At 41.8% G+C, this 138,494-nt stretch overlaps 1 protein-coding gene and 1 long non-coding RNA gene across 3 annotated transcripts; both read left to right on the top strand.

The window, feature by feature from the left end:
• Window positions 1-18,925: 18,925 nt before the first annotated feature.
• On the top strand, window positions 18,926-24,561 carry LOC309540226. Its single transcript, XR_014223143.1, has 3 exons — window positions 18,926-19,212; window positions 19,633-19,727; window positions 24,326-24,561. It is a non-coding gene; the product is annotated as an uncharacterized lncRNA (long non-coding RNA).
• Window positions 24,562-42,306: 17,745 nt separating this feature from the next.
• Window positions 42,307-116,110, top strand: GLRA3 (glycine receptor alpha 3). Of its 2 annotated transcripts, XM_082237244.1 has the most exons (10): window positions 42,307-42,997; window positions 63,301-63,428; window positions 72,240-72,307; window positions 84,519-84,742; window positions 86,793-86,875; window positions 91,636-91,773; window positions 94,284-94,498; window positions 100,773-100,919; window positions 108,697-108,816; window positions 114,417-116,110. In XM_082237244.1, exons 1-10 carry the CDS (start codon window positions 42,927-42,929, stop codon window positions 114,696-114,698), a joined length of 1,476 nt encoding a protein of 491 aa, XP_082093370.1. In that variant the 5' UTR covers window positions 42,307-42,926; the 3' UTR covers window positions 114,699-116,110. The 2 variants fall into 2 exon arrangements, with proteins under 2 accessions (XP_082093370.1, XP_082093369.1); XM_082237243.1 differs by lacking the exon at window positions 108,697-108,816 and having other exon boundaries at window positions 42,314-42,997.
• The last annotated feature ends 22,384 nt before the right edge of the window (window positions 116,111-138,494 follow it).

Genomic DNA, 138,494 nt, shown 5'->3' with positions numbered 1-138,494 from the left:
ATAATAGGCCTGATTTCTGAAGAAATTGTTATTCTGCTGAGCAGAATAGAATTTATTAAAATTTACTCTGTCCTTCAACCAAACATGGTTTCTGAAAGCCGCAAAAGGCAACAGGAATTAGAAACAATGAAAATGAAACAGAAAGGAGGGAGTAGTACTTACCACCAAAAGAACACAACAGACTTCCCCCAGCACCCAGAAACTAACAGCGGTGGTACCTAGGAATGTGATTCCATAACCAGAGCACAACTGCAGGAAGCACTCTTAACTCCTGTAAGGACGTTTCTAACCTCCAAAGAGAGGGCATCGACTCCAGTAAAACTATAGGCTGCGTTCTTATGTATACTTATCTCTAAGTAAGCCACAAGTCCTATGCACACTTGCATAGAAATCTATATTTAATTTACTTCCCAGTAAACATGTTTAGCCTTACACTACATATGTTGGACATTTGTTTGGAATGTCAAGTTAATACACAGTGTTCAAGGAAAACATTGTAAGTTTTAACCAGGTGGTGGAGGAGATATCTTTATAAGTGGACTTCAGTTCTTTTTGAGACATGGTTAGATTCCACTTATAAGAAGAGTAGAAGAGTTTGGATTTGATATCCCACTTTATCACTACCCTAAGGAGTCTCAAAGCGCCTAACATTCTCCTTTCCCTTCCTCCCCCACAACAAACACTCTGTGAGGTGAGTGGGACTGAGAGACTTCAAAGAAGTGTGACTAGCCCAAAGTCACCCAGCAGTTGCATATGGAGGAGCGGAGACACGAATCTGGTTCCCCAGATTGCGAGACTACCGCTCTTAACCACTACACCACACTTGCTCTCTCTCTTATGATAAAGGCACAGGTTGGATTTACAACCTACCATAAAATCATACTAGAGACTAAATGGATATTCATTACCACAGCACACTCAGTAATTTATTATGGAATCTTGAAGGATATGTTTGGATTTCCAGGCTATCCACCATCAACATCATACATACATGTCATTGTGATGCCACAAGCTCTTTCTGTATCTTGAAATAAAGAAGGAAATTACAGACACTTGGTGGTAACCACAGACTACATTCTTAGGAACTTGATGGTGTTGTGACATCAATGTTAAAGAGCAACAATGCCTTGGGGAGGGGGACTTTAAGAGCAGAGAAGCAGCAGGAGGGGGGGAGGGAAAGTTCTTAACTCTTACTTCAGGGGCTGCTCTTTTGCTTAAAATTGTTCTCCCACTGTTTTTTCCTTTCCATGAGATATCAGTTGCACATCTGCAGGGCAAACGAGGACCAGTACAGAAGCTGGTTTCTTCCTTAGATGACAAAGTAGATGTTTCCCATTCTCTAGCTCAAACTATTGATTTCAATCAGTGGTTAAGAGGGATTTAATTTCAGATGTTTCATTAATCCATTCAGAGTAGAATGGTTTGATTTGATTATTTTTTTTAATCTACAAGGATTACATTGTAACAATCCATGGGGAGAGAGTGAAAGCATGCACTGTTACACTGCAGAGCAGTCATGTGCAGTGTGTTAAAAGTGACCATTAAGTTCATGAAGCAAGGTAGGGTTTTCCCATGCAGCCAGTCAAGGAACATAACTACTGCTCTAATCTCATACACTGAATGCTACTGTAGGACCTAATTCTCACTATGCTATAACTCAATGATGTATTTCCTTGAAAATACACAAAATGGATCTTAATCAGGATTATTGGGGAAGATCCCCTTACCTTGTGCCTCCTCTTCTATGCCTGTACCAAACAGTGGTGGGTTCAAAACTAGTTTACACAGCCTTGTCTCTCAATTGGTTTCTCTGCATTTAAAGCCCAGCAGTTTGAATGTGTGGACGGACTCTGCTGAGAATCACAGTGCTTGATGTGATCTGTGATAATGCACAAAGTCTGTGATTGGATCTAGATGTAGTCATGATTTGAACAGACTCACTGAAATTAATGGGACTTAAGCTAGTCGTGACTAAATCCCATTGATTTCAGGGGTATAACTCCATGTTTTTGACTAAACCTGGATCCAACGCTGTTTTCCTATGTGTGCATCAAACAAAAAACATGCATGTGTGAACTAGTGCTTACATAGCAGAATATATGAAAACAAACATTTCTCAAGCAGCTTTGCACTTGAAGGCTCTAATCCTAAAACACTTGCCAGGGAGTAAGCTGCCTTAAGCTAGAATTTACTTTTGTGTAAACATACATTTGATTGTACCTTAGTGGTTATGCATACTACCAAACAAAGTCTAGAAGTCAGGTTCTACCCTATTCTAGTCTCAGCACACAGTTCGGGACTAGAACCATACTGCTTTAAGCCTCTAATATGTACAGTGGGCCTTGTGCAAGTTGGACATTCCTAATTCACTTCTGTTGTGAGGAAAGGGTTCTCATATGCACTGAGCATCCCCCAGCATTGTAGCAACTACTCAGAGCTTAATGGAGACCTGTATGTGCCCAATGACTAGTCTGCAGGGGGAAAATGTTATGAAAACTACTGTGAATCAAATGATGATATTCAACTAAGTTTTACACACAGCAGACCCACTGAAATTCATAAACTAAGTAAAACTTGGTTGAATACCACCCAAAGTGTCTTATTTGTTGTGTTATCTTCTCTGACAGGATACACATCAACTTCTGGACAAAGACAGCTGTGAAACATGACTTCTATAGCTGATCTCTAACATTAGCATAATTCTGCTCTAGTGAATTCAAGGAGTCTGGCTTCTCATCAAATCAGACACTTTCCAAAGAAATAAAAACAGGTATACACAAAGGGGAATATTCGTCTGTCAGTCTTTTGAAGAAACCCTTTGGTCATATGTCAACAAGTAGTTTAAGTTTCATTCTGTGCTCTCATATTTCAAAGCTTCCTCATCTTGTTGAACTATAAGAATATCCTTCAGCCATCTTAACTGTAATTGCATGAAAGAGGAGCCAGTTAACTGATTGCCTTTAAACAATTAGTACATTCCTATATTTTTTCATTCCTGTTACAACTTACATTAATTGTTGAAATATTAAAGATGACATGCCATAATCAAATGTTAATTTTAGCACCTGCGGAGACTGACATTCTAAATGAAATTGAAGGGCAGGGAGAATTTGCTCAAAAACAATCTGATCACAACTACAGACATCAAATTTACAGTTCCATATTTTTAAGCTAAGATTTGGGACTAGTGTTTCTTTCTTGTTGGTCCTACAAGAGAAAGGTTAAAAATAATAAAGCTTTCTTCAGCTATGTTTGAAGTAAGAGGAAGAACAAGCAAATAGTAGGTCCTCTGCATGGAGAAGATGAAGAACTGCTATTGGTGACAGAGGGCAGAACTGCTCAACACCTACTTTGCCTCTGTCTTCACCCAAAAGGAAAACCGTGTCCAACCTAGTGATAACAGAATAAATGATGCAAAGAGGGAGCTGAAGCCCAAGATGGGAATAGAGGAACACCTTGCTGGTAAGTTGATTATTTTAGAGCAGGTATAGAGAACCTCCACTTCCTTGCAAGCTGGGATTGGTTCCATTCAGGAGGCCACAATGAGAGTTCCCAAGCAAAACTGAATGCTGAATTCAAGTCCCATTGGAATCAGTTCCACTCAGAAGCTCAGATAAAAGACAGTGTAACTGAAGCAAGCATGAGGCATGCTGGCAAGTCACTTTTCCTTTGTATTGACTCTGCTGCCCATTCTTCAATCAAGCAGAGGTTCTATGACAGGAAAGTGCAGGAAAGTACATTTTATAATCATCTATCTGTTAGGACTTTCAGATATTTCACTGGCCACTTTTGGCAGCTGCTGGGATCCACATGGAACCTACCTATATTTTCACGAGCAAAGTAACATGTCAGCCTGAAGGATATTTTGGGCTCCGGTAAGAGGTTTCTTCATTATCCATTTACAATTTCTCTCTGCACTATGTTGCACATTTGCTATAAAACTTTTAACTTGCAAATACATGAAAAACTGATGAGCTTTTCCCATCTTTTCTTTCCACCCTAGTTTGTGGTGATGTAAAAAGAAAAGAAAAAAGCCATTTAGGTCAACGTACTGTATCTTAGATATTGTGCAATACTTTGAGCATTAAGACAGCAAAAAAATCAATATGGTTTATACTGCAAGAAATAAAAAATGGGCAATATCTTTCCAAGAATAGAATTCTCTGATGGACAAATTTTCCTTGCAGCTGCCCATCTGTTTGTGTAAAAGCCCATTATTTTTAGTTGTTCAGAAGTGATAAAAGCCACCTCTGTATTTTTCCGCTGGCTGTATGTCTTTCTCTTGTCCAAAGACTCAACTTACAGACTGGCATCGCTAGCTAACCATCCAGGGATTGTAGAGTAAGGGGTCTAATTTGAATGAACATCCTGAGATTCTAAATGACATAATGCTCTCACAGGCATATGCATTCAAAGTTTCACAGAACACTCTGTTGTATATCACTTCAAATAACGGAGTGATAGATTTCTTCCTAATAATAATAATAATAATAATAATAATAATAATAATAATAATAATAGGAAAATTAGTTGAGTCTTGGCTAAGCAGCTAAATGTTCTTTAAGTTGATAGAGCTGGAAGTTTTTCTACTAGTGCCTAGGAGTCACTCTCTTTATGGGGATGTTGACAAGTTGGAATGTTTCAGAGAAGGGAAATTGAGATGATCAAGGGTCTGGAAACCAAGCTTTATGAGGAATGGTGAATGAAGCTAGGTGTGTTTAGCCTGGAAAAGAGGAGACTGAGAGGAGATACGACAGCCATCTTCAAATATCTCAAGGACTGTCACATGGAAGAGGGAAGAAGCTTGTTTTCTCCTGCTCTGGAGGGTAGAACTCGAACCAATGGTTACAAGAAAGGAGATTCCAGCTAAACATCAGGAAGAACTTTCTGATGGTAAGAGATGTTTGACAATGGAACAGTCCAGACTTCCGGGTTAGCGCCTCCGGCAATGACGGATTTCCTCTGACCGGGAGGAATCCGCTTCGTGAAACTAGGGTCTGGACCGCCACGGCGAGGCGGAGACCCACTAAAAACCACAGGCGGGAGAAGCCTGTGGACGTGGGATTCGGCCGGCACCTTTAGCACCTCCCCTAATCGCGGGGAAACCCGGTTTCGGGGATCCAGAGTGACGTGGGGTGAGCGGCGCGGTGCTTTGAATCGACTGCTCTTTTCACTGAGTGAAGCAGCATTGCTGTTGCCGGAGAGCGCTGACTTTTTCCTGTGGACAATTGGACTTTAAACAACTACCTGTGAGTAGAACGGAAAATTGGATTATGAAACATCTTAATTTGGCACCGAAGCGGGAAGGTCTAAACAGGAAGTCCGCCTTCCGCTTTTGTAAATAGATTGAAGCAAAGACATTGCAACCTAAAGTCTGGAAAATCGTTTGTAAAGGACTAAATTTCCATCAGTTAAAACTACCAAACCCCTCTTGGAAGCAGGAAAAGAGTGGGGAAATCTTAGACTGTTTAAACCTGCAGGAGAGAGAGTAAATAAAGATAAATTTCCACTGTCTTGAACCTGGGAAGGGGTGTTAGAGACAGACGCTTTGGGGAAGTTCATTGACTGTGAAGAAAACGTTCTTTGACAGATAGTTAAAAAAGAGAAACATATTGATTCCAATGTTTCCTTTTGCACTTAAAAGGAACAAAATATCTGAAAAACGAAAGGAATTTTGTTGCTGGATCTGCTTTTAAAAAGACGGATACAAACAGAAATTGTTTCCTCTAGAGGGAGTTTGTGAAACTGTTGCTGGAGTCGATCTGGGCAATTCTACAGCTGTGGAGATTAAAGATTGTGAGAACCAGACATTTGACCTTGAATAAGAATGTGCCCAGAAGAAGTTTTAGTGCTTGCTTTTTGCAAGACAAGTGCTTTACTGGAACAGCTACATGAGAAGATGGATTTGATCACTGTTGCAGTTAGCAGTTTTGGACAAACAGTGAATACCTATATAGAAGCCACGCAGGAACCAATCCAGGAATTTGCTTTGACAGGGCAAGTTGTGCAGGAGACAAAGGAGGAGGTTGTGGCTGAGCCTCAAGTAACAGAAATGGAGGGAGTCGCGGCCTTGCAGGAACATAAGTTGTTGTCTCTGACGACTGAACCTGGAGAAAGTCAGATTTGGAGAGTTGGAGTACTGTTTGGTTTGGAGATGGGAAGCTGGATAGATCCGCCTATGCAGGGATGTTTTGACTTTTGGGATCTGGTTTTGGGCCAGGGGAAGTTTGGAGTTGTGGGGGCCCTTAACCTTGGAGGGACTTTGAAATATGCCTTCAAATATCTTTTGGATTTCAGTGCTGACTATGGAGAATGGGCTGACCTGTCGAGAAGGGATAAAGATACTGTCAAGTTGGAGTTTCCCCGAGATCTACCCCTCAGTGAGAAAGGAAGGAAATTAAGAATAAGATCAGCAGAAGACAAAGTAAAGTGCAGGTATAAATATAGTGAAAGATGGAAAGGATTTGCTGAGATAATTAATAACTAGAATACAAAAAAGGGAGGTGTGAGGAGGTCGATAAAACAAGTTAATGAAAGATAAAGATTTGGGAATATTGGATTTGGTTTTTAAATTTTTTGTCTGCTTTTTTTGGTTTTGATGTATTGTGTGTTTTGTTTTTTCCCTTTTTTCTTTTTATTGACTTGTATTGTTGAATTCTTTTTTATTCTGTTTTTTATTTTTTTGATGTATTGTAACTCTTTATTGTCTCTCCCCCCCCCGCTTTTTTTGTAATTGTTAAAATTTTAATAAATATCAATTTTTTTAAAAAAAAAAAGACAATGGAACAGTCCCCCTCGGGAGGTTGTGGACTCTCCTTCATTGGAGATTTTAAAGTAGAGTTTGGATGGCCATCTGTCATGGATGTTTTAGCTGAGATTCCTGCATTGCAGGGAGTTGGAAGGGGGTTCCTTCCAAGTTTACAATTCTGTGATTCTATTGCAACCCCACATGGCTGGGGCTGTGTCTGATTATGAAAACTACAAGAGCAGGGCCGATTGTATGAGGCCTTTCCACAGAATTAGCACCCTGCTTCCCAGTGGTGTGCTGATTCTGTGAGAGAGACACATGGAATCTGTCCTACCCCCATAGTTATTCATACCTCCCAACTGTCCCATTTTAAGCAGGACATCCTGGCTTCTGTTTGTATCCCAGAATGTCCCATTTTTTGGTTCAGAGCTCTGGCACGAGTTCTTGTGACAGAGCACTGGACCAAAAGACACCCACTCTGCTCATCAGCAGGGTTGCACCTTCTGACTCACAGCAAAGCTAACCATCATTGATTGATGAGTTGATGGGCTCTGGAGGGCTCTAGGGTTCTGGAGCTGGAGCTGGACAGTAGGCCAAGCCCTCTTCGCCCCCATAGGCTAGGTTTGAAATGTGGGCATAACCTGACATCACAATGGTGCCAGGTGACTTGTTTTCACCCATGTGCTGCATGGTGCCTTGAAGTCCCAATTATCAGTCATTTGTCAGGTGTTCAAAGCATTGCAGGGCTCCCTGCAAGGACTGACAACCAGCTGATCATTGGTGCTTCCAGAGAGCCTTGTGCAGCACTTTGAAGCCCTGCAACCAGCTGAAAGTCGGGGTTTCAAAGCTTTCTTGACCCTGCTATGACTTTACCTTCCCTACACCTGAATATAGAATAAAGGATAAAGTTATTCCTACTCAGAGTGACTAAAGGCCACATAGGATGTCAGAGCTCCCCACAGCTGATATCATATATGATCCCAGGTGTGGGGTAAGTGGGTGTGGCTTGACCAGAATTGTGTCACAGACCAAATGAGAAGGCCTGCAAGTCAGATGTTGCCCACTCCTGCTGTAATCAAAGTTCATAGGGGAAGAGCAATGCTTTGCATACAGAGGGTCCCAAGGTCAATCCATGGGAATCTCTAAGAAGGGATGGATAATGACTCCTGTCTGAAACCCTATAAAGCTGCTACTGGTGGTCACCATAGCTGACACTTATCTAAGTGGTACAATGGTCTGACTGAGTATATGGCAACTTTCTGCTGTAAAAAAAGGCAAAGAATTATGTCACTCATGCAAGCAGGCTGCCGCATAGGAAAAGATGGACTAATCTTGTAAACATTAAAAAGTGTGCACTATACATTTTATCAAAGATTTGCTGCATTTCAAATACTAATAATATCAGCAGAGAAAAGGGATTTTGCAAATTTTAAGTACCAAGTTAAAGCAAAGCAGCTGGTAGGCTTTTTGTTTTATTTAAAAAAAATACCCCAAGGCAATATATTAAGCTTTTAAGAATAGTCGGCTCTGTCTTGTCTTGGCATATAGAGGAAATTGGGCAAATATTTGTAGAGAAAAGGCATTAACAGTGTCAAAAATGATGACATTCTGAAATACAGAAAAGGAAGCTGAGCAGCATAGCTCAGAACAGCGGCAAGCTCACTTAATATGTTGTGCTGATGGTGGTCACTTCCAATTACGCTGATGAGCTAAATAAAAGCTAAATTTAAACAAATACATTCATGGTGTGCCCTTTGCTGTGTGCTCTCATAGGCTGATGTGATTTACAACTTCAGTACTTATCTGAGAACAGAATAGATAGATCCAGTTGTACATTATGACCCTTGAGCTTTTGTTACACAATTAATTACTAGTTCATTGAAAACAATAAAGATAAGACCATCCCCAGTTGTTCTTCATTTTTTGTTTTGAAGTTTAAGTTAAGGCCTTGTCTTTCATAAGACTAATGCAAACAGTAGATTGAGTGGTTTGTGGTCTTGACTCAGACTGTTTTATTGCATATAACAGTCAAAAGCTCATTACAGTCATGTAGAATTAACTCCTCATGGAAGACACTGTAGTAATTCCATTACATTTGAAACTTACTCCCCCCCCCAAAAAAAAAAACTTTCAATTATTTTTCTGGCAAGAGAACTGTGAACCTTCTTTCCCTGGGTGCGCTTCGCATACAAAGGGCTCATGTTCTGTTGATTTTCAGTGGCATGATATGCTTGTAGCACCACTTCATAGGACACATTGCACAACAAGAGCTCCCAGAACCTTTACTCTCGGGGCAAAGGGATGAGTTTTGCAGTTCATTAATAGTAGAAGTGGTGCCTTGTGCAGCCTGTGGAATAGACTAGACTAGAAAAAGGCAAAACAGCTGGTTGCCATGAAACCCATCAAGCAAAGGCTTTGGCATGGCACTTAACTTTATTACTACTACAATATGCCATCTGGTGTACAGAACATGTGTTTTAAGTCTTTAAATGATGCAGGTCTATGAATCTCTTCACATGATATTCCTAGATAAAAGGAGCAGAAGTTAGACAAAACCATTCTATATTTTTCAGTATGCTCTTAGCTCTTTTCTTCAGGGAATTGCCTGCATCACAAACTCATATTCCACCCCCATCCCACCTGCTAGGTTACAGAGTTTATGTTTCTGGTCTGAAGACAAAAGGATGATGCAGGCCCATATCCATAATATTGTGGATATCCCATTACCTAATCTGTCTCACTCCTCTTGTTTCTATTCCTCTCCATCCGCAGTCTATGTGTCTTTCCATTTTGGGTATTCCCTCCAGCCTAAACAGTTCTTGTAGGACCATTTCCATTGTGGCAGGCACATAATGATCACCTGGCAGGTGCATCACCAGTGCCAGGGCTGGGCCCCTAAGGAGCCTGGGCATTGGCAGGAAGTTAGACCCTCAGGCAGAGAATAAATGGAGTGTTGCTACATCTCTTGTCAGCCCAGTGGGTTGGAGAAGATCCAGCTGATTACAATGGGGGTTAAAGAGAAGTAAAGGTGCACAGAGGAAGACTGGTGAGGGGTGTGGTCTAGGCAGACAGAGGGGCCTTGGGCCTGAGGTTCCCCACCCTTGCTCTACCTCAAGAAGGCCCTCCATGAGAATCCATACTTTGTTAATCGTTGAAAAGTCTAATTTTAAAAGGTAAATAAAATCTATTTCTTTTTAAACCCAGTCTGATAATCTTCTGCAGGGTACTCCCATTTGGACACAGACCTTCAGATATTCACTTCAGTGGGGAGCACTGTTCCAGCCCCACATAATGTGTGAGCAGCTGGTCTTCCATTGAAATGAAGGGACAGTCCAAACATTCATCAGCATATGGTCATTGGAGCAACATGGTGTTGGGTTCTGCATCAGGTTTAATTTCAGAATCTCCTCCAGAAAACAAGTGAGCACTATGGACTAAATAAGGCAGGGAAAAGCTAATTGTGGAAGCTGGCCCATATGCAGCCATTTCAATACATTTTCTTCTACAGCTCTCCCTTTATGCTAGAAATGCTCTTTCCTAATATACACCCCTAGCTAGAAAATCACGATGCCACATTAGTAAAGCTTGCTTCAGTTTTTTTCTGGCCTGTTCCTCCGCTACCAACATATAATAGACTTTCAGTGACAATGAACTCTGCCACAGGCTGGCTGCCACTCTCCCACCTGGGACCCCTGCTGTGCTTGCATGGTGGTATTAAAAGGTTAAGCACTAATCAGCACTGCAAACAACTCCTTTGTGCTGGACTGGTACCATTCTCTGAGGATTTGGTGCAACACAAAAGCCTAGATTAAACGACACATTCTACTGTGCATCTGCTTTCCCTGAAACTTCTGCCTTCAACGCAAATGCAAGCTGAGTGTTGATGGCTCTTGAATACCAGTTAGAAAAGACAAAGCAGATGAGAGATTATCTGCAGATTTCTTGAATACACAGCACAAGATAGCTATTCTTGCTATAATCCATTTTTCAATAATATGCTTTCCTGTACAATGCTCATGTATATAGTGCTGTCATCATATGTAGCATTCTGTAAAGTTCCTTAAGCAAGTGGCAGCTTACGGCCAGAGCACCATGTCCCTAAATGACCCTGTAACCTACATTTTGACTGTGCGGGAGGCAACAGAGGGAGAGACAAAAGGAGATTGAAAGAGCACTAACAAATGCAGTTACTTGTATTTATTGATTTATTTGTTATATACCACTTGATATTTCAACAGAATCGTTTAGTGATTTACTAATCCCCCTCAAAATAAAAAATGCAAATTCCACATTCAACACCAAATACTACTACTATTACTACTACTACTAATGGCTTCACATTTCATGTATCAATGTACAGAAGTAAAAAGAAAATCCATATACTAAACACAACACATAAAAATGCAACATCACTACAATGTATCATCATAAAAATGTCATAAATATTGCAAAATCGGTCACCTACACAGTCACACTACACAAAATCTACACAACCCACATACACAGTCATTCAACAATCTCCTTACACCCACCATATCACTCCATCCACTAAGTTCTCACTTTTATAAAGCGCTCAAACAGTCAACTAACAGGAAAATAAGTGCACTAAATAAATACAAAAAGTCCAATAGCAGCATACAAACACCCGGACCCACACTAATTTCCTCCACATCTCTCACTTGAGCAGGACAAATACCTTCTCCGCTCATTTCACCTAGGGAGATGAAGTCCTTCCCAACAAGCAGCGTCTCATCCTATGGCCATAACCTACATGGCTCTTGGTTTCAAAAGAAAGTTTAGAAAGTAACAATAGTCTCAAAATTGCATCAGCACAGATGAATGCTTTCAGCCCATAAGAATTCATAGCTCAGTGAATGTGTACCACACAGCATAATCATGACCTTCCTGCTTATCAACCACAAATGATGTCCTCATGGTCTTGTGGATAAATGATGCATACATGGAGCTGCAATCAAGCAAGGATTTCCTCTCTGAACTTTCCCCAGATGTTTGCAGAGCTTTACCTGGCATTGAGGGATGCGGGTGGTGCTGTGGATTAAACCACAGAGCCTAGGACTTGTCGATCAGAAGGTCAGCGGTTCGAATCCCCACGATGGGGTGAGTTCCCATTGCTCGGTCCCTGCTCCTGCCAACCTAGCAGTTCGAAAGCACGTCAAAGTGCAAGTAGATAAATAGGTACCGCTCCGGTGGGAAGGTAAACGGTGTTTTCGTGCGCTGCTCTGGTTCACCAGAAGTGGCTTAGTCATGCTGGCCACATGACCCGGAAGCTGTACGCTGGCTCCCTCGGCTAATAAAGCGAAATGAGTGTCACAACCCCAGAGTCGGCCACGACTGGACCTAATGGTGTGGGGTCCCTTTACCTTTACCTTTTTACCTGGCATTGAAGAAGGGAGAAGCCTTTTCTTCCATGGAAAGTTGTGTGTTCACAAAAGCCACTGCATGGATGCTGGAGGGCTAACAGAGTCAAAACCATCCTTTGATACATTTTGAAAACCAGCACCCTGATCAGAGATTGCATATACTGCAGTAAATGCACACAAGACTTTTCTCAAAACTGAATGCGGTTTGCTTTCAAGGAGAAAGAAAACAAAAGGAAAGCCTTTTATTTCCATTTTTAAAATAAAATACTTGTTCACAACTTCTTTTGCACTCATTGCCCACTCCATCCAGGAGGCTTAGAGGGGCTTGGGAAAAGCTGTCAGCAGGCTAGATTTTATGCTTAGCTTTTACACCTTCTATTGTGAGGCTAAGTAAATCACTTGATCCATCATCTTAAAAATAAAGGAAACTGTTCTATGCCAGATTATCACTATTGTCATCCCTATCGTCATAGTAAATTACTACGCACACAGTAATTTACATGAGAAAGGGCACCAACTGGATTCCTTTTCTCATCTAAAGGTAAAGTGACTTTAGCAAATTAAGGGAGCTTCACACATTAAGCTTAGATCAAAACTATCATGTGATAAGAGATAAAATAATAGTGTTCCATGCATGCACCGGAGCATTTAATCAGCTCCCTTCTGACAACAGTATTTGTTCTTCCCAGTCGCAAACATAGGATGCTTAGCCTCCAAAAGGACACACATGCCTCATTACCTGCATGCCTAATGGCCTAACTCAGTGTTTCCCAACCTTTTTTGGGCAAAGGCACACTTGTTTCATGAAAAAAATCTCGAGGCACACCACCATGCCAGATGGGGAAAGGTCACTTTTTACTTATGTAAAAAAAAAAAAAAAAAAATAGTAACAGCATAGAAGGTAATGGTTAGGCTAGCATCCCTCTTCCAAATATGCTAGGTTTTTATTTGCAGGGACTGTTCTACATGGGAAAGCATTCAGCACTGTCATTCTCCCATCTGCCATCTGAATTGGTACTATTCTGGGTCAACTTACTCTGCTGCATGTGTAGATGAAAATGGCACCAAGTGTGGGGGAGGGGGCAGAACAGGTTTCAGATACAGGATATTAAGCATACACGTACTTCAGATTGAACTGGTTGCTTGCTTTGCAAGTTTTCATTTCCCAAATGTCTGCCTTGGCAAGCGCAATACCTACCAGGCTCAACGCCGGTCTCGCGCTGCTGCTTCCCGCGCTCTCAAGGACCCGGGAGGAGGAAGGCATGAAGGGAATCCCGAAGGCGCGAAAACCTCGCGCATGTGCAGGCCTTCCGCCTGCGACAGTCCAGTAGGCCGGCCGAAGCGAGTGGCGATGGGATGTGGGAGGGAGCTCGCTCGCCGCCCCGCGTGTGCCTATGTGGGGCACGTTACAGCCCCGTGACGTCAGCGCCACGCAGGCAGCCAGGCAGGCAGACGGCGAGAGCCCCGCGCTGGGCGGCCTCTCCTCACCGCCGCCGCCCCGCCTCTCGCCGCCCGACTCGCCCGCCTCCCTCCCACGGCACACCAGGCAACGTCTCGCGGCACACTAGTGTGCCGCGGAACACCGGTTGGGAAACACTGGCCTAACTGCACATGACAGGGCCAAAGCATATGGGAGCTGGATTAACCCTTCTCTTCCCCTGTCCTGTAAAAACGATATTGTGGACCACAGAAAAGGTGTTATGGAACTACTTTATTAGGTTTAGTTTGAGATTAAACAAATAAGATTGTTTTTCATGTCAATCATAAACCTCTTTGAGCTAGAATCACAGAATTGTAGAGTTGGAAGGGACCACGAGCATCATCTCATACAACCCTCTGTGATGACAGGAATCTTTTTGCCCAATGTGAGGCTTGAATCCTCAACCCTGAGATAAAGAGTCTCATGACTGAACTTAAAAATTTGTACAGTGGTACCTTGGTTCTCAAACTTAATCCATTCCGGGAGGCTGTTTGACTCCTGAAACAGTTTCAAAACCAAGGAATGGCTTCTGATTGGCTGCAGGAGCTTCCCACACTCGATCAGAAGCTGTGGAAGCTTCTGAAAAATGACATTCAGCTTCTGAAAAATGTTTGCAAACTGGAACGTTCGGGAGCTGATTTATTCGGGAGCCAAGCCTTTTGATTAAACAATTATGTTTAATTGCTGTCTTGAGCTGTATAAGGAAAAAATATTTAAGCACAATAGCATAATTTCTTGAAAGTGGGGTTATTTTCCGTGTATTACACCTGGTTAAGTATACTGTAACCCATTCTGACTTCATACCCTGTAAGCATATTTATAGGAAGGGTTGGGCCCACTGAAGTCCAGTCCATTCCACTTCTGCATGGGGATGGGACTATTTCCATTTTGTCCCATTTCTCTGTGGATTTTTCAGAGAAAATCCTTTAAAATGTGAGGGCTGCAGCACTGCCTCTGTCCCTCTAAATTATATATCTTTTTCTTTTAAATTTTTGGAAAAGACATATTCCTGGAGTGTCTAGCCTCTAAGGCTCCATGCACTTTGAATGCAGTACAGCACAGATACCCAATATGGTGCCCTCCAGCTGTTGTGCTTTCATGAGCCCAGCCATCATGGCCAGTGGTTAGAAATGATGACAGTTGTAGTCCAACATTTGGAGGGCCCAACATTGACTAACCCTGCAATACACCCCTTTGAGTGACTGTAATTGATGACCTTCCATTACTCATGATCCATCTGAATTGAATCAGTTGGATCTGCGTTTAGGAGATTCCCACCCACCCTCATTGCTATTTCTTTAAGTTCTATCATCAAGGTAAACATTTTCAGCGGTGCTTTTATTATAGATCTTTAAGACATGTATTTCTCTCTTATGTAGCTTGCACACTAAAATACAGGCACTGTCCATTTTCCTCCTCAGTCTAAATCCTGTTAGCCAAACTCAGTAATTATAAGAGACTTCTACAGCTAACAGTATATCAACGTTTTGTTCTCCCTCCCTCTTAGATAGTATAATTGTTGCAGTCTTGCTTATGCAAGAGTGCATGAACTCCTTGGGATGAACTGACTCATTTCTAATACAGAAGTAGCTTACAGTACCATGGCTAATGCAAGCTATGCTATATGAAGGTTTCTTCCCTCAAGGCTAGCAGATGAATTCTGTGTTCTGATATACATTGGCATTTACTCTATAGGGAAGCACTGTTTAGAAAGCATGAAAGGCAAGATAAAATAAAATCTCAGTTTGTCCACCCATTACAGATAAGAAATTGTAAAGGGCATTGTTACCAGAATTTATTTCAGACACTTATACCCAATTTACCTTTTTGCATTAATAATAGTTTCTATTTCTATGGCAATGCATGTGCGTATTTAAGTACTGGAACAAGAAATTTTCTGTGCGTTAACATTTTGGTTTTAACGTAGTTCTGTTTGTTTCTGTTCATAGCAACTGTGTTATGTGTCAGCCCTGGTGTGGATGGATTTCATAACGCTCCATGGAAACAGAGGGGGTGGAGCTTGTTTTACAATCTGGATAGACTTTGGCTCCCAGTTCTTAATTTTTATAGGAAAGCTTGTCTATAGAAAAATGGGCTTCAGGCACAGGCTAGCTGTTAACAATGCAGAAAAAAACACCAGCAGAAAACAGAAAGGAAGATGGGCGATGGGTAAATCACCATATATACTAATAGTGGATGCAGCTACCAGGATCCTAGCCAAAACAGGGCAACTGACAAGCAAGATGAAGGCACTTGCCTTTTGGGAGACCCTAAGGCTTACAAACAAAAGATCTGGAAGGGAGGCCTAAGGATGTAAACCCCGACCCGAACCAAACTGCACAGTGTGTGCTGAGAGTGTTTAATAGACATAGAAAGCTGAGTATTTGCTGGAGGAATGAAAAAATGTGGGAGAAGAATGGAATGGAGCATCGTGGAAGAGGCCATGACTGGCTGATTAGAATCCTAAACAGTAGCACTCCACACTGTAACATTTTGTAGCAGGTCACCCTTTCACAGACTCATTGGGAGTGGTCACTGTGGTGGTTCTACAGTGGCACCCTCTTGACATCATTGCTGCCACTTACTGTGGTGGGGTCAGCTCGGGACAGATCACTGGTAAGATAAGGGCTATGTGGTTACATCAGTGGGAGTGCCTGTGCATTGGTAAGCAGCAATCATACTGGTGTCAATAGCACTAGTCCACACTGACAGCTCCTGGTACTAATGGGAAGTGTAGGCCTTAAGCTTCGTGTGATGGCCAGATGGAGAGAAAGGAATCAGAGCTCTTTAGTCAGCTATTAGTTCAGGAAGCAAAGGGTGGATAATTCCATTGCCAGCTAAACAGGGGAAATAGAAATGATTTGCAGCCTGCCATAATCTGACTGCAGCAATGGATATGTTGGGCTGGTGGCACAGGGTGCTGAAGAGGTGACACTTACTGTGATAATTTCATTCTCATTTACCATGTCTGAAAATTGACTCATGTACAGCAGAGCAGTCTATAATCTTAAGCATGTCATTATAATTCACTAATCCTTCACTATTACTAGAGTTTCTGTAAGCTGTTCGACAGCCTGCAAGAAGAAGGGCAGAGAATTCTCTACCATCATGAGTTTAGCATACATTAGTCTAGGTGTCTTGCATTACTACGGTTGAGCCAAAGTGAGGGCAGGTATGCTTCAAAAATGCCCCATTTTGGTACAAGGATTTGCCCATTCAGACTGAAGATTTTCTTACTCTGATCTGGCTTCATGATATCTTCAAATAACCAAATCTGATTGGCTATTTAACATTGTCAGGACATTTGCTTAGAATGTGGGAAACACTGGTATGTCATCATCATATTGCCTAAGTCAGTGGGCAACACTTTCAGGGGGGAAATCTGTTGCGTCTCGAGGCCCCCATGACCCACCCCCAAAATAAATACACACAGACACTTATATTAGTTTAAGCTTTTGGTCAAATTTTGGCCACAACTTTATTGAAATATAATCACGTGAGCGGTATTGGCTTACGCATTGACTCCCCACTATAATTGACTCCACCTCTCAGGGTGATCGTTCAATGGGATAAACCAAACAAGGGAGCAAGGTCGATGAGGACCAACCTAAGCTCACCTTGGGGTTCCTGTGGTCCTGGCATGGCCCTAGCCCCTCAAGCGGACTTCGGATGAGATCCAGGACTCCTAGATTCCTTTAACGGAATACCCAATTCCTGGAGGGGCAGGTGATGGCCGCACCTCCCCTCCCCACAATCCAACTGAGCCAATGCCTAACCGCCACCTTACAAGTTGTGACGATTTGCTAAGGGGTAGGTGAAAACCAAATGGCTAAAAGCCAATATGCCAAATGGAAAAATTCCTACCCAGCCCCTGTTCCAAAAAAGGTGACCCAAACCAAAGCAAGGCCAAGTGACTCTACCTGAACTAGGGAGGGTGGGCAGGTGTTCAGTCGTGCAAATGCAAGTGCCCCACTTGCATCACACTGCTGCTTTTAAAGCCCCTGGGATCACGCCACCTACTGGCTATTGGCTAAAACAGCCTGGCATGATACCAGGGAAATGGCCAGGACTTCCTGCTCCTCCATCCCCCAGCATTTTAACCCTGTCAGGTGAGCTCTTGGGTGCCGCGCGCAACCAGGATCCTCTGTTATGAGGATCCCATCTCACACCACACTATTTTTTTTTATTGATAAGAAATACATTGGAAGACAAAACAAAAAAGATTTCCTAGCAGTGCTTGATTTATAACACAGAACACAACTACTTTACAATATGATCATGGGACACTGAGAAAATTTAAAACAATGCAGCTACATAAGAAGGAGAAAATATTGATACTATGCTATATAACATTGAAATGTTTCTTTAATTGTCCTCGAATCTTCTCTCCATACCTGAGATGATCTCCTGCCAGTGTGGCATGCCACACACTTTGAGAACGCTGGCCTAAGGGATCCTTGATGAATAGATGAGATTACTTCAAGGATAAACCATTGCTGGATTTTAATTTTTATTTTTAATGACAACAAAGGTGCAAAATGGAAAAATAAGCATGCCAAAAGGAAAACAATAACGGTGATACAGGGTGTGTGAAAGAGAGCAATGGAGAGAGTAAAGCCTGGAGAAAAAAACTAAAGTTCATTTTATCATGCATGAATCAGAATTGTACAGGCACAAAAACTATGCAGTGGAGAAGAAAGGTAATATCTTGAACTAGAGCAGTGCTATCACTTCAGCCCTAATACTCTGCATGATGTGAAAGGAGGACAGTGGCAGATGATAGCAAATCTACTGAGTGCATGACTTGATAAGTGGAATGCTGAAATAATCATGCTAAGCTACAACCCTTTCTATAACCTGAGATGGCAAAGAATAATTGTAAGTAAATTAATAGTAATTGTGGTGGAAGAGAATGGCCCCATGAAAACAGTGTGCTAGGTATCACAAGGTTGATAGGTAGGGCTGCCATACGTCTGGAATTTCCCAGACATAGACGGGATTTGATATGGCAGCCCATATTGAAAGTGTTGACTTTTTTTGATGGAAAAACCCTAAAAATACAACAATGGCACCTTAGGCAAAAAAAACAACAACAAAAACACAACCCTCAATAACTTTTGTGTCCAGATTTTCATGCAGACAAACATACAGTTTGCGTATTTCTCTTTGGCTATCTTCTGCCCCATGCACAGCCTACCAAAACTAGACCGAATGTCATTTTCACATCTTGCTTATCATCTGGTTAAATGTTTAGTCCAAAATCTAGCAGTACCTTCCAAGTAGCAGCACTTCAAGACATACGAAAGTCAATGTGGCGTTTGCCTCCTAGGTGGGTCATAAGGAAAGGGTTAAATGAGTGTGAAGTGATTGGCCAGTGGGAACCCAAGGGGAGGAGTTAGAGTTAGAGTTAGAGTTAGAGTTAGAGTTAGAGTTAGAGTTAGAGTTAGAGTTGGAGTTGTGTGGAAGTCAGTTGGGAGTTGGAGAAGGAAGAGGGAGGATAAGTCTGTGGGTTGGTCTAGTTTTGATGTGAGAGAGTGAGAGAAACTGTTAGAAGTCAGATAGACAGTTGGGATAATCATTTAGGAGTTATTAGGAAGGTATAGGTCAGTAAAGAAACTAAGATTAAGAAACTGACAAGAAAAATTATCTGAAACCATAAACTTGTTAATGCTTATAAAATAAACTTGCTTATTTGATTTAATGTTAACAACTATCTGGACTCAGTGTGTACTCGAGAGAAACAGGTTGGTGGCAGTTGGGAAGTGATCATAGTGGTGGCACAGGGATCAATAGACCGTCACACATCTGGGGACCCTGTGTGATCACCACAGTCAACTCTTTCATTACTGTTTCTTTCTCAGGGTGGGGGGTGGGGTGGGGGTGGATTAGCCTAAAAAGGAAGAAGCACTTGGATTCATAAATCCAATAAATCCAATTTGGCAAACAAATCCAAAACAGTATATAAGCAGCTGGTACTTTCATAAACTGAGGAACTGCTACTGATTGATTTCTCTGTTCCACAGGAGTCTGCTGTGGAAAAGGGAGTAAAGGAGAAAAGTGGAGGGCAAATTGCAGGATGGAGATGAAGAGCTGCTGCTTCTAGATCTCTTCACTCCAGGTGTGCCAGGGGACTTGGAGGAGCAACCAGGGCTTAAGGAAATGGTGGCATTTTCCTCAGTGGAGAAAAACACACAGGAAAAGCTTGAGGCATGTGTGCATGTGCCAGCGGATTGGAGTGGCATGCAACACTATTATGACTATGTGGTGTGACATGTGACTAGGCCTCGGGATACCAGGGTTCAAATTTCCACTCAGCCGTGAAGCTCACTGGGTGACCTTAGGCCAGTCACCATCTGTCAGCATAAACTACCTCACACGTTTGTTGTGAAGATAAAATGAGGCGGGTCATGAACTCCTTAGATAAAGGCAGGATATAATTTAAATAAATGAATACTACTGTCATTACCACCACCAACACTACTATTACATTCCTCATTGACATGTACCTGATAGTTGAATGCAGCCTTGAATGGGGAAATTCCGTATTTCTTCAGTGCACACAGGTTTAGTTTGAAGGAGATCAAAGGAAAATGCGCTCCTAAGAAAACAAAGGTCCGAGCTGAGTGACTTTTTGGCTGCTGGTTGCTATTCAGTATGTAATGAACTGAGTAAATTGTTTGCCATTCACCTCCTCTGGGTTCTGGCATTAAGTGGACTGTTGATATATTGCAAACTCCTTTCATGCCGGAGGCCCTCATTTCACACCACCTCTCAAACTTACTGACAGTAAAATTCTGAAATACAGGACAGAGGAAAACGGACTCCTTGCTATAAGAATGCCATGCTGTGGCAAGATCAGAGCAGAGCTTTAGCTAGGATACATGTGCACAAGCAAATACTTGAGTTCTTAGAGACAACACTGTTGCAAACGCTAATATAAATTCAGATAGACATGACATAGACATTTCCCCTTTGAACCTCTCGAACATTGTGCTTGAGGCTGTGAGCGTACCTCTGAAATCTTCCATGTGCATTATTCCGTGTGTACGTGTGTGGGATAAGCAGAAAGAAGGAAATGAAAGGGAAATGTGGTTTTGTCTGTGTGGAAAGTGAAATATGACCTACATTTAAAGAGACAATGCGCCCAATCAGCCAGAAACACATGCCACTGTACGCTCAAGTACAAACTGACTTGATTGAGTGCAGCAGTGATGAAATTTGCAATCTGCCATTCCAACCTGCAGTCCTACAGCTTGTTTCAGTATGGGGACTGCAGAAGTCAAAATCCAAGAAGGTGGCAAGCAGGAATATTTACCTGGAATGTTTCCAAGTGGAAATGGAAAGGAGGTCAATCCCATCATAGTTCAAACAGACTGTGGTCCTCATGTGGCTTCCTGAATGACTGGATTGGGATGCTGCCAGATTCACAAGCCAACAAGGCTTGCAAACAGAGGCAATGCTAAAATGATACATATAGAACCTTAAAATAAGGCTGCCATTATTAATCTGAATTTGTGCTGGACTGAATTTTGTAAGTTTCAGGGGTGAAGTGAAAATACTCCCTACTGCCCCCCGCACCCAATTTGATGAATCTTCATAAGTAGCAAATTTTAAGAATTTAAAGATAAACCCCCTTCAGTAAATGTTTTAAAACCACCAATCCCTGAAAATTATTGAATATGCCCATATTCATTCATGTGGGATGAATGATCCCATGGGAGTGAGAGAGATACTCAACACATCTTTATTTTTATTTATATATTTCTATACTATAATACTATAACTGTGTACTCTGAGAAGTTGATTTACAATAAATCAATACAATCAACTGTACTTAAAACAATCAATATACAAAACACATAATTAATAATAAGCGGTAGAAAGCCATACTTCAGAAAATAAATAAAGCAACACTTAAAAAAACACCAGAAAGGCAAAATTTAAGTATTCTATTACCTTTTTGTACTCAGGTTAGTGTATCTGAAAACAAAGCATTTGGCTCTGAGTGGTTTCTTGGGCAATCCATCAAAGCTACTGTACATTTTTCTCATCCAAACCATTCGTTTTAAGCGTTTACTATTGCCTTTCTGTTTGAACCTGCAGTGACTCCACAGAGCTGCCATAACAGATTAAACCCGTTATCATTCTAGAGTTCCAATGGATCTTTAAGCCCACACAAGTCAGGAATTTCACATGCACACAGAATGAAGGCCTTGGGCAATACAGCTGAAGCAACATCTTAGCATCACCACTACTTTGGGTATTGGGGAATTATTGTTTCTTTACAGCACTGAATTTCCATCAGTTCCTTACACTGGCACGACTTACAAGAATAACACCCTTAACGTGTGAAATTATTTCAGATGCTTAGTAATGCTATGTCTTACCATTCATGCGTCATGTGGGAGTCCTTGTAAACAACATCTGACCATCACTGTCCTGCTATTTTAGATGCTGTGTGCCTTATCGTTTATATATAGTTGTACTTCATATGTCCAGGCTATTGCTTGCAGCAATGTTTGTACTAGCTACCTCTTCTTCAAGTTACTATAAAAAGTCACCCATAAATAGCAATACTAGCCTCAAACACGATGCATAATATATGCATATTCATTTTTTTAAAAAAAGTACAGCATGCCCATCTGTCAGTAAGAATGTCCATTTTCATCTGCATAAGCCACATTCTAGAAATAACTCCCCTTTATCTGTTATCAGAAATTTGTCCTGAGTAATTTTTAAATCATCATCATCATCAGTATCTAAACTCCAAGTAATTCAAGGAGCAGAAGCTATAGGGTACATCAGAAGACATTATCATAATCATATTAGGTCTATAATTTACTGTCTTCAGTTCCTGTAAAGTAACAGTATTATAGCCCTGCTGATCCCTGGTCCCTGCGCACATTAGAAATAAGCAATCACAGAACATTGGCAAAACAGCCTATCCTGCAGTAGATGCAGTAGTGGAGTGGTGGAGCTCGTGTAACCTCCTGAAAGCTGAATTGCTGCAGCTTACCTGGAAGGACAAAGTGATGGAAAGGTTGGCATGGCGCAAACATTCCTGCTGGTGTGTTTGTACCACACCAACCTCTCTGCCACCTCCCCATTTCTGTCCAAGGAAGCAGCAGTGACTCTGCTGTCAGGAGGATAGGTGAACCTGCTACTCTGTCATGCCATCTGCTACTGACCAAATGTTGCTGTCTCCTGCGCAACCTTGTCCCTGCATTTCCAGAGAACACTTCCCATGCTTCTCTTGCAAGTCTGAAATGAAGTAGTGGAGCACATGGTGCTCCTTTACAAATAAATTCCCCAGGTTTGTGTCTTTGATGTTCCAGTTCTAGGGAGCTCTGTGGCATGGGCACAAATATTGCCTTTGTAGTCTGTCTCTGTTGATGTAGTGACAAGACAAACCTGACAAATCCCTTACTGTAAAATAAGATTACAAACTAGTGAGGAATGAATTTTTCAATGTTGATATCTCTCTGTTTCTTATTTTTCCAGTCTTGACTTCAGTATGCCGCATTTCCAAATCAGACTGCAATCTTAAAAAAAAAGTCCTCCTGAAAATCAATCAGCATTTCTTCTCATATGCACATGTTGTTGTTTAGTCGTTTAGTCGTGTCCGACTCTTCGTGACCCCATGGACCAGAGCACGCCAGGCACTTCTGTCTTCCACTGCCTCCCGCAGTTTAGTCAAACTCATGCTGGTAGCTTCGAGAACACTATCCAACCATCTCGTCCTCTGTCGTCCCCTTCTCCTTGTGCCCTCCATCTTTTCCAACATCAGGGTCTTTTCCAGGGAGTCTTCTCTTCTCATGAGGTGGCCAAAGTATTGGAGCCTCAGCTTCAGGATCTATCCTTCCAGTGAGCACTCAGGGCTGATCTCCTTTAGAATGGATAGGTTTGATCTTCTTGCAGTCCATGGGACTCTCAAGAGTCTCTCAAGAGTCTCCTCCATGCACATATTTGTATGCAATTTTGCCAAATAGACACATTTTTGTGAATGGTCTTTCTGAACGCATCTTTTGCATGTTATTTTCACTAACGCGTGCATTTATATGTACACTTTCTCCTACTGTACACATATTTGTACACATTTTGGAGGACTGCATTGCAAAATTTAGAAAAGTGCAAATGTTGAAGGACAGCTGTGTGTTTTTTGGTTCATTTATTGTTTGGGGACGAATTAATAAAGTAGGTCCTCATTAATTGTGACCTGAACCAAGTATGTCCCCCTCCCCTAAGAGTTACTGGAAACAGTCTATGCATGCCGTCAGAACCTTCATGCTTCTTTTCTTTTAATTGATAATGATCACAGCATATCAGTGGAGGAGCTAGTTAGTAAAAATACTGCAATGGGTTGGTAGCTGTTGATCCACTTGTAGGAGCAGCTGATCTATCCTTCCAGCAATTTTGGCCATGATTTTTGAAATGTGGTTGATTCCTGATTTTTGCATGCCTGTGGTGGTAGGAACTACTTGATTATTTTTATGAATTGTTCAGATAACTGAGTGTGAGTCAGAAAGCTGCTTAAGCATGAAGAACTGACTAGGAGTATGCAGCAAGGAGAAAGAAGGAGGCCTGTTTCCAATGGACTGGGACTTGCTAGTTACAAATAAGCTCTTACTGTGTTGGTGTTGGGTTAAAAGTGTAATTGTGCTTTATGATCCATTTTTGACTGTGTGTTCTAATACCTTTGCTGTTATTTTTCTACAGGGAAACTGTTTGTTGCACACCTGGGGGGTTCTGTGCCAAAATCAGAGTTAGAAGGAATGTTTTAGGGGTAAAAGCTTGGTTAAGGCAGAAAGCAGGAGAAAGGGTCAGACCATTATTGCTGATTTCTGTTCTACATCCACAGCTGTGGTCACAGGAGAAGCAAGACACCTTTTGGGGTGTCAATGCTGTGAAGCCCTCCATTGTAATCTCAAACTGTATATATGTGTAAATAAACCATCTATCCTAAAGACACTGCAGTCTCCACTGTGCCTCATTTCCAAAAGGAAACACGATGCGGGTGGCGCTGTGGGCTAAAGCCTCAGCGCCTAGGGCTTGCCGATCGAAAGGTCGGCGGTTCGAATCCCCGCGGCGGGGTGCGCTCCCGCTGCTCGGTCCCAGCGCCTGCCCACCTAGCAGTTCGAAAGCACCCTCGGGGGCAAGTAGATAAATAGGTACCGCTTACCAGCGGGAAGGTAAACGGCGTTCCGTGTGCGGCTCTGGCTCGCCAGAGCAGCGATGTCACGCTGGCCACGTGACCCGGAAGTGTCCCCGGACAGCGCTGGCCCCCGGCCAATAAATGTGAGATGGGCGCACAAACCCCACAGTCTGTCAAGACTGGCCCGTTCGGGCAGGGGTACCTTTACCTTTACCTTTGTTTGTTTTAGTAATGTTTTGTTTTGTTTTTAAATGTCAATACAATGCCTGTTATAACTATGTCATTCTCACATATCCCAGTTAACACAAGTAACTTACAGCTTGCTTAGCTATTTGGGGGTGAGAATTAACAGATAAGAAGTACAACATCACAGCCTTATTTACCTAATGCCTGGGAGGGCTCACAGCAGGTGCTATGTTAGTCCCTATCTGCCACTGTATCCAGCACCACCAGGAGCCATGGGAAATATACCATAGTTCTCTTGACTCTTGATACCCCTAAGGAACTACATTTTATGTGGTTCCCAACATCTCTATATGCTATAATGAATAAGGCTCATAGCAGCATCTAGGTCAAAGGAAGCCAGTGTAATGCTTTCCATATATTTTTGGACTACAATTCCCATCATCGTTGACCATCAGCCATGCTGGTTGGGGCTTATGGAACTTGTAGTCCAATAAGAGCTGGAGGGCAACATGCTAGTTACCCCTAGTTCAGAGTCTAACCAAAGCCCTGCTGTGAGTCCTTCCCATCACTACTGCCAGGAATGGTGGCTCATGGTTAGGTCTGGGAGCCAACAAAACCTCTAAAACACAATAGGGCCCCCAATCTCTCCCCATCATCAGACTCCCAAAGTGCCTCCAGCCAACTCAGTTCATTTTCTGTCTGTCCCTTCCAAATGGGCGTCATTCAAACACACAAAGAGATTCCCAACTATGGCCATTATTTACTATCAGTCAACCATTTTGAGCTATTAATTGGTAGTGTACCTACCATTCAGCAGTTGTAGCAATACAGTTTAGATTATATTCTAGCAAATTTTCATTTCTATTACAGTATTTCTCCTGATTTATTTCTGAACTGCCCTTCATCAGTCACAATCTCAGGGCCAAACATCAGTACACTGAAAGAGTATAACAAGAAAATTCCAATGGTAATTTAAAACCAATATGAAAACAATTAAAACTGCAGCTATTAGACATTCATCAATTCACTGTTGATCTTGTCTAGAATAACCTCTTCCAAATATGCTTTAAAAAGTCTGAAAATGATGTTGCTATTCCTTTACATTTGGGAATATTACTTCAGTGTTTGAATTACATTTTGGGGGGAGGGTGTGCTTAAATAGCATTCCTACCAGCACGAAAAAAAATTGATTACAAGATGATCATAATCAGTGTTAATGTGAAACTCTATTATGACAAAATTTTCAAGTTTTTAAAATCCTAAGAAAATCTCATTTGCACTGCTATTTCCATCAAGTGATTACTGTACATTTGCAGTTCCAGATTGCATTCTAATTTCTGCACCTCTTGCTTAGGCTGCATAATTTCTCTCCAGTACTTTTTATCAGCACACAAGAGTATTTGAGACTAGACCAGACCAGACTAAGAGCTGTGTATTTGGAAAACATTTTAGACGTTTTCTGGACTTCCTTGCTCCCTCTTAGGAATCTGTCAAACACCACTACAACACTGAAAATAATGGTGATGATAAAGATATTAACAGTAATTATCAAGCTGGACACACAGGGGAAATAAAGTGGCAAGGCCCCAAAGTTTGGGTAAATTGGGCCACATTTATTTAAACACAAAACCGATCTACATAGTGGGAACAAGGTATGGGATCAAACCAATAACCAAACTGTGTGTGAGTGTCTGGTCCCAGCTGAGGAAGTCCATCTGAGAGTAAGGAGCCAGGATCCTGAACTGAGGCCAAGGAGGACCGTTCATGCCCAGCATGACTTCAGTCTCTGACATTGAGGCCAAATAAGTTCCTAGCCTGAGGAAAAGGTGGCATGCTAAATGCCAGGTGGAAACCCAGCACATCCAGAGAAGGGCCTGACTATAGTCAAGGATTCCTCAGGAGTTCAGGTGTCCTCAGTAGTCAGACGCTCATATCAAGGAGACCTCTGGAGAAAAGGGAGTTAATAGGAGTCAGCTGAGGTTCAGATGTGGTTCCAGCAGTTCAAATATCCCAGTGGTGGGCTGGAAGAGCTGCTGGAACAACGTCTGTGTACCAGCTCTGTGCCCTTCCTGCTGCTGCTGGATCGCCTGTCTATGCCAAACCTGACCATGGACTCCTCTGACTTTGCCTCTTGGCTGGCCCTTTGTGGTGTGGAAATGTGGAGAACTGGAAACTGGAAAGGAAGAGAAGCTGACAGTAACTGAAATTGACAGATTTGCTCATCCTAGACACTTGAGACAGAAAATTATTCCCCAGGAATATTATTACAATAATCCTGAAAGTACCAATTTCCTGTCCTGTCACAAAATCAGCTGCCTGAGTCAACCACCTAATGGCAAGGCCATTCCTGTCTCTAACCTAGAGATAACCTGGACTTTTCTTGAATTTGCCAATTTAACTCAGAAATGATTTCATCAAAGGATCCTGCAAGCATACAGTACAACTATGAACATAAGTTTAGCTTATTTTTACCAGTGTTGATTACCACATCTGTTGTGCAGCTATTCTTTTTTCTTTTTTTAAATCCATCTGGCATTTGTAATTGCCATCTGCCAAACTTTTCACTATCAAGTTCTACATGGTAAGTTTTGCTGGCTTACTGCTTTCTTCTTCTATCAAGATGTTTCTTAGCTTAGCCATACTGTGTACATTTGAATTTCAGCTGTGTTTGTAGCTGTCTCCAACGTGATTATATGCTGCAAAGTGATGTGTTCAACAGAAGAAACCTGCTGACAGGTATTATTCCACCTTGTGGCGAGCACAAATACCTTTCGTGTACATTGCTGACTGCTAAGGTCTCAGGAACATTGTGGAATATTGCATGGCTCAACCAATGTGCTGAGTTGAATGCAAGACAATGTCATAAACGGACAGAACAAGCATATTTTCCGGACACAAGTTGGTCCTCTTTCAACACTGCACAATCAGAAAGGTCTTGGGACATTACAGAACAAAGGACATAAGGACTCCCAGTTCTCTGATGCTTCACCACTGCAAAATAGAATTTTCACTACTCCTTTGTAGTTCCTGTCCCCATGTGCCACCTCATCATTACAGAATTCTCAGACATAGTTAAGCTAAGTGGGTATGGTGATGTAATGATGGGGAGGGCTGATACCTTTAGCAAAACTCCATACATGGTCAAAGGACTACTGTTGCTATAGGGGATTATGGCAGGGAACACGTGTTTCTATTCAGCTGGAATAATACTTATCTATGCATTACTGAAAGAAACTGAAATCTTGAAATGGTTTTTATTATCATAATTGTTTAGTTTGGTACGCTCTTGATTGTGTATCCACCAAGGGCTAATTTTACCCCTCAAAATGGCTGTGATCAGAAATCAGTACAAAGTAGCAATGAAATTCATAGCCATCTGATTTGGCCTATGAATTTGGGTGATACTAAGCTGCAACATCATGGCAGGGATGTTTCCAGCAAGCCCACTCTGCCTTTGGAAGCCTTGCAAGTTGCTGCAGGAGAAGGACTAGGATCAACATGAAGGGAGGGGTGTTTCTAGGACTAAGGTGAAAATGTCTAGCTCCCTTGTTATTTTTGCTATTGCCTGGAGGTTCTGTTAATATCACATTATTATATTTATAGTACTGAAATGTTGTTTTTGTATGTTGTCATATTTGCTATTATGATGTTATTCTGATGGTTGATTTTGAGATGTATTCCATTTCTCTTTGTTGTAAGCTCCTTTGAGCATGCTTCTTTTTGTGGAAAGCAGCATACAAATACAATTATTAATGTGTGAGTGAGCAAGTGTCCAGCTTGCAATGCCTGGCTGTATTATGGACAAAGGACTGTATCCCTGAGAAATTTTGCATGTTTCAGTATGTTAAACATGATTGTGAACAGTTTCTTAGTCTAAATGTGGGTCTCATGGCTATAACACTCAGTTTAACATTTGCTCTTTTTTGCCTCCCCACCGCCCGCATCATTTCCCACTGCTTTGTGTCACATCCAGTCTAATTAAGCATTTTTGAGAACTCAAAAGCTTTGCCCAATGGTTGTCCCCACCTTATGGATCACTACAACAGCCTTTGCTTTTGCATGTTCAGACCCAGAGACCTCCCCCCTAAATGAAGACACACTTGACTCAAATTTTAGTTTTGGTTTTTGGCAGAATTTAGGCCACAACTTTATTGATTACAGAAGGTGAGTGGTTGCATAGGCTCTGGTTCAGCTAGCTCCCTGCACCCTTGCAAGCAGCGCTGACCCAGGGCACCAGCATGGGTCAGCCAAGGGTGAACACCTGGGTAGGCAAAAAGCCGGGAACAGACTATGTTCACCCCCCAGATGCCCCCCTGGACTCAGGCATGGACACAACCCCCTCTCAGGGGTTGACAGAACCAGTTGAGTCCCTGGATTCCTTTAACAGAATACCCTTCACATAGGTATGGCGAGACCGTTCTCCCATCCCTATCACCTGAACCAGTGCCTATCCGCAACCTTACAAGTTGTGACTATTTGCTACGTGGAAACCCAAATGGCAACAGCCAATCAGCCAAGTGGGGAAATTCCTGCCGTGCCCCTGTCCCAATGACAGATGACACACGATGTCATAGCAAGGTCAATCGCAAAATGCACTAAAAGTAGGGAGAGGTGGGTGGGTGTTCTGAATGCACGAACTGAAAGAGGAAGCTCTGGGTCATTTGCATGGGTATATATAGGTCCCTCGATCTGTTTAGACTGTGCCCCATTGGCCAGATTGAACCCAACATTGAGGGATCTACCAATCGGGTGTTGTGGCTGACCAATCTTACCCACCCACAACTCAGGTGGTCAGTCTCCAGGTCTCACCGCAACACATGCCCTCTTTTAGGGAGGACATGATTTCATAAACAAGCATGGTTAGTGATTCAGGTAGGTAGTCGTGTTGGTCTGACGCAGTCAAATATATATATATAAAATATAAAAAATTGTCCAGTAGTCCCTTAGAGACCAACTAAGATACCTGAAGAAGTGTGCATGCACACGAAAGGCTTATACCAAGAACAAACGTAGTTGGTCTCTAAGGGGCAACTGGACAATATTTTTAAAAAATATATATATATTTCAAGCATGGTTAGTATCAGTGAATCTTTTTAAACATACAAAGTGTGGAGGGAATTCCCCATCTCTCATAAATTCCTCATGATGTGGGGTAGGTGCAAGGCATGCGAAATCAAACTAAGTATATATTATAACTGTCCATATAGCAAAGTGGACTGGTTATTCCATGTTGATTTGTGAGCAGTTTTCAGCACACAATGGAGATACCAGTAACTATTTTTTTTTAAAAAATGGGTTTTTTAAAGCAACCAATAATGGCTTCATTGGTTACACCTGACTTTCAATCTTCATCATGTATAAAGTTAAGAGTGCAAGTTGTAAAATGATTTGCTGAAGTTAAAATTAATCATTGGTTCAAGGGAAATTGTTTCTGAACTCTGACTTCAAGTTTTCCATTGCAGATAACATTAACCCCAGGACATACTACAGGATTATCTGTGCACTAACACTTTCTTCCTATCAGCATCCACTTTTTAAAATATATGATAACTTGGAGTGGACTGAAGACCTGTGTTATTTATTTGCCTTCTCCTACAAAGACCTTATCAAAGTTTTATAAAATCACTTAAATTATGTCTACCGAGTCACCTTTATCTTCCTTTTCATTAACCTTTTTGAAGAACTTCACAGGCTAGAGGACCACTGAAGGTGCATGAAAGTTTCTAAAAATTGATGAGGAAAAATGAAATGAAACGGTGTTAAAAGGGCAAATTCTACAATTCATGAGTACAAGATTTATAAAACATTCCACAAGTCCGCTGGCTAAAACTGCAGTAACTTTTAAAGGTCCAAACATAATTTGTGCAATTTTGGCCACAGGCATTTGGTGCTAGAAAATTAATTAGTTTTCTCTCTGATTTTTGAGAGAGGGGTGAAAGGCTCTCACAAACAACATCTAGTTGACTTCTGATCATATCACTCTCTTGCACAATCCCCCTATTTTCACTGCTGTTAAACAAACAAAGTTACAAATTGCCTTCTGCAGCATGGCCTGTCAAGATTGGAACCCTGAAAATAAGGATACATTAAGAGATTGGTGTGAAAGTATTCATTCTTTTAAGTGTTCAATTTATTACTAAAACAATGGCAATAAACAGAATATGCAAAAAGCTGGGAATAAGCAATAAATAGCAACTGTCAGATTTCCGAAATCCACTATCTATTGCCATGTTATGCTCAGGTTCCAGCTGAAATATTATCTTCCTCTTTTACCCTTGGTTATTAGAAGACGGCATGTAGTTAATTACGTTCTATCACAGATGCCCTGACACCACCTTTAGCGACTCTTCACAGAATAAAAAACTCATGGTGGCTGTAAAAGTGCTTCATGTGACGTAAGATTCACATCTCTCCTTTTGCTTATTTTTTTTTTTGAATAGGGGAGAGGGAACCAACTTGATGCTTATAATTTTCTCTAACCCACTGAATAATTTGTGAGCCCATGTGCTCAACCCTGTCCTTGGAGCCTCCCCCCAGCCCGACAAGAAAGAGACTAGACACCAAGGTATGGGTTCAAATTAGGCCACAACTTTATTGAACTTCAGATGTAGGAAACTTTGCCCTGGCCTTGAAAGGTATCCCTCTCAGCCCACTCGGGCTGAGGATGTGCAGGGTCAATCAGGTGCCATGTGAGGGAACTTACACAGCATGCCCATGCACTGCACCTAAGTTAATAATAATTTATAATAACTTATTATTTATACCCCGCCCATCTGGCTGGGTTTCCCCAGCCACTCTGGGCGGCTTCCAACTGAATATTAAAAATACAGCATTAGACATTAAAAACTTCCCTAAAGAGGGCTGCCTTCAGTTGTCTTTTAAAAGTAAAATAGTTGTTTATTGCTGGGAGGGCATTCCACCGGGCAGGCGCCACTACCAAGAAGGCCCTCTGCCTGGTTCCCTGTAACCTTACTTCTCACAATGAGGGAACTGCCAGAAGGCCTGCGGCGCTGGATCTCAGTGTCCGGGCTGAACGATGGGGATGGAGACGCTCCTTCAGGTATACAGGACTGAGGTCATTTAGGGCTTTAAAGGTCAGCACCAACACTTGAATTGTGCTCGGAAACGTACTGGGAGCCAATGCAGATCTCTCAGAACCGGTGTTATGTGGTCCTGGCGGCCACTCCCAGTCACCAGTCCAGCTGCCACATTCTGGATTAATTGCAGTTTCCGGGTCACCTTCAAAGGTAGCCCCACGTAGAGCGCATTGCAGTAGTCCATGTGGGAGATAACCAGAGCATGCACCACTCTGGTGAGACAGTCCGCGGGCAGATAGGGTCTCAGCCTGCATACCAGGTGGAGCTGATAGACAGCTGCCCTGGACACAGAATTAACCTGTGCCTCCATGGACAACTGTGAGTCCAAAATGACTCCCAGGCTACGCACCTGGTCCTTCAGGGGCACAGTTACCCCATTCAGAACCAGGGAATCCTTCACACCCACCCACCTCCTGTCCCCCCAAAACAGTACTTCTGTCTTGTCAGGATTCAACCTCAATCTGTTAGCCGCCATCCATCCTCCAACAGCCTCCAGGGACTCACACAGGACCTTCACCGCCTTCACTGGTTCTGATTTAAAGGAGAGGTAGAGCTGGGTGTCATCTGCATACTGATGAACACCCAGCCCAAACCCCCTGATGATCTCTCCCAGTGGATTCATATAGATATTAAAAAGCATGGGGGAGAGGACGGAACCCTGAGGCACCCCACAAGTGAGAACCCAGGGGTCTGAACACTCATCCCCCAACACCACTTTCTGAACACGGCCCAGGAGAAAGGAGTGGAACCACCGTATAACAGTGCCCCCAGCTCCCAGCCTCTCAAGACGGTCCAGAAGGATGTTATGGTCGATGGTGTCAAAGGCCGCTGAGAGATCCAGCAGAACTAGGAAACAGCTCTCACCTTTGTCCCTAGCCTGCCGGAGATCATCAACCAGCGCGACCAAGGCAGTTTCAGTCCCATGGTGAGGCCTGAATCCCGATTGGAAGGGATCCAAATGGTCCGCATCCTCCAGGCGTGCTTGGAGTTGTTCGGCAACCACCCGCGCAATCACCTTGCCCAAGAATGGTAAATTTGAGGCTGGGCGATAGTTAGCCAAATTGGCTGGGTCTAAAGATGTTTTTTTAAGAAGCAGTTTAATGACCACCTCTTTCAGCGGGTCTGGGAAGGCTCCCTCACAGAGGGAAGCATTCACCACCCCGCAGAGCCCATCGCCCAGCCTTTCCCGGCTCGCTTTTATCAGCCAGGATGGACGAGGATCAAGGAGACAGGTGACAGATTGCGAACCAGCTGAAAAAGTCTCCTGCTGCTGTTTTCTGCAGATGCAATGGAGGCGGCGAAGAAGGCCCTCTTCACCGTCGCCACTGCCACTTGGTAGGCTCGACGTTGAGCTCTAACCTGTGTCCGGTCAGATTCAGAGTGAGTTTTCTGCCACCGGCGCTCTAGCCGTCTCAACAATTGTTTCATCTCCCTCAGCTCCGGGGAAAACCACGGGGCTGTCCGGGCTCCATGCAATTGGAGAGGGCGCTTCGGAACCAGACAATCAATAGCCCTGGTTAACTCCACATTCCAGCGGTCAACCAGGGAATCAGCTGAGAGGCCATCAACTTGGGATAAAACATCTCCTACCACTCTCTGGAAACCAATTGGATCCATTAAGTAGCGGGGGCGGGCCATCTGAATCGGTCCCACCTCCCTGCAGAGGGGAAGGGTCGCGGAGAAGTCCAGTTGCACCAGGAAGTGATCTGACCATGGCACTTCTTTTGTTTCACTTTTAGTTAGTCTAAGGCATGTCTGCGGCTATGAGTTGGGCCAAACTTATTCAGGGACAGCCCCATGGAGGCCATGCTTTCCAGAAAGTCCCGAGTGGCCCCTTGTAAGGTCGTGTCGGCATGGATGTTAAAATCCCCCAGGACAACCAAGCTAGGTGCCTCCAGGAGCATATCCACCACGACCTGAAGCAGCTTGGGCAGGGAATCCTTGGTGCAGCGGGGAGGTCGGTACACCAATAGGAATCCTGTACTGCCCCTATTGCCCAACTTCCAGAACATGCACTCAGAGAACTGGGTCTTCCCAATAGGACGCCTGGTGCAGACTAATGACTTCCTAAAAATCACTGCAACCCCCCCCTCCCCGCCCACATGACCTGGGTTGCTGTGTGTAAGAGAAACCTGGTGGGCAAGCAGCGGCAAGGACAGGCCCATCTGCTTCATCCAACCAGGTCTCTGTCACACACGCCAGGAGTTTGACCTACTTGCCGCCACTCTAGGGCCAGTGACTTCCACAATCACCCTTTAACGGGCCCTGCAAACGCTGCCGCATGGGGGTGCATGAGATGCTCTCCCCCGAAACTTGAAGATAGACTAAAGGATACCTAACAAGGCCCCCAAACCGCCAAAGTTGTGACAAATAGCTACGGGGAAGGCAAAACCTGCCAATGCAGAGAAAATTCCTTCCTGGTTCTGAATATAGCAACCATCTTATGACCATAGTAGCGCCCACTAACCTGGAATTCAAAAGGTTAAGCTGCAAAAGAAGAAAAAGGTGACTAGAAAGCTGAATTTATTATTTAGGGAGGGTTGGGTGGGTGATCCTGAAAAAGAAGGAAGAAGAATGAGCGTTGGCTGAAGGATCGGCCCCAGTACCTGCTCCAGGCCACACCCCTGCCTGCAGCCCATTGGCCTGCCAGGAAGGGGTGGGCCAATTACACCCTGTTACCAGGTAGGTGGCACCTGGCCAGGTAAGCTCCACATGAGGTCGCAAACTCTGCCCACCCGTTGGGAGGAGGTGAGCGGGGATTTGTATCTGAGAGGCATTCCCAAATAAGATCAAAGCTCATTCAGCAACAGTGGCAATGAACAGTACAAAGGCAAATATTTGGCTGCTTATTTCGTATCAACATAGAAATGCATCTCTTCGGCCTCAGCTGTGAGGCCCCTCCAGCCTGCTTTGGACAGCAACTAACCTTTTCTATATTGAAGAGCCGAGGAGGCAGCCCAGGTGCTTCGGCCTGTAGCATAACTTGCTAACATCTGTGCTCTAGGCAAGGAGAAGTTGGTGAACTAATGCCAGAGCACCTGCCCTGAGCTGTAAAGCAACCAGTATGGAATCTAGAGTCTGTCACAAGAGAGTATCTGTATGGAAGCAGTTGCCTGGAGAAATTGTTAAAACACCATATCTAGAGGTTTCTATTTCTACAGCAAGACTGGATAAATGCCTGTCAGGAACAATTTAGTTTTAGTGAGCATTGCTGCAGAGTAGAAGATTGGACTTGATGACCCTGCAAGCCCCTCATACTTCTATTACTCTATAAAGCAATACCCCAGTTAATAACGTCTCTTTTCCTTGAAATTCATTTTGACTCATTTAACTTGTGCTTAAATAGCTATGACTAATGATTCAATCGCTAGCAAGAACAACAGCGGAGAAAATGGGGATCTTGACAGGGAAAGGCAGTTGAATGGTTTCACAACCATTAATAATGATGATCATACCAGGGGTTTCATATACAACATTTTGGGTAGCCTTGTGGAAGCCAGAAGGATCACAAATGAGCTGCTACATGTGAATTAATTTAAATCCAGTATCTACATTCTGGTAGCCCTTTGCAGTCCTACATTCTGGAAGCTTCCAGATGTGGTCTTAATAGTGAAAACAGATCATTCAGATATCACAACTGGGTCCTTTGTAGCATGTTTTATTTTAAAGTTATTGGCTCTTTCCTGGAAAGGGTAAATCCAGATTAAATTGGGAAGGGGAAATATGGGCTGGCATTTTGATGCCACTGGGATTGTATGAACATTGTATATATGAAGATCACCTATCTGACAATAAGCATCCATCTGGAAGCACCTTCCAACTCAACGGAGAACCAAAAACAGAGAATCATTTCAGTAACTGAAATGATCATGATGGGCTTAATGATGGGCAACAACATGATGGGCTTTAAATGGGTGAAATGACCCTCAAGGGCATCCTGCTCATCCATCATTTTATCTCCACAGCAACCCTGGGAGGGATGTTAATTAGAGCGATAGTGAGAGACCCACAATCACCTAGTGAGCTTTATGACTGAGAAGGTTTTGAACCCAGTTCTCTCTAATCCAGACATAGGCAAACTCGGCCCTGCAGATGTTTTGGGACTACAACTCCCATCATCCCTAGCTAACAGGACCAGTGGTCAGGGATGATGGGAACTGTAGTCTCAAAACATCTGGAGGGCCGAGTTTGCCTATGCCTGCTCTAATCTAAAGTCAGCACTATGCACTATAACACACTGACTGAAACCAAAGTACTTATAACTGGGCACTAGTGAGTGCAATGGAAATCCATTAAAATAATTGGAAGATTTACAGTATATTGTTTCAAGATGCAACTGCAACTAGAGAGTCTATGTAGGTTAGCATAGCATTATCATATTAAGAGTACAAATCAGAACCCCATTAATAATTTACAATTTCATAAATAAACACCCGAGATTAATTTCAGAACTCATCTTTCAGTGGCAAGCTGTTAATGGAATACAAATCATCCTATTTATACACCTGCTCTTCTGTATTTAAGCATCAGCATTCATTTTGAAAGTTCCATGACTAATGTGTAAGCATTCTATTCTTAGACATTTAATTAGATGCTTTCACAGGGGGAGCTCTCAAATGTACCTTTCTTACATGCTTGCACACCTTTACCTAATGGCTTTTTAAATGTGTAGTAACAAGTCTTCAAAGAGTGCAGAATGCTATACTACGCTCATTATTAGGAGGCATTTTATTCTGGCCCTCTCCCCCCGAAAGTTTTCCCTATCAGTGCATTCCTACCACTGTTCCATTGATAGAAAAGCAGGCATAATAGTCAGCTACAATTTGACCACAATGGCACCAAAATACATGTCCAGCTTTCAGTGCACCATGAGTAATAGTTTACACTTATCATAAAAATGGCGAGTCTCTTTTGCTCCACAAACAATAACAATTCCACTTATGGATACAGTCAGTTCGGGTTTTATGTTCCGTGACTAAAATATAACTAAACTTGCTTGTAGCTGGGGCCTACAGCTCTGTTTACATGACCTGATCAATTTGTGGAGACTAGAGACGGGGGCTAGCAGGTGCAATCCTACCCAATCTCCTTTATTGTAACATCACAAAAGTTGGTGGGTTAAGATAACCAATTTAACAGAAAGCTGCTCAAGGCTAGTCGAGAGCATCTGATAGGTGTTCACTGATAATTATGAGCAGCTACTTAATCGGCATTTGGCAGACATTCTGCATTTTTCTAAGGCAATTGACCATGACTGTCTGAGAAGATGCTACTCATCAAGCAGCAAGTGCTCCCTGATGGCAAATAATCAGCTGAATAGGTATTGTGGAAAACCAGGGCTCCAAAATACATGAGGAACTTCCATAGGTACAAGAGGTTGCCAGCTACTTTCCAATTTGTGAGAGGCAATAAAGCCAGGAGTGGAAGTGGGAGGACCAAGTCCTCCCATCTCCATTGTCTCATCTCACATGGTAATTCCTCCTTTTCCATAATGCTGGAAGATGTTGGAGGCTGTTTCACAGTAGTTGACAAATTGCTTACTCTAAAATTAACATGAGCTGCTACATACAATAGAAATCAGTGTCTTGAGCCTAGTTCTAAGTAGGTTTGTTGAGAAGTAAGTCTTACTAATTTCATTGATATTTCAAGTAAGAATTATTAGGTTTGTATCCTGAATTGCTTTCAGGATCAGTGTCATTGTATGAAACTTTAAACAACTATTGCCCTCAGTCCTTTCTGTTTCCTTGGTCTCTTGAATTGTGAGGCAGTATTAATCAAAGGACATTTTCTCTGTGGTTGTATGTTTAATGATAGCTTAAAGCCTCTGGGCTTGCACACTTGGTTGAGTTACATCTTGAGGAAACTTTGGGGTGGAGAAAACCACCATAACTGACATAACTAAACCATTCTTAACTTTAAAAATAAACACGAAAATATGAACTGCATAATTCATTGCAATATAGTATTTTTCATTGGACTAGGCTACTGGAGATCAAACATAATGGATTATGTTCCATACCATCTTGTTTAGGGGGCTTAGAACATTATCTATCATTCCAGACCTTCAGCAGTCAGAGGTTTATGAGGAGGAACATAGCAAATAGAAATAACACCTATCCTCTCATCTATCATCTCAGAAGAGGAGAATCAGTTTAAGCAACAGGCATTAATTATCTGAACAGAAGAGAAACAAGTATTGGATCAAATGAAGCTTTGCTGTCACAGTTCAGTTTGACATTTTAGTCTTTAGTCCTATATACACTGAGCTGGGAGTAAGCACTGTTGAACTCTGTGGAGGCTACTTCTGAACAGACATGTATAAAATCGCTATGTTGACTGATGGTGCAATCGAAATGGCGGTAGGAAAGTTTTTGCCACCATCATCACCATGGAGTGGGCCTGTAAGTGAGACAAATCCTGTGTTTCATCAGATCGGTCATTAGTTTTCCCTCTCCAATTGGTCTACCATCATCCTTCCATTTCACTACCTGTAGTATCTCAGAAAACCAGGTGAGTGGTTTCGTCAAGACACTACTGCATCCTCAGTATTGTCAAGAACTTGAACTCAATGGCAAGCAATGGCAAAAAGAAAGTGCTGAAGAACCACCACAAAGCCATCTGAATCTATCATTCTCTGGGAACAGACCATTCAACTAGATAAGCCTGTAGATATTAAGGACATCAGGAAACCTAAGCCCTACATTATAGTGGTATAATTTCCACTGGGGGTTGTAACTGTGAAGACACATTTTCTTTTCTTTCTTTTCTTTCTTGAATTCTCAAGTTAGAAACCCATTTCTCTTGTTGTTTTAACTGGGTACCCTAGTTAATCACGCAACATGACTGCACCAGCCATTCATAGTGAGTAAGACAAAGTATTTTCTTTTTACACCTTTCGCCACAAATAGTTCTTTAAGATTTATGCAAATAGTTGGCATGTAAATGATCTAGACAAGTGATGGGAAACTTGTGACCTTCCAGAGGTTGTTACACTACAACTCCCATCATCTTATGCTTGTCTGGGTTGATGGGAATTGGAGTTCAGGAATATCAAGAGGGCTATAATGCCATAGCACAAAAGACCATCGTGATTTTAAGGAGGTTAGATTTCAAGGAGGTGCCCAGCAATTGAACTGCTCATGCCCAGATAATGCCTAGAAATTCTGTGGGCCTGGACCTTTAAGCAGTTAATTCTGTCTGTTCTCCATCATTCCATAAAGTAGTAGTCTCTCATAGCTAGTTGTGCTGGGAGGGCACTGTGTGGGAATTTTAATCTTTAAGATGGGCTTTAGCAAACACTTGAAACAGGGAGAGTACTCTGAGCCCTGTCCAAACACTGGAACAATTTTGTGTGTATAAATGATAGCTGGAAAATTGTAAGACACATCACAGAACTCAATTACATGCACACATCACCTTTGTGACTTCAAGATGAACAAGGCTTGCTTCCTAGTTAAACAAAACAATCAAGCAAGCTGCAATCAGAGGTGTCGACTTGCCCCCTACTTTGAGGGGGAACAGCCACATGACCGCGATGGTTAGTATTTTGTGGTTAGTATTTTGACTACCTAAATTATATTCTAGCTCAGATCTGATTCTGAGGAAAAACTGAAACCTTTCCAGCCTTCCCTTCCTTTAGTCTCCAACTTTCTGCTGCCCACTTATTTATGTTGCTGCTACAGAAGGATGAAAGAATGAAGCTTGCTCTCACACTCCAGGCACTAAGATTACTGGTATGTATTACAGTCAGTTGACTAAGAAACCCTGGCTAATAATAATAATAAATTTTAGGTGAACTCAAGAAGTAGTTTTGGATTTCCCCCCCCCCCTTTGAATAGCAGACCCATGGCCTATACAATAACATGGTTTGTTTTTTTTGAAAAATTCCATTAGTTTATTGTTGTTGTTTTTAAAAAGTGTACTATCTAGCACAGGGCTAACAAACCCAAAGGTTCCTTGGATCCGTGTAAATAGCTGTGCAGTCCAATAGAACCCAGGCATTGCTCGGCACTTGATTAGGTTTTCTTTTGATCCTTTGTCAGTTTTAGTTTTTATGAGTTGGTGTAGGAATAAAAAGTACAAATCAGTATACAACCTGGGGGGGGGATGTATACAGTGGTATCTTGGGTTACATACTCTTCAGGTTAGAGACTCCGCTAACCCAGAAATAGTGCTTCAGGTTAAGAACTTTGCTTCAGGATGAGAACAGAAATCGTGCTCCGGCGGCGTGGCAGCAGCAGGAGGCCCCATTAGCTAAAGTGGTGCTTCAGGTTAAGAACTGTTTCAGGTTAAGAATGGACCTCCGGAATGAATTAAGTACTTAACCCGAGGTACCACTGTACTTTTAATTCCAGTTGATTTACATGTGAAGGGCACATGCTTTTCCCAGTAGGTGTTAAGTGCTTAACTTTGCCTGGATCATACCCTAAGGTATGAGAAACCTATGTCCCTCCAGAAATTGCTGGCCTCCAACCCATCAGCTGCCACCATTATGGCCAATGGTCAAGAAGTTAACCAGGAAATATGTCTAGTGGTGTTAACAATGAAAGAAACAGTAAAAGGATGTGAGTGTCGTACACAACATCTAAAGTGTCACAGATTCTCCATCCCAGCCACAAACAAATAGGTTGTGACTACACAATCTAAACCAGAAAAATATGGAAAGTTTGAATGTACTGTGCATCCTCTGTCTTGTGTGTGTTCAAAGAGATTTTTTTAATACAATACTGCAGGCATTTCCCCATTCCACAAGCTCCCCATTCTATAAGCTTAAAAACAAAAAACAAGGCAATCAGTGCACCAATTCAAAATATGCCTAGTGAATTTAACAATGAGAAAAACCACTACTTGCAACATGCTTTCTCTTTAAGAATTTCCATAGTGTTGAATAAGGCATACTTAGGATGGTGTATATAAATTATAACTGCAGCCTATTTACACTAGAAACCTCCTGATAGTAGTTTTAATTAATACTGTGAAAAGAAAAACACATCTGCTTAAGTCTCTGTGGGAAACAGGACAAATTAAATGGCTTAGTTAAAAAAGTTAGTACTCCAAATATGAGGAGATGTGTTTTATGCCTCTTTTCTCACCTTTGATACATGCACATGCTTATTGAAGCTGATTGTAGAAACTAATCTGAATCAATTTTTTACATTTCTCTTAAAGTGCCAGTTCAGAGTTTCTTAAAAAGAAGAGATTGAATCCAACTAACTTTTACTCAAAGAAGACTTATTGAAATTAATTTACCCCAGTTAATTTCAGTACATCCACTCTGAGTATAACCAACATTGGCCAGCCCCCAATGTTTACATAACTAACAGCACAATCCTTATCATGCCTGCTCAGAAGTAAGTTCCATTGAAATTCAGTGGGGTTTATATGCAAGTACAGAGTTAGTAATGCAGCCTAAAATAATAGAATGTTATTTTAATGGAAAACAATTTCTAACATTATTCTTGTAGTGGGTGGATTCATTGCCCAAGATTAATGTGAGGAAGAATGCCTAAAACCAAATTTGATCTAATTTTATCATTTAACTGATATGCTACCAAAAAGAGCAGAAGCCAATTTGTATGCATCCCAACCATCCGCAGAGAAGAAGGTTGTTCATGTTGCTTTGTCAATGAAGATAACAGTAGAAGCGGCTCCACCACCAATATACACATGTGGGCTGAGATCCTGAAATCAGTTACTGAGTAAACCCTGCTAAATACAGGAGGACATTCCTGAGCAAACATGCACAGATTGTACTGCCGATCCTTCTCTCTCCCTCCCTTCTTCATTTTAGATAACAGAATGCGCTGGACATTGATGGTTACTCGCCACACTTAGTGGCTGTAACAGTCCTCTTTCTGAACTCTAGGGCGAGTCATCCATCAACATCTTCGACCCGGAGAATCATGACAACCTCACCACATTTGTTCCAGATGTTTACACACACACACACACACACACAGAGAGAGAGAGAGAGAGAGAGAGAGAGAGAGAGAGAGAGAGAGAGAGAGAGAGACCCCACTGCATCCACAACACCATTGCACAACATAAACTTTCACGTCATGAAGAGACAAAGCACTAAGGGGGACAAGTGTCCCTTCGAGCAAGGTCTTTCTTGTCTTTCCGCAACAGTAAGGAGCAATCCCCTTCCTAAACAACATTTCCCCTCATCTCCCTCCTCCTCCTTCTCCTCCTCCTTGAGGCGGTTGGGAATCCTTTCCTCCGTTCTTCTCCACAGCATCCTTGCCTAGAGGATCCCTCGTCAATCCCCGTGCTTCTGTGCAAACGCGCTCCAACCGAGCGCCCCTTTCTGCGTCTTCGCGAGGCAGCTCTGCCTATCTGCTCCGTCGTCCTGGGAGCTCCCCTGACTGGCTGAGGAAAGTCCACTGCTTTGATTCCGTCTCCGCCCCCTCCCCTCTCCTCCCCTCCCGAGCCCTGGCATTCCCAGTGTTCAGGAATGTGGCGAGCTGGCTTCTGGCCGGAGAAGGAAGGACCGGAGGAAGCGAAGGCGGAAAGTAGGTCTTCCCTGCCGCTGCTTCGCTTCTCCCGATGCCTCTGCTCGACCGCCTGGTCTTTCCCCCTGGGATCAGCCTCTCTCTTTAAATGCACAGCGCAACCCTTGGCGAGCTGGTTGCCAACAACAACCACCCCAAAATGCCCGAAGTCCCAGGCGCTGGAGAATAGACGACCCGGGGCAGAGGCGTGCTCGCGCGATTGGATTTACAGGTGCTGGAGGGTTCCGGGGAGCTCTCCGAGGTGCTGAACACTCGGCAGCCTCTCCAAGAGCTCTCAGGCTGAACTCTCCCTTCCTCCGCTTTCCCTCCTGGATTCCCTCATGACTCGGACACGTTCGCTTGGGAGGAGGTTGTGAATTCCTCACCATATCATGGCCCGGATTAGATACCTGCGTGCAGCTGTCTCGGGATTCTATCTGTGGGAAGCTGCGGTGCTGCTCAGGTGAGTCTCCGCTAGATCTCCCAGATGTGCCTTACTTGGTGTGATTGCGCGGCAGAGGCAACGGGACTCATGGACGGAGCTGTGGAAAATGCCTCTTCCACTCGTAATACCCCCACAGACGTCGACTAGCAAGCGAGATTTATGTGGACATTCTGATACTGTTGTGCAATAGTCTCTTGCATCCCATACCATTGTTGTTTTGTACTCCTGTGCCTGACGTTTAAATTTCGCCTCCCCCTCCCCAAGTTTGGTTCTCCTGGAGTTCTGTATCCTGTTTTGTCCGCTATTCTGTTACGAAGCATAGAATATTACTGAGCAATATTTGAATTGTACAGTGCTTATTCAGAACTAGAAATATCTCTGTTATTCTTTCACACTGAAATAAATATATGACAATTAATCCCGAAGAGCCAATCCCAGGTCCCAATAGCTGCCAGCTTCACAAAGAAAAGAAAGAATTTGATACTGGATGGTTTTCCCAAAACTACACTGTGTGCTGTCTGAGTCAGATATTCAAATGTGTATTTTAGTGGGTTGCCCCACTCTCACTTGGGATATTTCATACAGAACCCTAAAAACAATGATTATAGCCCATCCCACAGTTCAGTTTACATGTCTGAATTTAAGCCAGTTTAGTTTTATTAAAATAAAATGCATCAAAATTGGCTTAAATCTAATAATTTTAACTTATTTAAAATCCAACTCAAGTACCTAACCATAAAAACTAGAACTAAGTGAGGACTTAAAGGAGTATCCAAGCTATATATATATAACCCTTCATGATAAAAATAAAATTCAAAACAGTGGTATCCTGCTATTGTGAAGAAAAGCATGCCAAAATAATAGAAATAATAGGCTACTCATGTTATTATCTGAAGAACTTTCCATACAGCATACATGACAAACATGCATGAGATGTTGAAATATTATGCACATATGCATATTCAAATAAAAAAACATGCAGGAAGAAAACTGTTGTGTAAGTGAAATTCTTTTTCACATACAAATATTCATGAGCTGTGCTACAAAAACATGGAGGGACCCCTGAAATTAGCAAGTATCACCTGAAGCTTCTGCATGTTTGTCTGCATGTTCTTAATCTGCATTATGAAATGCAAAACTAATTTCTTTAGGTTGTGCCTCAATGTCATGGTGGTTATAACATTAATGGAAGGGAATGGTATGAAGTAGATCTGGTGATTATTTTATGGCATGGCTGGTAAGATAAATCTTGTTTTTTTGAAGGGCTCATGTACAAAACAAGTAACTGAGCCTCCATTCTCAACTTGGTGAAAGGGTATTACAAAGGGCTCTTTAAACCATTTTTATTCAGTGGTACTATACTAGATGCATTTCTGAGAAGCAGAAGTCAAACTTGAAGCCTTGCACCCCCAACTCATTTCAAGTTCATATTGACTCCAGAGGTTATTGGGTTATAACTTCAGTTGACCACCAGCCAGGATGGACTCATTTAATTTCACTTTCGCAGACTGGTAAAATGATCAAACTCTGGTTAAAGGATAATAGCTATGATGGTACTAGGAAGGGTGAGAGGGTCAAAGGGAGGAACTCCTAATCAGGTTGTTATGGGGAAAGTGCACAACATTGTGAGGACATGAAGAGCTAGAGTGGGAAATGAAATGAAATGAGCCCTCACTAGATATGCCATTGGCATGTTATTTACAAGCCACATATTTCAGCTTTAGCTGTTAATTTTATTTTACTAAAGCAGATGTGTTTTTTAATGTATGACAAAAATTATTAGGAAGCAGCAAGAAATGTATATAAATCTCTTGAAATAAAAAGTGCACACGCTTAAAATCCACTTACTTTGATGGGACGTAGGTGCACCTGGTTTTTCTTAGAGTGAGAGAATTCCTGGTATACTATTAAAAAGTGAGGTACTAGTCTATATGCTAATAGTAATCTGAGTCTTCCCACGTTTGTGCTTATGTGAACCACTGATGCACAAGACGGAATACTTGCAGACACAGCAGAACCCAGAGATACACACAGGCAGGGCTTTTTCAGGGGGAACTCACAGGAACTCAGTTCTGGCACTTCTCAGGTGGGTTCCAGCACCTCTCTGGTGGGCGCCATTGCCATTCTAAGAGAATGAGAGAGGTTCCGGGATCGACAATATTTAATTTTGTGGGGGACAGAATGTTGAATTGATGAGAGGGGGATAACCATACAACTGTGGGGGGGGGGACAACAGAGTGGGATGCCTGGAATACAAGAAGATATTTGTATTTGTCTACCTATTTGAGTAAGTCACTTTTTTGATAACACTGAGAAGTTACTTAATGCCTCAGGTACTGGAGACAGAACTGTCTGTAGGCATCAACTGAAAAATTAAGGATATAATGGGACTGAGATAATGTTCAGCTTGCTTCCCCGAAGAAAAAAACCCCTCAACCCAGCCCAATAAAAACCCCAAAATGGAGAGGGGCATACCATCTCAATGACAATTGAGCATGCTCACTGGGCATGGAATGTTAACTGCTTGTTGGAAGGAAAAAGAACAACTGGGGAGAGGGAGATGTTATGGCTTGAACCTAGAACAGAAACACTCCTAACCTGCTTTTTTGCCATGTGCCCCACTTGTTTGGAGAGTAGAGGCAGTAGTCTCAAAATTAGTCAAATGTGCCTAACATCACCCCATTCCATGTCCAATACGTAGGGGCCAGCAGACCTGTGTATGCTGAAGATCAGTAGACAATACCTCTGATCTTTTTGTGGAAAATGTATTTCTAATTTTGGATAAAATTTTGCAAATGTGCCAAAACTTAGAGGTAATATACTTTCCTTTTTTTAAAAAAAAAAAAGCCAACAATAATGAGAAGAGTACATTTTGCTTTTTTTATATATAGATGCCACAATGCTTCAGCCCCCTATCTGAGTGAGAGAGAAATAATCTCAGACAATAGTTGAGAGGTAATGACGCATATAAAAGTGTTTGTGACAAGTGAGAGTGACCTCTAGTTTGAGGGATCTGTTCTTGAGTCACAACAGGGAAATGGAGCGAGTGGGTGTGTTGAGCAATAACGTAGGAGCATAGAATATAAGAGCTATCATCCTATAATTTAAAGTTAGAACTAATTTTCACTTGGAGGTGTATGTTCTCATCCAGCCATTCTTACAAGAAATTCACCAGAATATGTATTATGTGAAAAATCTCCAGAAGCAGACTCTCTTTTTTTGCTGCATTATTCTGTGTGGTGAAATAGTCTTAGAAATGCATCCCTGTGTGAAATATAAGACTACTGTTTACCAAACCATACAAAACATGAGTTATATTCTCACTGCTTTGGATTCACTATGTGTTCAGCCTATGATAATTAAAGGTTTTATAGAACAAAATAAAAGACAGAGAACAGGCATGGGATGAGATGAGAAGGGAAGGAGTTTGTGCAGTTTTAAGACACAACACCCAGAGTGAAGTGAGACTGAGTGAAATTATGTGGATGGAAATTTCTGACATATCACAAACTCTAATAGCAAACTCATCTGATGGGTGCTGAAAAGACTGTAGCCAATTCAAGGCCACTGAAAAACAAGAGAGCAGTATCTGTATGCCCAGGGGTCCCCAAGGTTTGCAGAACTACCAAAAATATTGGGGTGGGGGGACTAAACAGCCAAAGGAGGACTGTGAATGCTCAGTAGTAATGGAATGCTAAATGTTGGAACAGGGAATGGAATGGAGTAGCCTAGAAGACCACATGGTTGGCTAGCTGAACTCATGAACTGGAGCACTCCACACTGCAAGATTTTATAAACGTTGTATAAATATACTTGTATAAACATAATTAGAAATAGTTACTATAAGAAGCATGGTAACATGCCCAGGATAGTGCTTTATGTTCCTTTTCCCCATGAGTGAGAATACTGAGCAATAAAAAGCACTGATGTTGATACCAAAGTATCATATTTAGATTATTTAATGAAATAGGGAACATGGGAGCTTGCGCGTGCGCACACACACACGCACACACACACACACACCTCAACCAGTCTTTGTCATCCTATTACCCTACAGATGTTTTGGGTTACAGCTCCCATTATACCTGACCATTGGCTATGATGGCCAACACTGATGGGAGTTGTAGTCCAAAACATCTGAAGAGCATCAGTTTGGCAAAGGCTGCCTCACACTGGGAAGACATTAAGGTAGGTCATATATAGTTCATGCTCGGAAGGTTACTATTTCAGGAATAAGAACCAAATCTCAAAATGAATGTATATTGGGCTCCGAACTACATCAGGAATAGGAAACCTACAGCCTTCCAGATGTAGCTGGACTGGGCTAGGCTGGCTGGGGCTGATTAGAAGGTCTCAGGTTCCCCACTGTTGCTCTAGGATAGGTTTCCCAAACATGGGTCTCCAGCTGTTTTGGGACAGCAGTTCCCATCATCCTTACCTAGCAGGACCAGTGGTCAGGGATGATGGGAGTTGTTGTTGAACTGGAGACCCAAGTTTTACCTAGCAGGACCAGTGGTCAGGGATGATGGGAGTTGTAGTCCAACAACAACTGGAGACCCAAGTTTGGGAAACCCTGCTCTAGGCTAAACAGCTTATTGTGATTCAATGGGGCATATTTTTGCATCTCTAATTTTCTTTGTTATTTCTTTTGAATTCTGAAACATATAAAACTTTAATAAACATACACCACATTTTTCATTCTATAAGACGCACCTGACCATAAGACACACCTAGTTTTTAGGGGAGGGAAACAAGAAATAAGAAGCCTCCTGAATGAAGAGGGAGCGCTCCTCCCTCTTTGCTCAGGAGGCTTTGGGCAGCGCTCCCTCTAGCTGTTCTGGCTTCTGGGATAGCCCATGAAGCCTCCACAGGGGAGCGGGATGAAGGCTCCCCGCTGCCCTGCGGAGGCTTCGTGCAGCTAAGCCAGAAGCTAGAACAGCAAGAGGTAGGCAGGAATTAGGTATGTTCTAAATGGGCCTGCATTGCACCTAAAGGACCAGGTGCATAACAGGGGTGGGGACCTTGGTAATATGGCACCCTGTGTGAGGCTAAAATTTGGGCCAAAGCCGCCTTTCCAAAGGGGATGCTGGGCTTTGAGAAGGAGGCACAAGGCTCTGGCAGAGTCCTAAAGTTCTCCTGTCTTCTTTCCAAAGCCGGGCAAGCACTAGCTAGACTTTGGGAAGGAGGCCAGAAGACACCTCTTTGGCCCCTGCATCCTGTGTTGGGGAACCGGTCACATTGTCCTAAATCTGCATTTGTACATAATCTAGAGGTGATTCTACCTTGTTGCTAGAAGTATAAGGGTCAGAGGACCTGTTTTCAGCTATGGCTCAATAGATATAGCCAGGCAACAGTAATCTATGTTCTACTTAGTAACCTTGCATCTAGACTGCTACAATGTGCTGTATGTCAGCTGCCCTCGAATACTATATGGAGATTGCTGCTAGTGCAAAATACAGATACCAGGATCTTGATGGACCTGATAGATGTAATGCCATGTAACACCAGTCTGAAAAGACATGTCCTGGATGCTTATTCTCTACCAAGCCTGATTCAAGTTTTTTTGTTTTGACATATAAATTCCTGAGCAGTGTAGGACTTGGTTACCTGAAGGACTCTTCTCTGTTTTTTAGTTGTTGCACACACACACACCCCAGAAAGCAGCTCTGCATGTCTGGCTTGTGTATTATTATGTTTACAGATAGTTGGAGGATGGTTGTGGTTGTGTTATGGTTTTATTATTGTTCTTGTTTTAATGTTTTGACCCATTCTAAGGTCTTCAAAAGCATTAACACTATTAACGGGAAGTATTTGATTTCTATGGCCTTCAAACTTTGCAGATGCATTTAAAGTAGGTTTTCAGCCAGAAATAAAAAGTTAATTCCAAAAGTTCAATATAGAGGAATTAAAATATGTGCCATCAAATACTTCCCATTAATAGTGTTAATGCTTTTGTTGAGGGGAAAATCTGAAAACTGGAGAAAAGATTGTCCTGTTTTCATATTATTTGACTATGTTTTTTACAGGAAAAACATGATATAGGCCATTATTCTTTTAGTTCATTGTTTAGTATTTCCTATATAGCTGTCTGCTACTGCCACTACTTTACGATTAAGAAAGCTAAGGATTGGTACAATTAATCTGTCACGAATCTTTATGCTCGTTTTCACATTCTATTCATTTTCTTCACAAATCTTGGTCAGGGCTTCAAATTCTTTGTCAGCTATGGTTTCCTTATACGTTTCAGAAATTGGTCTAACAATATCTCATATCAAAAGAAAATGTAGTAGGATTGTTCTGCTTTTGGAAAACCAGTATTTTGTTATCTCCTTTGATTTTTCTGCTTTCACACTCTGATGTATAGATATGAGTAGCTGCAGAAGTGCACACCGAGGCTTGTTAGGACATAGCTTCAGAGGCATTCTGTGTGAAGCAATTCTGGCCTACTATGCTGCCTGTCCGTTTAAATCCCATTAGCATGGCTTACCCTGATACAACTGGCGTGTAGAATTGCATAGAGCCAGGCGACCAGGCAAGGCCTCTGTTATGGTGCATCACAGATGCGTCATCTCCTGTACTAGTTTATCCCACCATCTTTTCTCCAATGCCCATGCAAACAGCCGATTGCTACACTTGTACAACTATCAGGAATATGTCTGTTACCAGCATAATGCCATTGGTCATGTTGCGCTAGCAAACGGATTGGGAATTCTGATGGCCACAAAGGTAGCAACCTACAAAGCATTCAAAAAGAAATTAAAATGGTTCCCTTCATCTTGCTCCTGCCTATGCTTCATTTAGAAGCACAGTACAGGCTTCTAAATGGTTTTGTGATTATTATTATTTTTAAATATTCTATTGAATGTCCAGTACAAAAAGGTTTAAACCTAATAATAAAATTACTAAATGTGACCAAAGCTGCAGATTTCAGATGACTTCATCTTAGCCAAGTCAGTGAAAATGAACTTAGCTTAAGCTCTCTTCTTGAAGTCATGGGAGCAATGGGACTGCCATGCCAAAACTAGAAATTGAACGGCTCCATGCAGACTTTGACACATTACAGAGTGGCTATGTGATTGTTCTATGGTACATAAGACCTTGTTAATTCTCTGCATTCCACATTCTGCACACATGGACTCAACACACATTATCAGCTTGCCCATAGGAAAGTCTAAGTGAAATAGTTCATCTTTCAGATGAAGAAAAAGCCAAGGCTGGAAACTATCATGGGACTTGGCAGTTTATAAGACAACCAAATTAAAATGATGCTTGGATTTGTATTTACATTTCACACCTCATGCTGTGCTAAACTCATTTTCCTATTATTAACCATTCTTAATATGTTCCAAGCTAACTGACTTGCTCTACAAATAGAGGTGAGTCACTCTGGAAATAATATTGTTATTCTTTACAACACATGTCACTAGAATTCCAAACCACAAAACAGTTAAGTAAAGAAAAATACAAAAGTTAGTGTCAGTTTTGATCCCTTCAGCTTTAGATATTAAGGACTTTAGATATTGATGACTCTATACTACATGGACTTGTGCATGGAAAAGCAATCAAAGAATGTGCAAACTCCTCCAAAATAATACTAATTTCCCTATGGGAAAGTGAAATTATGAAGCAATGCGTGAAGATGCAGTAAACTGTGCCATACTAGATGCTGCTGCTTACTTTTAAAGCCCCACATCAGGGGTGTGCAAGCTCTGGCCTGAAGGTCTGATTAAGCTCACCAGGCCTTCCCATGTGCCCACAAGGCCATTTCAGCCAAGCCAACTCAGTCAAAATTAGGGTTGCAAGCACTGCTGTCCAGCTGATTAGAGGTGGGGCTTCCATGGGGCTTCCCAAGACCACAGGTAATGCCTTTGCCCTCACAATTTGATTTCAAATCATGCAAGCAAAAAAAGGATCACCTGCACACTTGTCTAACTCGCCCAGTTGTCAGACTTGCACACCTGTCCAACTTGGCATATGGGTGGTGAGAGAGATTATGATCTGGAATGATCTGGTCTCCATCCAGGCGCAGTTTCTCACCCTTGTCATAAATACCTGAAAAGGGCTCCTCACTCTTATCAGCCTGTCCATGCTTTAGGAGCAGCAAAGGGGACTCTTTCTTGAATTCCACTGTCAGTTCCACTCATTTCACTGTGGCACTCCGTTTGTGGAATGCTCTCCCACTTCAATACATAAAGATATATCTATTTTAGCCTTCACCTCTGTCAACCCTTTTAAAATTGTCTTCTTTTACTGGTGTTTTAAGAAGCGGGCTTTGGTTTTACTGGCGTCTTTTATAGGTTTGGGTTTTTTATATTGTTCCCCGCTCTGGTTCTTGTATTGATCAAAGGCAACATAAATCTTTTTAACAGATAGATTGAGAACATTTACTAATACACACAGTGTACAAAGAATCAAGTACATACTATTAGCTAAGTCAATATGATTAATAATTATTGGTAAGAGGGTTACATGATGTGCATGTCTGATAATTGTATGTTTGGCCCACAATTCAGATTATGAGTAATTAAATGTACCGTATGTTTCCATGTACAGTGGTACCTCGGGTTAAGTACTTAATTCGTTCCAGAGGTCCATTCTTAACCTGAAACTGTTCTTAACCTGAAGCACCACTTTAGCTAATGGGGACTCCTGCTGCTGCTGCGCCGCCGGAGTACAATTTCTGTTCTCATCCTGAAGCAAAGTTCTTTACCCGAAGTACTATTTCTGGGTTAGCGGAGTCTGTAACCTGAAGCGTATTTAACCCAAGGTACCACTGTATAAGACAACATTATTTGCTTTTTAAAAATAAATATATTTCAGATAAATATTTTAAGGGCAATGTAAGTTTAACAGTTAATGTGCAGAATAACTGTGCCAATTTGCAGTCTTATGGAGAATGTGCCTATTAGAGATTATGCGTAATGACAGAGGAATGTGCAGTATTAGGGCAATATATGCATGCTCTCAGGAGCCTGTTGGAGCCAGGGGTGGCTGCCCTTCCCTCAGGGAAAAGCCCTTGCAAAGTATTTTCTGCTGGGTGGTGCTGGTGGGAATTCTGCAAGGGCATCTGGAACACTCCACTCTTGCCAAAGCTTGGCAAGTGAGGAGGGGGGAAGCTTTCCAGAAAGCTTTGGTGCTGTAGATCAGCAACAAAGCAGAGCTTCTCCACCAGTGGTTGAAGCAGTGGGGTAGGGTAGGAAATGCTACCTCTTGCATCTCAGCAATTTGAGGCAGCTGCTTCACCCCACATCATCCATAGGTCAGCTCTGGCAGGAGATTATTTTTTTTGACCAGGAAATTTGCACAATTCCCTCTTCATAGACAAATTATTTGCACGATTTCTATGAGGCCTGGTAACGGTGCACAATGGCAAGTTGCTATGCACATTAACTGCCCACTTTATATTCCCCCTAACACATATATGCGCTAACTTAACAGAGAAAATAAGTGTTAACTCCTGTATTAATGCAAGTTTCCAAATAGTAATGATTGCTGGTTTTACTGGGCTAAATTTCTCCTTGAACGGTGAAGTAAAGATATTATAACATTCATTCCTCGCTAATTCCACCGTCCATTGGAGCACTATTTATCTTTCTATTGAATTATCTTCGAACATTATTGAGTTTGGTAGGCCTCCAATGTATTCAAGACAGAGTTTAATTTAAAACTGTTATGCCCCACATTTCAGTTATCGATAACTGAAATACATCATCACTTCTCTAAGTCACTTACAAAGTAATAAAGTATGAGTTTAAAAACTCAACAGTCATTTAAGTGTCATAAGGAATAATAAGTCAGCCATATTTTCAGAAAGCTACTAACTAGCCATGGGTCATAAAAAATGAAGTGTACAGTATTAGAAAGTCTTCCAATAACAAAAGGCATCATTGCTGCTCCATTACAATTTTAAGGTTAGTCTTATTCTGATGGTAAGTCAATTGGTTCCAAAGGGTTGGGATCTCTATGGACAAGATGCTGCCTTTGCAGAAATTTTATCTCCAACATAGATAGGATATGAAAACAGCTCCTTCACTAGATCTTTATGGGTGGGTGGGTGGGATTTTACAGAAGGAGATATTCTTAAGATACACAAGGGCTCTTTAATGGTAAGAATCAGCTCCTTAAATTTCATTCTTAAGTTAAGACCAACCCAGTGCAGGGGTTGCAAAAATCAACAGAATTATTCATCCATCTTGTTTTTTGTTAGAAGATCCAATATCCCCTACATTTTTCATCTGTTCTGCAAGAGTAGCCCTATGAAAAAAATGTGTTGTAACATTTGCAAAGGCTACTTGGCCACAACTCATCACAGCCATGACATTGGGATGCATTGATGGGGCTCTTGATAGGTCTAGCAAGTGCCCCAGCTTTTCCCCATTGATTCTGGAACATGATACTCATCATCCCCTGATTCTGTTTTGCAAAGAATGTGGCAGCATGTCAGAAATCAGAGCAAATGTGCACAAATTGGCCAGGGAGAGGTCAAATTTAAGTCAGTCCAGAGAGATGAGATGCTGTTGACAGACTGAACCATTTGTGTGCTGATTACAAATTGATCATGTAGCTTTCCCCTCACAAATGATTTCTTCTTCTTCTTTGGTGATCACTTGTAGCCAAGTTAGATTGTCTTCCATGAACACGGTCTTAACAGTGACTCCATAAGTGACTGTGGAGGCCAATTCTGGATCCACACGTCCTTCCACAGTGGGGACATACGTTTCCGGGTGGGAGTTGATCATGGTGAGGGTTTGCCAAATGTGCCTTCACACGTTTCTCTGTTTTGTCCTGAGTTTGAGCATCTTCCAAGTCCATGACACCTTTGGTAAATGATTACAAGATGCCAGCAACCTTCTCCAAGCTCAGCCTCAGATGAGGCTGCAAAAGCTCTCCTGAATGGAAAAATAATCTTCTTCAAGTCCTTCAATTCTTCTCCAGCTCAGACTAAAATCTGACTCCAAAAGAGTGGTCAACATCCTTCCTGCCAGCACCTCTTAAACAAGTGATTCGTAGGTCTGGCAAAAAGAGGATGGGATGATTATCTAAGCTTTGGATTGTCTCAGAGTTCTTGCTGGTTTTTTTCTTTAATAACTTGTATCACTTCTAAATTAATCCAAAACTGGGGAGAGCTTGCCCATCTCTACAATGAAAAAAGGAAGCATATATAATTTCTGCTTTTTCCTACACACACATACACAAGCAAAATGAAAGGGTTTTCATTCCCATGGCTTCAAATTTTCTAGAACTTTTACATCTCTCATCTGGAGGCTATTGATCTAAACCATCCTGTTTCACTTTGAGGAATAAATTAAAACAAAAGAAGAAAATATATATTGCAGCTGCATTGAGAGCCTTGTAATTTGCCTTTTGCAGTATTTCAGTTTTACAGTTCACTCAGATGAGAATAGATTTTGATAAATAACATGGAATAGTTGTAGCTCTGTGCAGCATGATTTATTGATGATATCTCCCACCCACCCTTTCTTGGTCAGGAACACTTTATGTCGACGGAGCCTTTGGGATTCCTCTCCTCTTCAAAATATGAATAATGTTATAATGTTTAACCAAACAGTATCATCCTGTTTAATTATTCAGAGGAGTTTAATTTTCTAGCATTTGGAATCAATGTGCTATTATGAAATAGCAATGCATTTGTAAAGAAAAAATCAATAGCCTTGGTTTTAATATAGCCTAAGCTTTTAAAACCAGCATTTTAAAATCTTTTTTATTTTATTTTATTTTATTTTACAAGCTCTACATACTGCTTTTCACTAAGTTTAAATCCCATGGGATCCCCCTGCCTTCCATTATGGTACTAAGAACATCCAGTATAACCTATAGCAGGAGTGGGGAAATCTCTTTCTATGGCCCCAAAGAACTCCCCAGATGTGATAGGCCTCCAGTGCCCACCAATTCTTTAAGAAGGTCCTGATCTGCACCACCAAGCATCAGCCAGGTGATGGCTTCTGACAAGACCATATTTGTATATTGCCCAGGGGCTACAACTGTGGGGAAAGGAGTATGGTTGGGCACCTTCATTCATCTCTTTGATGGGAGGGACCCAGCTGCAGTGTCTCCTTCTCACCTTCATTGGCATATTGCTGAAATCCAAGAAGCTAGAAAATGTTATTGTCCACATCTCTGGCATGGAAGAGGAACTAAAATGTTTCCCATCCATTCATATAAACAATGTAGCTCTCCAAAGCCAAGTTAGTGAAAATTCTCTTGGTGACCTCTATCCAGTTTCCATTTTACCTTCTCTTAAGACCAGCCGTTGCCAACCAACTGCTCTCTAGATGCATTGGACTGCCAATCCCACAGAGGCATGAGAGTGATGGCTGGAGCTGGTAGAAGAGTTTGAATTTGATATCTCACTTTATCACTACCCGAAGGAGTCTCAAAGCTGCTAACATTCTCCTTTCCCTTCCTCCGCCACAACAAACACTCTGTGAGGTGAGTGGGGCTGAGAGACTTCAGAGAAGTGTGACTAGCCCAAGGTCACCCAGCAGCTGCATGTGGAGGAGCGGAGACGCAAACCCGGTTCACCAGATTACGAGTCTACCACTCTTAACTACTGCACCACACTGGCTCTCACTGGTAGGCATTTGTAGTCCAAAATATCTAGAGGGAACCAAGCTGGTGAAGGCTGGTCTAAACACTTGAAGTCCAAGTGTTGTGTTGTTTTTAAAGCTGCTAATAAAGATATGCAGAACATGAGGAGAATAATTACATGCCTTCCTCATATATAAAACTTGCATTATTACTCATGGAAGCTGTAACTGCAATGGTAATAAAGAAATGTGCCTTTATATTGTGCAACCACTCATTAAAGAGTCTTGTTTTGCAAAGGCAGCATGTGATATAACTGGGCAATTCTTCACAGAAACTATCTGTGAGCAAAATATGTCTCATTAGTTTCTTGTTAAGGTTCCCTGCACGAGTTTGTTTTTCTGTCAAATATATAAATACATAGCCGCTAACTGTGTTTCTACTTACTCCTTCACTTGCCGATGTTACAGTAACTAGAAGTGACCTACAATGGAGCTAGGCTAGGCTAGCAAATCTACCATCTAGGCTAAACATATATAACTTAGTCATTGTGACACTGGACTAAAAACCCGAAAAGCTGGGGGGATGTTTTTGTTTTGTTGTTTTGTTGTTTTTTGCATTTTCCTATGTCAGGAACAGGCAGGAATCTGAAGGTTGTGCAGAGGAGGCAGAGGGGCAGGAGAATGATCCAGAGAATTGAGCCAGTGATTTGAGTGGTTTTGTTCCACCTGTGAAGCAGGGAGAAAAGACTCAGAGGTGGGGGAAGAGTTGCTGGAAGGCGCAGAGGTGGAAGAGGCTGTCCCAAAGAGAGTTGGGCTGTTAGAATCTCCTCCATCACCTCCCCCACTGTCTCCAAGGACAAGGAAGGGCTTAAAGTTTCAGGAACAGCTGGAGATGCAGTGCAGGAGAAGTTGCTGGTTGCTTGTTGTGGCATTTGCACATTCTTTTGGAAATGTCTGTACAGGGGGAGAGAAAGGGTAATAGGTAGACCAATAGAAAAGCCAGAGGTGGAGCCTACCTGTTTTTTAAAAGACTTAGCCAGAGGTTTAGACAGTTGGGAAAAAGCAGTTGGGGAAAAACAGATGGGAGTTAAAGCAGTTGGAAGACAGATGGAAATAGAGAGACAGTGCAGTTGGTTCTTGTGTGAGGGGAGGTAGAAGAGTTAGAAAGGATAAAATAAGACTAAGAGCATAAAGGGTAACAGCGTTTCAAATGCATTTAAAGTTTATTTGTGTTTGCAATAAACTACAATCTTCGTTGTTAACTTGAGAACCTGACTGAGACTGAGTGAATTACCGGGGAGGACCTGGTTGGCGGCAGCGGATTAGTGGTGTATGGGTCAATAGTCTGTGAAACGACCGGGGGCTCCGTACGAATGCCACACTTGTGCACACCATGTCAGAGGAGGGGGTTTAAATGTGCTGAAGGGGGCATGGCACGCTGTTGCTCCAACTGTTGGGTAGGAGCACAGGTCTGAGAGGGACATGCCTAGCAAGCTCTTTAGTAGGAGTGCAGCATGTAATTCTTGTGCCTTAGGAGCTGATGTAATTTAGTGCTTTGCCGATAAAGAACTAAATTTCTAGTTGTGTGTCGTCCTTGTGGGGGCTGGATGGGGCCTCTGGATAATGTACTATATGTTTGAAATGTTACTTGTGTATTTGGGGTGTATGGGGTATTCGGGGAGGGGTAGTACCTTCGGTGGGTGACATATCATACTCCTTCTGGGATAGTTTGTCCACCTTCGGTCCCCACCCTGCACTCAGCTCTCCCCTGTGGCTCCTAGAAGCTGTTGGTACATGATAGCAGCCACACACTGGGAATGGCTTCAACTGGCCAGCTAAACCAGGTGTATCTGGTGGGTCTCAGCATAGAGTTGAACACCCCAAACCCATAACAACACAATACTAAGATTTTACTTGGTAAGGAAGCACTTATGGTGACTTTACTGTTTTATTGCTTCCAGTCTCTAATCTAGAGGTGGGAGAAGAAACTAGTACCTAAGCTTGTTTGTTTGTTTTTCTTCTGCCCTTAAAAATATTCTGCAAATATTTTTTTTTAATAATGGACAATGCAAATACGGGTGGCAGTATTCTTCACAGTTCTTTGTCAGCAGCAGACTTTGATATTATTTGGGGTGTTTCTGTCTGGAAGGACAGTTTCTTAACATGTGGCTGTCATTTTTTCCTAACTGCTATTCAAGAATGATGTCCTCTCCAGCTGTGGTCAGACCAGTATAGTATGGTATGTTCTTCAGATGTGTATACATGTTTGATATTCAATGTGCATGCCCACACAAGACTGATACTTTGTCAGATGTAGACATAAACTGATATCAGTTTTTCCTTCAGTGCACTGCTTATAAAACTTTGATGTTGTTAATGCCCATCTACTGTAAGTACTTGCCTATTTGCCTGTGCTTGAATGTGTTTCTTCCATGAATTCCCTTATCACACTCCACTGAAAAGTCTTTTCCAGCTTTTAGCAAGCATTCAAGCTGAAGCTTTGCTCTTTCATTAGTCAAACCAGAAATATGGGTGTTTAGGTCCAAGATGGGCTCCTTCACAGCACCTCAGAATGCTGTAAATGATTCCTTGATGTTAGGGAAAGTTGGATGGTCATCTCTCTGGCATGCATTGTGTTCAGTGCAGCTGTCGGGGCTATCTTGTGCCCTAGGCAAGGCTAAGCACTTGCATCCCACCTAAAAAGAATTCTATCCAGTGGCGTAGCGTGGGGGGTGCAGGGGGGCCCGGCCGCACTGGGCGCAACATCTGGGGGGGGGTGCGCTCGCACTCGCAGCTCTCTGCCCCTACCTGGGTTAGGGGGTGCAAATTACTTGCCTTGCCCTGGGTGCTGACAACCCACGCTATGCCACTGATTCTATCTTCAATTTTCAAAAACAGATACCTTGTAGGGGGGGGGAATGAAAAGCTCAAAACTTGAAACTGCTAAATTACATTTAAATTGCAAGAATAAGTAACACAACAATCTTTTATTATGTTTCTCAAATGCAGAAGAGCACACAAATCTTTTTGAATCATCTTGTCTCTAAAAAGTTTCAATTTTAGGCACATCAAAATATCACTTTGCATGCCTTTTCCTTTGCTGATTTGGCCACTAGTTCCTTCAGGTCAAGGGCTGATGCTTGAGCATGTTCAAATGATATAATTGACAAACCAAGTAGTCTCTTTTGAAACATTGTTGAGCATATGTAAGTTCTTATAAGTTTGCACTTTCAGAAAGTGCAGTTACCACATGCCACTGATACTGGAGGTGTTTAGAAGGACCCTTAGAGCAACAGAAACATTAGGCACATTATCCAGGAATTTTTGTTGTCATATGAAGAGAAATACTTCTTGTGGTGGCATAAACTTTGGAAGTCCTTGAGCTATTGCTGTAAGTTCACAGCACAGATCTTCAGCATCAACATATTTGTTTCCATTGTGCATTAAGGTCCTTTCCAACTGTATGTCAGCCTATATAGCTCAGTTGGTTAGAGCATGGTGCTGATAATGCCAAGGTTGCAAGTTTGATCCCTGTATGGGACAGCTTCATATTCCTGCACTGCAGGGGTTTGGACTAGATGATCCTCAGGGTCCCTTCCAACTCTATGATTCTTGGTATCATTTGGTTTTGCACTCAAGCAACAGCATTGTGTCAGTGACTTGGGCCTAGAAGAGACATGTTGTTTTCAGTTCAGTACCAGGACTCAAGTCATGTACTACAGATATGAAGAATCAAGAATGCCTGAGCTTGTGCAGAGTATAGGCTGGTTTTTATTTTAAATTTCCACCACACCTAATTCTTAGTGTTGAGGCTCAGGAGCAGGTGAAGCAACAGCAGAGACTGAGTGCCTCATAAAGAAACATTTTTTATTAATCAGGCATGACTCCTAGTAACTGGAGTAATACTGTGATGAGTAATAAGTGATGTATTGAGGGGGTCAGGCACTTGTAAAAAATAGTATGAAGCCAAACATTACATTTCTTTCCCCTTCAGGGGTGTTTTGGGTTCTTTTCAGCACAGACTGCTGTAACCGTTCTTTGTATTTATTGACTAGATTCTTTTTAGGGGACCTACAAACAATTCTATATAAAATAAAAAATAAACTAACATTGTAGTTGAAATAGGTTATACTGGGACTGTGATCTTCTGTATATGTGAACATCCTTTAGAATGTCACAGAGAGTTCAGAACGCACAAGAAGAGCAAGATATTAAAAATGACACTTTTCATGCTGGGCCAAGATGACAATTTTGCCTGGGAGAGAGTTGCTTTTAGTTGTAATTCTACTGCAGAGGCTTCTTTTAAAGGAAGATGAACTTTGTGCACAATGAGTTATCTGGAACAATCGGGTGCCATATGACCTTCTGGGGTGAAGAGTTTACTTCAGGGGAGATATTGTTTTATCCAGATTATGGGGTGCATAACAACACCTCAAGCACTATGCTGGCAGTTTTAGGTAAGGTGTCCTTCTGTAGAATGTACCATAATAAAGCTAAGTTAGCCATGTCCATTAACTTCAATTGATCTAATCTGGACAAGAACTGAATGCCACCCACACATTTTATCTCACTTTCAATTTTCCTTCAGCACCTTCTCTTGCACTTTTGCCTCAGAAGAAGGAGACTTTCCTATAGCCATTTTTACTCAGCATACAAAAAGGTTCTAATGCTGGCATTAGTCCAAGCAAAAGGGGGGTGACATAGCTAAAGGGCAGGGCAGGCTGTTGCACCAAGGTCTACTAGTGGGCATGTGCCCCACTGTTTTAGAAGCACAGCTGTAGCATCATTCAAATGGATTTAGAAGAAAATGATGTATTCCCCCTCCCCTGAAATGTGTGACACAGGTAAAATGTAGAAGAGTATTCTTATCTTATTATTTTTATTTATTTAATATACTGCCTTTCATCAGAAGATCTCAAGGCGGTTCACAGAATAAAATACAGGGTAAAACACAAGTAAATAATTAAACCAAAACAACAAAACAATAACGCCCCCCCCCCCTTCCCACAGACACACTTAAAAGGCTGTAGAGTATTAATCAGCCCAAGGCCTGGTTGAAGAGTAGTCACTGGAGGCTTAATACTTGTTTTACTCTTGTGGTGTCATTGCTGCCACCATGCCAAATTGTTGTGATGCAAAGCCTCTTAGGGAGCTGTGTGTGATATGGTTTAAGCTGTAATGTGTAAGCAGCAAAAGTCACATGATGCAGGGGTACTTTATGTGTTTTTCCTGTGGGTCGAGCTTTCATAAGGAGTCACCTACTTCAGCGTTTGTGTGAAATGGATTTGTGTTGCTCTAGGAAATGGCTGAGACAAACCGTTGAAGTAGATTCAGAAGAAAGCATGTCGAAGGATGAACCAAGTTAAAAAGACAAGAATGAAAGATAATGGGTGGCATCTTGTTCTGAAACTCTAATGCTTTCCCCCTGACATTAAGAGGTGTCCTTGACATTGGGTGGCAGTACATGGAACAGTTTTAATCTGTGATACAGCAGTAGCTCTGTGCAAATGGTTGATCCTACATGCGTAAAAGGGATTGGGATTTGATCGCTTTACCCAGTTTCTCTCTAGCACGCCCTCAAAGTCTATGGCTGGCAGTCAAATTTGCATAGGCACCTTCACGCATAAAACCCAACAGGGGTGGCGCTTGCTGCAACATCCAGACACTTAATTAATGGCACCTGCTTGTATTCAGCTGCATGTTCAGACTCTGAAGCTGCAATCTATGCCCATTTAAATGGATGTAAACCCAGCTGAACACTGTGAATATATGCACATGGCTGTGCTACCAAGTCCATTCCTATACAGTCGTACCTTGGTTCTCAAACAGAATGAATTCTGGGAGTCCGTTCGACTCCTGAAACTGTTCGAAAATCAAGGCGTGGCTTCCAAGTTGCTGCAGGAGCATCCTGCAGCCAATCGGAAGCCACACAAGGCTTCCAAAAATCATTCGAAAACTGGAACACTCACTTATGGGTTTTGATCATTTGGAAGCCGATTTGTTCAGGAGCCAAGGCATTTGGGATCCAAGGTACGACTGTATGTTATTTATACAACACAGCATAAGTACAGAGAATTAGGCCATTGGTGGGTGACTGGGGGAATCTTTGTATGCATTACCAGTTAGTCTTGTAATTTATTCTTGTGTAATGCCATTAGTCATGGTGGCTATACAGTGGTACCTTGGGTTTCAAACACCTCGGGTTACAAACACTTCGGGTTACAGACTCCACTAACCCAGAAGTAGTACCTTGGGTTAAGAACTTTACCTCAGGATAAGAACAGAAATTGCACGGCGGTGGCGTGGTGGCAGCAGGAGGCCCCATTAGCTAAAGGGGTACCTCCGGTTAAGAACAGTTTCAGGTTAAGAATGGACGCCTGGAACGAATTAATTTCTTAACCAGAGGTAGCACTGTATGCTACTTCCAGAATCAACAGAGGCAGTTCTCTGAACACTACCCACTGGAGAACAGCAGTGAGAGAGGGTGATTACTCTCAAATTCAGCTCTCAAATTCAGTCTTCCCGTGGATATCCAGTAATCTATGGTGGCAAATAGAAGGTACTGTCTCTGACCCCTGCTGTTTCCCTCAGCAAGTTGCAGGGTGACCATTTGCTGTGGGTTGGGGAATGCTGCCCTAACTGTGTAGGTTCCCCACACAAAGAGGAGCTCTGGGAAATCAGGATTATATGTGGTGAGGGAAGGCCCCGTGAACAGGAAAAGGCCACAACTTGTAGCAGGTGAGGGAGGGGCCAAAGCTTAAGGTATTCACTTCTACTCCCATGTTCTACTATCATGAGTCCAAGTGGAGCAGCTGTTGCTGTCCAATGAGGAAGTTGAGAAGCAGAGCATGGAAGGCACCACATGTGGGGAGCAGGCTGAGAGGGAGGATGTGGTCTCCTGTGCCTTTAGATGTTGGGAAAATGTAGGCAGTCCTACATTAGCTGCCTATCCTGCTCTAGCCCTGGAGCAGCAAGATTCCCTAGCAATGGACGAGGGTTTTAACCTGCCAGGAGGGGAGTCTGGGCAGCTGGAGCAACAGCTTGGGGGACTGACCTCCATCCCATCATTGAAAACTCAGGGCTGCCTCTGCTATTGGTAACAGATACATGCTCTTCATAGAAGCTTGTGCCTCCAAGTGTGTCAGCCTCACAGGGAGAGCACGCCACAGCTGAACTCAAAATCTGACAGGGACGTGTGACCATTTGTTGGGACATCTTTGCAGCTTTCATCTAGTTTTAGATCCCTGATGCTGATTTTAAATTCTCTAGCTGTGCTTTTGGGAACCTGTACCCATAGCCTGACCTGTGCCATTGTAAGCCTTAAATAAAGCTTTCCTCCTTACTCTCATGTAAGAACCTCTGTTGTTGCATTTGGGCCACTTACTCATGAGTTGAACTCCTGAATAGGGTTTATATCCCATGGAAATATATTTCACAATGGGAGTCATTCACTTATTGGGCATCCCAGATGAAATATATTAAAAGAGCTTTGGTACAACCTTTTTCCACTAAGCCACAACTTTGGTTTCCACTGATATTTGCTTAGGATGGCAACCTTAAAAATACTGTATATTCATTTTCTCATTTGGTGTTATTCTGTTAAAATATGTTTGGTTAATTTAGGGTGAGGGGAAAATAGTAGTACCAATGAAATTCTCAATTTAGTTTTCAACAATTATCATTTAAGCTCATTCTTACAAAGACATCATTTTTGAATCTCAAAAATGTTGGATGCTTAAGCTGATTAAAAGTGTGGATTTTGCTTGCTTTTAGTTTGGTGGCCACGAAGGAAACAGACAGTGCAAGATCACGCAGCATGCCAATGTCTCCATCAGATTTCCTGGATAAATTAATGGGTAGGATGTCTGGCTACGATGCAAGAATAAGACCGAACTTCAAAGGTAATGTCATCTCCCAGGTGTCCATTTGGGTTATAATGTTGCTTGAATTGTTTTAGAAGCAAGAAAAATGTTTGGCTCATAATTGAGAATATGGTTTTGATCACTCACACTTCAGCAATCTTTTCTTTTTTAAAACAACTACATGTTCTTCTGCTGGTTCAAACTTCTAGAGCAGGGGTCTGCAACCTTTAAGACAAAAAGAGCCACTTGGACCCGTTTCCGAAAAAACAACAACAACTGGGAGCCGCAAAAACATTGCAACATTTAAAACAAATATAACACTACATATATTGTTTCTGGCCTTAATGCTATATATACAGGATCGTGCAGTCAGCTGTCAATCTCAAGAAAAAAGGACAAATTAATAGCTAATTAAAATATTTAATTTACAACCAGGTAACCAGGTTAATGGGACTTTTGCTCCTGAACCTCAGTGCTCAGTGTCTGCACATCAGGGCTGTAAGACGTCACCTTCATTTTCACACAGGCTTGCAAGCTGTCATCTGTGAGGCGTGATCGGTGCTTGTTTTTAATATAGTTCATGTTGGAGAAGACCTGCTCACATACATATGTGGAAGAGACCACAAGGGCCATCGAGTCCAACCCCCTGCCAAGCAGGAAACACCATCAAAGCACTCCTGACATATGGTTGTCAAGCCTCTGCTTAAAGACCTCCAAAGAAGGAGACTCCACCACACTCCTTGGCAGCAATTCACCAAACTTTCACCTGCTTAAGTTTAAAAAGGGGCTTCAAGCAACTAAAAAGGGGCTTCAGGCAACTAACTCCACGCGGAATTCCACGCGACCGCGACTGCATAATCAATGCCGCAAAATGCCAAAGAAAATTAACCAGGGCCCCAGTGAACCATAAATCATAATCAGTGCCTGATGTAAATAATAATTAATAATGAGGGCCCAATGTCATCCTCATCATTATAAAAATAATCCCTCTCTTCGTGCCGCCCAGCCTCCCAAGAAAAAAACCCCACTTCAAACGGTCACAAAGCACAAATTCCACGCGACCGCGACTTGCTATGCCCAATAATCAATGCCCCAAAATGCCATAGAAAATTAATCAGGGCCCCAGTGTACCATAAATCATAATCAGTGCCTGATGTAAATAATAATTAATAATGAGGCATTCGTCATTATAAAAATACCGTATTTTTCGCCCTATAGGACGCTCCGTCCCATAGGACGCACCTAGTTTTTTGGGGGGAAAATAAAGGGAAAAAATTTTCCCTTTATTTCCCCCCCAAAAGCAGGTCGGGGAAACCGAACCAGGTCGAGGAACAGCGGGATGGCGGCGCTTCGCCTCCCTGCTGTCCCCCGAGCTTGTGGGGCTGGCCGATGCCTGTGGGGCGGCAGGCTGCTATCCGCAGCGTGGGGAGCCTTGCCGGGAAGTCCGGCAAGGCTCCCACGCTGTGGATGTCTGCCTGGCAAGGGGGGCGCTCTTCTTTACGGCGCCCCGCCCGCCGGGCGGCAGGCTGCTATCCGCAGCGTGGGAAGCCTTGCCGGGACCTCCGGCAAGGCTCCCCACGCTGCGGATGCCTGCCTAGCGAGGGGGGCGCTCTTCTTTATGGCGCCCCGCCCGCCGGGCGGCAGGCTGGTCACCTCCGCCCCTCGCCTCCTCCCCTCGCCTCCTCCCCTCGCCACCGCCCCGGAGCCGCAGCAAAGGCTTTAAAGAGCCGCATGCGGCTCTGGAGCCGCAGGTTGCCGACCCCCGTTCTAGAGCAATGCCCACCATTCCTAAAGGAGGGAGACGACCACATGGGTTTCAGATGGTTCAGCCATAGCTGATCCTGGCTCTGTCCTTGTATTGGAATCTTTTTCAATAGTGATGTGTATGAATAAGTCGATTGTGTGGGTCTTTCACACACAATAATCACCTAATTAGGAAAGACACACACAGTTTGTCCTGCTCACATGATTCCAGTATTCGTGTCCAGTATTTGTGTTCATACCACCCCTGTGGAGGACTGCATCATGCAATTATATGTGGGTGGAAAATATGAAACCCTCTGACCCATGTGTATGGGTTGGCTGGGTGCCTGGATTCAAAATGCAGGAGCCTTCAGTAGCAAAGTTTAAACTCAGAATAATGTGGGAATGTAGGTTGCTAGACCATTTTATCCCATTTGCTTGCATACGGTGCTCCCCTCTATCTAGATATTCTCTTTCACACAAAATGGTTTCCATCGGGAGGTTTATTTAAATCATTCACCATGGTGACTTGGACCACATAGTAAGCTATCAGTGTTCTCAATGTCCTCGAAACCTTAAACCCAAAAATGTGCAGAGGAGCAGCCTGAATTCCTTCATCTGCATAGCAACTCAGGGAACCACTTCACACAAACAGCTTCTTAGCCATAGGGAACCATTTAATTCTGCCTCCATGGGCAGCTGTTCCATATGTGCTGAGCCTTGTGTGCTTGGGCTTTTTGCTTGGTGAGAGAAAAAAGAAGGTTGCTATATAAGTGAACTTGCACAGTTACATAAGATATGCACTTCTAATATTACTTTCCTGATGTTGTGCTGGTATCATCTTCCTAATTACTCTCTCTCCCCCACTGCCACTGCTTTGCAGCCGAAGCTGTTCTCGTTTACTTACCATAGTTATTCCCATTAGCACATAAACTTCAAGTTCAATCTACCTTAGCTATGCTGCACAGAAGATGACTTCAGGCAAATAATAGGAGGCAATCCAATCTCTTTCCACTTTTTATTGGACTCTTTTAAAGATCTCCGGGGGAAAGCATTAGTAGAAAGCTGAAGGCATGGAGGGTCATTTGGAGATTGGATAGTGGAGCTTATTATAGACACCAGGAGGTTATGCCAACTGTGGAATAGGGCAGATGTTGAGCACGTAGTGAATTCTTCTGCAACATGTATTCTAAATATCAAAAGCCTTATTTTGTAATTGCTGGAATACAGAAGGGACACAAGTCTAATTTGGCATTTTTCTCTTTCTTAAAAGCGTACTTTGCAAAAAAATAAAATAAATCTGAACTATTATGCAGTAGTTAGTTTCAATGTTTTTAAGTCCTGTCCTTCTGCCACAGAGTGGCTTAACAGCAACATAAAACTGAAACAATCATGCTATAAAAATATCAATAAAATTGCAAGATTGCAATTAAAATACTAAAGCACTAAGTAATATCTGTAAAATCATAGCCCAGAAACAATACAATTCATGTTCCAAAAGCAAAGATAAACAGGAACACCTTGAGATGCCATTTAAATATGTCAATTGCGGGAATACCGGCAAGGAGAGGTTCAGACTTATTGTTCAGATAAGCATCCTCCTTGCCGAGTTTTTGGTTTGTGTGTGTTTCTATACTGTGGGAGAAAATATTGCCAAATAGAATTTCGTATTATTTTGGACTCTGCACCTAAAGCCAACCAATGACTTAGCATGAATGCTCAAATGTCCTGGCTCCTGAGGCAGCCACATTGCTTCTCACCAGGAATAGGAAGAATTTCAATTCAGTTATAATTTAAAGGTGAGCCTACCTAATTCACACTTTTTTTAAGCAAGGCACAACACCCCTTGAACTTCACACAGTTCCAAATTCCACAGTGTTGTTTTCCAGCGAAGTAGCATGTATAAGAATGCATATACTAGGGTAAAGTGTGCATAAAAATGCAGGTATTAATGAAAACATGATACAAAAATGCATTCTGCTAGGAGAAACTGCATTGAAAAAAGTGTATATAAGGAAAACTGCATACAAAAATGTGTATAATAGGAGAAAATCACACTAAAAGGCTGAAGGGGTTTGTTTTTGTCAAGAAATCTGCAAACTGATGTGGAAATGTGGAAAACAACATATGTGGGGAAAATGAGAAACTAAGGGCTTATCCATATCTCTGTGTGCCGCACTGCTTTCCCTGTGGGAAAACCAGCAGTTTAGTGCTAAATTGGAACAAACAGCAATTGGCTTTTCCATGGATGGCCGTTAGTTCTGACTTCGGGCTAAAGAGTGGGTTTTCTGGGGGAAAGTGGTGGGGCGAAGGCAAAACCGCTTGGAACCATGCCTAGAAAAGCACAGGACTAGGAGAAAACTGCTCTGATCTCTGCTTTCTAGGCACAGGAAAAGAAAGAGTGTGGATGAGGCCTGATAGAAACCAAAATTGGCAGAATTGCACATTCCTTCTCCTCCCTGGGCTTTTTAGCTCAGTATGGTGCATCAGCTATGCCAAATTGAACTTGGGGTTGCAGTTAAGGTCTCTCCTGTGTGGTGTACCAGTGTGGTGTAGTGGTTAAGAGCGGTAGACTCGTAATCTGGTGAACCGGGTTTGATTCCCCGCTCCTCCACATGCAGCTGCTGGGTGACCTTGGGCCAGTCACACTTCTCTGAAGTCTCTCAGCCCCACTCACCTCACAGAGTGTTTGTTGTGGGGGAGGAAGGGAAAGGAGAATGTTAGCCGCTTTGAGACCCCTTCGGGTAGTGATAAAGCAGGATATCAAATCCAAACTCTTCTTCTTTTAATCTTCTTCCTCCTTACAAACTGTATGCTTACAAACTGTAAGCCTGGAACAAACCTTGGCTATAGGTCATGGTTAAGGTGGAGAGACCTTAGCTGTGATTACTGGTTTGAAAGACTCATAATGAGCTAAGAACAGCCAATGGCCCATCTGGTCCAGCATATTGTCCTCACAGCAGCCAACAATGTGGGAAACGAGGAGGGCAGAACAGGAGCACAGAGCACTCTGCCCTCCTGTGGTTTCCCGCAACTGGTATTCAGAAGCTTTGCTGCCCCCAACTGTGGTGGCGGCGCATAGCCATCATGGCTTGTAGCCATTGATAGCTCTCTCTCTCCTCCATGAATTTGTCTGATCCTCTTTCAAAACCATCTAAATCAGTGGCCATCACTGCCTCCTGGAGACCAAGTTGCATAGTTTGACTGTGCACTGCATGAAGTAGAGGTTTCTTTTATCCATCCTAAATCTTCCACACACTCTGCCGCACTTCAGTTAGCTAAAAAAAAAAACCCCACAGAGGGGCATAGGAGGTGCAAATTGTTCTCTGGGACCTCTCACATTCAAGTGGTCATGGTAAACCATAGCCTAATGCAAAATCATTTAAAAAGCAAACTCTATTGTAGAGTATAATTGGCGCTTGATAGACAACATTCCATCAGCTTTACATCTTTACAGCTTTGCCATGCATGGACTGCATACTTTAGAGAGGGGGTATGGAGGTTCTTTCTAAGATGCTTCAAGCACTTTCCGGCAGGCAAATTATTATTTCAATTATTGATTGCCAAGCACATTGTTTTCTTACTACTGGCTTCTGTGCAGGAAAGCATTAGCAGTGACACAACCGCTTATCCCTTATGACAGTCTAGCTCATTATAAATAAATAAAAAAACTTTTGTTTTTTAGCCTGTAGCAAAATGGTGGCAAGGCATCATTGTAATCTTCCAGTGATTCAATTACTTTATTCATTCAGACACAACCCTATGGTTCTTCATAGTGGTTTTAAATGGTTATTTTCTACCTTGCATGTTAATTATTATTGTTATCCAAGAAGGACCTTAGGTTTAGTTTAATTTTCCTGGAATTAGATATGAATGGAAATTAATAAAATGCACTAATATCCTCCTTTTGTTATAACTACTTTGGATAATATATAATTATTCCCATTTTACAGATGTGTATCTAAGTCTGGGATATCCAAGTCCACTTGGCAGTTGATGGTGGGAGAGGAATTCAAACATTCTAGGTTAACATTCAGTAGACTAATACAAGTTGCCCCTCATGATTAAAATTCAAGTTAAACTATCCAAACATTTATTTCCTGAATAACAGACAGAAACTTTGATATGTTGGGGGGAGAGGGAGAGAGAGAGAGAGAGAGAGAGAGAGAGAGAGAGAGAGAGAGAGATTGGCTGCATTCACATGACAGTTTATTATATTTCCCATTTATGATTTTCACCTTTAGCCCCACAAGTGCACCCAGTGCATGTTAGAAGAAAAGAGGGAAAGTACAACAAAACTGGCCTGTTACCATATATATAAAAGAGAGGAGGCTACACCAACTACAGTGTCAATAACCAAGTACTAATGAGTATCAAAAGACACCTTATTTGATTTTTTTAAAAAGGATAACACATACGTACACTATACAAAAGAATATAAGCCTCACCACCCCACCCCTCATCTTCCCCACTCTTCTTCCCCAACCTTATACTGTACTCAACACTAATGTCTCACAACAAATGTAACTGATTTGTAAGAACGACTGCACAACCTGAAAAAAAGAGACAGGGAATGTACTTTTGTAAACCAAGAAAATATTTAATAAGAATAATTTTTTAAAAAGGAGATCATTACTTCTGCAAAAAGCACTTTTCCTGTCAGAAGAATAATCCATTATTTCTTACATCAGCCATACAAAAGCTGCATTTCAGACATAACAAGCACTGATTGAATGATTCTTATTCCGAAATTTAATCCCTTTATGCAACAATTCTGAATTGCTCCATCTCTTCAGCAGTGCAGTGTGAATCTACTCCCGAGTGTTGGGTTTGAGGTGCATTTTATCCTCGCAGTACCCACATGAAGGAAGGGCATGTCTGTGAGCAGAACCACGGGTGTTTATTATTAATAATAGTAATTAATCACTTTACTAAGTGGCTCAAACAGTGCTTTTTTAAAAGAAAAAAAGGTGCTGGTACTCACCATGAAGTTGTTACAGTAAATGACACGCTTTTAACATTGGGGGAGGGGGAGAAGGTGTCAGTACTTGAGTATCCCCAGAAAAAAAATCACTGGACTCAAAGCAATTTACATACAGTTCTCCTAGTTCAGGAATGGAAAACCCCTGGCGATCCAGTGCCCAGTTATCCGTTGGCCATTGACCATGCTGGATGGCTCTCATTTATTTATTTAGTTAGAAGATTTCATGCCCATGCTTTGCCGCAAGGTCCCAGAGCAGGAAAGAACAACGGAGTGCACATGGATAGAAACCATTACAACTATCAAACCAATCCCAATGGAACAAAAGAGTACAAATTCAGCAAATACCTTAGCTGTCAAAGGCTGCGGTAAAGTGGTGCATCTTCAGCACATGGCAAAAGGAGCGCAGTAAAGTTGCTAGGCACACCTCTGTGAGCACCAGAGCCTGGAGGTCCACAGGTTCCCCATCCTCACTAGTGGATCTCCCAGCAAAGAATAGAAAAATCCAGTGATATACATTCAAATGCATGTGAAACAAAGGGCTACACAACCAGTGTTCAGAATGGGGTGTGGGGGTTTTGTGTGTGTGTTTTTGGACCTCTGCAAATGTTGGATGTTGAGGCAGGAAACATATCTAGACTGCCTTTGACAGATACCTGAGGGAGTGTGTCCCTTTTCTTCTACTTGACAACCCTGTCTAACTTGTCAGGGCGGTAAAATGTGATTTGATTTAACTTAAAGGAATAGATCTGTTGAAACAGTGTCACTTTCAGTCATTGTACCGAAAGGCTGCAGTGTACATTGTTCCACTGAAAGTGACAAGCATACTGCCCATTATTATAGGTCTCATAGGAGGCACTTAGCTGATCGTTCTGATCAGCTACCAACTGGTAGCACCAGCTGGATTGCTTTTTCTCCTCCAAAGGTAAACGATTTTAGCGTGCAATGGAGCATTTAATCACCTTCCTTCCGGCAACAGCCTTTTGTTCTTCCCACTCACAAATTGGGGGGGGGCAGCGGAATGAGATGCTTGAAAACCAACAGGACAAAGATTGTGACACCACCATGCATGCCCAGTGTTAAATGTATGTAAGCAGAACCAAGGATTTGGGGAGCCAGATTAATTCTACTCTCCCCCTGTCCTGCCCAAAAATTTCCCAAAGCTGCTATGAATTCTAGGAGGGAAAGTTTGGTTGCTAGTATCTGCTACATGAGTGTATTTGGGGAATGCACAGGAATAGAGTTAAATCTCTATTGTGATCCCTGCGTTGCACAACATGACCCTTTGGACTCCTTCCAAATCTACAATTCTGTGATTCTGTCAGCCCAACATGGTCGCAGTCCTGCTGTTGAGTCAGACTGTTGGCTCAACTAGTTCATTCAGTCCGTACTGACAGTGGCTGTCCTTGAGCTCCATTCAGGGGCCCTTTTCAGCTTCTCAGAGATACCAGTGACCGAACCTGGGACTTTCTGCATCTACTCACCCACGTGCCTTTTCTCCAAACATCTGGCCTTCAGATGAACTTTGCGTAGGCTTTCAAGGTCTCTGGATGGCAGCCTATTGTGGATTACAGAAAAAAGATGTTGTGGAAAAATCTCCACTCCAGTTCTGCAAGGGAATGGAAGTAAGCCCATCCTATCCCATTTGTCTGTGGAGTTTTAAGGGGAAATCCTTTAAAATGCACATAGAAATGGAAAGGTACTCAAAGAAAAGGATATATGAAAGGTGGTCTTAGGGCTGCAGTGCTACCTCCATTTCTCTTAGCTCATGCATAGGGCCAAATTCTGCCCTCCAAGCCTGCCCCTCAGAGGCCACACATTCTCTCTAGTAATGATCCTTACCCCACCCCACCCCGCTTTGCCTTCTCCTGACAATGTCTCTTTCTTGCTTGGATGGAGGGCAGAGTGGGTGGGTGTGTAGAAACTAGTGTGTGTGCAAAGAGAAGCATCACCTTCATTGCTCCGTCTCCTTTCACCATGGCATGTGGTCCCCCCAAAGGTTATCCAGAAGAGAATGTGGACCTTGGGCTAAAAAAGGTTTGCCATCCCTGGTTTAGCAGCCACAGGTTTTGACTTGTTTGTTTGGTGTGAGCAGTAATTTCTCCTCGTTTTGATTTCATTTACAGGGCCTCCGGTAAATGTGACATGCAACATCTTTATAAACAGTTTTGGATCCATTGCAGAAACAACCATGGTAAGATGTTCTTTATCACAAACAATTACATTTCAAATTATTTAGACTGCAATCACGTGCACACTAACCTGGAAGCAAGTCCTGCAGATCTTACTAGCACTTACCTTTGAATGTACTTGTATGCAATCCTGATCAGTGTTCTTTAATTGGCAGGTGGAGCCTTCTAAAATGAAACACACTCCATTTGTGGTTAATCACTTGAGTGCTGAACAGGGCATATGCTTCCATGTACTTGCAGAGTTCCTGCATAAGCATCTCCATTCCTTTCACTGAAAAGGGCAGCTTCATGTCTGCATCCCTTTGCCAAGTATGAAGGATTATTCTTCATGTCAGACATTCAAGAAAATTTGTATTAGAATTCCAGAACTTTGTATTAAAATCTAACTTCTAAATGCAAAGGGTTGATTTGGCTGTTGAATGCCTTTGAAAGAAACAAACCTATCTGGGTTTGTTTATTTTAAATGAATGATCTTTTACTTCTTTTCTGCTATTATGTGACCTGGTGCTCTTTTCATCCCTTGTTTTCTACTCTGCCCTTATTTAATTTTCCTTCACCTTACTGCTGGGGATGGAAGGATCTGCCAATTTCAGTTGTCTCATTTTGCCAATCTTAAATTCAGTTCTCAGTGTTTCTGCAGCAATTTACAAAACAAAAAACCAAATCCTCATGAAAATTCAGAGTGGATTTCTCTTAATAAACACATTTTGTATGTAGTTTTGACTAACACATACATTTTTGCAACCAATTTCTGCTAAAATAATGCATTTTTTGTGTTACTTCCACTATTGTATTTGTTTTTATGTACATTTTTATAAACATTTTTGGAGAATTGCATTGCAAAATTCAAAGAAGGGTGAATGTGAAGGAGAAATTCAATGCATTTCATCTTTCAATCCTAATTTATCATATTTGCACATTATGAAACAATATGAGAACATTCACACTTATTTGAATGGAAATGATAGCTCTACATGTGCAGAGCTGCTCTTTACATTGAAGTGAATGGATAAGTCATTGCATAAGAATCCTATCAGAACAAGGTACCACTGGACTGGAGCAATTGAGTGGAACCATATTGTGGACAAAGTGGGGAAGGTCCTAGGGAAGAGAGGAAGATGCACAGATATATACAGATGTGTTGTATCCTGATCATACTGACTCCATAGTTTGACTCCATAGTTTATCAGTCTTTGGCAGGCCCTCCTCACACACATTGAGATCTTTTCATTCCATGATAAGAGTCAGAAACTCGCTCATCTAAAATGAAAGCTGCAATTAGGTGGGTACATGCAATACATATTCATCTCTAGGGCCTTGGCTGCAGTCAATTATAAATTATTGCATAGGTTTTTATTTTTATTTTTCACTGCTCATAGTACATCGTTTTCAGAACTCCCTAGTAAACTGCTGCTCTGAATGTAGAGGAATGCCAGGGCTCTGTAATAGTTCACTTCTAAATTATGCATTGATGCAGCGCAAAGGAGGACTTTCTTGCGGTCAGCAATTGTCAAATTCTGTCAGAATCAAAGCCATCATTTTGAGAACATGAGCATGTTTAAAACACACATAGCTCTATTTGTGACCTCTCTCTTGGTTTAGCATCTATATTCTTTAACTTCACTGTACCAAACAAGAAAAGCTCTTTAAAATTAAAGTAGGGATGTTATGTACCTTAGTTACAGGTTAACATCTGATACTTCAATATAGCTAGGGAATATTTTGATGCTGTTTTCTTGAACAATTGGGTCACCTTTCAGATATTGTTTTATTTTATCCATGCCACTATTACATTTCACTTACTATTTTGGATGAAGGAGAAGTTTTAATTAAATCACTATCTAAATAGTTTTCTGAAGAAAGCTTAGAATTTAGGGGTGCAACATTTCCCCTACATTTTACTATGTTCTAAGTGCACAGCAGATGAAGATATTGTGTATGTTCTATATTCTGAACTATCTATGTTATTTAACATGCATACCTCCTTCTCAAATGTGCATTCATGATATTTCACAGGAATGGAAGAAATACTGTTAAAGTCCATTTTATTTTAATGTAGCTTACTCTAATATATGTAGACCAAAATCTGTTATTTCGCTGGCTTGGTCATAAGAAAACAACCAACAGCTGAGTAAATTCAAAACAAGGTGTGTGTGTGTGTGTGTGTGTGTGTGTGTATGTGTGTGTGTGTGTGATGGTTGCTTTTAAAAAGTTAGAGATCTTCAACGAGAATGTCATGCAAGCTACATCTGATGAAATTCCCTCTTCTATACAACTAATAATGACCCAGGAGCTTTATCCTCTTTTGCATCATACCCTGTCTATAACTCTTTAAACTGTAATGGAAACATAGGAAACTGCCTTATGAAGATTCAGACCATTGGTCCATCTAGAAGAAGAAGAAGAAGAGTTTGGATTTGATATCCCACCTTTCACTCCCCTTCAGGAGTCTCAAAGCGGCTAACATACTCCTTTCCCTTCCTCCCCCACAACAAACACTCTGTGAGGTGAGTGGGGCTGAGAGACTTCAGAGAAGTGTGACTGGCCCAAGGTCACCCAGCAGCTGCATGTGGAGGAGCGGAGACACAAACCCAGTTCACCAGATTATGAGTCTACTGCTCTTAACCACTACACCACACTGGCTCAGCATCATCTACAGTGAACAGTAGTAGCTCTCCAGGGTTTCAGACAGAGCTTCCTCCTAGTCCTACCTAGAAATGCTGTTGATTGGGTGGGTGATCTACATTTAAAGAAGATGCTCTACCACCAAGACATGGCCCTTCCCAAATGGCTCATACTTGATTCTGTTACATTAAGTGAAAAAGGGAAGCTGAATGTGAAGGGAACTTCCTAAACACAACAGAAATGTACTTGGTCAGTTATAGTTTCTAAGCATAGATCACGTCATGCCCAGTTGTCTCCCATTTATCAAAGAATGCTAGAAGCTAATGTAGAAAACATAGTAACAGAGCAAATGAAGGAGAGGAAATGTACATGCAAAATACATTCTTAAAATTAAATTTTAGGATGGTGATAGTATCCAAGTAGGCTGAGCTTTATTAAGTTAGCGCCCACCCACTCCCCGCCTGCATATGGTACTACTAGTTGCATACTCCAAGAGAGGATGGGACTGCTTTGCTTCTTCAGCTGGTCTCTCCTTTCCATCAAACTTGGAATAAAAATGCAAGAGCTGGTGGTCACAGCTGCATTCCTCCCCCTTGCTTCTGGGGAGGGGTTACAGAGGCATCCTGAATTGTAGCCTGATAGCACTGTTTGCCTGTCACCAGCAAGGAGTACTAATGAATGAGAGCAGAAGGTGGCTAGCCTATAGCCGCTGGGTGACATTTTTGGACTCATCAGGTCCCATCAGCCCCAGGCAGAATGGCCAGAGATCAGGGACAATGGGAGTTGCAGGTCTAACAGGCCCCTGTAGGAACACAATTTTCCTACCCATGAACTAGGCAGTTTAGAACACTGTACAAAAAAGAAAAGGGGGGGAATCAAATGCAAGGGCCCCATTCTATGTAACCGCACACTTGCCACATCACCATGCTTGCCTAATGGCCAAACTGCACATAGAAGATTTCAAGGAATGTCCAGGTAGCCCAAAATTATCACCTACCTATAATTTTAAACCCCTTCAGTGGGTTTACCCTCCTGGAATCAAGTTAGTTTGGAGAGTTAACCATTCCTGAAGTCTCCCCACCCATTTGTGAAAACTTCAATCAGGGCCTTAAGTTTAAAAATGCTTTTAAGGTGTTACCATCTTAGGAAGTTCTTTCCAACAAGATCTTACATCAGCTTCTTAGAGAATTCTTGGGTCTGGCAGCCATCTGTCCCAGGATACTATGGAGGAATGCACCTTTGGGGGTGAAGTCATACTGTTAGAAGGCTGCAACACCTGCTGTGGCTGTAGAGACAGATATGAGAGAGACATATATACAATAATAATGTTTGTGCTATATTGTTCTTTGTACGTCTTGCTGGGATGTATGTTTTGAAACTGTAATGATTTACAGTATTTGTCTATTTTATTGTAGACTCTTCTTCTCATTATCAATATATTGTTTGCAGAGTGCCCTTCAGCATTTTTCACGACTGTTACATGTCACATTGGGTTAGAAGGAGAGGAGGCAGCAAGTCAGCCCTGCATTTGCCAGCTTCCTATCATCAGGAATCTCCCATTCGCCAGGAAGTCTTTCTTTAGATCCTGCCAGTGACCCTTGCTATAGTTCTGCGATGATCTCCCGAAATGAGAGATTGTGCTTCGTTGTTCTTAAGCTGCTTAACAGAATACAGCAGCACTTCTGAAATAAGCAGCAGATCCTAAGAGACTAGTAAATGTGCCACTGTTTCATTGACACTTGGAAAGGGATCGAACAGCAAGCGACTTTAATGGAGCCAATTATCTGTGTAAAGGAACCATGTCTCTTGCTTAGTCCTGCCAAGCATTTCCTCACAGGCATTTCAAGGCTGGCTGCTAATAGGCACATTGACTGGACCAGGAACAGGAAGTGACTGATCTGACTTGCATGCTGAAGCTGGCACTAGATTTGCTCTTTTGTGTGAGGCTGTCTAGTTGTCTTATTCTTAGAAAACTCAGGTCAAAGAGGCTGTTAATCTCATAATCATAGAGAGAGTCAGCCTTGGAAACACATTATTCACAGTTTGAAGAAGAACTAGGAAATTAGGCTTGCATGCTAACTCACTTCTGGCAGGTTCCATGTCCCTTGCTGTGTGACAAATAAAAATTCAACAAGTGGAACTTTCACTCCCTGCGTCTCATACTGAGAAAATAGACTTACAGACACAGGGAGATGATTGCCAGCAGTGCCTAGCCTGAACAGCAAAAATGACAATTATTGTTTGGATGTGACAACCTCAGCTGTCCCAACTCCAAAGCTGGTAGCCCAGCTGGCCTCCAGAAAATTCCAAAAATCCATTAGAATCAAGTGTGTAGCTTTGAATTTCATTGACAATCCAGGGTACAGAGAGTATGAATGGACAATGTGATGCCCTCCCAGTAATGTGTTTGTATTCCAGCCCCTGTCAACCCCAGCTATGATCAATGGTCAGAGATGATAGAGGCTGTAGATCAGCATCATGTGGGGGCACCAGGTTGCATGCTGCTGGTGTAAAAAAGAAGTGGCTACACGCCTTGCGTATGTTCAAAAGGCAAAATGTGGCAGACCATACATCATTCATAATGAGCAGACGAAAGTCAATGAGACTGCTTTGAAGTAAGTGTTTGAGAGGGCAACTGTTGTTGAGTGTTTAGGAACTGAAGCACCATAATCATAAAGGAAATGATAATGTATGGGGTTTTTAACTGATGGAGAAAAAAACAACACTTTTATTAGCTTAAAATAAAAAGAGAGGGGTGGAAGAATCCCCACCCCGACACCCTCTCCAATATATATTTGAAAGACCAGCATTTTTCCTAGCAACTTTAGCAGGGGTAAAATACTAGCATAACATTATTTCATCATGGATAGCAAACATAACACTAATTGGAGGCTTTTGCCACAATGCTTGCCAAGTTCGATCATACTTCCTTTTAAACTCATGCTGGAAACCATTAAACAAGATAAAATACCTCTATAAATGTTAGAAACACCACCTTTTAGACTACCTATAGAAGCTTCGTGGAAACTTTCATAGAAAGTCTCAGGCTTCAGTTGTCCATTGAGAAGAAATTTAACAGAATGTACTGTATCTACAATAGCTGGAGAATTTTTTTTAAGCCTTCAGCCACCACTTGCTTGGCAGATATCAACAGGCAAATTTTCTGCACCTTGTAGATAAATAAACATTGTCACCTGCTGAGGGATGCACATCAAGCAGCTGTTAATGGTGCAACTACCATGGATGGTTAAGAAGTTGGCAGGTTGTTTTGCTTCTGTGTTTATTTCAGATTTCACATTATTGTAAAGTTCTGTGACTTTTGGCTCTGAAAGAAGACTGCAAATAAACTGTCAGCTGCAAAAGGAATATAGGCTAGAAGAGTGCATTATGCTGATGGAGAGGGATTTGCGAGTTTAAGTGCCATTAACTCTAACAGGAGTTAAGGGTAAAATCATCTATATATCAAGCTGAGATTGACCTACACACATGGAGAGACAGCTAAATGCTGAAGACATTAGAAAAATTATTTCCCTCTGGCTACTTTTTGTTTTTAACACGTATTATGTTTAGACTGGTCCCAGTATGTTCACAAATTAAGCAAGGGAAGCATCTGACACAATAAGGGCAACTGTATAGATATGCACAAATTGCATGATGGTAACAGAAATTGTTGCACACTCAAAATTGAATCTGCTGTGTTAACTCTTGTGTGAAGTGATTACCAAGGTAAATGAAAGAAGAAACCAATATAAAGTTATTCTCATGTGGAAACTGAAGTACAATATTTTGCATACAGTAAATAAAAGGTAAAGGTAAAGGACCCCTGGACAGTTAAGTCCAGTCAAAGGCGACTATGGGGTTGCGGTGCTCATCTTGCTTTCAGGCTTAGGGAACCGGCGTTTGTCCACAGACAGGTTTCCAAATCATATGGTCAGCATGACTAAACCACTTCTGGTGCAATGGAACATCGTGACAGAAACCAGAGCACATGGAAATGCCGTTTACCTTCCCACCACAGTGGTACCTATTTATCTGCTTGCACTGGCATGCTTTCGAACTGCTAGGTTGGCAGGAGCTGGGACAGAACAAAGGGAGCTCACCCTGTCACAGGGATTTGAACCGCTGACCTTCTGATCGGCAAGCCCAAGAGGCTCAGTGGTTTAGACCACAGCGCCACCCGCGTTCCCTGCATACAGTAAATATTGACGTATTTACTACCCAGGTTTCTGTCTTTCATTTAGCTCGCTCCCATGTTTTCTTCTGTTATGTTTTAAATCAACTGAAGATGCATTTAAGAAAACTTTTGAGACAAATAACATGTAAATATAATTCCTCCATGCTCCAGATTCTTTGCCATTCTTCACGAATCTGAGTATAGATATATGAAATACTAGCCTTAGGAATGGGTCTGCCATTTGTTCTCTCAATATGGCTGCTATTCCTGAGCATCAGTAAACTGCCTGCAGGTGCTTAATGAAAAGGATGAATATGAAACTATGGTGCCATTATCCTTAACAAAGCCTATAAAACATATCATTGCACTTTCCCTCCAACTGTACTCTGCTCTCCAAGTGTCCCTCCCTATGAAGATGGTCTACCATACACATGAAGCTATGTCTTGTGGAACTCTTGTGGTGGAGCGACATGTTCGCTACCCTTAATTAAATTGAAGGATGCAACATGTCACCCTTGCTGCTGCTATGCACAATAAACTTCTAATAATATGTTGAAAAACCTGCTCCTTCTCTTCTGCTTCAAAGTACATATAATCATTTTGCCTTTCACACAGCTAGAACCATTTATGTACCATGGGATGTGGGTGGTGCTGTGGGTTAAACCAGAGAGCCTAGGGCTTGCCAATCAGAAGGTTGGCGGTTTGAATCCCCATGACGAGGTGAGCTCCTGTTGCTTGGTCCCTGCTCCTGCCAACCTAGCAGTTCGAAAGCACGTCAAAGTGCAAGTAGATAAATAGGTACCGCTATGGCGGGAAGGTAAACGCCGTTTCCGTGCGCTGCTCTGGTTCGCCAGAAGCAGTTTAGTCATGCTGGCCACATGACCCGGAAGCTGTACGCCGGCTCCATCGGCCAGTAAAGCGAGATGAGCGCCACAACCCCAGAGTCGTCTGCCACTGGACCTAATAGTCAGGGGTCCCTTTAACTTTAAAACCATTTACAATGTATCAGCAAGTGCATTCCATAGTTTTAGTCACTTTTGAATTCTATCTGTAAAGTGTTAGATGAGTCAAGAGAAACACAAAGGATACAACAACATCATACTCCAGCGCTGTTGTTCTTTGCCCACTGAACACAGTCAGTAAATATGCATAGGATCAGGCTCCCACATCATATATATATATATATATATATATATATATATATATATATATATGCAGGTTTTGGTGTCTTCGGGTGTCTTCCCGTGTAAGAGTTGGGGTGTCTGGGCGACGTTTCGACGAGGTCTCACTCGTCATCTTCAGGCTGGTGCTTTCGGCTTCTTGTTACTGGAACAAGAAGCCGAAAGCACCAGCCTGAAGATGACGAGTGAGACCTCGTCGAAACGTCGCCCAGACACCCCAACTCTTACACGGGAAGACACCCGAAGACACCAAAACCTGCATTCCTGTACCCGTGAAAATCTACGAAAGCAAATATATATATATATATATATATATATATATATATATATATATATATATATATATATATATATATATGTAGCTTACTGATGGTACGTAGAAAACAGCAAAAAGTCGGCGTGTTTTACCAAGCAGGCCTTTAGCAAATTGTTTGCCACAGTTCACTTCCCTGGTGACTGGTTTACAGTAGCACTGATGATAAACACAGGGATTACATTTTTAAAAATCCATACGCCTGCTGTCACAGTCAGTAATCACACCTTTAGGTACATGGTTCATTATTGAGCCTGTCTGTCAAATAAATTCTTTCACCATCCAAAAAGAGACTTGCTTCTCCAATCGTTAATTCTGTAGACAGCAAAGATTCAAGATAATCTAAAAAGGTATTGATGACTGCGTACCTACTATTTATATGAGTGAGACAAAATTCTTTTTGTTCTGCTCTTACCTTATTTCCCATTCCATCACCTTCTGAGCATTGTATGGTGGCAGCTGTAGAGTTGGTTAAATGGCTGGTGGGCAAAGAAGCAGAAAAGACCCCCCCCCAAAAAAAAAAAACCAACCCTCCCAGCATTGCCAATTGACCAGATCAAAGCTAAACAGTCTGACCAGCAGTTTGAGCTACTCCGAAAAAAATCAATAAGTGAAGCTGCTTTTTCACAGCATATTATCACCTGCCTGCAGATGATGTTGCTTTATAAACAAAGTAGTAGGAGCTGATTAAAGATTTGGCAGCTCTACATAGCAAAGAAGAGTTACAAGAGCAATTTTGGGTGAGGAGCTTCCTTGGGCTTGGTTACACAAGATTAGGGATTAGTTGTCACAGCATTTCTGTTCTGTCTGAGAGCTTCCAACATGCCTGTCTGCACAGTTCATTTGCTCCAAAAGCTCTGGAGCTCACCTGAGCTATGTACGATGAGCAAAGGATGCAGCAGGAATTCTATTCTGGTGAATCCTGATATGAACTGACCTGGTCTGCACCTCTTGGAGTAATCTGTCGATCAGAACATAGCTGTCTATCATATTTGCTCTGCGGCGACACGTTTCTTGTATTCTTTTTTAAAGTGCATTTCAAAATATATATTTTGAGAAATCCTAGCTTTAGAAATGAAATGCTTATCTGGAGAAGAAATGTGTCTTTGAAATACTATGCAAATATGCATGCAGATCACAGATTAATGTGGAAACAGGGTGGAACAGAATTATGAGTGAGCACAGTAAGGAAACAAGCTGATTCATCCATCCCTGAGCTAGCTCAGGGCCTGAACACTACCACAGAGTCTTAAACAAACATCCTTTGAGGGGTTTTACAGCTGTGTCTGAGGTTTAATGTGCAGAGTTTAACTGAAAAATAAATGAAATTTCAGGAAGCCGTGGAAAATGCACTGAAAAACGGAAGTGCTTTTTGGCAATACAGTGGTACCTCGGGTTAAGTACTTAATTCGTTTTGGAGGTCCGTCCTTAACCTGAAACTGTTCTTAACCTGAAGCACCACTTTAGCTAATGGGGCCTCCTGCTGCTGCCGCGCCACTGGAGCACGATTTCTGTTCTCATCCTGAAGCAAAGTTCTTAACCCAAAGTACTATTTCTGGGTTAGCGGAGCCTTTAAGCTGAAGCGTATGTATCCTGAAGTGTATGTAACCTGAGGTAGCACTGTAATGAAACTGAAAACAAAACCAAAGACACTGTTTCAGCTCAGCTCTGCACCTGACTCCTACAATACTGCCCTATTTCGATCTGCTACATTTGCATCAAAGTACAGCAGAGAAGAGGTTGTCAGCTCCCTCCTCTGGTAAGCTAACCTTGTGGCACAGAGCATGCGATTCCTGGGAGGGACCCACTGTAAGAGTCTGCAGTTTGAGGAAACATGGCTGCATTCATCCTTTGCCCTAGTCAAACAACATTTTGTGATTTTTAAAAACATCTCTGTGTCGTAAGCATGTAAAGCATGCAATCCAAATTAACTGCAAACCATTCATTGTATTTTAAATTATAGAATGCAGTTCTACCATGTGAGGTTTAAAAAGATTAGACTCTAAGGCTGCTTGGGGGTGTTGGCACATGCACCCAATGTGCTCATCCAAGTTTGAGCAAATGGTAATGAAATTAGAAGGTCAGGGGATGCTGGAGATTTCATTCAAGCAGCTAAAGGTGCTGCTTTTGTGTTTGTGTTTTAAGCAAAGAAGAAGAAAATATTGAAATGAAGCAAAAGGAGGGTGACAAGGAAAGGAGCTGCGGTGGTTCCTTTAAGGGCTGGAGCAGCAGGAAAAGCAATTGTTTTGTGCAAGCCTATTGTTCCCTTGAAATGTGCCCAGTTCTTTTGATTGCATGACCTTGATGAAATTAGCAGCGCTATTGTGACTCACACTACTGACAGCGCTGCCAGCTTTCGGTCTCTTCATCACACACTTACGACAACTATTCCACGTAAAGGATTTTACTATCAAGAGATTTGGTTTTTAAAAAAAAAAACGTGTTCTCACTTCTAGTCTAAAGGAATAAAAGATGTATGGGAAGAAGAATGTCACTGAGCATGTTTGCTACCCCAGCAGAACAGCAGGGGAGGCCATCTCTAAACTCCCAAATTTGAGGGCACTCTCATAGGCTTTATTAGAGAAAGTGCAAAATTTCCGGAGGGGTTTTGATTCTGCCTTGATGGCTCACTGAGTTGTTCCTAAAGTTAGAAAGGCTGTCAAAATGTATCAGGTGAACATGCACTGTAGACTATTAGTAAATATAATCGGCATAAATGTGGACTTTCCCTTTTTTGAAAAGGGGAAATGGAAAATGGAAATGGAAAAGAAAAAGAAAAAGAAAAAGTAGAAATTAATGTCTAAAAAATAATTATTGGGGTAAAGATCCTTGCACTTCATAATTTTTCCACTATATGCCCCCCCCCAATTTATTCCAGATTCATATATATTTCTACTGGCTAGAGACGAATGCACAAATAATCTACTTGTTTTACCACCAGGAGGGCTATATTATGTCTTTCACTATCCAGCTTTCCCCGCAATGGATTCACCCTCGACGCTCACATCTCCAACTATTGCGTTTGTTCGTGTTCATTCACAGTTGCTATCAGCTATCCCAGTTCTCGTAGTGTATTACACTACAAGCTCCCAATATACATTTGCATCACTCTTGGATATTATATGTTTATCATTTGCACATTGTTTTGTGATATTTTGAGACATATTCATACCCTTTTGAAAAACTTGATATATGAAATAAGAAACAACGGTGAGTTTCATGGCTCAGGAGTGATGTAAGTCCTCTGTCACCTGATGCATTCTTATTACTACACTGCACTGGCCCTAGCAGCCGTTAAAAAAAAAAAACCTTAGGAACGAAGGAGGTAACTCCTTATCCAGGAGGATTTGCCTTTTCTCTTCTTTGCCCCACACCTGAAGCTGCTGAGTTCATTGAAGAATGTCAATGGCATGCCACACAATAGTATATTGTAGTCCCCCAAATATCTCTCCAGAGTTTTGGGAAAGTACTTCACGCACATGTTCTGTTAGGCTTATATAAGGTCAGGCTTATTTCTTGTCCATTAATACTAATTGAGAACAGAAGAAACTGAATTATTATATAATAATCTTCTTACAGGAAAGCAAATTACCTCTGTAAATATAAATCTGCTCTTTGATTGTACAAAATAATACATGTTTGAATCATTTAAGCTTTATTCTCTGTAAATAATTAGTGTTTCAGGACTGTGACCATTTCTTTCCAAATTGATGGATTAATATTTGTAATGCAATTTAGGTTTTAATACAGTATTATGTTCAGTGACTAAACAGTATAAGGTTGAAGCCAGGGATGAGTAATATAAGCAAGGACTCCAGGGAGTTAAGTTCATTTAAAGGATACAGCTAGTAAATTCCATATTATTCAACCAAATGAAAGGTAGGAGCTAAAAACACTAACTACTTTTGGTTTTACTTTAGGATTATCGTGTGAACATCTTTCTCCGTCAGAACTGGAATGACCCCCGTCTTGCTTATAGTGAATATCCAGATGACTCTCTAGATTTGGACCCATCCATGTTGGACTCTATCTGGAAACCTGACTTGTTCTTTGCCAATGAAAAAGGCGCCAATTTTCATGAAGTAACAACAGACAACAAATTGCTACGGATTTTTAAAAATGGAAATGTTCTCTATTCCATCAGGTAAATTGCAAATAAAAGGCTCTGGTGTGATATGGAAGCAATGAGGTTATGATTTAGTTTGGATGCGGTACACATTCCCTTAATGAAAACAGTCACTGCATTCTCTTGCTGTGGATTGTTCACATACATAGATACAAGGACATAGGCTGATTTCTCTAAGTCATCCATATGTAATTCAATTGGTGAAATAACTGGAGGCTGTTTAAAATGCCATGGTTCCATGTAGAGGCCATTTCTTCCAATTGAACACAGAGGTCTCACTGCTGAATTTTCTTCTGAAAGGCAAAAAAACCCCCCACAACCCATTATTTTTAGTTTTATTTACTGGTTCTAGCCTTCTATTAACAAACTAAAGCTTAGATGTGGAAGAAAAGTGTTGTGCTAATAAGAGTTGTGTCTCTTTTTTAGGGACAAGTCTTTTCTCTGGTAAAGTAGTACTGTTGAATGGAAGTCTTAGATAAATGTCTACTCTGAATTCCTTACTTCATTTCAGTAACAGTTCAGTGATTATTCACTTCTAGATGTCTAGAGATTTGTAATATTTAATTTCTCATATATTGTTGACCACAATAGATCAGCAGTTACCAAAATAAGAACAAAAAACATGAAGTAAGAAAAGCCCTGCAGGATCAGGCCAAATCTTAAACAGTCCAGCATCCAGCTTCAGCAGTGACCAACCAGATACCTATAGGAAGGCTGCAGGCAGGACATGAGGGCAATATTTTCTCCTACTGTTGCCTGGTATTGGTGACTGATACTCATAGGCATGTTGCCTCTGATCCAGGAGGTAGCATGTTACTAGTAGCTATTTATAGCTTTGTCTTCATGAAGTTGTATAATCTTTTAAAACCATCTGAGCTGGTGGCTATCTAGTGTTAGTGAAGTCCATAGTGTAAGTATGCAATGTGTGTTAAAAAGAAGAAGTCTTTGCCACCATTTGGGGTGTGTTGATGACTCAGTTAAGCATATGTAGCAGATAATAGTAGTTTTAAGAGAACTATGAAAACATTTAAAGTGAAGTCAAATAAATAAGAGCTGTGCAGAATTGCCTTTTCCCCCTCCATGACCACAATCATGTAGCAGCAGCAGCATAAAATCTATTAAACTGATAAAGTTCATTGGAACTGAAGTAACTATCAAACCTGGGTTTGAAATCTCTGCCGGATGTTTCTCAGGTTCTTGGTTCAAGACCTGACTTGGACCCAAGTTCTGACCATGATCCAGAAAGTTAACCACCCAGTAATAGCTGCCCCTTGGTCAGGGTCAGGTCTCTGACACAAAGTGACTTTTCCCTGCTGCCTTTATGAAATGGGAGACACACACAGAGCCAATTCTGGCACTACTCTTTTCATCCTTTGAGAAATCTATGTGTAGATCGTTGTACAATGTTGTGAAAAGTGTAACATTGTTTAGATTTCACCCCTTCTTAGATAGTTCCTCCCGGGGGGGGGGCAAAAACAACTCTGTGAATGTTGTTTTCCAAAGGTCCCTCATTTTCACTCTTGTTAGGAGATTCTTCCATTAACTCATTCTACCTTTCTGGCACCTGTGGACAGAGGATACCAGTGCAACATTTTCACTGAAATCATAAAGGATCAGCTTTCCTTGTAGGAAACAGAAGGTTTCCTCCAGCAGGCTCAGAGGGCTTTTATTTGAAAGACTTAAATTGCTGTTGGTTGTACTATCACAAACAACTAATACGGACTTGCAGGATTAGGGTCTAGGCTACAATACAATTTGATCAGGGCAGGAATTGTATTTAGAAAATGCTGTGGTGAAAAACTTGTTTACTCAGGGGTAAGCTTCATTTATTTTCATGGGGTTTACTTCCAAGTAAGGTAGAATTGAAAACCTTATCCCCCCCCCACGAATTAAGCATATTGACTTCATATTATTTTCCAAATGCCTAAATCGTTTGTACACCTGCCTGCTTTCCAAGACTCTTGTTCTTTATTGCATAATTGATGTGTGTGTGTGTAGTAATTTTGAATATGAGACAATGTGTGTTGGCCAACATTCACTTTATAATAGTTCTTCTGTATTCTTTCAGATTGACTTTAATACTCTCCTGCCCAATGGACCTCAAAAATTTCCCAATGGATGTCCAAACATGTATCATGCAGCTGGAAAGCTGTAAGTGTGAACATAGTATTCTCATGTTCATAGCACATAGTCCTGTGGCACCTTGAAGGCAACTTAAGTATTGCAGCATAAGCTTTCATAGGCAAAAGCTGCCTTCTTCAAATGCATCGTGTATCATGTTGATGTTATATGGATCAAATATTATAGGCAGTAATGGGTGAAATCCAATGGTATCCCTGCAGAAGTGGAATGGACTTCCCTCTGCACAATCAGACCTTCCTCTACTTCTGCTTGTAGGACCCTCCAAAGCTAATTTGGGGAGCATGAGGGGTTGCAGGGGAAGAGAGAAAGAGGAAGTCTGATTGAATGAGCAGCAGTCTAGTGGCCAAAGTTTGTGAATTATGCCAAAAATCAATCCTAAATAATTATAATGATCCCCTTGTTTCGGGATCAGAATACACGTTTCTCCATGAAGAAAATACTCATCTCCCCAACCTCTTTGAATGATACCCCGAATTTTGGAGAGTGGAAACACAGTCACTGTGTTTTTCTATTTTAAGGCCACAGAGTCCACCACTTGTATTAGTTATCAGCTTGTAGACTAGACTAGGCTTTGTGGGACAAGTATAGGTCACCAATTTCCCCAGTAAAGCCCCTCACCATAGTTTAAATCCTTTTCCTCCATATGATCATAATCACATGGAGGAAGAGAATGGGGCTGTGCCTCCTGCCCCCACTATATCCTTAGCATTTCCACAGATCCCATACCCCTGGTGGCTACGTGTTGCCGGGTAGGATATCTGAAGAAAGAGCCTGCTTGTCTCCCTGTGCTTTAGAACCTCCGGCACATATAGAATAGACACCACTCTTCAGACACTACTCCAACATGTGGCCAATGGAGGGGCAGGCCACAAGGATGTGAAGATGGCAGCAGGACAAGTGAATGCGTCTCCACTGCCTTCCTCCACAGGAATTGGATTGTGTGGAGACAATGCCTGAAGAGGGCTTGTTTCTTATCCAGGATGACTGGGCTGCAGGTGGCACATAGTCAAAGCTCAGGGATAAGTAGGGTTACTAGGTGCCTCTTTTCCCAGGACACTTCTTTTTCAGGGGTTAAATTTCTTCTGAGTGGATTTTTCAAATTTGCCCAAATGTCTCTGTCTATACTTTTTGGAAGAGACATAGACATAACTGGTGGCTGAAAACTTGCTTTCCTCTTCTCTTCTCTTACCTACCCCCCTCAGCAATACATCACAGCTTCTATAGGCTACATATAGCAGGGGTATTTAAAATCAGAGTCGTCAGAGTGCCCCCTTTCTTTGCTCTTCAAAATATGGCAATCCTAGAAGGTAGACTTTGATGCCCATGGGTGATATTTTTTGCTATGTAGGCATCATGCTACAAGCTTATTATCCAAGTCTGTCCTATCATACTGACTGTTAATCATATCCCTATTGGTTCTACCCTGTATCAAGCATGTAGAATTACAAAAATGTAGCTTGCTTGGCAGTTTCTGAAAGGCTGTTTGAACACACCATGGTCTGCTTGTCTGCTCCCATCTCTTCACAATCCCACTCTTCCCCACTGAGGCAAGTGCAGTGACTTTCTGCCCTCTGCTGCACAGACTGTATTTGATAATGATGTCATTTCTGGTGCATTAACACAGAGTTCTCCTAATATATTTATATGTCTTGGGTCAGCTCATGATTGCAATGAAATGAAATAAGTTTGACACTGTTATCAACAAAGCAGTCTAAAGTGCTAATCTTACTGAATTGGGAAAGAACGGGGGACTGCCAACTGCTCACAGGATCAGTCCAAAGTCTCACTGTTTTGGCAGGCTGTTCTAATAATTTCTAAACTGTAGCCAATGATGCACTCATCCTTTAGTAGGTTATGTAGTCTCCTAATTGTCCATGAAGATCACTTATAAATTTTGATATTATAAATTAAAATGAACTAAATTGCCATGTAAAAAGATACATAGCTTTCTCATTGACAGTGTCATGTATGGGACAATGTTATAGCAAAAGCAGAAAATAGTCATGTGGCACTTTAAAATGTAATCCCATTGAACTGAATGGGATCTTCATGGAATGTGCTGTAATATATTTATTGCAGTACAAACTTAATGCATGGAGTGTTAGTTTGATCCCGCATAACATGTCTATCCTCTTCAGTAATTCCTGTACCATTGTTCAAAGGGAAGTGTTAGTCCAGGGAAAGTGGAAGAGGAAACTGTGCTGGAATTCCTTTCACCAATCCTAACTAACTTCCCATTGTTGCAAAATGTAAATGGGGGTGTACGTAAAGATTGCATTACATTATGTCTACCATCTGACCCAGCCAGACAAGCAGAACCTAGTGCAACTAGAAATTGGTTCCAGCAAAATTCTTGCGCCGTAGCCCTGGAAAACAATATAACTGTTAGCACATTGTGGCAAAATAGGGAATGTGGCTCAGTTGCCTGGGTAATGTGTACAAACATATTCATTCTCCCTGGCCAATTCAGAGAGAGAACAGTGGAAAAGTTTTGTCTACCCTTTGTGACACCACCATGAATTTGATCAGCTATGTGATGCAAGGAAACCATGTTCTCCTTGTGATTCCTGATTGTTTGGGATCACACACTGGCAAAGAAAGACACCCTAAAAATAGTGCTGATGCCACCACTCTTTATTCTTTGATAGACAAGAAGTGTGTAAAATCTCAGGCTTATATAGTGTTAGGTCACATCTTTAAAAACAACACATACTGTCGTATAATAGATATTAAAAGCTTCCATCCTTAGATAAGTTCACAAGAATAGCCTCTCTGAACAATTGAGGGGGCCTCCTGAGCCATGAGGGATGGAGCACGACCCCCTCAACTTTCCAAAGATTCATTTTGAGGGGAAAGGATAGAACAAGAACCTTTCTTCCTGTGAACATCCATAAGACCATGGGGTAGAAGAAAAGGAGACTGAAGGTGTTTTCTCTGCCTTATCAAACACCCCCACTGAGCTCTCTCCCAGTAGGATGAAAGTGAAGGTGGAGGCATGTTTTGTGTACTTTTCCTGATTTTCCTGATGCTTCATTTACACCAGCTCCTGGGCTGGCATACATTCCCTTAAACCCTTCTTTCTCAATGTTGTGTCTTCAGATGTTGTTGGACTACAACTCCCATCATCCCTGACCACTGGTCTTGCTAGCTAGGGATGATGGGAACTTTAGTCCAACAACATTGGGAACCCAAGGTTGCGAAAGCTTGTCTTAAACCACTCTGTCACAAGATCCAAACCATGCCAACAGATCCCTTTGTGGGACTGTCCTGACTTTGGGGGCAGGCTTTACATCTTTCCACAGCACTGGGGAGGAGGAATTTAAATCAGACCACCATTCCTATTGTAGCGCTCTCTCTGAACTCAGAGAATGAGATCTAATGTTTTGTATGGCCCCTGAGATGCCCTCCGAGGAACTATAGGATTGCTGAGTTAATGACATCTGAATATCCAAGGCTTTCACCTTAATTTCTGTATTATCTGTGGAGAAAATCCCTTAAGTGTCTCTTCCATGTGCCTATTATATAATGCTAAAATGGTTTACTTTTGATAATGGAACCCGAATACTAGATGTGTTTTGTTGGCATATCTGCCTAGGGTGCTGTCTTGTTGCTCCCATAATGCCAGATTTATTAAAATTGGCATATCTGTTGTTACAGATTAGGTACATGCTGGTGCAATGCAAGTTTTGGCACAGGCTATATAGTGTGTATATATGAAAAGCACAAATTCAACCCAGCTACAACCCTGTAGAATAATTTATACTATCTCAACCTTCACTAGTCTGATATCTTTTTCTTAGTGATTTTAAAACATAGCTGTGAAAAAGTGAATTTCAGGTTGCCTCATGTCTTCAAAAGGACAAAAGGTAGAAAGAAAATATTGTATCAGCAATTGCCTATGCATTTTTCATAGTTAAATGAATTGTAACATAGAACGAGTTAGTGGCCATGGCAGATAATTATAATTAAAATACATATTAAATGAATGAATCTCATTTCTGAAAATCCATTTTGACATAGCAGTTGTTCCTTGTCAGTTCAATGAGTTGCACTCATGAGATTTTACTCCTGGCTAGAATCTACATGCTTCAAATGATAATTTGTTTTACACACAGCTGGTTTTCATCTGAATGTATACAAGGTGTGATAAAATATATGCATCTGTGGTTCTCTCTCTGTAAGCTTCTTCTATGGATTTGTAATAGGGTAATATTGCATGATATTGTTCATTGAGAAACACAGCAGTAAGGTTATATACAGGATAACAGCATTTTAGAGCTAGGGTTGCTTTCTAGATAGTTATTAAAAACTTCAGACACAAAAGAACACAGGAATCCAAACTAAAACAGGAAACATTTACACTATACCTTTTTGCATTGTTGTCATCACTGCCCAGCTGAGCATCAAAAGAAAACCTCATGGAAGACAAACAAATAGATGGAATATTTCAAAACATCTGGTCAATTTTGATGAAATTAATAAGGACTGATTTCATAGATCAGCACATTTAATGGGGATACTCTGAGCTTAATTTGAGCCAGGATGTCAGAAACTTTTCCTCCTACAGTTTACACTGATGATGATGATTATGGTGGTGATGGTGATAATAATAAGAATAAGAATAAGAATGATAAAGAAGAAAATATCTTTTCTTCATTTAGGAAAATCTCAGGCAAAATTTGAAAATTTCCCTTCATAATGGAATCTGGAGATTAAGCAAATGTTATGTTATGACAACATCTTCTGTATGCTTTGTTTTTAATTCCTAGTTGGATACACGATGAACGATCTCATCTTTGAGTGGCAAGAAAAGGGAGCTGTCCAGGTGGCCGATGGACTCACTTTGCCACAGTTTCTGTTGAAAGAAGATAAAGATTTATGTTACTGCACCAAGCATTACAACACAGGTAGAAGAATCACGTAGTTTGTTGACAACTGAAAGTCCTGTTGTTTCTCTTTCCTGTTAGTCATTAGGAGTATTCAGCAATGTACTCAAAACAAGTGATGACAAAGCAGCAATGGCTTGTGGAGAGCGATGGGATGTTGTCTGCTGAACATTATGGCTGCCACCACCAAGTGGCAACCAAGGGGATCGTAATCTCATAGGAAAAACAGCACCAGACTTTTGAAGTGGGGGGGAAAGAATCCAAACTATAGTTTTATGAGCCCATTTTACATGTAGGAGCTTAAGAAAGGCAAGAGGGAAGCAGGAAGACACAAGGGAGCAGAAGTACATGGAGGTTTGGTTTTGGGTGAAAGCCAAAGAAGCTGGGGAAGAGGCATGCAATGAAACACAAATGAAATCAGGTAGATTGTTGGAATCTTCCATTTTTCCTGTCAGAGCTCTTTCTAGACTCAGTTAACCGAAGCCAATAAATTCATGTTTGAACAGAGATTTGAACCTAAGTCTCACACATTCTAGAACATACCATTTAAAAAAAAAATGTTGTAACCTTGAAACCTTAGGGTGAAGGGTGGGTAATTAAGACTAATAATAATAATAATAATAATACCACCACATCTTTTCACCTGGGTCCTAAGTCTCAGTACCCATTATCCATGGACTCTGAAAGAAAAGCATAAAAGGGAAGGAATTGGGCAATATCCAGGGGAGAAAGAAAGTCATGTGAGGGAGAGTACATAGTAAGCTTACAATACTGTGAGGTGATCTGAGGACTTTACATCCATTTTTTAAAAAAAAAACATTTTCTTAAAAGTAAGAGCTAGGGCATGTGGCTACAAAGCCATGTGCTTTCAAACCAGCCCTGGAATGTCCCTGGAAATTGTGCTACCTGATAATGTAGCATTATTTCTAGCATAAAAAAAAGATGGTCCCTCTTTGAGCCCACCAAAAGTTCAGCAAGGTGGAATGTTCAGAACAACCCTAGCCGATATTTTAGCTTCTGGACAGAAATATAGTAGAGCAAGACTGCTGCTGGGTAGATAGCAAAACAGAAATTTAATCACCTTTGTGTCAGCTGGCAGAGCTATGCCTCTGCCTCTGTTGATCAACCTGTGGAACAAACCATATGCCAATCTCTGTAATAAGAGTTCCTTGCTTAAATAAAATGATCAGAGGGGAAAATGGAGAATTATTAACAATGATTTAAGTAAGCAGTTTCCCAAGAAAACAGCATGACTTCTTTCCTCACACATAGCAAACTGTATTTTGCTTGCTTCTCTCTCTCTCTCTCTCTCTCTCTCTCTCTCTCTCTCTCTCTCTTGCATTTATCATGAATTTAGTTTTTGCTCTTTATACTCCCTGTCTTTCAAAATTAATGTTCCAGTTTCCATCAGGCCTTGTACAAAGCTCAAACTGGATTCCTTAATGCAGAAGCAGGTTCTGATGAAGACATTTGTAATATTGTGGGTTAAAACACCTATTTGCATGAGAAGCACTCCAGTTGACTTAGGTCATAGCCTCACCACACAATTCAAGTACTCTTACATCACTTTAACAGTCATGGCTTCCCTCAAAGACTATTGGGAACTGTAGTTTGTTAATGGTGCTGGGAACTGTAGCTCTGTGGGTTGTCTCCTAACAACTCTCAGCACTGTTAACAAGCTACAGTTCTCATGATTCTTTGGGGGGAGTCATGGCTGTTAAAGTGGCCTTCAAAGTTGTGTTGTGACTGTGCAGTGTTATTATGAAAAGTCAGAGTAATGTTACAAATGATTGAATAACCCAAAGCCTGTGTTCTCCAGTACTCTTAAGAAACTCCTTGCTTGATTAAATGAAAAGTCTACCTAGTCCAGCATTCTCTTCAGAACACAAGTCCAGTCAGTATCACCTGTTCTAGAAGTTCACAATCATGACATGAAAGGCTACCCGCTGTTTGTCTCTGGCATGTAACATGATTTAAGTATACTGTGAATCATATGAATGTGATTTTTTCCCCTAAATAGAAATGGGAAAGAGTAAGAAAAACCTGAAAAAATTTATAGATTAGTCCAGGTGTCAGCAAAGTTTTTGTGGCTTGGGCCGGTTCACGGTCCTGCGGTGGGTGAGAGTGTGCACATGTGCGCATGCACACACACACACAAACACTAATTCCGACACTCCTTCCGGCACGGAGGAGGAGTGTGCAGGTTCCTGCAGCCAATGGGAAGCCGGTCAGCATCGCGGAAGGCGGTCCGTGCTCTGCTCCACGCCAGTTTAGCGTGGTTCACAGGAGCCAACCAAGCAGGCAGCGGGAGTCCCCGAGCAGGTGGTGGGCATCCATGGGCCGGTTAAATGACCCCCATGGGCCGCTTGTGGTCTATGGGCCTTAGGTAGCTGATTCCTGAATTAGTCACTTTCATCAATTGTTATAAACAGAAAGCTATTTAAAAAAATTGCTGTATCGTTGCATTTCTTACCGCTGATAAAAAAAACCCGCAGCTAATTCCGCTAACAATTTGTCTCTGTTGTAACTAGGCAAGTTTACATGCATTGAAGTTCGATTCCACCTTGAAAGACAGATGGGCTATTATCTCATTCAGATGTACATACCCAGCCTCCTAATTGTCATACTTTCTTGGGTGTCGTTTTGGATCAATATGGATGCAGCACCAGCAAGAGTGGCTTTAGGAATAACAACAGTTCTCACCATGACAACACAGAGTTCAGGGTCACGGGCTTCCCTGCCAAAGGTATGCAAGCTCTTGGACTTTATATGTTTCTCTCTGTGTGTTTTGCTCCTCATTGAACATGGGGCTATTCCCCCCCCATATATTGTGTGTTAGCCCTCCTAGTCTTAAAAAACGTGCCACTAGCAATATATCTACAGTATAGCACAGTTTATGGAAGAACTGCAGTAGCAAAGGACATTTTCACCTTGTAAATTAACCTTAAATTGCTTTAATCATTTTCAACTATGTCAGATTCTCTGCTGGTGGTGGAAATGTAGATTCTCATCGGAGATATTCCTTTCTCTGCAGCAGGGTGTTTGTTTTATATTCATAGAATCATAGAATAATAGAGTTGGAAGAGACCACAAGGGCCATCGAGTCCAACCCCCTGCCAAGCAGGAAACACCATCAGAGCACTCCTGACATATGGTTGTCAAGCCTCTGCTTAAAGACCTCCAAAGAAGGAGACTCCACCACACTCCTTGGCAGCAAATTCCACTGTCAAACAGCTCTTACTGTCAGGAAGTTCTTCCTAATGTTTAGGTGGAATCTTCTTTCTTGTACTTTGGATCCATTGCTCTGCTTCTCTGGAGCAGCAGAAAACAACCTTTCTCCCTCCTCTATGTGACATCCTTTTATATATTTGAACATGGCTATCATATCACCCCTTAACCTCCTCTTCTCCAGGCTAAACATGCCCAGCTCCCTTAGCCGTTCCTCATAAGGCATCGTTTCCAGGCCTTTGGCCATTTTGGTTGCCCTCCTCTGGACACGTTCCAGTTTGTCAGTGTCCTTCTTGAACTGTGGTGCCCAGAACTGGACACAGTACTCCAAGTGAGGTCTGACCAGAGCAGAATACAGTGGCACTATTACTTCCCTTGATCTAGATGCTATACTCCTATTGATGCAGCCCAGAATTGCATTGACTTTTTTAGCTGCCGCGTCACACTGTTGGCTCATGTCAAGTTTGTGGTCAACCAAGACTCCTAGATCCTTTTCACATGTACTGCTCTCAAGCCAGGTGTCACCCATCTTGTATCTGTGCCTCTCATTTTTTTTGCCCAAGTGCAATACTTTACATTTCTCCCTGTTAAAATTCATCTTGTTTGTTTTTGCCCAGTTCTCTAATCTGCCAAGGTCGTTTTGATGTGTGATCCTGTCCTCTGGGGCGTTAGCCACCCCTCCCAGTTTGGTGTCATCTGCAAATTTGATCAGGATGCCCTTGAGTCCATCATCCAAGTCGTTGATAAAGATGTTGAATAAGACCGGGCCCAAGACAGAACCCTGTGGCACCCCACTAGTCACTCTTCTCCAGGATGAAGAGGAACCATTGATGAGCACCCTTTGGGTTCGGTCAGTCAGCCAGTTACAAATCCACTGAGTGGTAGCATAGTCAAGACCGCATTTTACCAGCTTCTTTACAAGAAGATCATGGGGCACCTTGTCAAATGCCTTGCTGAAATCAAGGTAGGCTACATCTACTGCGTTCCCTTCATCTACCAGGCTTGTAATTCTGTCAAAAAATGAGATCAGGTTAGTCTGACATGACTTATTTTTCAGAAATCCATGCTGACTATTGGTGATCACAGCATTCCTTTCTAGGTCTCACAGACTGTTTGCTTAATGATCTGCTCCAGAATCTTCCCTGGTATTGATGTCAGACTGACTGGGCGGTAATTATTTGGGTCCTCTCTTTTCCCCTTTTTGAAAATAGGGACAACATTTGCCCTCCTCCAGTCTGCCGGGACTTCCCCTGTTCTCCAGGAATTCTCAAAGATGACTGCCAGTGGTTCTGAGATCACATCTGCCAGTTCTTTTAATACTCTTGGATGCAGTTCATCTGGCCCTGGAGAATTGAATACATCTAAACTAGCCAAGTATTCTTGTACTATCTCCTTAGTTATTCTGGGCTGTGTTTCCTCTGCTGAATCATTTGCTCCAAATTCTTCAGGTCGGGCATTGTTTTCTTTATTGGAGAAGACTAAGGCAAAGAAGGCATTGAGGAGTTCAGCCCTTTCTGTGTCCCCTGTTTGCATTTCACCATCTTCTCCTCTGAGTGACCCCACTGTTTCTTTGTTCTTCCTTTTGCTACGAACATACCCATAAAAGCCTTTTTTGTTGCTTTTAACCTCTCTAGCAACCCTGAGTTCATTCTGTGCTTTAGCTTTTCTGACTTTGTGTCTACACGTGCTGGCTATTTGTTTGAATTCCTCTTTGGTGGTTTCCCCCCTTTTCCATTTTTTGTACACATCCTTTTTTAATCTTAACTCAGTTAAAAGTTCTTTAGATAGCCACCCTGGCTTCTTTAGGCACCTTCCATGTTTCTGTCTCATTGGTATTGCCTGACGTTGTGCTTTTACTATCTCCCTCTTAACAAACTCCCAGCCATCATGAACTCCCTTTCCTTTTAGTATTACTGTCCATGGGATCTCACCCAGTACTTCCCTAAGTTTTATGAAGTCGGCTTTCTTAAAGTCAAGAAATTGAGTCCTAGTATGCTTGGCTGCTCCTTTCCGCTGTATAGTAAACTTCAGAAGAGCATGATCACTCGTGCCTATTGATCCTTCCACTTCTACCCCACTAACCAGGTCGTCAACAATGGTTAGGACCAGATCTAAAATGGCTGTTCCTCTTGTTGCTTCTCCCACTTTCTGGACAATGAAGTTGTCTGCAAGGCCAGTGAGGAATCTGTTTGACCTTATGCTCTTGGCTGAGTTTGACATCCAACAAATATCTGGGTAATTGAAGTCCCCCATTACTACTATCTCCCTTCCTTTTGCATGCTTGGCCATCTGTTCCAGGAAGGCATCATCTATGCCCTCCGTTTGGCTTGGGGATCTATAGTAAACTCCCACAATGAGGTCACTGTTATTCTTCTCTCCCTTAATTTTGACCCAAATGCTCTCACTTTGGCTTTGAGGTTCTAAATCTTGGATCTCTTCACAGGTATACATATCCCTGACATATAACACCACTCCTCCTCCTTTCTTGTCTGGTCTGTTTCTCTGAAATAGATTGTATCCCTCCATTATTACATTCCAATCGTGGGACTTATCCCACCAGGTTTCAGTGATGCCTATTATGTCATATTTAGTTTGCTGTACCAAGAGCTCAAGCTCATCTTGTTTATTTCCCATGCTTTGCGCATTAGTGTACAAACATTGAAGTCCATTAATCATTCCCCTGTGTCTCTTATTTAAGGATTTTTTCCTCCCACTACTAGGTCTGCGTGCTGTTTGCTCCATTTGGTCTATGACATTTGGATGATCATCTTCATCAATTGATAGACTCCTACCTTCAGGAGCACTGTCTCCCTCCCCCACATTAGTCAGTTTAAAGCCCTCCTGATGAGGTTTCTGAGATTTTTGGCAAAAACATTCCCCCCAACCGTTGTGAGGTGCAGCCCATCGCTTGCCAGAAGTCCATCTTCAAGAAACTGCAGTCCGTGATCTAAGAATCTAAACCGTTCCTGTTTACACCATTTGCGAAGCCAGCTGTTCACTTCCACTATTTTTCCCTCTCTCCCTGGGCCACGTCGTTCAACTGGGAGGACAGATGAGATGACAATTTGTGCATTTAATTGCTTCAATTTCCTGCCCAGAGCCTCGTAGTCTCTTGATCTTCTGGAGGCTATTGCTTGCAGTGTCATTGGTTCCCACATGAACCAAGAGGAAGGGGTATTTGTCAGTGGGTTTTATGATTCCTTGCAGTCGTTCATTTACATCTTGGATCTTAGCCCTGGGGAGATCTACTTCCTTTTGTGCCACATTCCCTCAGGATCTCTTAGGGTCAGTTAACAGTGCTTTCTGGTGACAACTACTTTTGGAAGCAAAAGTACTTAAGACAGGCAGTTATATTAGACCCACACATGTGGAACTGTCCAGAGATTTGCTGAGATCCAAGCTGAGGGCTAGAGCTGAAGCTGCAGTTGCCATGATGGTGCTACCAAGAATAGCTTCCCTGAGGCAAACAATACCAGTTCCTGGTCATAATCTTTGTAAATGCTCATTGTTGTCTTAGCCCATCATCTTGTAAGTTTTGTGCTTTCTCCAGATACCACCAAGAATCCAGTGTGGGTGGATTCACAAATCATGGGGTATCTCATGCTACTGATACTTGCAAACATTATAATTGAAGAGAAAGTGTGTTTTCAGCAGAATCTGGATGGGGGTGGCTAGTGTACCTTCATAAACCTTGAAAGATCTTTTAATAGGGGCAAGTTTTGGGGATTAAAGCTAAACCATTTGTGTAGTGCACTTCAGCCTTTATTTCAATTATATGTGTAACTCTCTATATAGCTGCACTTGAACGACTAAGCTAGGTATGATAATAAATCTATGATTACAAAACCTGCTGCTCAGAAGTAGTATTGCAACTCTCTTGTGCAATAGCCACTTGATACCCATTGCCATAAAATAGTGAATATAGTTGTAAGTAGTAGCTTTATTTATTTTTTTCCTGAACACATTTTTGGCAGTTACAACACCCTGATTTGTACATACAGGTCTTACAATTCCCTGTAGTTCACAAGGTGATGGCAGACATAAAGCATCACTAGTGTGAGATCTCTGTTATTTGATTTACTGTTTCAAGGTCAAATTCCGTTTCCTTTCACTTTGAAGAAACCCTGATGCTGACTTCAACAGAACAGTACATCAATATAACTGAAACTAAAAAGTGCTCTGAAGTGTTGTACTGTTTGAAACTTTTACTACTAGATGTTCAGTTCTGAGAAAGAATTGGCCAGTGTCTCTGAAGAAAAGAAATAGTCCACTTGGCTGTGTAGCTTAATTTCTTTTGTCATAATGGATGTGGTGAGGGCTAAAATACTGTGTTCAGACCTAAAAGTGGAATATTTGCTGCTTCTTTAAATGGTTCCAAATGCTTCTAGATATATACTACATCCCAGCTATTCATAAGAGAAAAGTTAAAATATTTCTTTCTAGCTCCAAAGACTTTTTGATCCAAAGCTAAAGTTCTGACTGTTTTGAATAGCTGGAATGTACTATTTTGTAGTTTAAACATATGCCCCCCCCAAAAAAAAAGTTATAGATGCTTTAACAAAGTGAATCAGCTCCTTTTTGGCTTACAGTGAATATTTTCATCAAATCTGATTAAACATCTAAAGAGAACTGATCTATTCTTCACTAGCACTTAAAATTTGTTTTAAGAAATATTTCTTTATAAAAAAACTCCTTGTAAAGAGCATGATCTTAGAAACAAAATACACATAATTTTCACTTTCCTATTCAGGCAAACAACTTTAAAAAGCTAAATGCCTGATCTGAGCTCATCTGCTCTTGATTTTAGTATGTGTCAGTGTTGTGGAAATGGATGCAATACGACTCTCCTCTTGTTCTTCCTGCAACCCTGCCCCCCTCATTTTCCACAGTGGGTTCCCCAACCCCACAATGTAGATTTCAAGGATAGGTGGATGCAGCGGAAAGAGAAGGGCAAGTGCTGTTACATGAGCAGAAGTCCATTCCAAAAGCAGCTGGCATCACTGGATCTTACCACCAGCTTAAATCCTAAAATAATTTAATTTGTGGAACTCTACCCATCTAAGCTGGGGATGGGAACCATATGACCATGTGGGGACATATGGAGCTCAAAGACATAGTCCTATCTAGAATAATAAGACATTTTTGTAGATTCAAAAATATTCAGTGAGCGAGATTGTGAGCATTTGGGCTGGGGTTTTGTTCCTTCCACACCAACAATTGGGAAACACTGGCCTGTGAGCGCTCCAATTGGAAAACAACCTTTACCAAAGGTGTCATGGGTTTTGAAGACATTCGAACTCAGGACGCTAGGGAGAAACGTGCTAAGAGAAAGGCACTCTTGGCAAATCCACACCATGTTCAACTCCTGCCCAGAAACCAATGTCCCCATTGTGGAAGGACGTGTGGCTCCAGAATCGTCCTCCATAGTCTCTTACAGACTCACTGTTAAAACCGTGTTTATGGAAGACAATCTTACTCAGCTACAAATGATTGCCAAAGAAGAAAGAATAATGATTTGCAATGCTGTATTAGCACAATAGCTGGTAGGTTTCACCCTATATATTTATATGTAATGGCACAGGAAATCTTAGGATAGTGCTTTTAGTGTGAAGTGTTCAGGAAATGTTACTTTTATGGGAAATATAGATTTGGCCTTTGCCCTTTCCCCCCGTAAAACTAGCTTTCTCTCTGGGCTTGGGGAAACACATTTCTCTTTCCTTGACATTAGGAGACACTGCACTTCCCATCTGTATTTCTAATACGAGCAGTCTTATACTCTGTGCTATCTATAGGTCTCGTACGTCAAGGCTATTGACATCTGGATGGCTGTATGCCTGCTTTTTGTATTCTCGGCACTTCTGGAATATGCAGCTGTAAACTTTGTGTCAAGGCAGCATAAAGAACTTTTGAGATTCCACCGAAAGAGGAAGAAGAACAAGGTAAATATGACAGCCATAGGTTAAAGAAATACAGGCAGCAGAAAGGGCTGTCTGCTTTGTAACAATGGTACAGTGTCTTAGGAGTGGCTGTACAAGTAACATGTTAACACAGGATAACATTCTGTCTGCCTAAGGTCAGCACAAGGCCTGTGTAATTCACAAATCCCGCTGAAACCTTCAGAGAAAGGATTAAAAAGGGATTTAAGTGGGACAAGAGCCTCGTGGAAGCTTGCTGCACAGAGTTTAATTTCACCCTCTGAGAATACTAGCAGATTGCCCCTTCACGATGGAAACTGATGGTTTGAAATGTGTTAAAATAATTTCCTACTATGGTTCAATGGAAGACCTTGATAGATGTATTCACATTTGTTTAATCTACTTACTTATATAAGACTTGTTTTTGGTACTTTTGTATTGGGGAGTGGCAAGAGAGGGAATTAGATGTTGCATGTATTTAACAGTTCAATTCCACACTTACAGTGCAGCAAGTTGAAGATGAGCCCACAAAATAGCCAAGGGGTTAGGAATGTGAGCAGGGGTACAAGGACCCTGAGGACATAGTTGCATCATAGGAAGGAAGGACACCTATGACTGATCCTCTGGAGAACAAGAAGGGGCTGGAAACTGCAGCAGGAAATAATATATGGATGCAGACGGCCACCACAAATCCATATCACATTCTCTACATCAGGGGTCTCCAATCATGTTTTTACTAGTGGGCACATTTTGAATTTGCTGGGGGTGCCTGTCACAGAATGGTTGCCGTGGAGGGGGAATGGCATAAAACAAAATGTCTGCCACAAAGAGCATGGCGTAATACAAAATTAGAGAGACAACCACCCTAACAACTCTGTGCTTACCATGGGAAGTCAGCTGTGTCCTGCTGGTCCTGATTATGGCGTTCACACACAAACTGGTGCTAGTCCCGTCTAACAACAACAGGGAGCATTCCTCAGTACTGGAGGGAAAATGTAAGCTAACCATACCACTCTCATTTCACATAAATTGCTTATAAGGTGCCTTCCCATAACTTCATCTCTGGGAAGGCTAGAAGCGTTCTAGGAAGGAAGGAAGGAGGGAAGGAAGGAAGGAAGGAAGGAAGGAAGGAAGGAAGGAAGGAAGGAAGGAAGGAAGGAAGGAAGGAAAACGAAACTCAGTGTGTAGCACCACTAGAAGACTTTGTGGGTGCCATGACACATGTGAGCACCAGGCTGGTGGCATGCTCAAAGTAAAGCACTCTAGATGTTGTAAGTGGAACAAAACAATGCAAGATGTTTAACACTCACCCCACACACAACTTAATAGACATCAACCATTGTATAAGTTGTAATACATTTGCATTTCTTTTTTGCACCAATAAAAATAGATGCAAATGAGTATCCTAGGACAAGAAGAGTGCCAATGTGATCCCATAACCCAACAGCTCCTTATGGGTGGTGACTAATGTAACTCTCATTGAGGGCTGGGCTGTAAAGTCCTCCTGTTTCAAAGCTGACATTCATCTTTATTCCCAGATAAAGGCAGGAATAAAATTCAGTCACACGACACTGAGTCTTGACAAATCTTAAAATGTTTTATCATATTATAAAATGACTGGTATTCATGGGACAATGAGTTAACTCCAATATTCTTCTTGGTATCAAATGCAACACAAATTTAAACACATACACATATGCACAGATGTTTTATAGGCTTATGCAGTTGGAGGTGACCTAGAACTTAGAAGTATTTAACATTGCTAGCAGATGAGCTCCAATCATCCAGATTATAATGTGATAGAATCTGCAGAAGTGAGAATCTGTATCATGCTGAAGCCCCTATGGAACAAAAATGAATTTTAGTGAACACGGGCAAATAGTTGGTTCCATTTCAGTTTGTAAGAGGAATGGATTTTCTCATTGGTAAATTAGAACATGTAATTGGATTTCATTAACAACCTGCAATATCCTACTTTGCTTCTCCCTTTTGATCTCAGATAATTATACAGCTTAGTTTCTAATTTTTTATCCATCTGACAGTGGTTAAACAGTCACTAGTTTTCTAGTTTAGGACTTTTAATTTTCTTTTTCTTTTTAATCTGCAGTCAGGTTAAAAGAAAAAAGAAAAAAACTTGGCCAGTTGGATTTTATCTAACCAGGAAATGAGCAGAGATCAAGAAATAAAAATTTCCCATAGGGCTCTATCCAACTAAGGCTTACTCATTGTCAATCCATTGGGTTTTTTTGGTATTAATTCATTTAAGTCCATTGATTTCATGGGGTCTACTATGAATATGACTTAGTTGGATACAACCATGTTGCGTTCTACATTTATTTTCTTTCATGAACATCAGAAGCATGCTGTGTAAACTGATCAAAGAAATGTGCTGCTTAACACAGTACAGTCGTACCTTGGTTCTCGAACGGCTTAGTTGCCAAACAAATTGGCTCCCGAATGTCGCAAACCTGGAAGTAAATCCTCTGGTTTGTGAACATTTTTCGGAAGCCGAACATCCAACACGGCTTCCGCTTAAGTACAGGAAGCTCCTGCAGCCAATCGGTAGCCATGCCTTGGTTTTCGAACAGTTTTGGGAGTCGAACAGACTCCCAGAATGGATTAAGTTTGAGAACCAAGGTACCACTGTATTCCATTTCTGACATAGCAATATTAAATACTATATGGGAATGTGGTCAGAATAATGAAACTGCTATTCAATAATCATATGCCATCCACTCAGAGTTTCTCACATATGGATAGCTATTTTATACACTATCAGGCCAATGATCTAGAAACCTGTTAATGATTTTGGAATCTGACTTCAACATTCAAGAATTGAGAATGAATGATTGGTTGGATTGTCCCTTGGTGAGATGATTATTGACATTTAATTGTTACATTCCTTCCTGGTTGGAGAACCATTGTTAGCTAAATTCCCCTCCTTTGCTTTGCTGAATAATGCTCTGTTCATATAATCTGTAGACTGCAAATGCTGTATGCATGATACAGCATGGAACAAATACCGGTATGTATATTTGCACAGAGGTACATTTGATTTCCATAATTCTTCCACTTTTTGGAAGGATTCTTTTTGCAGTCAAACCTGTGTTTATATGGATGTAGATGTGTATGTCCCACCTTCCTTACAATCTATATGCAATGGGAAATGCATAGGAGCACAGTCTCTCATCACACACACAACGTTTTGAGACTGCAGGAATTAGTGCTGAAACAGTCTTCTGGTTAGAGGTTTCTGGTTGAATATCCAGGTCAACAAACTGTAGTAGACTGAAAAAGTGAAATGATCAGAGCTACAGTGTTGGACCAGTCTCTGTTCTAGGACAAGATGTAGAAAATACTCCCCCCCCCCTTTTCAACCCTTCCACAGTTCCTCCTATTAGTTCTTGGAGCGAAGTTGTGATCAGCCAACCACTGACACATAAATATTTTGTGAGATTCCATTTAGGTTTCCCTTTTTTTATTATTCTCGTCAAGCATTCATTTAATGGAATCACTCCATGTATCACTTCAATTTATGTCATTCAAACATGCTTTTGGTGTTACTTATTTTTCCTAGTGAGCTATATAATTGAGGGAGAAAACAAGTGGCTTGACCTTTTCCCAAAACAACACCAGCTTCGGAGAGCTTCTAGTTGAAAAAATGCCCACATGAGAAATTAGGCCTTAAGGGCGGGGGGGGGGACACCCACCATCCACAAATGCCGACAATTATCTTCTTATTCTTTTGTTTTTTAAACTAAAATCCTGACCACTTGTCTGGAGATTATTCCTGCTATAGGCAGCCGAGCAAATAGCCACTTACAGCTTCCAACTAACACAAGAACTAGCAAAAAACTACCAGTAAATGTTAAATAGTAAATTCTGTATTATGTGCAGATTATTAAATAACAGATCATTTAATAATGATGGGTATCAAGTGCCATCAAATTCCAAGTATCAAATATTGCTCAATGAGAAAGAATATGTGGGGAAATATGGTAAACCAGCAGTCCTGATAGACAATGTGTCGAACACTGCATACTGATGCATATAAAATATCACATGTCAAAGATCAGATACTTTTGGATGAGCACTGAATATTAGATATTGAAAAGTCAATTGATGCTTAACCTTGAAATCTGCACCAGATAGTTCCAGGATTGAGCTGCAGTTGCAAATTGACTTCAGCTGCTCTGTCTAGAATACTCAGAAGCTAATGCTACAGACTTAAGTAAATGCATGGACAGGTTTGCGCACTACCTGCTGAAAACATTATTACAGCAAAGAGAGAGATTGTGGCCCTCACACTTTATGGCATGTTCTACAGGCACGGCACACGCACGGGAAAACTGATGTGGATTGGAACTTGCCACAGCTTTTGACATAGTATAGGCAAGTATCCTAACAAAACAAGCAGACAACAGCTGCTGTCCTATGTCTCCCCTAGTCCAAATGGTGGGCAAACCATAGACCCCTCAGAAGCCTGGATGTGGGGCAGCTCAGCCCCTCAAGCATATTCTGATGCTGTAGTGAGACACTCCCAAGACCCCTTATGAGGTGGGTCCCCCTTTCAATATGTTATGAATCCCAACCAAATAAATGTTTTGACAAGAAACATATATATATATATATATATATATATATATATATATATATATATATATATGCAGGTTTTGGTGTCTTCGGGTGTCTTCCCGTGTAAGAGTCGGGGTGTCTGGGCGACGTTTCGACGAGGTCTCACTCGTCATCTTCAGGCTGGTGCTTTCGGCTTCTTGTTACTGGAACAGAGCAGAATCTGGTGTTTGAGTTCCTATAAATACTGTTGAGGGGTGTGGTGTATAGCCTCCAACGTTCTGGGCAGAGAGGAAGTTCCTAGATTAGTGTGCCTTTTCTTCTTTTGTTCCTTAATTACTTGAGGGATATCTTGAGTGATTTCATGAGTGATATTCTGAATACCACTGGGTGGGTCATTAAGTGTAGATTAGTTGCTAAAGCTTTCGTGTCTTGACCTCTTGAGCTTGTGAAGAGTTTTTCTGAGAAGATGGCTGTGCTGCATTTAGTTGTGCTCTGGCTTGGCTTCGTGTATAGGGGCGAGCTGTGATTTTGTGCCTTGTGCCCGCCAGATCTGTGTAGGGATTGCAGGGGGGTGCAGCATCCGGAGGTGCCACTATAGTTTGGCTACTGGATGGAGTCTGTAATATGTCTGTGGAGAGGGTCTGGGTTTGGGTCTGGTGTGGTTGATTGGTGACGGTGTTCTGTGTGCCTCTGGTTCTGGTGTCGGTTTTTGTGGGGAGGGCTAATTTCCAGATGTCTGGTAGGCGGGACGTGTCGTCACGCTTGTTCATGTTGTGAGGGTGTTTCTCTATCTCGATGGCTTCCATGATTATTCTCTTGTGGTGATGTTCCATGTTAAAGAGCAATTTGGAATCTGCAAAATTAATTTCGTGTCCTGTTTCTTTCATGTGTTGGAAAAGAGAGGAAGTTTTTTCTTCTTTTTTGACGGCATTCTTGTGTTCTGCGATACGTGCATTTATTCGTCTGTTTGTTTGTCCAATGTACGTGGCTGGGCAGACTTTGCAGGGTATTTCATAGACCCCTTGGTTTTCCAGCTGGATTTTGTCTTTTGGGTTTCTGAGGATATTGGCTATTTTTTGGTTGGTGCAGAAGGCTGTTTTGATATTGTGTTTATGGAGGATTTTGCTAATTTTGTCTGTAGTGCCCTTGATATAAGGAAGGAGGGCCATGCCATTGTTTTCTTCTGTGTCTTGGTTTTTGGGGGGTGTTTCTTTTTGGATCATGGAATAATCATGGAAGCCATCGAGATAGAGAAACACCCTCACAACATGAACAAGCGTGACGACACGTCCCGCCTACCAGACATCTGGAAATTAGCCCTCCCCACAAAAACCGACACCAGAACCAGAGGCACACAGAACACCGTCACCAATCAACCACACCAGACCCTCTCCACAGACATATTACAGACTCCATCCAGTAGCCAAACTATAGTGGCACCTCCGGATGCTGCACCCCCCTGCAATCCCTACACAGATCTGGCGGGCACAAGGCACAAAATCACAGCTCGCCCCTATACACGAAGCCAAGCCAGAGCACAACTAAATGCAGCACAGCCATCTTCTCAGAAAAACTCTTCACAAGCTCAAGAGGTCAAGACACGAAAGCTTTAGCAACTAATCTACACTTAATGACCCACCCAGTGGTATTCAGAATATCACTCATGAAATCACTCAAGATATCCCTCAAGTAATTAAGGAACAAAAGAAGAAAAGGCACACTAATCTAGGAACTTCCTCTCTGCCCAGAACGTTGGAGGCTATACACCACACCCCTCAACAGTATTTATAGGAACTCAAACACCAGATTCTGCTCTGTTCCAGTAACAAGAAGCCGAAAGCACCAGCCTGAAGATGACGAGTGAGACCTCGTCGAAACGTCGCCCAGACACCCCGACTCTTACACGGGAAGACACCCGAAGACACCAAAACCTGCATTCCTGTACCCGTGAAAATCTACGAAAGCACATATATATATATGCTTTCGTAGATTTTCACGGGTACAGGAATGCAGGTTTTGGTGTCTTCGGGTGTCTTCCCGTGTAAGAGTCGGGGTGTCTGTTCCAGTAACAAGAAGCCGAAAGCACCAGCCTGAAGATGACGAGTGAGACCTCGTCGAAACGTCGCACAGACACCCCGACTCTTACACGGGAAGACACCCGAAGACACCAAAACCTGCATATATATATATATATATATATATATATATATATATATATATATATATATCAATCACAGCTTCTTGGTCAATTGCAGCTGCAAGTAACATTCCTTCCTAGGCCTATTAACCAGTGATGAACCAAAGCCCATAGCAACGATGCCCATTATCTGAAAGAAGGTGGGTAGGAAACATGACAACAATATAAGTGCCATGCCTATTGTCCATACCCAAATTTATAATCTAGGAACAGGCCTGTGGAAACAGGTTATCCTTCAGATCTGCTTGCCCAGCTCCACCCTCTGGACTTCCAATTGGCTTCTATGAGCAGGATAGGCCTGGACCTCAAGGAAGGTTCTGAGGGGGAGGAAGTGGGGCTCCCTCCCATCATGTCACATGGGCATTGCACAAAGTGGGCTCCCCACATAATGATGGGGAGCTGTACCTTCTGAAATATTTTTGAGAAGAGAGAACATCACATCTATGAGGGGTATCAGTAATGCAAGCGTGGAAAACGTACAGCAGCTGATTAAAAAAATAGTGATTGCAACTGGAAACCTTTGGAAGAGGTGTTGGGAAATTGTATACTTATATTTTGAAGATTCTGCAGTCATCTGTGCAAGTTGGGGTTTTGCCTTTGCATGAATCAGTATCACTAAATTCATGAACTGGATCTAAAGATATTTAGGATGAATACATCTAAAATTCACACCCATTTTGCCCTTTAAAAAGCACTTACAGGGGTTGCAGAGAGTAAGTTGGAGGTTTATCATAAATAAATGATACATATGGATATTGCTTTGCTTGTTGGCATTTCCACTTTAAAAGACGCAAGCATGCATACTAATTTTGTGCTTGTGTTGAAGAAAATATAGTGTTACATCTAAGGCTACATTTTACTAGTCTTTATTTACTTTTCAACTTTTCTTCAAAATTTTAACCCAAGTTCTAAATGCCATACTACTTGTAGACTAGGTTGATTATATGTTTTTTCACTAATAATCATTTCCTTTTTTCCCTTTTATTTTCTTTTGTTGTCTTTGTGGTCTGCCTTCCATTTTGATGAAAGTTTTATGAGGGAGTGCTTGATGGAAATGAAATCAATGAATCATTGCGGCGTAGCAATGGCTTGAGAAGTACAGAATTCATAGACGGGACTTTGCCTCAAATCTACAATATAAATTTAAGGGTAAACTATGAAGAAGATGTCCCATTTGTCCTAACATGCTACCCAGTCATTAACAAAGGCCCAGTCCATTTGTCTGAACTAATGTCTTTCCATGTGGACTCTGTGAACTTCCATTACTACTTCTGTGTGATGATACATATTGTTACTAGAGAGGTTCAGCCTCCCTTCATCATGGAAATAAAATTTGTGGTGGCTAATTTGGAGCTCGTAACATAGAATTCACATCTGATTTTCTTTCTCCTCAAAACATGGTTTAGAAATTAATACATCTAAATATGGTACACCTAAATACTTCTGCAAAAACAATATAAATATTAAGAAACAATTAAGGTTTCCCATACTGATGCAATGTTAAAGCACTGCCAGGATCTGAGAGACCTTCAGTAGATAAGCAAATAAGTCAGTGATAGGGTGCCCCTTGTGCCCAGGGTCCAGAAGAAGCAACCTCTCACCATTTACCAAGGCAGCTCCAAATCTACTTCTTTGAAAGGAGCATGAATATGCTTCGCACATGACCATTGTGAAATGATCTAATATTGTCTGCTTCACTCCTACTGTGTCTTTGTAAAGAAGCATATGCATTTCTCAAAAGCTACTGGAGATGGTGGGGTAGGTTCTGGAAGCTTCAACGATTCAACCATGCAACTGAGTGGCAGGTGCATTCCATAATCTTAAATGTTCTCAAGTGGATACTTCATAAGGGCCCTGCACCAGAGTAAGCTTAAGGGGCCTGGTATAAAGTACATCTGTGGTATGTGAGACCTTATAGTTTTGGTCAGTCAAGGAGAACAGGAGACAGTGCAGCAGAAATCAGGTACAATCTTTAATATCACAACAATTCAAAAAGACGTGGTGTCGAGAGGTGATGGATTGAATATTTGTAAATGTTTCTAAGTGGTATGTATAACTAGGTCCTCTTGCTATAAAAATTAATCAGATTATTATTTTTATCTGAGAAAGGCCCAGTTCACATGAGTGTGTGTGTGTGTGTGTGTGTGTGTGTGTGTGAGAGAGAGAGAGAGAGAGAGAGAGAGAGAGAGAGAGAGAGAGGTAATACTAGCTTCAGAATATTCTCAGCGTGCTACAACTGATTGTGGGCATCTCCATCAATAGGTATAGCCTGAGAGTGTTGTTGGCCTTCATGGCCATGTGCCATATGAAAGGCTACCACATATGTGTGGCAAGATCTAGCAGCCATTTGACAGCCATTTAGAAATCATCCTGTCATTTTACCAGATGCCACTACAAATCCAAAATCTAATTTGGGTGGGATTAAATTTCCCCAAAACGTTTCTAGAAAAGAGTCTGGTAGTTCAATTCATCTCTAAGTCCCCAAAAATGGCAGACAGGTGTGACCATACTGTGGCAGCACAATGTTAGTAATAGTAAAACGATTGCAATTGCATTATTTGCAGGCAATAAGAGAATGTTGAATTATGAATAATATGGAAAAAATATATATTGAATGTGACTTCATTCCGTTGAATGATGCAGGATACAGAGACAGGGTGAAATGATAATATAATATAATACATTGCTAGGGGTTTAAAATGGGTTCCATATTAGTAGAATCTACATGCCTGACATTTGCTGACCATGTATATCAAGCTTTATATATAATTGCCTAGGATTAACTATAATGAAGAAGTTATATTTCACAGTATTTGAAGTAAAAACATTTTTTAAAAAATTTTGAATCATGTCATATCATTCATGTCCTATTTTCATTTTGTATCTTTGTTATTCTTCATTTGTTAGCAATCCACAGCTTATTTATTTCCTTGTTGTGTTCAAATTTCATTTATTTTTGTTTATCGGAGTAGGGAGGCAGCCATACCTGCAGGAAAACCAATGTAGACTTTCTTGTTGAAAAGAGCTCTCTTTGGATACCAGTCAATGTTTTCAGTTCATCCTGTTTGTGAGTTTTTCTGGATACACCTGCAGGCTTTGAAAGCAATTTCCTCTTATTGTTGCACTGATTTCACTATTTCGCACTGAACATTTTTAATCAAGCTCATCTGCAAACTAAGTACATAGTCTAGAGAAATTTAGGAGCGTAGAAGTCTCCTAGAAACAATAATCCCTTGTCATGGAACTCTGTGTCATGTTTCCTCTAGAAGGTACTCTATGGAAATAATGCATCTGTCTTTCTTGATAAAATAATTGTGTATTGCCTTCTTTTGTTTTTAAGACCCTTTAAAATCAATTAATGATTTAATAATTTTAATTACAACCTTTACCCATCATTTGGCATAATCACACATCACCTTTTAATGTGAAAAGGTTACCAACAGGTAACTCTTTCAATCTCATTTTGTGTGAATATGGTTTCATGTTGAGGAAACTAGTATTTTACACACTGGGCACAGGGTTTTTTTCTTAAACAATGTTCCCTTGGAGGGCAAAGCACCACATCTCACCACACGAGGGAGTGCCTTGAAATGGAATATTCAACATACTAAAATGCCATGGCAAAAATCTTCACGTGACATTATCTTGGCAGAGTTAATCTGTCAGTCCAGTACTGAGCAGTACTAAAGTCAGGAATCTTCTGGTTTTGAGGCCCACCCTCAGACTGCCAACAGTTGCTCTGCTGCATGCAGGCTGTCTCTAGCTCAAAAGGGGAGGAAGAAAACACAGGAAAAGATGATTCAGAAACTCCACACACACACACACTGATACCTAGCTATGTTCACATCCTGTTCTTGGGAAGTCTTGCCAGCAAAGCCTTCCAGCCAGTGACGAAGCTGCATGCTCCACTACTGGGGGCGGAGAGCAGGCGGGGGCGTGATGGTGCCCTGGGGCCATGGCGCACATCCTGGGGGTGTGGCACACCGCCTGCGGGGACATTACACACATTTTGGGGGTGCGACGTGCCACCTGTGGGGGTGTGGCACCCGGTGCTCAGGGGTGCACTGCACGCATGGGGGGCGGCGCTGCGATGGCACCCTACCATAATAGTGGTGCCGGGGGCGGTCTGCTCCCTCTGCACCCCTGTTCCTCTGCCAGTGCTTCCAGCCAGTGGAGCCTTCCAGCAGCCAACCAGAGGGGCTTCTGATGGAGTTGTTTCCACTCCATTGGCAAGGTGGCATTTCCCTTTCTCAGGGGAGGAGTACCATCAAATGTAAGGAGGACAGGTACAAGGAAGTTTCTACCAAGCCAGCCTTTACAGTTTTAGGGTGGTTTTAAAAGGGGTTTTTCTTTTCCCAGGTTATTTTTTATTTATTAATATATGTATATACCACTACCTCATACAAACTAGATCAAGGTGTTTTAGAGCAATAAAACATAAAACCATACAATAAAAAACATAGAAAGGTTAAAAACAGACATTAACCAATTAACCATTGTGGAAGTGTGCATTCTTAATCACCTGCATAGTCCTGGTGGAATAGAAAAGTTTTCAGCCAGCACTCGAAAGGTAACCCAGAAAGTGCTTGCTTGTTGTGTGTTGTTGTCCAACAACCCTCACCAACTTTTGTTGTTTTGTAGATAGTTGGTATGAAAGCAGTATATGTGAAAGAGGTGCTTCTAGGTTTTCAAAAATGCTAGATTTCAAAAGCAAAGGTGCAACATTTTTTGTATTGGGTTCCTTTGAAACCACTTGGGGGGTTGGGGAACTAAATGAAGAAAAGGATTTACTTACCTTCCTGTGGTTTGGGCAAAGTTATGTATGAAAATAGCAAATGTTGTAGAAATGCTTGCAGATCAGTAACCAGTAACGTTTCAGGAGAATTAATTGGTGCAGGAGATAAGGACTTGTGGTCAATAAAAGCAGTTTGTGGGTTTTGCGGGAAATTTATGCTCAGCTGAGAACAGTCAGTTCCTTCTTTTTCATCACTCCTAATGTAGAAAAGTTATTCCCTCTTTGGAAGGTAGATCTGTCAGAAAGAAAACTAAAGTCCCCTTCCTGACCTTATGCAAAAAAAAAAAAAAGATCTTTGCATTAGACACTTGAAATTTCAAAGAGACCAACAATCTGAGTCTATTTGATGCTTCAGGAGCAGCTCAGTTCAAAGGAGACCCACTTTGCCTTGGAAGATCCCCAAATCTCTCTGAATCTTCCTGATTCAATCCAAAATTCAGTATCCATCTGAACCAAGTACAGTGGTACCTCAGGTTACAAACACCTTGGTTGACAAACACTTTGGGTTACAAACTCCGCTAACCCAGAAGTAGTACCTCGGGTTACAAACTTTGCCCCAGGATGAGAACGGAAATCACGCGGCGGCAGCGGGAGGCCCCATTATCAAAACCGCACCTCAGGTTAAGCACGGTTTCAGATTAAGAATGGACCTCTGGAACGAATTAAGTTCGTAACCCAAGGTACCACTGTACACATGTGTCCTGGTAACAGCCCAGTTCTAGCCCAGGATCACAAGTTAACATAGTTATTATGAGAGGTGTGATTATTATATACTGTCCTCCACTGCAGCAAGCAACTGAAAGCTACCATCTATCCAACTACAGCCAGGGCTTTTTTTCAGCTGAAACTTGCCAGAACTCAGTTCTGGCACTTCTCAGGTGAGTGCCACTGCCTTGTTCTTTAACAGAACAAGAGAGGTGTTTGTGGTGAATTCCGGCACTTCTTTTTCTAGAAAAATAGCACTGGCTACAGCTAACAAGATCATCTATAGGCAGATGTAAGATAACATCCTAAGAAACATAATACTCAGTGACAGGCAGGAACAGATATTGGATTTTAAAATTTCTCACATGGGCAGATGTCAAAAGCCCTATGCAGATATGTAGATTTAATTGTTTTAGTGAATACAGAAAGGAGAGAATACTGCTCCACAACCCCTGCAATTGACTTCCCACATTGGACAGGAAGGTCAGAAGGGGTTTCTGTTAGTGTGTCCAGATGAATGTTAATTCACCAGATCGCAGAAAAGATGTTCAACTGGCCATGCTTACAATCGCCATTCAGACAATTTCATTCAATGCAAGAAGCTTGAAGGAGTTGATGGAACCAGGATACATGCTTCATAGATGAAATAGCCAATGAGTACTTTAGAATTAAGGGATGCAGATAGCGCTGTGGGTTAAACCATAGAGCCTAGGACTTACCAATCAGAAGGTCAGTGGTTCGAATCCCCATGATGGGGTGAGCTCCCATTGCTCAGTCCCTGCTCCTGCCAACCTAGCAGTTCAAAAGCATGTCAAAATGCAAGTAGATAAATAGGTACCGCTCCTGCGGGAAGGTAAACGGCATTTCCATGTGCTGCTCTGGTTCACCAGAAGCGGCTTAGTCATGCTGGCCACATGACCCGGAAGCTTTACTGGCTCCATTGGCCAGTAAAGCGAGATGAGCGCCGCAGCCCCAGAGTCGGCCACGACTGGACCTAATGGTCAGGGGTCCCTTTATCTTACTTTAGAATTACTGAATTGTGACTCAAATAGAAATCAAATTGCAGCCAACACAGCAGTAGTTGGGCTACTGTTATTACTGCATTTGCAGCAGCTGATTATATTGTGGACGGGGAGGATATAGAGCGATAGTTTTAATATTTTTTTGAATAATGATATAAAGGGTCTTTATAGATTTCAGTTGTTAGAATTTCCAGGTGAAGACTTTTCCTGTTTGTTTATTTTTACAGGATGAAGATTCAAGAGAAAATCGGCTCAGTTTTACAGGCTATGGAATGGGGCCGCCATGTATACAAGCAAAAGATGGAGTGGTTCCAAAAGCACCAAACAATCCAGTTCAACCTGCACCAAAAAGCTCTGAAGACATGAGGAAGGTATTCATTGATCGGGCCAAGAAAATTGACACCATCTCCCGAGCCTGTTTCCCACTAGCCTTTCTGATATTCAACATTTTTTACTGGGTCATCTACAAAATTGTTCGGCACGAGGACATTCACCAAAAACAAGATTAAGGTTTCCAGTGCTTAACGGTTCTGGTTCTCTATTACTATGGTACAAATACCGATTGGCTCATAAAGGGCGTGGAGGGGAAAAAATCACATTTGACTTGCTATGCAAAGTCACAAAAGGATAGAAGAGTGGAATCCGAAGAAGCTACAGTATCTGCTGCAACAGTGATTAAACTTCTTATTAGCTAAAAGTAGCCAGCTTTTGCAAAGAAAAACCACAACGTACTAAATTAAAACTCTACTGCCAATGTGTTTATAGATGCCGTTCCATAATGGTATAGTATTTTCTGACGTTTCTTGCAGCAAAGTGCCATATTAACAGAAATGCTATTCCACTTTAAAGTTTCCTTTAAACTTTATAAGTCAAGATTTGCCATGGGGGGGGGGGCTGTTTAAAAAAAGAAGTTTCCCTTTAAGTGATGAAGCACATTTTCTCAATTTAAAGACACTGCCAATGTCTTTTATAATAAACACCGAGCATATATTAGGCTGCACATTAAAGAGAGAAATCTCATAAAATACTTCATAATGACACAATCCACAAACCACTTATCCTGTGAAATGCTGCTGGTGTTTCTGGTGAGGCTTCAGTTCTGCACTGGAATAATCAGTTTGTTGATTGCTGGCCATTTTATAAAAAGAAAAAGTATGCTTTGGCAAAATTTCTCTGTGCATTCAAGGCAGGAAACTGTCTAATCACATCCTTTACCAGTACAGAGAGTATGACTCAGCAGGCTAGACCTTCTGTTGAGTAAACAGATCACTTGCTTCTGGTATTTATTCTAAAATGTAACATAGATTCTACATGATAGGATGTGAGGTCAGATATTCTGAGTCACTCAAATGAGTATTGTCACCTCCAGGGCCCTGGAAAGGGAGAGGATTTTGTTCCATGGAGGTTAAATATGCTTAAAGCCATTGAAATTATGGGGCAGTGGTGCATATTTGATTCTGTAATATACACATAATATACACTAGGAAGTTAGTGTCATTGAAATCAGTTCAACTTACTTCCAGGTAAACATGCTGAAAATCACATGTAGCTCCCATTTATTTTAACTGACTTTACATATATATGTGCTGAACAACATCAAAAGAAGTGCTAGAACAAAATTGGGGGAAACGAAAACCTTCCTATGAAAGTCAAATTCTTTAGTAAAGATACCGGATAGCCAACTATGGCATTCTACTTGTGCAACTGACTGTTACTTGCACAAATAGGAATTGCTCTTGTTCCCTTCCCTCCCAATTCCACCCACCCATCCACATTTCCCAATATCTGCTCTGCGTAGTTGGGAAACCCTGATTGGGGATAGCTTGCAGGGCCACAGTCTGAATGGTGGAAATAGAATGTAGCACACCTCCTGGTACAATGTTTCATCTAGGTATTTAAATTAAGGAAATTTATTTCCTTTTTCTAGGGACGCGGGTGGCGCTGTGGGTAAAAGCCTCAGCGCCTAGGGCTTGCCGATCGAAAGGTCGGCGGTTCGAATCCCCGCGGCGGGGTGCGCTCCCGCTGCTCGGTCCCAGCGCCTGCCCACCTAGCAGTTCGAAAGCACCCCCGGGTGCAAGTAGATAAATAGGTACCGCTTACCAGCGGGAAGGTAAACGGCGTTCCGTGTGCGGCTCTGGCTCGCCAGAGCAGCGTTGTCACGCTGGCCACGTGACCCGGAAGTGTCTTCGGACAGCGCTGGCCCCCGGCCAATAGATGTGAGATGGGCGCACAAACCCCAGAGTCTGTCAAGACTGGCCCGTTCGGGCAGGGGTACCTTTACCTTTACCTTTATTTCCTTTTTCTAGAATTGCACAGCCCTTTAAATTAATTCTCTCAATAATTATATATTATGTTATAGGCTTAAAAGAAAATATAGAATAGAACTTTGTACCTAGAAGCTGTTTTTTGTTTCTTCTGACAGTTCTCATCAGCAAAGACAGAATATAATTGTTCTACAGCATATCTAATGCAGTGGAATGATATATGTTCTGAAAGTGTGCCAACAGAAAAACCACAAGAGTTTATTGTTGAACACCAGAGAGGGGAGAGAAAACATGCTGCTTTGAAGGAAAAATAAAATCAAAGCTGAAGTTTTACTTTGATTTTTAAATAAGAACAAATGTGATACAGAACTATTTCTGTAATGTGTCTGTTATAGAAATATTTACTAAGATGACTTTAAAAAGAAGAAAAAAGAAAAAAGAAAAAGCAATTTTGATTTAAATAGATCCATTTAAGTATGGGTGGGTGGAAACCATATGCAAATTGTGCCCTGTGTCAAAAACACCTCTAATATAGTTGTATATTGGTCTCAGGAGATATTTTCTTGAGCAAGTACTTTCAAACAATTGATTCCCAATGCAAAACTTGAGGTGGCGTGGCCAATCTGTGAAGACTGTGCCATCTCGGTTATACATTTCTGAATCTGCCTTCAGCGTGATCAATACAAAGGTTAAGGATTTAAAATGTGTTGTTAAATCTAAGTAAATATTCATACAAATGAATTTTGTACAATTTCTGAACATAACAGAATTCTACAGACACTCTAGGGCTATGAATAGAAAAAAAGGGGGGAGCCGTCTCATATTTCTTTCCAGTATTCACAGATTGTGCGGCCATACTACTTTGGTAACTCAACATAAAAAGTTAGGCATGCCTATTGAGGATACAATTGGCTTGAGATAGTTTATATTTGAACAGGATGAGGTAACTATTCTATGGGAAAGGTGGTGAGTTTGAAAGAGTGGAGGCAAGCAGCCCTACAGAGAAAATCCAGTATTTCCCAGTTCATGAGCCATGAGTGTGATACTAAGATATATCCTTTAACCTGGCCTAGGGGAATGTTCTGCACAAAGCATTATAAACTAAGTTTTAACTTTTACTCACAAAATTATTTTTTCATTGAATATAGAGTGCAGGTAACGGGATAAAGCTGGGGCATAAGGGCATATCATCAAATTCATTTCACTTCTTTACAATGCAGAATGATAAATGAAGGTTTTGTGTTGTCTCATGCCACCAAAAAATACCAGCAACCCACTAGTGCCTATTTTATTAAGTCTAAAATACCAGCAGGCATATGACAACCTATCACACAAATAAATCCAGGAATGGTGTTGCAGACCCTGTCACACAAACTAATGCTTCTTATGGATTTAGTGCACTGTTACAAAACCCCCAGTGATTTTAGCAAAGTGACAAAAGTTAGCAAACATGTTCCCCCTGTATTCAGGTTACTGCAGGCTCTATGTTAGATACACCCTATAGTGCTACGGCTGGGACTGAGATGAAGTATAAGCCACTGCAAAATTCTGGGGTGAATTAGGACATACTCAGTGTGTGAAATCCCCAGCAGGGGGGGAGAATCCAATTTACACCAATTTTGTTATTCATGGCTGCTCACAGTCATGATGATAAGAACCATTTGCCAGAAAATTGGAAGATCTCCAGCAAATTGCCTGAAGATAATGAAGCATCCCCACATATCCTAGTCAAATGGACATTTCTTCCTATCTTCAATCACTGTCGTGCAGGCAGCAAAGTACAGAAAGTCAGAGAAGTGTATCTGCATTGCCTAGGCAACTGGGCAACACTTTTGATCTGATGTCACTGTTTTGCAACATGGTGATCATTATTTTGCCTGTGAACGAACCCAGAAGAAATTAGTGTTGGAAGTCATGGATAAGGGAGGAGGCAGAGACACCAGAATGGCTGAAGTTTGCAACCTGAAATCAGATGCAACTTCACAACCTCTAAACAAGGTTGGAGTAAAGTGCTGAATTGGAACAAACGGCAATCATGTTTTCTACAGATTCCCACCCCCACCCCCGATTTAGCATGAAAGAGCAAAAGCAAAACCACTCAGATCCCTGCCTTGAAAGCACGGGGAAAGTGGGAACCCACTTGGACCCATGCTTTCTAGACATGGAACGAGTGGAACTGTAGACGAGCCCTTTCATGAATAGAAGCATCCGACTGGCTTTTGTTGGAACCAAAATGCTGTCTTAAATGAACCATGGATTCTTATGTGCCGTATGGAAATATGTGAAGCTCAAAACATTCATGAGTGGAGATATGTGGAATTTATCTCTTTCAGTCTATAACCCCTTCCAGGCATTAGTATTTCCATGGAGACAGCTAATGCATTGATAGGAACACTATCATTTGGCCTTACCTCCAGTGTTTTCAGCCCCATATGTTGTACTTGTGTAGGTCCTGTATATGATCAGGGCTCCCAACTACATTGGGTTTGCTTAAGGTTTGCTTGATTCCACCTTCAGAACTTCAGGGTGCAGAACTGGACATGTATGCACACCATAAAGGACAGCATAGTAGTTCTACCTCTCATTCATGTATTAGCCACATGAATAGGGTTCTGTTTCCTACTCCACTCTCTAAATATTATTATTTATTACGGAGTCCACTAACACAAGAACTGTTTGTAGTCCACATCCATATGGAAATATGAAAGACCTTTTCAGCCCCAAATTATGATCAAAGGGCTCAGTTATCTTAGGCAAGTATCATTATTATATCCTTATGGAACATATGCAAACACTTCACTATCCAGTTTACACACTCAGATTCTCCCTACTGTGGCTACGTAGTTTCTTCCCTGAAGGGAACAGCATACCTAATGTATTTTGGGCACAATTTTAATCTGTGCTGCCCCACCTAAAAAGTGCTTTGAAATGGGGCAGACAGAGATCAATGACCACTGGCATTGCAGGAGATGCACAAACGCAAATATTGACCACTAGGGTGTTAAAATTTATGTTAGACACCAGTTGAGGTGAGAGCCTACTTTTTTTACCTAAGGACATTAAAAAAAACCTCACTGAGAGCATTGTTTGTAGAATATGTGGAAGAAGGTACCACAGGATGTTTTGAGAACAATTTGGTCATAAGACCATGCAATGGGAAATGCATTTCAATTGATGAAATCCAATTGATCTATTCTGATCACTAGCATGTCCTGCTTCCTGAGCTGGTATGTGGCAGGCAGATATTTAGGTTTCCCATCAGAGTGTTGAAGGAGTGGAAAGTGAAGTTATAGGTAATCATGCAGGCACTCTTTCTGGAACAAGCACAAGGAAACTTAGCTTTGAGGTGCGCACTAATGCTCAGGACAGCATTAGTCACATATTAGCCATGGAGGATGGGATATGGCTTATTGGAAGACCACAAGCTTTGCAAGCAGATGGTCCAAGGTCCAATCCCTGGTATCTCCATTTAAAAGTATCAGGCAGAAAGGGATATCAAAGATTTCTGAGGGAAACCCTGGAGAGCTGCTATAGGTCAAACTAGACAATACTGGACTTGATTGACAAATGATTTGATCAGGCATAAAAGCAGCTTCATATGAGGCACTTCTTTTCTAGATTATAACCACGTAAAATGTTAAGGGAGAACGAGGAATGATTTCATTACAATTTATCCTGTGTTGCAGGCATATTACACTATTATCAGTCTCCTGAATTTAAAGCAGCTCAATTCTTGTCAGCTTAGTACACATTTAGATGCAAGATATCGTAAAGTTGTATGGTTGTACTACTCAGTATAGCAGCTAATGTGCTATTGCTTCTCATTCACCATGAAGTTTCCATAAGTGGAGGGAAAGAGGTGTTATTTCAGAGGAAAATATGACCCAGTATTTAAAATAGCTAGAGGAGTTTTGAGTGCATGTACCATTTGTTTAAATGGGCTTGGAGATGTTAAAAAATAAACGTTTTGTTTCCCACCAGTTCCATTTTAATCATATATATTTCTTCATTGAGTTTTATTTTAGGCATTATTATAAATTTTTATATTTGAGAGTACTGATACAAATCTTTATTAAAAGCACATATTTTGTCTGTGTAATACCAGGTAGAGTTCTATAAAGTAATCTAAACGTGCACTTTAGACTTAAGGAAAGATAAATGCTAATACAACATAGCTCTGCCTGTTACAGCACTGATAAGTAATCATTTTAAGGAATATTCTTTAGGGTTAAGAAATATTTAGATTAAAAATATTTTGGGGGTAATAAATTCTCTAACCGTAAAAATAAAAAGTGTATTTTTACTTCATGATATTTTCTACTAGATGAAAGAACTGTTTGTTATTATCATTCAGCCCAGCTTAAATTGTAACTGCAAGAAAGTGACATAGTCAGTAAGACTAAGAGCACAACATAAACCCTCCACATGTAATTCCAATTCTCAGTTGGGGTAGAATTTGCTTCAATGTATTGATAGCTCTCCAAAATTTGCTTCATAGTAATTCTTACAATAATCTTGTAACTCAATGCAGAATCTGTACTAACAGAGGTTAGTTTGATAAGAGAACATTGAGTTAATGGTGTTTTCGTTTGCTTTCAAAACAGCTCTGAAATCTATTTTGCAAATTAACTTATATGGAAATACAAAGATGTGCATACAGGTTTTGGAATGTGCCTATTGTATGGGAGCTTCTTCTTTTTGCAGAGGTTACAGAATGGTGCCTCCTAGCAAAACATACATTGCACAGTGGTCTCTTAACCATTATCACTTTGGAATATTTGTGCAAACAGATGAGACTGAGGGAAATAGTTGGGTTAAAGGCCACGAAATGCTGGCTCATGTTGTATTCTCGATATGCTTTGATATTTATTGCACTTCTTCACTTTCATCTCCATGAAATATGCAAGAGCCATTCCTTAAGTTAGCAAACGTCAACCTATGACAGGAAAGTATAAATGGATGAAATGGACTGCGTAAATTTTGACATTCTATGGATATATAATTGTGAGCCACATGAAAAGAAACTGTGCCATAAGCTTTTAACATGGAGTTTAAACATTATATACAGTAGCTTGTGTGATAGTGAGCCAAGCTTCCTTAAAAGGTGAGAGCAAAAAAAAAAAAATGGTTATACTAGTGTGTTAATGACTTGTCTGTGATTTTTAAACATATCATCCTGTGAGTTCTGTCTAGACAGCAGCAAATACCAATTTGTGTCTAGAAGTATTTCTTTTCAGTAAAATCCAATGAAAAGTGTCATGCATGAGTTTAATTAAACTCCTTTTCTTTCTTGTATTCCTATATTCAGCACTACAGCTAACATGCTCTGCTGACAGAGGTATTAAGTTGTGTGCTGCCTATGGTGTTCATGTAACTGTATATATTTTGTTCTAAAACAAGAATAAAAGCTACCATTTTTCAAGACTCTGCTCAAACTGTTAACACAATTTAAGCATTGACTATTGAGTGTCAAATCACAAATATTTAGAAAACAAACTGGGGTCAGGGAAAGGAATGCTTTTTCTGGTGGAAATACAGGAGCAAACATGAGAGGAAATGGTAAACAAAAATCCTGTGAACTACCTCCTTCAAGAGCAGCCAATATGGAAATTCCCACGATGATCAACACTCAGTACCCAATACCCAAGTGCCTTCTTAAGTTCAGGGGCTTCACTGCAGAGTGGGAGATGCTTCTAAGGAAATATTAAAAAAATATGTCATGTGGGTGCCATGAGGTGAATAATTTGTCTACAAAAGCAATAGTCCATGGACATCAGCTTGTCTAAGCAGTTATCCTGAAAGAAGATTCATGGTCTGAAATCCCCCAAATACCTTTTAAACTTTAAGTAAGTTAAACTCTGGATTCAGTCTCCAGCAACAACAAGGAAGAAATTTGATTCACTTCACTCTTAAAGCCATGTCTATCAAATTTGTACATTCCAAAACAATGCAAGAATTGAAAAACAGCCATTTGGACTATAAAATGGTGGTTTTCTTGAGTCAAAATAGAGTACCCCTAGACATTTTTTTAAGGGAAAAAGCACTGTTTTTAGTATATAAATAGATTGATGAATTAGCCACAGCTTACAGTGCAGATAACAACTTTGTGCAAAAAGATTGGGAAAAATGCTCATGCAATAGTAAACATCAAACTTCCCTGCAAACTTTGTGCAAACAAATCAGGATGAATAGTTAATAAAACAGGTTGTTTGGAAGCAGACCAAACTTTAATATGATGAAACTTTTCCATATGACCTGATCCTTTTATGGTTGTAGCAAAATGCTCTCCCTTCTTTTCCTAGTAGTACTTTCCCCCTTTGCATCTCTAGGCAGTTCTTGGGGTGCATGATATCAAAATCAGGACATGCCCCCCAAGTTACTTTTAGATTAAGACAATTATGTTTGGAGATCTAATCACAGATTTTTCCACATAAGACGTTATTTGGCTTTCTGTCACACAGTCTGTAACCTTGGAATTATATAGGCATATACATTTGCAATTGTTTACCATAATTGCCACATTTTCCAAATCATTTATAACACCATTTACCTTGGTGCATTTACACCTCTGAAAATTGGGAAGAAATCAGCTAGAATCAGTGTCATAAATTAGTATAAATATGCACCGAAGACTGAAGTAAGTGTAGACTTATTTTTTATAAATGGACATTAAAAAGCACACAAAAGTTTCTTTAAGCAGTTTACTTGGACCTTTTGCATGCATTCTCCTACTGCGTTATTGGGTGGCCTACATCCGCAGAAAATAGAAATTATAAGCTATTAAGAGCAACAACACTGGACATGCCATCTCTTCTCCATGTGAATCGCTTCCAAATATGCCGTGTGTATCCATTATGTGGTTTTATTTCACAGCTTATCACTTCCTGAGAATGTCACCTAATGCTACTCTGTTTACAAGAACAGTTTACTTATCAGTATCACGGCAAGCCTGCCACCAGATGGCTCTCTTTCCCTGTCCGTTAGAGAGTATAATGCATAAGGTTACTGAGCTTCATTCCTACTGTCAAATAAACCAAAGCTGAAAGGTGTCGTGCTACTAATTAGGAACCCTGATCAGGCACCAGGAGAGCGTGCACGCTAGAGGAAATTGTGTGCCTAATTAGGCTGCTTTTATTTCACTACAGCAGCAGTGCTGACGCCGAGATAAAACACTTTAGCAAAGTCCATGCCTACCTCACGTTCGTATCTCTCCTTTGCATCCCACTCAGCTGTATAGCTAATGGCTGAACAGTGCAGTTTCAATATAGGTGCCTCTTCTAATTAAGGCTGTGTGCGTACTCCTGTTTACTCTGCATCCAGGGCACTCCCACAGGAAGCCGTTTACAGTGGCGTAGCATGGGGGGTGCCAGGGGTGCCGGCCGCACCGGGCGCAACATTTGGGGGGGCGCGTTTGGCCGGCCCTCCTCGAAGAAGCAGGAACCCCACTGTCCTCGGACCTCCTCCGAAGGCTGGCGGTGGGGCGGAGAGACCTCCTCTGCCGCCAGGCTTCGGAAGGCTGCTCCGAAGCTTGGCGGTGGGGCGGAGAGACCTTCTCCCCGCGTCAGCCTTCGGATGGCTGCTCCGAAGCCTGGCGGTGGGGCGGAGAGACCTTCTCCCCGCGCCAGCCTTCGGATGGCTGTCCTGAAGACTTGTGGTGGGAGCAGTGGCGTAGGGTGGGGGGTGCAGGGGGGCCTGCTGCACCTGGCGCAACATCTGGGGGGGCACGGAAGAGACTTGAGTGCTAAAATCCACGGGTTAGGGGGCGCAAATTACTTGCCTTGCCCCAGGTGCTGAGAACCCACGCTACGCCACTGGCCGTATACACGGATGTTAGCCAAAATCCATATCTGCCCCAGGAAGGTGCTGCAAGTCAAATGTAGGCAATACTGAGCTAGCTCACAGGTGGGAAACATTTGGTCTTCCAGATGTTACTGAACTAAACTCACAACTTCATCTCTGGCCATTGGCCATGCACGCTAGATGTGATGAGAGTCAACATCTGGAGGGCAAAAGGTTCTCCACCCCTGAGCTAGTGAGATCAATGATCTGGCTCAGCTTCCTATGGGCTATGTCTTCAGATCTGGTTGCAGCAGTGAAACAGCTTTGGTTGCCCTGACCTTTATTGAAAGAGAGAGGGGTGAAAAACAACTTGATCTCTCAGTGGCTTTGGATACTACCAACAGTGGCATCCTCCCGGAGTGGGTCTGCGGGTTGGGAATTGGCGGCACAGATTTACGGAAGCTGTAGGGCTTTGTCTACACAAAGCCAACATGTGCTGGCCCAAGCATTAAGATCTGGGAAAGATCTTCTCATGGTCCCACCAGCCAGCATAGCGCACTGGGTGCCGATGCAAGACAAGGGCCTTCTTGGTAGTGGCACACTGCCTGTGGAATTATCTGCTAGAGGATTAATCCTGCTTTCTGCAGCTGCATCTTTACCTGCTTGCCAGCTAATGTCCCATATGATGTCAGATGTGGAACAGCTGAACATGGTTTCAGGAAAGGGGTCTCATGGGCCAAGTGAAGAAGCCTGCCAGGTCAAGTTTGGCCTACAGACCAGAGGTTCCCCACTCCTGATTCAAAACATATTTTTAACTCATACACTGTTGCCCAAATGCTGGGTTCATCAGAAAAGATCACAGAGGCATGTGTGCACTTCCAAACTGCTGATTTTCTGACCTGGGGGTATGTCACACATTCCCTGCACCTGGACAAATTAATTAACGATAAAGTTAGCTATATACTGGCCTTCCATTTATATGCATATGTATAAAATAGCCTTTGTCAAGCAGATGCCCTCAATATATTTTGGCCTACAGTCCGGTACCAGTCAGTACAGGTATCTCAATCTCAATGCATCCAGCCAGGTAGGTGGCAGGGTGTTTTTATGCAAAGTTTATCTAGCAACAGTGTAGGACAAAACTGACTGCCAACGACATTTGAAGGTCACAATATAATGGAGTTATATTTACTGTTACATGTGTGTAATGTTTTGCAAATATAAAGGAGATTATATACACAGGGAAGAATAAACACTCATACGCTTTCTACATTGCTGTATAACTTGAAAGAAATATAAAGCTAAGTATCTTAAACAGGGAATTTAAATAAAACCCACTTCATAAAGGCACAGCATTAAAGTTGCTCAACTGTTTGTTGTAGGTATTCACTTAATATTCAGAGCCAAACATTGATCCTCTTTTAACACTGCTAATTTTAAGTTTGGCTTCTATGCCAGGTTGACAACTAAGATTGAAAGGAGAAAAGTGAATCAGTTGAGATGGGGATTTTGTTATTGTAATTTTGTGGTTACAAAATGTTCTTTTAAAAAAACATTGTTTAAGTGAGGTGCCCATTTATTTTGGCTAAGAATTAGGAATTCTCCTGGCTAAAAGCTTTGAAATAATGCCCGTAAATATTCTCTCTTTTGCCATATATATATAGTAAAGGTAAAGGGACCCCTGACCATTAGGTCCAGTCGTGACCGACTCTGGGGTTGTGGCGCTCATCTTGCTTTATTGGCCGAGGGAGCCAGCGTACAGTGTACAGCTTCCATGACTAAGCTGCTTCTGGCAAACCAAAGCAGCACACGGAAACGCCGTTTACATTCCCGCCAGAGTGGTACCTATTTATCTACTTGCACTCTGAGGTGCTTTTGAACTCCTAGGTTGGCAGGAGCTGGGACTGAGCAACGAGAGCGCACCCCGTCACAGGGATTCGAACTGCCAACCTTCCGATCGGCAAGCCCAAGGCTCAGTGGTTTAGACTACAGCGCCACCCACGTCCATGTGTGTGTGTGTGTGTGTGTGTTATATATGATAAATTAAGTCAAAAGGAAAGCTAGATCTCATAGTAAAGGGTGCTGTCCAAAATTAAATCAAGAGATGTGTAAAGATTTCCAGGGAGTTTGTGGTGAATGTCTTTGCAGTTCCTCTCTCACACACCCTCTCCAAATAGTAACACCAGAGGAATCTGGAATTGCCTGGATTTGGGGATGGATTTCGGGTTGGCACCAGCCTCTTCAACATGTCTATGAACTACAATGCATAGCTTTCAACTTGTGTCCTGTTAGGTACCACTAAGCCAGTGTTTCCCAACCTTTTTTGGGCAAAGGCACACTTGTTTCATGAAAAAAATCTCGAGGCACACCACCATTACAGCCCCGTGACGTCAGCGCGCAGCGTCACGCTGGGAGGGACATGAATTGCTAGCAAATTACATAATCACCTCCTTGAGGGCTGGCTCATCTTCTCCGAAGGCAGAACCCCATTAATTAACAGCACAGACTCACACCATAGCCAAGATGAGGGGGGGAAAACCTCAGTCATGCACAGTCATGCACATGTGGGGGCTAAATGAGGACGAAGACCGGGCAGAGAGCAGGGTTCAAATCACCCCACCTGGCCAGGACAATCCCTGGGTGCTCCCTTGGGCCACTCGCCTGACCCACCTCGCAGGGCTGTTGTTGCGAGGATAACACGGGGAGAACCACGCGCGCCCCCGGGAGCTCCTTGGAGGAGAAAGCGGGCGATGAATGCAATGCACGAAATATATGAGAGGCGACCAGGTTTTGCAGGTGAGGGGCCCCCGCCAGCCTCCGCTTCCAACACCCGGCGCAACGACGCCGAAGTTTCCCCCCGGGCTCGGCTCGGGGAGCAGCGCTGCTCCCCCCGGCTCCCCTTCACCCTCCCGGCTCTCTCTGCCGCCCACTGGGGACCCCCCTCACCTGCCAAGTCCGGAGCGCCGGTGGAAGTTGCATGCATGCATGCAGGGCGCCGCGTTGCCATTGCATTGCACTGCACTCCATGCAACGCCTGCACGCATGCATTGCCTTGCACGCCCGCCAAGGGGTCTCCCTGCGGTCTGATGCGTCCCCTCCGGCGCGGATGCAGCATTGCAAAAATAAACCACCACTCCCGACACAGCCCTACCTGGGGGGCAGCCTCCGCCTCCGCCTCTCCGCCTCCGCGGGGATCCCCGGGCTCCATCCTGCCGCCCGATCTCCGCGGGGGCGCAGGCAGGCTGCGCGGAGTCTGCGCGGAGTCTGCGCGGAGTCTGCGCAGAAGAGCCCCTGCCCGCCCGGCCGCCGCCGCTGCGCTCATTCCATGGCCGGGAGAAGAGCGCTTCAAACAAAACGCCCGGCCCGCCAGGCCACGCTGGGAAACGTAGTTCGCGCACCCCGCGCGGGCGCGGAGCCCAAGGGCGAGGGGACTACGGATCCCGGCAGCCCCCGCGCCAGGGACGGAGGGGGAGAGGCCGGGTGCAGGGATGGAGGGACGGGTGGGCGAGCGAGTGAGTGAGTGGCAGCTGCCAAGCCTTGGCCGAGAGCCAGGAAGGGCCTCCCCGGAGGAGGAGGAGGGAGGCGCAGAGCGGGAGGGAGGGAGGGAACCCCAGGGGTCATCTAGTGACGGCGCCCCAATCGAAAATTTGACTTTAAAAAAAAATCTTTCAAATTTTTTAATTTTTCCCGCGGCACACCAGGCAACATCTCGCGGCACACTAGTGTGCCGCGGAACAGTGGTTGGGAAACACTGCACTAAGCAGAAAAAGATGGGTGCCTTCTCTTGAGGAAACAAACCATAAGCCTAGGTTTGGATGACATACTGAGCCAAACAATGGCTTATCCTTAAGCATCAGGAGGTCAAGGGAGAAGCATAGCACCCACAATCTCATCTTTGGGAACTCGCACAGTTGAAAGGCAATTTGTTCACATCAACTAATAAAATGATTAAAAATTAAGCTGCCTAGACAAATTTCTAGTGCCGTGTTTTTAGATAAACAAATCTCTCTAGGGTTTTTTCAGTCTTGGGGGGAATAAATGGAATCTGATTCATTTTGCATGCTTCTACTTAATTTTATCTCCAAACCACATGGAAGGCAAAGACTGTACAGTTTCCCTGTCTCTAAAGTGATTTAAGCTATTAAGAAAGATGGGCTAAGACTGCAAAGCTATCTACACTTAACTGATAATAGGTGCCACTGAACTCAAATGGGGTTACTTCGCAACAGACAGGTCTATGATTGCATTGCAAATTGCCAGTGGCTCTGGCTCCAAATATGTCTCATTTCAGTCTCTAAGTTTCTGAGATGTAAGAGGAGTTATCACAAGACCATCTCCTTATTCTTCTTTATTTTTTAAAGTAACTACAGCAGCCTCTGATCCAAATTAGGGCTACATTGTGGGTAATTTGGGATCAACGCTTTCCTCCTGCACCAGTTCCTTGTTTATTTGGCTGGTAGAAAAGTACAGTATATAGGCACAAATATATAGGCACCTGGAATCAAAGTGTGGGACAAACAAGCATAAAGCCTGATTTTCTAGGGAAAAGACAATTACACCTTTTCTTCTGTGTAGTCCTAAGTATGGAATGCACGTTTCCTTACTTCTGGGTTAGCGCCTCTGGCAATGGCGGATTTCCTCTGATCGGGAGGAATCCGCTCCGTGGAAATCAGGGTCTGATCACCACGGCGAGGCGGAGACCCACTAAAAACCACAGGCGGGAGAAGCCTGTGGACGTGGGATTTGGCTGGCACCTTTTGCGCCTCCCCTACTCGTGGGGAAACCCAGTTTCGGGGATCCGGAGCAACGTGGGGTGAGCGGCGCAGTGCTTCGAATCAATTGCTTCTTTCACGGAGTGAAGCCGCATTGCTGTTGCTGGAGAGCGCTGACTTTTTCCTGTGGACAATTGGACTCTAAACAACTACCCGTGAGTAGAACGGAAAATTGGATTTCTAAACTTCTAAATTTGGCATCGAAACGGGAAGGTTTCAAACAGGAAGTCCGCCTTCCTCTTTTGTAAATAGAGTGAAGCAAAGACGTTGTAAGCTAAAGCCTGGAAAGTCTTTTGTAAAGGATTAAATCCCCATCGGTTAAAATAACTAAACCCCCCTTGGAAGCAGGAGAAGAGGGGGGAAATTCTATTGTTTAAGCCTGCAGGAGAGAGAGTGAAGAAAGATAAATCACCGTTTCGAACCTGGGAACAGACTGCCAGTAAGATTGACGTTTTGGGAAAGTTCATTGACTGTGAATAAAACGATGTTGACAGATAGTTAAATAAGAGAAATACATTGTTTCCATTGTTTCCTTTTACACTTAAAAAGGAGGGGGGAAAGTAACTGAAAATCGAAACTGCTCTGTTGCTGGATCTGTGTTTAAAAGGGTGGGTACAAATAGAAATTGTTTCCCCTAGAGGGAGATTTTGAAACTGTTGCAGGAGTGGAGCTGGGGAATTTTCCAGCTGCAGAGATTAAAGAGCGTGAGAATCAGAGTTTGACCTTGGACAAGAATGTTGACAGAAGAAGCCCTAGTGAATGCATTTTGCAAGACAAGTGCTTTATTGGAACAGCTTCATGAGAAGATGGATGTGATGATTATTAAAATTGAAAATTTGGGACAAAAAATGACCGAGTTGGGACAAAAAAGGGAATACCTATACAGAAATTACTCAGGAATTGACCCAGGAATCTGTTTTGACATGGCAAGCTGTGGAGAAGACGAAGGAGAAAGTTGTTGTTGAACCTCAAGTAATTCAAGTGGAGAGAGCCCCGGCCTCACAGAGGCAATTTGATGAACATAAGCTATGATCGAATCTAGAGAAAGCCAGATTTGGTGGGATGGAGTCCTGCTTGGATTGGAGAAGGAAAGTTGGATAGATCCTCCTATGCAGGGATGCTCTGGCCTTTGGGATCTGGATTTGGGTCAGGGGGAGAGTGGCGCTCTGAAATATCTTTTGGACTTTAGTTCTCACTATGGAGAATGGGCTGACCTGTTGAGAAGGAATAAAGACATTGCTAGGTTGGAGCTCCCCCGAGATCTACTCCTCAGTGCCAAAGGAAAGAAATTAAGAACAAGATCAGCAAAGGACAAAGTAATGTGCATGGATATATATGAAGAAGATCTGCAGAAGGGACATGGAAGAGAGTTAAGAGCCTCGGACAGAAGGTCACCAGGTTAATGGACTATATGGTATTGATAGAAAGGACTGACAGAATCCGAGACCAGGGAAAAGAGACTGTGGAAGAAGATTGGGAAAAAGTTTTTTAAAAAAATTATTTAGAGAAATGTTGCAAAATTAATGAGTGTTAGAAAAATGTTGGAATGAAATTATATGGTTTTAGTAGAAATGTTATAAGGAGTTAAGTATAAATAAGTTTTAGGGTTTTAATGGTAAGATAAGGTTAAAATAAATTAAAATAATTAAATGACAGAAAACAGTGAAAGGAGGAAAGGATTTGCTGAAATAATTAACAACTAGAACACAAAAAGGGAGGTGTGAGGAGGTCGATGAAACAAGCTAATGAAAGATAAAGATATGGAAATATTGGATGTGTTTTTAACTGTTTTTGCTTTTGTTTTTTGTTTTGATGTATTGTGTTTTTTGCTTTTTATTATATGTATTGTAATACTTTTTTACTTTTTTCTTTAATTCTTAAACTTTTAATAAATATTATTTTTTTAAAAAAAGGAATGCACGTTTCCTTTTCACAGACTACATGCACCATAGTTTGAGAAAAATATAGGCCAAGCAGGGGAGCATGTTGGGCCAGAGGGTTGCTGCATATTTCAGGCATAGTGTTCTTTATTCCTGACATGTTATGACTATTGGAAGGGCTGGATTAACACCTTTTGGGGCCCTAAGCAATTAAGTGATTTCCGTGCCCCCATATATATCTAATTCAAGATATAAACAATAATAAACTATAAAAGAAAGTTTTATTTTTCAAAATGAAGCAAAACATACAGTAAGATGGAAAATAAATTTTATTTTGTTATACTTCCACTTTATTTATATTGGAAAATTTTGTCCTGATTTTTCTAATTGCCAAGTCTTTGATCAGATCCTCAAACCTAATCTTATGTAACGCATCTGCTTCAGTACTTAGTAGAGATAAGGTATCCAACCGGCCTTGTTGCATAGTTGTTCTGTTGGGATTTTTAACATGTTTGACTGAAAAAATGAATGCTCAGCTGAGCAATTTGTGACCATTAATGTTAAAAATCTGGCAATGGAAAAAAAATTCTGGTGCTCCCCTTCCCTTGATATCCTAAGAAGAAGAGTTTGGATTTGATATCCTGCTTTATCACTACCCTAAGGAGTCTCAAAGCGGCCAACATTCTCCTTTCCCTTACTCCCCCCACAACAAACACTCTGTGAGATGAGTGGGGCTGAGAGACTTCAGAGAGAAGTGTGACTAGCCCAAGGTCACCCAGCAGCTGCATGTGGAGGAGCGGGGAATTGAACCCGGTTCACCAGATTACGAGTCCACTGCTCTTAACCACTACACCACACTGGCTCTACTGGCGTGTGCTTATTTTGCTTAATAGTTAATCCAGTCCGGACTACTGGGTGTACCTAAACTTTGGTATCAGCACCATTACCTGTGATATATAAACTCCAAAATCCATAAATAAACATTTGTGGTTTTTTTAAAAGGGTATACTTATTAAAATATAACATAGAAGAATTTGTGTGAATCCAAACAGAAGTGTGGTGAGGCACAACCTGTTCTGCCAGGCGGGAAATCTCCTGCCAAACCGCCCTAGAGCAACTCCCTCACCCAAGCTATCATGAAAGATGGCAAAACCATATTCCATAAAGCGAAGCCATAGGTGTGTGGCCTGACCAGTGTCAACCACCACCACCACAACTCAACATTTGACATCTGGAAGACTCCAAGAGAACCACTTCAAGCAGTCCTACCAATTCAGGTGGTCACGCGGGTAGTTGCGGGTTGCCTTCCATCCAACAAGCCTCAAGGTGCTGGCCATTCTAGACCTCTACCTAAACACCTGAAACACAAATAGCAGCTTATCTCCTGAGGCAAATAGCAGATTGTGGGAGGAAACTTGCATGAATGGCAGTACTTGTGGGGGAAATTGCATGAATGGCATTAATCCCCTTCCCCACACCATCAAAAGATGCGTGTTTCATATTTTGTCTAGTTTGATTGAACTCTGCAAATGTACTACAAATGTTCTGAAAGCTTCATTATATAACAGTTCTTTTAAACAATAATTAACCTATTTAGATTTGGGGCGTGATCCAACAAGTCAATAGGCTTAAGTGTGCCTATTTCACTTTAGCCTGCTTGGCCCAAATGCTCAGTTTCATGACTAATATCTCTCAGCTGTGTGGTGGGGAAAATAATCCAAAGTTGGAGATCCATCATCAACAACTCCCAACGTTTCTTCATGGAAAGCAGTTGAAGAGGATGTGTGATCAGTACTATTGGACTGAGGGAGGGAGGAACTAACCCTTCCCCCTACCAATTCATTAACTTAAATCAGCCATTAACCCCCACAACACACACACACATGCACAAATAGCATGAAGCTATTAGTTGTCAAAGAGAATTGAAAGAAAGGTACCGGTACTTGTAGTGGTCTTTCACCCTCCCAGTTCTGTGGCTAATGGCTAAATGAAATAGCTTCAAGGTCAGGTATACGATTTAAGTTGCTGAAAGAGCATGATGGGAAGATTTAACCTCTCCCTGTTAGCCCAGAATAACATCCCTGATCAAAATGGGAGACCCTGACACTTTAAATCAGGAGTGGAAAGATTCCAGAGTTGTCAGGTCTACTTTATTTCTTTATTAGAATTCCAGAATCTCCTATTGAGAGCCAGGTGTCAAAATCATAGAGCTTGAAAATATAGCGTGCCTCTGACCTAGGAAATTGTTCTCAGGACCAACCAGAAATGAACTGAGTTCACAATCCATCCACACAAAAGCTCACTCTAGTCCTCATTGACTTTGTTTTAGCTGTGAAACGTAGTTGGGAAAAGTCTTGCTGTTGCTATTGTTAAACAGCTCGGAACCAGAAACCTTTGTTAATCTACTGAAAATCATCTAAAGATCTATCAGTAGCTCCTGATCTTTTTTCTGATTACCCCTTTTTAAATGCAGTAGATATAATAATGGATCTTCTTCTTTTGTCTTTTTTCCCTAAAACTTCATGACTACATTGCTATTGTGCGGGTAAAATAAAATCGGACACAGTTTCAGAATTAATATAAACTTGCCCTAAATATTTTTTAACAGAGACACTGTTACACTTAAGACATAAAAATCAGTGCTGTGGTGCTTTTGCCCCACCCCCAGTCTGCATAAGTCACACTAAAGGAAACAGTTCCTTGACATCTTAGGACAGATAGGTGCCAAATATCTCAAATTATATCACCATTAGGAGTTCATTTAGAACTGCTGACATGTAAATACTGGCTCTGCATTAAATGTTCCAGAATATTGTTTGAGCCAAAACAACTTCCTTCCCAGTATCTTTTATTAAATGCAATTTTTCATTTTCTGGGCTGTTTTCATTGTTAAAGAAAATACAGCTGCAATCCATCAGGCATTGTCTTACTGCTCATAGTTACTAATTATTGTGAGGCATGCATCACTAATGCCTTACTGAAATGAACTGAAGCTGTGCAGCTTTATGGTTTGCAGCCTATGTCAATCTATATATTTGATAGACGAGTCTCTGAAGGACTAATGTCTCTTTTACTTCCTTTACACAACACAGCCTTCCCAACACTGCATGGAAAACTGTCTTCTACCACCTCTCTCTGTTTCAGTACTAATTTCTGGTGCTTTGAGAATTAGTACTGTTGGCTAACAGAAGTTTAAAAGCTTTGATGCATTGATCCTACTGCATGTGTTACTGGATTAAGACCGTCACACACAAGTATGTCAATTTCGAATAAACCTCTATCCAAATAATGTACTTAGCATTAGAATGTTCCTTTATTTCCTGTGGATACATTTATTTCATTTTTACTATATGTGTGTCTCACCTATCAATCTCAATTGAATATAGAACACGGTGTTTTTATTTATTGCCTATAAAATGCACAAAATAGAAGATGCTTCTAATAAACAGAAACACTCTACAGAATGGCCATCCTGCTTTTGTCATGAGGCTCTACATTTGCTTAGGCATTAGGCATCCTGTCCTTGGCTTCTCTTTCCAGAGCCACCAATGTGTCCATTGAAGAAGGACATATCTTTCCCAGGTCTCTCTCCCAAGAGAACCTGACCTCTGAGCTTCAGGGTCCTCTTCTCATCTGAGATCACAAAATATGCAGCACCAGAATACGTTCAGGTCGCAACCTGCAACTTGTTTTCCTCTTCTGCCCATTTTAATCACTTTGTTCTGCACATCTCTGATTACTAGTAGTTTGCTTGTTTGCAATTGAAGTCTGCAATGAAAAACCCCCTTCAAACTTCAAGCCACAAACTGTCCTCATTTAAACAGACCTAAAGAACTAGTTTTGGTGACAGGGGAGCTGTGGGCAGAACATTCAGTTTTTACCACTTTTTATTGTATTTATACGTATGTTTATAATAAGTTCTGTGTGTTTTTATTTTATCTGTAAGCCTCCTTGATTCCGTGTCAGGGAAAAGGTGGGGCATAAATAAAAAATAAAATAAAATGTTTTGGAGCAGGTGAATAAAGGGAAAAGGGGAGATAATAACAATGTATGGATGGAGAAAATATATTATTATTATTATTATTATTATTATTATTATTATTATTATTATTTCTACCCCACCCATCTGCTGTGCAGAAGTTATGCCTTTTGGCTATCTCGGGACATAAAAATAGAATCAAATAATTGTTAGCTTTATTATTCAAATGGCAGCTAGTAACATGCTGCTTCTTTTCAGCTTCAGTTAAAATGTAATAAATCTCACAGTGCTGTTATGGTGCTGAATGAAAAAGAAATACTGCTGTCTGTACTAACATTTAGCGATATGTGGACTATTCAATCCATTGCAGAGAAGAAAGGTATATACTATTTGGAAAGGTACGTTTGTCCAAAATATAGACCTTTTGAGTGAGTTAAATGGTTACTTATTAAATGAGAAGAATTAACAGGAAACATGAGTTTAAGAAGTCAAATGAACTTCATTCATTATGGTGATTGGTTCCATTTTTCATTTGGACTTTGCTAGGACTACACTGATTTAAAGTCATTTAGTCCAATATACACACTATTATCTCTTAGCTAGATTCAGCAAATATTATCTGTATGAAAGAAACTGCAGGAGTTGTGTAAGGTCAAACATACTGGCTTTTTTTCCAGTGCTGGCTTTCATTACCTAAATTCATCATGAAAACAGACAAAGGAGTCTCATGAGTCTTCTGAAATGTAAAAAATGCCAGTGCACACATAAATATCCCTCCAATATTTTATTAAAAATAAAAACCTAATAATCAAGCAAAGAGCATTGACTGGAAAGTTCCAAATCATTTCTCAACATTTCTCAGCAGTGCTGAGCAAAGTGCAAAAATCAGTATTCCATTTGTATCATGAACCCTTTGTGGCTGACAAAAAAAAACTAGCAGAGAGGGGACAGTTGGCTAGATACATTTCAGTTTTCTAGATACATTTCTATCAGAGTTAAGGCCCTGTTTTGGCACAGAAATTGCTCTCTCTCTCTGTCAGGAGAGAGACAAGGAAAATGTGTCCCTGTTAATTCTCCTCGGCCTCTCAGTAACTTTTGGTCAACCACGGTATCCTTCTGGAGTAATTGTCAGAGTTGGGGGTGGGCAGCACTGCTTTTCAGTGGTTCTGGTCCTACTTGAATTATTATTTCCAGTTTAAGAGTTATGTTGCCAGCAATATGGTTATGACACCCAGCTCCACTTCTCCTTTACATCTGCAGGTGTGGTAGGGGATGTGCTGGACCGATGTCTTGCTTCAATAATGGGTGAGGGCCAACAAACTGAAGCTCAGTCCAGATTTGCTCTCCTGTTTAGTTTTAAGCTGTTAAATTAGATTGGTTTATTTGTATTGTTTTATACAAACTTGTGTGGGTTATTTTTTTTTGTATGTATTTATTGATATTTATTTTTAATTGTTTCAAATATATCTATATACAGTACCTCGGGTTACAGATGCTTCAGGTTACAGACTCCTCTAACCCAGAAATAGTACCTCAGGTTAAGAACTTTGTTTCAGGATGAGAACAGAAATCGTGCGCCAACAGTGCAGCAGCAGTGGGAGACCCCATTAGCTAAAGTGGTACCTCAGGTTAAGAACAGTTTCAGGTTAAGAACGGAGCTCCGGAACAAATTAAGTACTTAACCTGACGTACCACTGTGTTTGAACTGTTGTACTTAATTGTTCACTAAATATGTCATGAGCCACTTTGGGCATAACATCTGCATCATCAAATCTAGATAACCACCTCTCTCATACTCATCCCAGGTGAGACACATAGAGACCAAGAACCTCACGGCATAAAGAAAAGACCTACTTCTAATGAGGCTAGGGCCACAATCTGTACCCAACTTACCTCAGGAATAAACTCCATTGAGTTCAAGAGGACTTATGTTTGAATAGGTGCGATTAGGATTGCACTGTGATTCAGAACTGTGTGTGCTCAGAGTTTCAGAAGAGAACAGGGTGTGCAACATGGCCTGGCATTGCACAGGTCCAAGTGAAGGCTGCATGAAGCCTTTGGATTGGTGAGAAATGGCGCAAGTACTAGAAGCATGGCTTTCTATTCACTTTTTGTCTGTGACTCTTCAAATTCCAGCTCAAGGTGTTTCTCTGACTCTCGCACAGGCCCTAGCTTTGACTCAAGCTTCAGTATCACATTTTGCTTATATATATATATATATATATATATATATATATATATATATATTTGCTTTCGTAGATTTTCACGGGTACAGGAATGCAGGTTTTGGTGTCTTCGGGTGTCTTCCCGTGTAAGAGTCGGGGTGTCTGTGCGACGTTTCGACGAGGTCTCACTCGTCATCTTCAGGCTGGTGCTTTCGGCTTCTTGTTACTGGAACAGAGCAGAATCTGGTGTTTGAGTTCCTATAAATACTGTTGAGGGGTGTGGTGTATAGCCTCTAATATATATATATATATTTGCTTTCGTAGATTTTCACGGGTACAGGAATGCAGGTTTTGGTGTCTTCGGGTGTCTTCCCGTGTTATATATATGCAGGTTTTGGTGTCTTCGGGTGTCTTCCCGTGTAAGAGTCGGGGTGTCTGTGCGACGTTTCGACGAGGTCTCACTCGTCATCTTCAGGCTGGTGCTTTCGGCTTCTTGTTACTGGAACAGAGCAGAGTCTGGTGTTTGAGTTCCTATAAATACTGTTGAGGGGTGTGGTGTATAGCCTCCAACGTTCTGGGCAGAGAGGAAGTTCCTAGATTAGTGTGCCTTTTCTTCTTTTGTTCCTTAATTACTTGAGGGATATCTTGGGTGATTTCATGAGTGATATTCTGAATACCACTGGGTGGGTCATTAAGTGTAGATTAGTTGCTAAAGCTTTCGTGTCTTGACCTCTTGAGCTTGTGAAGAGTTTTTCTGAGAAGATGGCTGTGCTGCATTTAGTTGTGCTTTGGCTTGGCTTCGTGTATAGGGGCGAGCTGTGGTTTTGTGCCTTGTGCCAGCCAGATCTGTGTAGGGATTGCAGGGGGGTGCAGCATCCGGAGGTGCCACTATAGTTTGGCTACTGGATGGAGTCTGTAATATGTCTGTGGAGAGGGTCTGGGTTTGGGTCTGGTGTGGTTGATTGGTGACGGCGTTCTGTGTGCCTCTGGTTCTGGTGTCGGTTTTTGTGGGGAGGGCTAATTTCCAGATGTCTGGCAGGCGGGACGTGTCGTCACGCTTGTTCATGTTGTGAGGGTGTTTCTCTATCTCGATGGCTTCCATGATTATTCTCTTGTGGTGATGTTCCATATTAAAGAGCAATTTGGAATCTGCAAAATTAATTTCGTGTCCTGTTTCTTTCATGTGTTGGAAAAGAGAGGAAGTTTTTTCTTCTTTTTTGACGGCATTCTTGTGTTCTGCGATACGTGCATTTATTCGTCTGTTTGTTTGTCCAATGTACGTGGCTGGGCAGACTTTGCAGGGTATTTCATAGACCCCTTGGTTTTCCAGCTGGATTTTGTCTTTTGGGTTTCTGAGGATATTGGCTATTTTTTGGTTGGTGCAGAAGGCTGTTTTGATATTGTGTTTATGGAGGATTTTGCTGATTTTGTCTGTAGTGCCCTTGATATAAGGAAGGAGGGCCATG

The sequence above is a fragment of the Podarcis vaucheri genome (assembly GCF_965113315.1).
Source record: "Podarcis vaucheri genome assembly, chromosome: 9".
Classification (NCBI taxonomy): Eukaryota; Metazoa; Chordata; class Lepidosauria; order Squamata; family Lacertidae; genus Podarcis; species Podarcis vaucheri.
Note: the sequence above shows the minus strand (reverse complement) of the source record. Positions and strands in the feature narration are given on the sequence as shown.

Coding starts and splice junctions, on each gene's coding strand:
- GLRA3 (XM_082237244.1), top strand. CDS start 42,927: ATGGCCCGGATTAGATACCTGCGTGCAGCTGTCTCGGGATTCTATCTG. Junction 42,998..63,300: donor GAAGCTGCGGTGCTGCTCAG/GTGAGTCTCCGC, acceptor GCTTGCTTTTAG/TTTGGTGGCCACGAAGGAAA. Junction 63,429..72,239: donor AATAAGACCGAACTTCAAAG/GTAATGTCATCT, acceptor TTTCATTTACAG/GGCCTCCGGTAAATGTGACA.